This window comes from Leptosomus discolor, chromosome 21 (genome assembly GCF_034619465.1).
Source record: "Leptosomus discolor isolate bLepDis1 chromosome 21, bLepDis1.hap2, whole genome shotgun sequence".
Taxonomy (NCBI): Eukaryota; Metazoa; Chordata; class Aves; order Leptosomiformes; family Leptosomidae; genus Leptosomus; species Leptosomus discolor.
The window spans coordinates 5,734,393-5,869,287 of NC_141411.1; the positions used below are offsets into that span (position 1 = coordinate 5,734,393).

A 134,895-nucleotide genomic window follows, 5' to 3' on the forward strand; every position below is an offset into this window, starting at 1 on the left:
GCCCCCCAACCCTCCGAGCTCCCAGCACAAGGGGGTTTCACCACGCTTTAAGGACAGAGCAAGCCCCAAGGTATGTGAAACGCTGCTGGAGAGAAGAGCCTGGATGCCATCCCTCGCCCTCCCCGCTGAGCTCCCATCCACCCAGCGAGACAGCCGCCCGCGGGGCTGCCTCTCCCCTGCCTCGGTGCGGAGAAGCCGCTGATGCTTGGCGCCTCTGGAGCTCTCTCCCATCGGGAAGAGCCGGGCTGCCCCGCTATAGCTGGCACCAGCGAAGGCATCTTCTCCACCATTAACCCCCTGGGGCTGATTCTTCTTCTCTCCCATCCAACAGCGCAGACCCAGCCCAGCTGCAACAGGGCCAGGAACAGGAATCGGGCTCGGGAGAGCTTTGAGGAGCATTTCTGCCCGGGCAGCGTCTCCAGGGCTGAGCTGTGTGGGTCCAACCTGGCCACGCCGCCCCGTCCCGCTCACCCCAGGGATGCAGGCTCACGCCTCGAGCATCCTGCACCGAGGCAGGATTTGCTGCAGCTTTGCAAGATGTTGGGAGAAGGGGGTTTCCTCAGCCAAAGCAGGGTTTGCTGCGGCTTTGCAAGGAGCTGGGAAAGGGGGGATTTCCCTCCCTAAGCCTCCTTACCTGGAGAGGGGTGACAGCAGGAGATGGCTCTGCCAAGGGGAGATGTGCCAGCCACGCAGCATGATGGGTGGTACCCCTGGCCGGAGCGGGGCTGGCTGTGGTTTGGGGTCTGGCTTCATACCTGTTCGATCCTCCCATGTTTCTGGTTTTTCCTCCTTTTCCCCAGAGCTTTCCATGCTGGCCGTGAAGTGGGGGTTCCCCTGCTGTGCCCCATCCCTTCCCCTGGGGCTCCAGCACCGCCTGGAGCCAAGTGAAGCCGAAGACAGTGCTGAGATCAGGCAACACTTGATGGGCTCGGGGAAGGATTTACTCAGGCCTCGGCAAACAGGACTTTCCTCCGTGTTCAACAGTGCTCAGCGCATCGGCCACAGCACAGCGGGATCCCAGCTGGGACCCACCCAAAGGCTTCCCCCCCCACAAAAGCACCTCGAAACTGGACATTCAGGGACCTCCGGGGGCATCTTCCAGTGGAAACACCCACCCAGCTCAGCCTTTATGTGGGAAACCATCCAGCCACCAACCGCCTGTCGGTCCCCATCCCATCGTGTGTCCCCTCCCCAGCATCCTCATGCCTGTCGGCACGCGGAGCCGCTGCCAAGACAGCAGCACACTCCATTGTCCGGGTCAGGCTTTAACCACTGCCACCCGAGAGGAGGTTTGGACACCCAACAAAACTGGCAACGCCAAAGAGACCCCGGAGGAGGTGAAGAGACAAAGAAACGGAGAAATCAACCCCCCAAAAAACAACAATGCATCTTTCTGAGACCGGGATAAAGCCCATCGCTTCCCCGCTGCAGGGCTCGACCTCGGCTGAATGACACGGCCACCGCTGCTTAGAAAGGGACCGCGGAGGAATGCGGCCACACAGGGGTCCCCCGGGAAGGGGGGGTGGGGGACGGGGACGGGACACGGGGGCTGTTCGTGTTTGGGAGAGGGGATTGCAGAGCCCGCGGCCTCCTGAGCCACGGCCCCATCGGGGACGAGTGCTTGTGGCTCCATTTCGGCTGCACCACCTGGAAGCTTAACCCCTGGGCAGAGCCAGGGGGGGCTGAGCACAACCCGGGAGCTGGGGAGGGGGCTGTGAATCAAGGGGAGATGCAGAAGGAGCCTGGATAAAATAGGAACCATTCAACCAGGTTGATTTTACAGACATTTGTACCTTCCCTTCTCTTTGTTACCTGGAATTTACAGCCTCTTCAAGAAGATGCTCAAAGCTGGAGCCAAGGGTACAAAACACACAGCACCGTCTCTCTGCAGCTGGGGAGGGGGAAGATTGAATGGACCAGCAGATTCCAGCCCCTCTCATGCCTTAGTTTCCCTGTTTATGAAGATGCCTCCTCACCTAAACACCTGAGCTCAGCAGATGAGACTTTGTGTTTGCACCGTGCACCTCCACTTGGTGTGGGAATAGAGGCTGGGGAAGGTGGGAGTCCTGCTCTGGGGAAGGGTTGAGAGGTCCTGGGGGGGGGGGGGGGAATAAGTGAGCAAAAACAAGAATAAGAGGAGTCAGGAGAGAAGATGAGGAAAGGGAAGAGTGAGGAGGCGGCGGCGGCGGGGAGACAGACTGCACCGACCATCTGCTGCGGGTGCTTTTAATTGCTTGGGCTCATTTCAGCTCCGCTGCCTTGGCTTTGCTGCAAGAGCTGCCAGTGATGGGAGCTGGTTCCCAGTCTGGACCACAGGAGACACTCAGGGATGAGACAGGACGAGACCCAGCCCCGGAGCAGCCCAGGTGGGGCAGGCAGAAAGAAAAGAGCCGGGTTTTGCAGGGCTGAACTGGGGAAAGCAGCATCTGTGCCAAGGGTGGGACCAGCCAGGGCTCCATCCCCAAACCACCCCCTGGGGCCAGGAGCCTCAGGCAGAGCCACACCAGAGCAGGGGAAGGAAAAGCTGCTCAGAGCAGCCACAGATGCTTTACACAACCAGGCAGAGGCCCCAATCCCCCGCAGCTTTTTTAAGATGCCTCAATTCAAGCACTCGAGCAGGGGATGTGCACCTGGGGCTGCTGAGCTCTGCTCCAGACTATAATTATCCCCCCCTCTCCCCCAGCAGCTCTTTCTGTACCATCTGCACCTCCCAACACCTCCCTTGCTCTTCCAATCCCTGCCCTCCTGCCTGTCCCCACCCCAAAACCCCTCCCCTGGGGGTCCCCATCCCTGCAGCGTGGCTCTCCCCGCGCTCCCAAATCCCCTCCGCCAACCTGATGCCACCTGGCAGGAGCAGGCACAAAAATCACCAGCTGTAAATTTGGGCATCCCCTGCCCTCCTCAGTGTGGGGATCTCTCTCGACAGACCAGGAACCTCCATCAGGGGACCAGCACCATGCTGGTGGCCAAGGCCACCGGCCCCAGCCCGCTCTGGGGGGGGGATCCCCTCTATCACAAGGGCTGCACCCGCAAGGTCTTTGTCTCAGCCCTACCATAACACAAAGAACAACAACAAGCCCCTGTGCTCCTCGCAGCCCTTTTATCCCTCATTGAGGGGGTCGGGATGGGCGGGAAAAACCCAGCTGTTAATTATCCCTTCATCACGTATGCAAAAAGCCAGCTGCCCATTGGCTGCACTGCAGGAATCTATTCGCACGACGGAGCATCCCTGCTCCCATTGGCTTAGTGGCTGGCAGTGATTTATGGACTGAGCATCGCCTGCCCTTTGCAGGGGTTCCCAGGCTCCCTAAAGGCCCCAAATCTCTCTCTGGGCTGGTCCAGATCTGCCCCACGCCACTACGGATCCCGTTAACTGGGACCAGTTAATTATTTGCACACAGCAGGGGCAGCCCCGGGGGGGGGAAACGGGGGGATGGTGCTGCACCATGACCCGCATATCTCCATGCACACCAGGAAAAACCGGCAGGAGCTGTTCATCGTGCCACTGTGGAGTTTTGCAGGGGGATCCCATGGGGAAACCCAGTGTCTCCATACTGGGAGCACTGGGAATGCTGAGCTCTCTGTGTTGTCTTGTCACAGGGATCACCGGTATCCTGCAAAACTGCTGGGGGTTAGGAGGGGAAAAGGCAGCCCGTCTCCCCGTGTCGGACGTGTGTGCTGGAGGGAGGGATCGGGGCGGTCCAGTCGGGAAGCTGAGGGGTTCAGCCAAGCACCGGAGCTGTGCACCCCTCGCCCGAGTGTTTACAAACAGGATTAGTGCTGCCAGCAGATTCGGTGTGATGTGCCTGGGGTTTCATTTCCTTCCTTGGGAAAGTTGGATATTGAAATCCAAGGCTGCAGCGAGCTGCAGTGTCCAAGGGCTGGGTGCCGGCTGTGATGAGCTTGTCAGGCCTCTGCTAGTGCTCGGCCTCTGAGCTGCTCTCCGACCCCGGCAGGTGAAATCATCCTGGCAAAGCCGAAAGCTGGGGGTGGACCTGGGGGCAGCGGTGGAGGTGAGAGGCCGAGGGCAGTGGAGGGGATTTGGGAGAGGAATCCGTGGCCTGTGTTTGGGGGGAGACAGCAGGTCCCTGTCAGACCCTGAGCCCAGGCAGCTCCCTTCCAAAAATCCTGCCCTAAAGGGACAGCCCAGGCAAAATTGGGAAGATACATCCAAAGCGATCGCTCACCAAGCAGCTTAACACAATCAGCTTAGAGCCCCAATGAGAAAAAGCCGCGGCTGAAAGAAGTCAGGTCCTTAATCTTGGAGCAAATCCTGCTCCAAGCCCTCCTCTTCCTGCCCCATCCATCCCCTTGGGAACCTTTTTGCAGCATCCCAGGAGGGTTTATCCATGTAGATCATGGGCAGCGGGATCAGGTTGGGGACGGGCCAAGTGCTGGGGACGTCTGTCCGCAAATACATGGGAGGAGAGAGGTGAAGGAGAGCCCGTGGGAGACGCTTTCTGCTCCTGACATGTGGAATCTTGCAGGTAAGGTGGCAGCTGGCACGCGTGGGGTTGGGGAGAAAGGCTGACATTCAGGGAGGAGCCACTGCCGCTGGGATAAACCCCAAGGGTCAGGAGTTTGAGCATTAAAAGGAGAAAAAAAGAGGGATTGGAAAGGATTGGAAAGGATTGACCGTGTGAGCAGGATGTGGCCGAGGCACCGTCCTGCAAACACAGGGGTCCCCTCCCCGAGAGGGACAGGGATGCTGCTCCTGATTTATCCCAGGACCAGGAGGGGATCCCACGATCAGCTGAGCTGGGAGAGCCACCCAGCCCCTCTTCTGTCTCATTGCACCAGGTAATTGCCTCTCCCAATTAGACAATTAGCGCAAAGGTAATTACAGAACAGAGGCGTACAGTCGTACAGCAACTGCCGTGATTTCGGGTGGCAAACCGAGGAGCGAGCCGCATTTGGGGAGACGATGCTGGGAGGGAAACCACCTCCAAACAGTGGGGAACGGGGACAACACAGCAGCCTCACACATCTTTGCACACGCGTGTGCGCTAACGGCCGCTGCGGGCACATTAACAGCTCGGTGGAAGGGTGAATTACGGAGCCAGGCAGCCGCCAAGCAATTTGGGATTGCGGTGGGTTAATTATACGAACGCACACAGGTCCTCTGCCCCATGTCTTCCTTCTCCTCCAGCGCAGGGCTCGGGTTTGCAGCATTTTTTCTGCTTTATAACCGCCCGGAGGGAGGCATTAATGGCCGGGTGGAAGGCTAAATTGCAGGGCCAGGCAGCTGCTAGCAGTTTAGGATTGCAACGTGTTAATTATGTTAAAGGCACTAAATAATTTCACTGCGTTGATGAGGGGAGGGAGGGAGGAGGTGGCGGAGAGGATGCTCCAGGAGGCCATGACGCGTCCAAGGCACCGGAGGGAATCGGGTGCCTACAGCCGGGGATGCACGGACACCTTGTGCCCATCAGCTCCTTTGGAAAAGGCAAGTTTTTAAAGTGTGATCGCCTGATTTAGAGATGTTCCGAGCCTGAGCGTGTTGCGTTTGGACAGCCAGGGTTGGAGAAGCCATGTCCAGCCAACAATGCCAGGCTGCCCCAAGCAGGTACCTGCGGCGGGTTGCGTGGAAGAGGACAGCGGGGAAACCCTCTGTCCTTGCAGGGAAGAAATCAGCCGTGGTGGAGAACCCTCCTTTCCACCGGGGAGCCGGTTCTGCTCCAGCCCCAGCCCCCCGGAGCCTGCACTCCCCGGGGAGAGCGGGCAGGACCCGCTGCCTTCAGCTGGGCTCGGCCAGGGCCGGTGCCACCGACCTTCCCTCTCCGGGGTCCCGTTGTCACTAGATGGCAGTGGAGCATCTCCGTCAGGCTTTGGGGGAGCCCGGAGCCTCGGGAGAATCCCCCCCACCCCAGCCTCTCCCATCCCCTCCAGGCAGACCCCGCAGTGATACCCGGAGCCTTCCCACCCCAGTGCTGGGTCCAAAGGGCTCCCAGATGGGATGGCAGCAAAGCCAAGCTGCGAGGCACCGGCGTTGCCCTGGATACAGCCCGTTTCCTGGCTGAGACTTTATTTGGGTGGAAAAAACGAAGATCTTGGCTGCTTAGCAGGGTTTTCTCCTGCAACGGTCTCGGTTCTGGACTCACGTGCGCTGCCCACGTTTCTGCCCGACCGAGCCCAGGCGTGAGCGTGATGCAGAGCCCAAATTCCCCGCTCGGTCCCAGTGCTGCAAATAAAACCCCCAGCTCTTGCACAGACCTTGGCCATCCCCACGTGATGGGGATGGCCTTGTGCAGGGACCCCATGCTCTACAAGCTATAAACAGGGGAGACAAGACAAACCCTGGAGCCGCCATCCCCATCCCAGGCTGCCACCTCTCTGGGCTAAAACCCAACTCTTTAACCCAGGCACAATCCCATGGGAAGAACCAGCCTTGAGGAATTAAACTGCTCGACTGGACTGGCAGCAGAGCGGCCAGTGCCAGCACTCCCAAAGGAGGAATTCCTCAAGGAAATCAGTTTAGTTCCATCGCTGCAGCGGTTGGCACATGGTTACAAACCAATCTAGAAACAAAGTCCATTAAATCAGTAATATCGGGGCATGCATCAGCTCTGGTTTTACAATCCTCCACGCAGGGTGCTTCATCTACAGCAGGATGGACTTTTTTTGGAGAAGTCTGGTTTTCCTGCCTCAGCATCATACCTTCCCTCTGCCCTCCAGGACCAGCAGCTGGGATGGGGCAGCCCTGGAGCTGAATCCATTCCTGCTTGGGAAAGGGACAGCAAAACCTTTAGCTGGTCTCTCTCCAAACGTGGTCAGGTCTGCGATGTGCAGCTCCAGGCTGAAATACCTGGTCAAAACGCACAGGAGTACCTGAAAAGGGAGGAAATCACCTCAAATTCAAAACTAGCTGGAGGCACAGAGCCCCCAGACCCAGCAGAGCAGAGGGATGTCGCGGCGCAGGCAAGGGACACCGCAGCACCAGGGTGCAGGGATGGGGTGAAGTCAGGGGATGGACATAACCTGAGGACTGATAAAGGATGGGAATAAACAAGTCAGAATTACTCAGCTCCTCTGGTCCGTGCTGCGTGGAGAGCAGCGAGATGAAGGGCTGGTGTGGTACAAGACATCCCCTCCAAGCCCAGCAAAACCAGTGTCCCACCAGCACCTTCATCTGACAAAATCCACAGTGTCCACCACTTCCTCAAGAAGGGCTCCCGGACCAGCTTGGGAGAGAAGTTTTAGGGTTTACTCCCTCCTTTTGGGCATGGCCAGGCCAGACCCCAAATGAGGGGAGGTGGAGAGGGATGGGAGAACGACAGAACCTTGCTTTGCAATCCCAGACTCAAATCTTGCCAGGGAGCAGGTGGGATCTGCGAGTCCCTGGGACTTCAGCAACCACAGCAAAACCTAAAAAAAGGGATGACATTAAACCACGACGAACATCCAGTTATTTATTGGGTGCTTCAGTGGGCGCAGGTGTGCCTGGCAGCTTTTAACCACGCAGAAACCAACACGACTGGCAGAACGCAGAGCGACGCAGCCCAGCCGCAATGCCGGGGAGCGGCACTAAGACCACGTCCCTCCTCCGAAGGGATTTGTTTCTTTGGCAGCAAGATCTGCTCATTCTCAGCTGCGTTTCCACAATCCCCCAGGACCTGCGTTCCCTGACACTGGGGCATCAGATTTCCGTGGCTGAGGATCAGCCTCTTATCACCGGGGTCTGCAGGAAATTGGGGCTGATGGGAGGCCCTGGGAGCCAGGATGGGGTTTGGAGGCTGGTGCCTTCAGACCAAGGGCACCCGTTACCCCAGCTGCTGCTGGGACAGGCGCAGAGCCCAGGTCCCTCTGGGGGCACCAACGCTCCGGGCTGGGTAAAACCCACTGGGGTGCACGCCAGGGAGGGGGAGCTGGGGATTTACCCCAGGGATTGCTTGTTTGGGGAGGGCACAGCACTCACCTCCTGCCTTCTCGCATCGCCACGCAGGTCCTGGGATGGGTATAGGAAATAGGGTAGCGAGGAGAACGTGACCCTGCGCTGCGCTGTGCAGCCAACATGGCAGGGAGCTGCCCTCCTCCTCCTCCTCCTCCTCCTCCTCCTCCTCCTCCTCCTCCTCCTCCTCTTCTACAGGCTGCAGGAGAAGGAAGGAAAGATGTTTGCAGGAAGCCTCCAAGAAAAGAAGCCCCAGGGGCCCAACCTCATGTCCTCTTGCCCCTCAGGAGCTGGGTTAAGCCCTCAAACTCTGTCCTAAACCAAGAAGAAAACAGGAGATGGCAGCTATTGAACAGGAACCCCTGCACCTGCTGTCAATCACCCTGCCTCCTGACAGCTGATGCCAGTGATTGACAGCAGCTCAGGATGGGGCTGAGCCTCTCTGCCGGGGTCTTCCCTGCTCTCCCTCCCTGCCAGCCCCTCCAGCTCCTCGGAGGAGAGCTTCCCCACGCCGGATCCGTCTGCTCTGTATTTATTAAAACAACAAACAGGGGCTCTGCCTCCAGGTGCCCTCGCGCATTCCTGCGGGGCCAGGGGATGCCTTGGAAAAAAGCCTCATCCCAAACCCAGCTGCTCCCTGTGTCCCACCGAGCCGCCCCGTGGGATGGGGGGGGGGGTGTCCCTGTGGGAAGGGGGGTTGTTGTGGCCCGTGGGGTCCCATCGGGGCGGAGGTGTCCCAGCCAGAACGGTGGGATGAGGGATCTCGTGGTGACGCACGACTCCTGCACCTGACTCCTGCAGAGCAGATGCGTTTGTCTTCCCATAGCAAACGCTCCTTCTGCCCCATTCCCACCCAGGGGGGGCTGTTTCTGCTGCCCCTTCATCCCCTTTTGGGGCTGGATACGACCCCTCGCTCCTTCCTAGGATAAACCACTGCCTTGAGCAGCTGGGGAAAGGCTGCTGTGCTCTCCCCTAGAAGCAGTTGTGTTAATGGGGACAAGTATTGGGGGGGGGGAACTAATTCCTCTGAGGGGACTCGGCCGTGCTGGGAGATGGCCCTGCTGGAATCAATGAAAGGATGGATTTCAGCCTGCAAGACAACTCAGCCTCGCTAGGGTCAGCGTGTCCCACGCTGCCGGGGTCTGGCCTCCTTTGAATGAAACAAGTTAATGAAACTATTGCAAGTCGGAGGGACACAGAGGAAACTCTGTGCCTTGCTCCGTGGAGAAGTATTCCCTCATTCAGCTCACCAATATCGCCTCGGTGCCAGGGACTGCGGCGTCCACGAGGGAGGCTGTGCAGGGCAGGAGCGAGGGGATCCTGTGAAATCCCCCCTGAGCACCCACTCTGGGTTCCCTGCTCTTGCCTGGGCTGGTCTGACAGGCAGAGAGGATGCTGCGGTGCCAGAGGGATGGAGAGCAAAGACACAGAGCTGCAGCAAAACAGACAGCAGGAGAAAAAAAAAAAAAAGATGCTGCAGCAACTTTATCACTCCCTGCTGCCAATTAACCTTCTCCGTGCAATTTTATCCTCTGCCCAGCTCAGCAAGTCCCCGGGCGCCGTTTGGGTTGGGTTGAGAGGATGAGGCAGCCCCTTCTCAGCTCCTTGGGGAGCAGAGGCACAGAGAGGGGCATTTTGCTTCCCCTCCGCTGCCGCCGGCCTCGGCTAACAGCCGTGACTCCTCCGTGCGGCAGAGGAAGCGGGGTTAATGCCGGGGAAAGCCTCGGCCGGCTCCGCTGAGCTCATGCCCTCGGTGAAGTTATTGAATTTACATCCCCCCGAAGAGCTGAAGGGAATGGGAGCCAGGTGGGACCCATTAAACCCCGTCCTGGGGATGGGGCAGCATGGTCCCACCGGTCACACGTGTCCTGGGGAGAAGGGTGGGGGCCCCGTTTCCTCTCACCCAAGCGACGTCCTCCCAAAAAATGGGGCTGAGGCAACACCCCAAGAGCAAGGGAGGAGGGAGGGACAGACAGAGGTGCTGTTGGGAGGGAAGGAGGGGAGCAAAGGGGAGTTGCTAGTGCAGGTCAGATCCTGCTCGTGGGGTAACTCCATCACCCTTAGAGGGGACATGCTGGGATCTGTATTACCCAAATTAGCAGCTTTAGACCCAAATACGATGGTCACTCAAGCTGCTAAAATTTAGCCTGTGTGAGCACCTCTGTGCTCCAAGAACCTTTGCTGCAATGAAACCACCTCATACAGAAGCCCACACACACCACAGGGTCCCCTGAGACCCCAGCACCCCAACAGCCATGTACCTCCCAAGTGCCCAGCACAAGGAGCTCCATCCCCAGCTCCGTCCGCCACGTGGATCCCCTCTCCAAGCTCCTCACTCCGGCTTTTGGGGCTCTGCAGAGCCGAGCTGGGGAACCTCCATCGAAGATGCTCAGAAGGAGCAGCTTCACAAAAGATAACCACAAATCAGTGCTTTTCCCCCAGCATGGCCCATTTTACCCATTTCAAGTGAGGAATGTGGTGGCCAGACTCCATTATCATTTTTCCCCTGACCCAACCCCCTAAAACATTGACTTTCCCCCCAAATTACCCGGATTTGATGACTTTCCCATAGGCTTCGCATCCTGGGATCTCAGTCCTCTGGGTGATTCCTCCAGGAGCATCCTCTCCCAGGCGCTGGACCACAGGGTCGGCTGCTGAGCCCTTACCCCCTGCTCAGGGAGGCAACAGCCCGTTTTACTCTTGGCTCCACACAGAACGGGCTGATCCTGGCTGTTTCTTCCTCCCCAACTGCTTCGGGCACAGGGATTTAATGTGAAAATGCTGTGGGCTGTTCGGGGAGCAGGAGGAAGACATCTTTTACTCCAGTTTGGCAGGGGTCACCTCCGCTTATTGCGCTGAGCTTCCCCCCCTGCTGCTCCGAAGGCTTTGAACCAGCTCAGATCCCGCTAATGGGGTTAAGCAACAGCAGGGGAAACGTAGGGTTAGTATCAGAGGAAATATAGGGAGCCTGCTGGTGTTTAGGGCCTGATCCTGCGGGGTGCTCAGGCTTTCCATCACCTGGGACAGCCCCGTGTTACATGCCAGGGGGCTGTTCTTGATAAACACCCAAAGCAGGGAAAAAAACCCGGCGGGGAAAAGCTCAAGTCATGGAAACCGTGGAAACAACCCCAAAAACCGGGCTGTATTTGGGGAAAGTGTCACAGCGTGCTGCTCTCCTCCACCCGCCGGGCTCGCGCGCAGCGAGACGCAGCCCACGTCTATGCTGCAGCGAGGGGAAGGGGGTCCCTAGAACCTTAACCCAGCTACCAGGGTCCGAGCAGCCACCAAGACGTGGGACTTCTACCCAAACCCCCTTCAGAGCCGAGCACGCTGCCCTTTGCAGAGCCGCCACGTCTCCCGCTGTCGGGTTTATACCAATTAACTTGCTCAAAGCAATTAATGAGCTCCAACAGCAGCGACCCAGAGGGTGTAAGCAGAGAGCAGGGCACGTCACCGAGCTGGGCCGCGCCACTTCGGGATGGGAAAGAAAGCCAGGATGGAGATTTGCTTCTATAGGTGCATCGTGTATCTGCCGAAATCCCAGGAGTTAAGTCATCCTTTCCCAACGCGCCTGTCGTGCAAACTTGCACCACGGCTCCTCACCCGGCATGGCCCATCTCTCTGTCCCCAGTCCTCCTGGGGCCGGCAGAGGTAAAGCGCCAGCGGGGTGTCTCACTCTCAGAGAAGAGGAAAGGAGGTGCCAAGTTTCCCCAAAGTCTTCACCTCCCATCAGTGGGTCTCCACGGGTGAGTGCAGCAGCCAAAAGGGAAGGAGAGGGCAGTTGGCCAACGCTCCAGACAACTGATCAACTCAAGACACCTCTTAAACGAGTTGCACGTGCTGGCCCGCTTCCTCAGCAGGGTTAAAACCACCCAGTGCTCTTCAGCCCAGCTTTGTTTGTGTGCCTAAGAGTTTTTTGGGGGTGAAATTGCTGAGAAGTTCAATGGCACGGGTTTTGTTTCCTATCAAGGGACCTTTGAGATATGGAACAGCTTGCGGCTCCTCGCAGGGAGATTTGCGGTTGAAAGGTCAAAGCTGTTTCTGGTTCTCCTTATCAGCGTTGGCTGAGCAAGAAGGAAACCTTTCACCGACTGGGTTGGGTAGGGGAGGTCACGCTAGGGACAGAGCACTGGGGCACCGGCGATCCGGAGATGAGGCACCGATGGCAGAAGGTGGGAAGAAACCCAGGAGACAGGAATTATGCCCTATCTCCAGACCTACAGCAAGGCCACGGAGGGGAAGGTGACCCTTCCCACCACCCTAGCAGGCCCCACGGTCCCATCTGCTGGAGAACTAAAGGCAATGGGACATGATGGTTTGGGGGATACCATTGCCCAAAGTGGATTTGGCCACCGGTGGCCACTCAGCTCCCTGAACCTGTTCCATGTCCCTCCCGGCACGGCTGGGATTGGTTTGGCTTGCACCATTGACATGGATGAGGCCCCACGTTGGGTTTGGGTGCTGGGGCCCCTCCAGGGTTCTGCCACCGTGGTGGCGGCGAGGCACAAAACCCTCAAAGCAAGCCAGAAGCAGCGTTGGTTTTACAAGACCGAGGTCTCCTGAGCCTCAACAGAGCCCTGGCCCTGAGGGACAAGTTTCTCCACGACCAAGCAACATGATGCGTGTCCCATCCGACTACCTTTGCCGTCAGCCCAGATAACTGGGTGCTCAAAGCATCCTCCAGCAAAGCTTAAACCTTTCTGGGCTCAGCTCTCACCCAAGCCTGCCTTGTTCTCTCCTTCCCCTCCATCCATCCCCCCGTCCGCCCACCCATCCTGGACCGTAGCACCACGATGCCCATCCAACCGGTGCTCCGAGCTGTTGGGCACTTCCATCTCCCCCTTTCCTTTCTCCTGCCTCCCTGTTCCTTCTCGTTCCCCGCACAAGCTGGTCCTCGCACACCTTAAATCAGCCGAGCCAGCCAGGCTGGGAGCCGGGGCGGGCGAAACAAATCGGTGGGAAGCGAGAAGCCTTGACAGCCCATCTGGTTTTCGCACGACTCCCCTGGCGCTCTCGGCGTTGTCACCTTTCATTCATCCTGACAGGTACAGAGATCACCACCAGCCTGGTCTCTTGATGTCTTGACATGCACAATCCTGTTACAGGAATACAAGAGCTCCTGCTGATGTGCCTTTGGGGAAAGTAAAACGCTCTGCAAAACCCTTGGCCGGGAGAAGTGGGAAACACATGGCGAGGAGGGGAAGAACACCCCCTGAGATGCAGGAAGGTTGCTCCTTAGGGTCAACCTCACCTCCCCTGGCTTCCTCTAGTGGTAAAAGACAACCAAGCACCGCCAACCCCTCAGCAAAACCACCCAAGGAAGAGCTGGTGGGGTATTTGCCACCCTTAACACCTGTGCCAGTGCCATGTGCCTCAGTTTCCCCATCTGAAAGAGAAGCGCTTTGTCCCCTGCTGTTGTCTCCTTGATGGGACCGTGAAGGTAATGACACATCCAGCACCCACCACCAAACCCCAGCCTGGAACGCCAATGAGCTGGAACATCCCGTGTATGCTCCCCATACCGCGTCCGTCCGTCCGTCCGAGCGGGTCTCACCCGGTGGCGGGGCTCACACGGACGTGTGAGCCCCGCCACCGGGTGAGACCCGCTCGGACGGACGGACGGACGCGGTAGGGGAGCGATAGCAGCGAGAAAACACAGCTCTCCTCCCCGCAGAGCCCCCGGGGACGGCTCCTTCCCCCCTGCCACCAAAAAAAAAAGCCGATTACTTTCAGGTGTCGGCCAGTTAATAAAATAAATCTTCCCCTGAAGGAAAAAGGAGGTTTTTGCAAGGGGGGATTTTTTCTCTTTTTTTTTTTCCTTTTTTTTTTTTTTTCCCCCAAGGCTAAACACAAACCAGAAGGCAGCGGACTCCAACACGTTATCCTTGGAGGACACAGTTGGAGACGCTTGGTTTTATTTTTTTTATCCCCCGGGTTCACCCCCCTAAAAAATATCTCCCCTAATTTTTAGGGGCTGCTGTGAATTTATCCCAGTAATTACAAAGTGCTGCCACCCCACCAGCTCGGCCCCGGGGAGTTACTTCCACTGCTGTTTGTTACCGACTCTCCGGAGAAAAACTTTTCCTTTCGCTGCAATAAATTTTCCACTTACATTTTAAGGGAAGAAAATGTTTTCCGGTGCTTTTTCTGGCTCTCTGTCGGGAATGATTACTCCCAGATTTATTGGGATTTGCAAAGGAGGCGGCGATACCTGGGATCTCCAAAACTCGCCGGGATAATGATGCAGGCAGCACTTGTCAGCCTCAGATCTGATTTATGGAGCAAGATTTCATCCGTCCTGGTGCGTATAATTTACTGGGGTTTGGAAGTGGCTCATTAGGGGATGGGATGAATAAATCCATCAACCCCAGGGAGGGGAAGAGCTTTGTCCAGCTCTGTGGACCAGGGAGGGGTTTGGGGTTTGCCTTGGTGGCGGCCGGACGGGGAGCAGGGCCCTCGCCGGGGTAATTCGGGACGGGACCCGCAGCCGGCTGCTGGGATGGCTGAGCCCTGGCTGAGGGGGGGTTCAAATGAGCCCCCAAGCTGGGGGAAGCATCCTGGGGTATCCCTGGGCACGGTGTGGGTCCTGCTCCCGTGAGACAGCCCAGTGTGAATCAGGGGGGTGCTGAGCCCCCCCGGTGCGGCGTTGGGACCCGCTCCACCGACAGGAGAAGCGGGAGCCAAACGCGTTCGCTCTTACAAAGCTGGTTTCTGGAAGGGCTTGGAGTTATTCCCGATCCCTCCCGGGATCAGAAAGTCAGTTCAGCTCTTTCTCATCGCACAGGGAGGAGCTGGACTAACCCCCCCCTTCCCCAGCACCCCAAACCCATGCCCCACACCACCCCGCTTTTGCTTTTTTTTATTTCTCCTCCCCCCCCCATTTCCCCAATTTTTCAGCCATTTTCCACATAAAGACCCAGCTCTGCCCAGGGTCACCCCTTGCAAACCCAGAATAACTTTCGCCGACTGCCAAAGGCTCATCCCAGCCCCACACCGACCGGGAATAAACCCCCCGAGGGGAATTAATTCCCCCCAGCCACGGAGGCCGTGGTCCATCCTGCAGGCAGCATAAATCTGCAATAACACCCAGCGCCGATTTACTCTGATTTACACCCATTTAACCAGCTGATGCGGTAATTCAGGGGCCGGATCCTGCTCCCGGTTACGTGTATGTTAAATCCAAAGTGACCCCATTTATTTAGCGCCGTTAGTTCAGATTTACGCCACGTCACGGCGTTACTCGAAAACGAGAAACTCAAATCGACTCGAATCCTACCACTTCCCGGCGGCACAAATCTGGAATAAATTCCCTTTAATCCTGATTTTGCAGTCGCTATCGGATTTTCAGGAGTCAAAAGACCCGTTCGGCTCCCAGTTACACATCTTTTACTGGGATTAACACCACAAGCACACATCCAGCATCCCCCCCGAACCTCAGCCGCCGTCGGCTTGCTGCCGCTTCCAGGCTTCATTTCAACTCCTTTTTTTCCCTTTTTTTTTTTTTTTTAATAACCTATATATATTTGGAGCAGCTGGAAGGAAAAACAAGCCTGAACTTGGCATCCTGAAGCACTTTCCAAAGCAGCCTGAAACCCCCCCCCGACACGGACGAAGTACAAATCTTTCTTTATTAAAGCAGAAAGGCGCCCGGCGCAGCGGCACGGCAGCGGCACGGTGACGGGAGAAGGGATCCATCCCTCTGCCTCCCAGCGTAAAATCGAGTTTATAGACACCAAATTAACCGGTGGTGGAAATCCACCCCTGACGGCAAGGATGGGGCCGGATCCTCGTTTAAAGCAGCCTGAGGGAATTCAACTGATTTATTCCTGCAGCTCCTCTAAAGGCCACTCCAGCTCCGAAACCCTTTAGAAACACTTGGGGGTTTTATTCAGTCGCTGTAAAAAACTGCTCGTTTTTGCGTTGGTTTGAATCAAGCCGAAATAACATTGATTTTTTTTTAATTTATTTTTATTCCTTTCCCCCTAATCCAGCTCCGTGAAACGCAAACGAAAACAGAAGCGCTGGGGCTTGGCTTTCTCGCCGCGTTTAATCCCGGCCGCAGCCCCGCAGTTTGTTTTCACGGGGTTTGTTTCCTCCGTTGTTATTGCTGTCGTTAATTTACGGCACGCTTCGACCCCGAACGCTGCTCTGAAGCGAGCGCTGGAAAGCAGCGCCGGGACAAAACCAGTGACTTGCAACAACAACAACAACAACAAATTATCATTTCAACAAATTCACCGTTTTCTGGAAAAAAATCCCCCCCCGCCAGCGCCGGGGGTTGCGCGTGTGTTACCGCAGCAGATGCAAATCCCTCCTCGCTGCACCCACAGGGCTCCAACCCCGCTCGGCAGGGCTGGAGGTCCAGCCGGCGCGGTCGTAATGTTATTTGTGCAAATTCAGGTATTTGTGCGATTATGGGGGTGCGATTTCCGCGCGCTCCTCTGCACCGCTCTGCGATCGAGACACGAACTTCCACGATTTCAGTGTCCGTGCGCTGGTAGCAGGAACAGACGCAGAAATACGCGGCGTTTGTGTGCAAAATTATAATGTGCATTTGCATGGGATTAAAATATCAGTGTGTATATCTGCATGGCTATAAATATGCCCGTGTGTATAAATATGCATGTAAATAAAAATATGCCTGTAAATAAAAATATCCCTGTAAATATAAACATGCATATGAATATAAACATGCATATGAATATAAACACGTGAGTACAACCATGCATGTGAATGTCGATATGCATGTGGATATAAATACGCATGTGGACATAAATAATCATGTAAATACAAACACCTATGCAGGCACGTAAAGCACGTGTGTGACACGGAGGCTGTCGCCTGCCTTTGTGCATCGTTATGACGCGGGGGTGGACATTTGTGTTTGTGCTTTCGTGAGACCCGCAAACGGGACCGTTTTCGTCGTCAGCCTCATTAAACAACGATTTCGGCCCCGGCTCGGTGAACCCAACGGGTTTCCAGCAGGGTCAGACCAAGGGGCTCCGTCTCGCACTCGCTAACGCAAACCAGGGCTGTGATCCACACGGGAGATGCCCCCAGGTGAATTAATAAAGCCATTTCTCCCGTCCTCAACGTGCACATTCCTGAGCGAGATCGAACCGTAGCTTGGGATGAAGCTCCGCCACGAGCCAGACGTCAGGAATTGGAGGATTTTCTGGGATTGTTTGGGAGGCAGAGGGGGGTGTGCAGACGGACAAGGGCTGAGGATTGAAGCCGTGATAGCGCTGCAGCTTTGGAAGGAAAAACCCTGTGAGCAAGGGCACGGATCCTCGCTGCTGCTCAGGGCCGAGATGATGGTCCCGGTGTGACAGGAAGATGCAGGGACATGCCCAAGGCCATGATGGCACCCAACAAGGGGTGTAAACCAGCCAGGGATGAATCCCCCCTAGGGATTAGAAGAAGGTCCTCGCCGTGGGGCACAGAGCCTGGAGGAGCCCAGGCTGGGGACACAAGCAGAAGAGCAGCCAGGGTGGCCAGCTGGGCCCCACATCTTCCTCGGGCAAGGGAAGAACCTCATGGGCTTCCCCAAACTGCATGTCCTTGCAAAGGACAGAGGGAACGGCCTTTGGGGTATTATCCCAGCTCCTCTTGTCCACACGTGGTGTTTCTCCAGGCTGAGGACCTGACCTGGGCACGGAGGGGAGCAGCAGAGCTGGAGAACAGACTCCAAGCCCTGGTCCAAGCTTGGTCAGCAGTCACCCAACACAGCTAGGGATGCTACAGGCTGGGGGGAGGCTTTGGTGTCTAATAGGGTCATCGGGAAGACAGTTGTCCCCAGACTCTGTCCCTTCCGCCTTCCAGCCCCCAACATTCTGTGCCCCTGAAGCTCATGTGCCAGAGCTGCCTCCCAGCTTTCCAGAGGAAGCCATAGCTTTTTCTCAGGGGGCTCCCAGGAACGGGCTTTCTCCCCAAACTGCGCATCACAGAGGGGGAAAAAAAAAAAAGAAGAATATAAATCAACGCCCTTGAGAAAAAGCCCATGGGCTGGACCACGACTGTGGGTCCTCACCTACACTGCCCGCTGCTCGGCAGGGAAGGAAAACATGTCCTTGGAGGAGGAGAAGCCCGTTCCTGGTCCTGTGCGTCAGGCATTGCTCCGTGCCTCGCCAGCATTTCCGAGGCTCTGGGTAATGTTGCAAAGTCTCGGCTGTGCAGGGACGTTCAGACAAAGCACAGAGCTATGCAACCCCCACCCCCACCCCCCCCCCCCGGCCTCCTGCCGAGCTCTTCAGTGACATCTCGTGATCCCAGGGGAGGCGAGGCAGCTCGCTGGGATGGTTGGAGACGGTCGGGAAAGCCAATGGGATGTAAAGAGTGGGGGGGAAAAATATCCTCCTCCCAGGAAGCAAGGGAGAAACCGAAAACAGAAAACGTTTGCCCACAGAGCATCCCGCTGGAGTCCTCCCGCTGCACTTGGTGGCTCTCTTGCCGTGGCTTGTTTGGTGGCAAATGCAATTAAGACGCGGACACAGAAAGTTATTTCAGCCCAAGAGCCGACCCAGCGGCGCTTCCCCTCGAGGAGGCGTCGGGGTCGGACACTGGGACGTTGTGAAAGGTTTCTCCTGGAAGCTTTTCAGCCAGGAATTTTGTTGGGATCATCCTTTGCGCCACAAATAATCTGGGTTTTGGCAAATGAACTCCATGGGAGCAGCATGGGGACCTCCCTGCCTCAGTCAGTCCCGTCCTGGCACCCATCCACGGTGACCTAAAAAGAGGCAGCCGCCTTGGTCTCCCCCAGCAGCCTTTGCCCTGATCTCAAAGCACCCAACGCCTCCATCCACCAAGCCAGGAGGAGGAGGCACTCTGCTCTGGCTCTACACACAAGAAAATCCAGGGCAGAAGGTTGGTGGCAGGTTCAGAAGGACACCCCAGCACTCCTGGTCCTCCGCCCTGCTCACCAGAGGGACCAAACCCCTCAGCAGCCCCGCAAACCGCCACCAACGCCACAAATACCCAAAAAAGTTCACAAACCTCACCTCACCCTGCCTGCACCTCCCAAACACCCCAAATCCCACCTGCCCCAGACCTTTTCCACCTGCCCAGGAGGGTCCCAGTGATGGAAAACGAGCGCATCCCAAACCAGCCTGCCCACCCGCCTCCGCACCACCGGCACACATGGATAGACTCATCCCTCCGCTATTAAAATCCTTTAAAAGGCAGCAGTAAAACTGGGAGAGGTACGCTGAAACTCCTAAGCCTTTACAGAAGTTACGTTTAATAATATTTAATGACTTGTTGCTTGCCAGAGGACTCACAGTCCCTATTTAGCAATAATTTACAACACGCAGCGAGCTGTGGACAGTCGAACAGGGAAAAATCTCGGCGGCTCCAGCTGCTGTGGAGGGAAAGCGCCGGGGAACGCTGCGGGATGCAGAGGGAACCGTCGTGGGCATTTCGAGGGAGCACCGCACGCTCAGACCCCCGTTTGCAGGGCCAGCCCCTCGCTGCACTCCCTGCCAGAATCCATTTGAGCCCAGGATCACAACCCAGCCACTATTTTTCTTGCAAATGCCGTTTCCCTGACCAGGGGGCTGGAAAATCCAGCCGTGATTTATACCACACGCCCCAAAACTGGCTCTCCAGCGATAACACCGGGGTTTTTTTGCAACGACCCGACGACGTCGTAGCGATCCTGCAACTGCTGCCAAGCCAGAGGGGTTACATGAGATTTTTATCGTAAGCTCTTCGCAACAAGATTGTCTTGTGATTCCAGATTTGCACCGTGCCTGGGATAACAAAGTACTGCCCCGGACCCGCCAATAAAAGCGATAGCACGCTGCATAATGTTATTTCATGGTCACTGTTATCCTGTTCCGCTATTTAACAGCACACGTCTGCGATCCGCATGGTCCTTTTCCACCTCTTTTTGCTGCTCCCGTGTAGCTCATCCCCTGCCCCGCAGCCCCGATACCCCCCGGGTGTTTTTTCCCTAGACCTGGAGCGAGGAGCGATGCCCTGGGGTACGGTAAAAGCCACGGTCTGTGCTGTGCATAGAGGGAAACAGCAAATGGAGGCATAAAACATCACCCCTCCGCCCAGACGGCTGCTCGTTTCTCTGTGCCTGTTATTTAACCACCCTCTCTCCTCGACACCACGCCTTTGAATCGCCAAACCTGCCCCGTCCTTTTGCACACAAACCCCCCCAAAGCTGTACAACCGCCCCCCACCAAGTCAAACACCGGCCCCGGGGAGCAGCCGAAGTGGCTCCAAAGCGGGTGGATGCAGAGGAGTGAAAAGAGAGGAGAGAGGGTGGGGGGAAAAAATGAAAGTCCGGGCAAGTTCTGATCTGCTCTGCCCCGACACCGAAAGCCAAAGCCAGGCTGGTGGGATTGGGGGGGGACACCCAAATCCTGGGGTGTGGGACCAGCGGCAGGGACAGGCGGGGAGCAGGATAGGACCTCGGTGCTGGGAACACCACCCACGCCTGCAGAGCCCAGAAATTGCTCCAAGGGCAGATGTGGCACTGTGAGATCCTGGATCTTGTGTCCCGGGGTCACAACCATCCCTGGATCCCGTGTCCCAGGGTCACGATCATCCCTGAACCCACGTGCCCAGGCCTCAGCCCCGGCCTTGGGGTGGGAAAGGCCACAAACGGGTTCTGCAGAGCTTGGGAAGGGGGAAAAAAAAACCCAGAGTGTCTGAAAAATGGATGTTTCTCCTCCTGCCTGGGATTTTGAGCTGCTGGGAGCAGTTAGGGATGGAGCCTGAAACCAAGGAAGGGCCCTGGGCATTTCCTGTAGCTGGGAGACACTGGGAGCGCTGGGAGGGGAGGAGCAGGGCTCCCCCCACGGCCCCTGCCTGGAGGGTGGAGGGGGGGACGGTTGCTCTGGTCCGACCCACTCGGGAAAGGGACCTTGGGGCTGGGGTGGGTGGGGGGGTGGAATTGGGATTAGAGGGTTAACGAAGTGGATGGGAAGACGCACGTGACTGGAGTGGGGGAAGTGGGTGGGGGTGTGCGAGTGGGTGGGGGTGTGTATGGGGGGGGGGGGGGTGCTTGGCGATCCCTCCCTTCCCATCACCACCATCCCCCTCCTCCCGGCTCCCCGGCACAAAATCCGCTCCTCGCCGGCCGGTTTTCCCCCCACAACACCCCCCCCCCAACACACATAACCCCCCCCAACACACGCACTCCCGCCCATCACCGTTGCCTCCAACCTGCGGCATGGAAACACCGGGCTGCCCTGTTTTTCCCCCACCTCACCGGGCCGGACCCTTCCCGGGACTTCCCCGGGCTCCCACCGCTTTCACGGTCGGTTCACCGGGATCCCTTCGGCATCCACCGCCGCTCAGCCCCCGCCCGGGCCGCTGCCCGCCGGACAAGGCAGAGCCCCGGTATTTGGGGGTCACCAACCCGGACCCCCTCGCCGTGGCCGTCACTGGGAAGCCCTTCTACCCGGCCGGGGCTGCAGGTACCGGGGCGAGCGGCGGGTGGATGGGGGGAGCCGGGGTCGCCAACCCCCCCTCCCCGCTCCCTTCTGCTCCCCTTTCCTCCTCCCGATCCCCACCCGGGGGCCCGATCCTGCCGCTGCCTTCGGGGTCGACCGGGACCCCTGAGCTCCTGTCGCCGACATGCCCCCGACCCCTCACCCCCGCCACCGCGGCTTCACCCAGGCGGCCGCTATCGCGATATGGCCCCGTCGGAGCGGACACCGCCGAGGCGTCCCCCGACGGGCGCTGGAAGGGCCGGGCCGGTGCTCCCGTGGTGTCGGGCAGCCGGAACTGTGTCGCGACAGACACCGAGGTCTCCGGGGTCGTTCCCTCCCTCCAGAAACGGCGGCGTTGGGGCGGGGGGAGCGGAGGCGGTGGGAGCGACCCGGCCCCGCTGCCGCGACGGAGGGGACCGGCCCGGGCCCGCCGTGCCCCGGGCGGAGGAGCGGCGGGGCCGCCCGGGGCTGGAGCCCGTTACCGGCGACGGTAGAACGGCCCCGACCCTCGGAGGAGGTTGGAAAGGCTCAACCGGCCGCCTCCTCCCGTGCCCCGGCCTCACCGGGCGGCACCGGCGGCAGCAACCGGCGCTCCGGGTCCGGGCAGCACCGGCAGCTCCCGGCCCGGGCGGGAGGAGCGCGGGGTTTGCAGAGCCCGGGGGCTCCCCGGTGCACGGCTCCGGGGCTCCAGCGCTCCCCGGTGTCCGGTGCACGGCTCCGGGGTCTCCAGGGCTGCCCGGTGCACGGCTCCGGGGGCACACCGGTCCCCGGGGGGGGGGCTCCCGGCCGCTCCCCGCCGGGGCTCCGCACCCCTCTCCAGGCTCGGGCAGGACCAGGCGCTCCCCCGGGGCTCTCCCCATCTCTTACCACCGGCCGAGCGATACCCGCCGCTCCCTCGCACTTTCCCTCCCGGTTGGAACCGTCGGGGGCTCCGGTCGGGGCTGACCGGGCTCATCCCGTTCCTCCGGGGACTCCCCGGTCCCACGGGCCTTTTATTTGCTCTCCCCCGGTCCAACCCTTCGCTTTAATATAAGAAGAAAAAGGCAGCGCCGCGGGTGTAATGGGAACCAGGTGGGGCCCAGCAAAGCCGCCCCGCTCCCAGTTGGGGGGAACAGGTAGAAAAAGCCCCGGGGGGGATCGGGGACACCGGGTCGGTCCCCTCCACCACGCTTACCTGTTCCCGGTGCAGCGGAGAGGATGCTGCCGTCGCCGGGGGTGGCTTGTGCTGGTGGCTGGGGGGGTCTCCCCCGGTTCTGTGCCCCCATCCCTTCGTTAGTGATCCCTTTGAGGTCTCCTTTCCCCTCCCGGTTAAGAATTGTACAGCTGCTCCCCAGCTGCTGACTTCCCCAGCGCCGCCGAATCTTTTGGGGGGTGTCAGTTTAGGAAGGAAGGGGGGGAGGAAAAAAAAAAAATCTCTATATCTTCCCTTTTTCCCATCCTCTTTGTCCCCCTGCGACGCCGTGTTTATTTAGCCCCACGCCCGTATCCTGCTCCCTTCCTGCCTTCTCCTTCTTTCTGGCCATTTATTTACTTGTCTTCAACGCCGAAACCCCCGGGTCGCTCGGAAATGCAGCGCGTTGCCTTTGAAAAGGGGGGAAAAAAAACCCAAATTCGATGCATTTATCAGACCGCTTTGTGCGGCGGGATTTTTTTATTTCAGTGGTTTTTCCTTATTTTCGGTCGCGTTTGGGTTTTTTGCCTTTGCTCCGCTCTTTGGTAGGACTTGGATTTCATCATTAAAACCCCTCGGCCCAGCGGCCGAGCCCTTCGGAGGACAAAGCGGGGAGGAAACGGCAATTTGGCCTCATCCCTTCGCCGTTACCCACCGCTGGGCACGTAGACAGGTCGGTACCGAGGAGGACGGGGAGCAATCGCCCCCCCCCAAACAACATTTTCCCATTAATTCAAAGCAGCTGGATCTTGGCTCTCGGCTGCGCGCCGAAACCCCCAAATTGCCTTAATTAGGAAACAACCAAAAATCAAAACCGAAAGCCCGGAAAAGGCCGCGGCAGGGGCTGGTTTAGGGGGTGCGGAGCCCCAGGTGGGTTCGCAGGGATGGGGACCCTGTTTCCTCGCTCCACCGGGACGTGGTGGGTAACGGGCCGGGAAGGAGGATCCATCCCGAAGGAGGCGATTTCCCCCCTCGCCGGCCCTGAGCGCGGAGCTGTGCCCAAGGCCCAGCCGTGGGCCTGATCCTGCCCCTCCAGAGGGACCAGTGGTCTCCACCTGCAGCCAGCTCGAGTCTCTGGAGATGGTGCTCGGGGTTGGGGGTGAAATCAGGGCAAAAAAAAAAAAAAAAGAAATCAGCATTTTCAGGTTGTCTCTATCCAGGGTGAAGCCCCTGTGTCCCCCCTGGCTGCTGGGGTCCCTAAGACATCCCCCCCATCCGCTAAGTCCCCCCTTGGTTCTCCTGTCACCAGTTCAGCTCTTCAGGGTCCCGGTGGCACTGAGCTGCTGAGCTCTGTCTGTCCCTCTGTGGGGACAAACAATCCTCCTGGGGGACAAAGTTGACCTCCAAAACACGTGGCAGCAGCTTATCTCCCTGAACTCATTTCACCAGGCACCCCAGAGATGCAGCAGCAGTGAAAGGAAGGGTGGGGAACCCCCAAATTTCTTGCTCTGGCCCCCCAGCCCTGCAGGAGGCTGGTGCAGGGGAGCTCTTCTCAAGCAAAAAGGTTTTTTTTTTTACTTTTCACTCCTTTCCGAACAGTTTCCCGAGTTACAGCTACAGCAAAATGCCGGCCGGGGGGCAGGCAGATGCTCCCGTTGAACTGAGCTCAAGCACGGGGTTCTGGATATGGCCCAGTGCTGGGGTGGGCTGGGGTTACTGGTGGACCCGATGGCTCTGCCCCAGGCGCAGGTGAGCAGAGGCACCAACTGGTGCTGGAAGGGAGCGGGAGGAGAAGGACGAGGAGAGTTGGGTAAAGCCCTGTCTGCAAGACGACCCTGCGCTCGCCTCCTCTGCCCCCCCCTCACCCACCCCTTAGTAGCAGCATCCGAGAGGGTCCCTGAGCGGGACCCCCAGCTGAGGGTCCCCAAGGACCCGCTGCTCCCTCGGGGAGCGTTGCCTGCCCACAGCTCCCCCAGTGAGGGGGGATTTTGCCCTCCTCAGTGATGGATTTGACCCGCTGTGTGCCTGTGCCGAGTCCCTTTCTCCTGGCACTGTACCCCAACCTCCCCCCGGGGTGCCTGGAGCCATGCAGGGGTGGGAGGGGAGGGTTGGGCCTGGGGGCACGGGGAGCTCACGGCTTCACTAGCTCCGTTAACACCACCCCGTCTTGTGCCTCTCCCCCTGCCAGGTGACGAGAAGGGGTGCAAAGGTGGGTACCAGGTGATGCCCGCAGCCTGCCGGGCCCCCGGGAAAGCCCCGGGAGAGCCAGGGTGCCCCCTGGCAGCCCCCCTGAGCAGCCTGCGGGAACACGGGGTCCCCGAGCTCCCCGAGCCCCTGGGCAAGAGTAGGAACAAGAAGCGGAGGAACAGGACGACCTTCAGCACCTTCCAGCTGGAGGAGCTGGAGAAGGTCTTCCAGAAGACACATTACCCCGACGTCTACGCCCGGGAGCAGCTGGCGCTACGGACGGACCTGACCGAAGCCAGGGTGCAGGTAGGGGCGCGGGTCCCTGGCTCCCGTAGGGGTGGGCACGGCCACCCCGGGTGGTGCCAGGCCGAGTTGGAGGATATCCTCCCCTCCTCGGCTGAGTTAGAAGCTGGTTTTCTCCCGGGAGGATGATGCTAAACCCCCGAGGGGAAATCCCAGCCCAGGCGCTCGCTTCACCCACCACCACGGGGTGCAGATGCCAGTTCCCTCTCTGAGCTCTCTCCAGTTCTCCCCTTTTCCCCTTCTCTACAGCACCCAAGGGGTGGGAAGAGCCAAAATTCGGGAGGTCACTGCCAACCTGCCCCCACCAGCACCCCCTAACGTGCTCCCCCTCATGCACCCACCATCCCTCCAGCCCAGCACTAGCAGTGATGGAGCTGCCATCCCAGGAGAGGGATCCCCGGGAGCTCAGCACGGATGGGGCTTGGGGGGGCACGTTCTGGGACGTGGGGCAGGATGAGACCCTCCCTCATCACCCTGGTTCCGCTGGCATCGTGCTTGTGCCAGGCCAGTGAGCTCCTTCCAGAGGCATCTCCGTGTGGGTTGAGGCTCCTGGTGGGAAGAGGTGGGTGGAGGGGGCACCAGGAGGGAGAAAAGCGAAGGTGGGTGGGTAACGCAGCGAGCAGAGGGCACCCAGCGGGTACTGGGTGCCTCAAACCACAGAGTTCTGGGTGCTGCCTTGCCCGTGGGGCAGGAGTCGGGTACAACACACAGGCAGGGTATGGGCACCCCAAGCCTGCACCCGCCACAGCTTCTGGGCCCTGATTTGGGGTGGATTTAGATAAAATCACCTGTAACCACAAGAGTCCCGGTGTGAGTATCCCAGTATCATGTCCTCCTCTCCGGGGGATGCTGCTGGAGCCATCAGTGCCCCAGCCAGCTCTGGTCCTCGACCCCATCCAGCAGCGCAGAGAGGACGTACAGGTGGGTCTTCATGACCCTCAAGGACCCAAAAAGCCTCATTCTCCATCGAAACCTGGGGGAAACGAGGCCAAGAAGCACAAGGGGGAGAAAAGGACCGTGCACAGAGCAGGGCTGTTTATTTTCCAAGAGGGATAAGAGATATTTCTGCTCTTGAGAGAGAAAGAGGCTGCTGAGCTCAAACGGGGCTGCACACAGGGGCGGCTTCCTCCCTTCCCCTCCAGTTTACTGGGGTGCTGGGGCTCTTTTCCTGCTGGGAAGATGAGCGTGGGCCTGGGCAGAGGGCTGTCCATCTCGCTCCGGGTGGGCAGGGGTCCCTGTGCCTCAGCCCCCCTCCTCCATCGCCCCCAGGTCTGGTTCCAGAACCGACGGGCCAAGTGGCGGAAACGGGAACGTTATGGGAAAATCCAGGAGGTGAGAGATGCCGCGGCGGTCGCCTGCCCCACGCCTGTCGTCCCCTCCGGGGCAGGGGTCCCATCCCATCCCACCCAGGGTCCCCACGGGGTGACACACACACCCCTCCCCCCCCCTTTTTGCCCCTTCTCTCCCCCGGGCCCTGCGGTTCCATCCACCCTTGGGGAAAGCACGTGGCGCCGGGTGGAAAAGGGGGAAAGACGCAGCATCCCATTTTGCCACACGCAGGAAGATGCTGCTTCACGTCACCTCCATCTCCCATGGGAACATGCCCTTTGGGGCAGGTTTTGGGGTCTGCCCCCCCCCTCCCCCAAGGAACCCCTTTAGCTGCCCCACATCCATCAGTGCTTCCTGCCCCCCCTTTCCTCCTTTTTTTCTTTTTTTTTTTATTTTCCAACCTTGAAAAGCATAAAAATAATCTAAATCTCAGCTTCACGCGCATCCCACGGCCGCCCCGCACGGTGAGGGAGGAAGATTTCAACCAGGATTCAACCTCCCCCCCTCTGGGCAATTAAAATAAAGCAAAAGCATCCCTCGCTTTGCACCCTGGGGGTGGGGGGGGGGGATCCAAGGTGGGGGGGAGGGTTGTGGTCCCCACCCCTCAGCTGACATTTATTTTGAGGGTGTTTTTTTTGTTGTTTTGGTCTTTTCTTTCAGCTGCAGAACAACCTGTGGCCAAGCTCCGGCTCCGGGAGCCCCACGGGGCTCCTGCCCCCCGAGAGCATCCCGGCTCCTTGCATGTCACCGTACCCCCACGCTCACAGCAACCTCGCCGGCTTCATGGGCATCCCCGCTTCTCCCGGCCCCCACCCCGCCATCAACAGCCTCTACTCCCTGCACGGCCTCCCCCCCCCGGCCCTGGGCACCCACCCCTTCGAGCCGGCACCCGAACACGACTACAAGTCGCCCACCCTGGTGCCGCTGAGGATGAAGAGTAAAGAGGCGACCAGCAGCCTGCTGAACTGGGCTACGTGATCCCCCCCCCCCGCCATGGTGAGGAGGGACACGGACCGTTTGCAGCCCCCCCTCCCCCCGGATGACACCCCCCCCCCCCCTTCTCCCCCAAGCACCAGGGTTTGGGAGCAGGTTGGTGGGGTCACCCTTACCCCCCTCCCCATGCACCCTGATCCCCACAAGCTTTCCTGCCTCCCAGCCTGTTCCATCACGCTGCTGTTGGCCCCCCCGGGTGAGGGGGGGGGGGTCAAAGCGGGGTTGCTGGGGGAGGGAAAAGTCACCCCCAAACCCAGTGTGCCCCAGCAGGGCTGGCACTGGCAGCTCAGGACCCCAAAAACGGCTCTCAAAAAACCTGACACCCCCCCCCCCCTTAAGCACCTTCAGTGAATGGGATTTGATGGAGATACCCAGTGGTGTCGTCCCCCCCCCCATCCCTGCAGCCCCCCCTGCCCAACCCGGGGGGCACCAGCCTTGGGCATGGCCGGGGAGGGGATCGCGATGGTGGGGGGTGCCAGGGGAGCACCATGGCAGGGGACATCGGGCAGTTTCAGGGGTAGCACCCCCCTCCCCAGCTGGCATTTGGCCGCTGACACCCCCCCAGCGCAGCCAGCACTGCTGAAATTGGGTTCTTGATGTCCCAGTCCAACCACACTGGGAAGACCCACACAAGCTGGGACAGCTGCTGTGCTGGGGGTGGGGGTTACTGGGGGCAAACGCCCCAGCCATGTTCAAGGAGCCCTCGAAGCCCCCCCCCCAAAACCACCAGTGGCTCTTTCTGCTCCCCCTCGGTGGGGAAAGAAGATCCAGGACAAGCCCCCGGCACAGGCACCAGCACAGAGCGCCCCCAGGACAGGCAATAAACCAGTACAGGGTGGGAGGCTGCGGGGATTGAAGCCCTTTTCCCTGGGGGGGGTTACCCATAGCCACCCCGTGCCTGTTACCCCTCAGACCGATGGGGGGGGGGGGGGGTGCTTTAATCCCAGCGGGTGGGACCCCCCCCATCCCTGATACCACCCCAGGTGCCTCAACTGGGGGTGTTGGGGGCACAAGTGGTCAATTCAGAGGGTTTCCCCCATTTGGGGGGCTCAGAGGAAGCCCCCTTACTGGTGGTACCTGTATGGCCAGTCTGGGGCGGGGGGGAGGGGGGGGGGGGGGGGGGGGCAGGAATCACCTCATTGCATCCGACGTGCTCCATCCGCTCCGGGGGTCCCGGGGCGCACCGTGAGCCCCTCCAAGCTCCAGGTCACAGCAGCGTGTCCCATCCCATCCTCCAGCCGGTGTGACCCCCCCCCCCCCCCCCCCCAAATAGAGTCACGAATCAGGGTCTCCCGTTGCTCCCGCTCACCCCAGCGCCAGGAGCTGCTGTCACAGCCCCGAGGGACAACGAGGACCTCCAGGACCCGCGATGCCACCCTGCCCCCAGCACCCTGACGCTGGCGGGGGGAAACCTCGGTCGGGCACCACAGAACCCCTCAGGGAGGCACCCAACCTGCCAATTTGGGCCAAAAAAATAAAGTTTCCAGCCCAAGGGAGCCCAAATGCTCCAAGATCCGTGCAGACGACGTTCCTCACCCCCCGGGCTCAGCACCCCGGGCACAGCCTGGCCACGGTGGGTGCCCACCAGTGGGGGGTGGCCCAGGGCTCAGCCCGGCACCCAACGGGTGCCCACCCTCGCCTGGGCCACCTCCCACCCTGGCTCTCGCAGCCCCCCTGCCACCGGCGGGGATTTTGTTATTCATTTATACAGAATAAACCACATTTTTAATAAGTTATTTATGGCTCCGTCAGCGCTATAAAAGCCGCGGCCTGTGATCGCCCGGCCCAGCTGGGGAACATTTCGGAGGGGAGCGAGGTGTGATGGAGAGCTCGGCTCGGCTCACACCTCATCTGCGAGCGTCCTGGGGCCGGCTCCTGCAGCAGGACTGGGTTTTGGGGGCTGGGGGGCACCCAGGTGGAAGGACAGCCCCCCTGGGGGGGGGGGGGGGGGGGGTCAGGACGCCTTGCAACCGCGGGCATCGCCCACCGCAAGGTGACAGCGGTGGCTGCACCCCCCTGCTCAGGATGCATCCTCCCCCCCTCCCCAATCTGGGCTGCTGCTGAGGGGGGGGACACGAGGTCAGGGTGCAGCGCTGGGGACCTTGGAGGGATTGGGGGGCTCCAGCTCGCTGTCACCACCCGGCCCGGGCCGGCGGCAGGGCAGGATGGGTCCCCACAGCCCCTCTGCTGGCCACAGGGCCTGTTACCATCGAGGCTGAGCCCCTGTGGCTTCTCTGCTCCGGGCTGAGTGCGCAGCCTCCTGGCTTCAGAGCCCACCAGAAGGTTCTCCAGGGCAGGGGCTGAGCATCCCCCCAGGGCCGGGCTCGCTCCTGGAGCACTGCGGGCGACAGGGAGTAAATTTGGGCTGCCCCAGCCTCCCCCTCTGCCCACAACCACCACCACAGTTGAGCAGGGAAGGAAAGAGCCGCCTCCGCCCCTGCCCTGCCTCTCCCCCCACCAAATCTCCTGGGATTTCACCCATCCAAACTGGCCGGGGCTGCCCCTCTGCCAGGGAAACCGAGGCACGGCAAGGTGTAAGGGTGAGCTCGGTCAAGGCCAAGCTTTGGGGGTGGTAGGTTGGATCCCCCAAGCTCCTCTGCTGGGAGCAGGGGTTAAAGAAAATCCCAGCGCCACCACCAGCATGCCAGTGCCAGAAATCCCAGGGCAGAACTGGGGAGGGTTTGGGGAAGGGGACAGGCAAACGCCTGCTGGAACCTGCCAGCTCCTGCCCGCACCCCCCTCGAGGTCACCAGCTCCCCCAAGCCAACAGATCCGGTTGCAAGAGGAATATCAAATCGTTTGGCAACAGGTAATCCCCCCTCAGCAGGGCCCGAGGCTTCAACAGGGACAAGGACACGAGACGACGAGCCCCGAGCACCAGCTCAGCCCCATCGCTGGGTCCCGGGGCCAGGCGAGATGGGGACACAGACAGAGCCAAGGCACGCTCGGGTCAGAGATATCACGAAATATATATATATATATATATGTACAGCTCATCCACCCCACCCAGCGGGGCGAGGGAAGACTGCAGCCTCCAGCCCCCCCCCCCCCCCCAGCCCGTCCGGGGAGAGGTCAGCCCCTCCAGCCCCCCACCATCGCCCTCCCAGCGCCCCCGACCCCGCTGGCAGGTCCCCGAGGCAGGGTGTCGGGCAGGGGGACAGCCCGTTCTCCTGCCACAGCAGCCTCTGCTCCCCGCGCCCCACAGAAGCGCCGAAGGGACCCTCAGCTCTGCTCGGCCCCGCTCCCTGCACCCCCTTCTGTGCCCTGGCTGAGGGGGAGGGACGGGCAGGAGGAGGGTGATGGCGGTGCTGCCTCCAAAAGCAGCGACCAGGGGGGGCGCACAGGTCCCCCCTGCCCAACAGGAGACTCCCAGGGCACTGCAGCCTCCACCAAGCCTTCATCCTCAGCTTGAGGTTGAGCCTGGCAGGAGGCAGAGGGGCAGGAGCTCCAGCCTCTTCCCAAGCCCACCACAGGGGGTCCAAGCACCCACAGAGCCCCCCCCCACACACACCCACCTCCCAAGCCTCGCTCCCCCCTGCCCCTCAGCAGCAGGCCAGCCTCAAGATCTCCCCCAAAAGCCCTCCCCCCCCCCCCCCCGGTGTCCTGCCTTCCCCGTGGTCGTTGGTCACTGCAGCAGCTCCTCCCAGGAGATGGGGCGGGAGAAGACCTCTCGTTCCAGCCACAGATCGTAGTTGACCTGGAAATCCTCGGGCAGGTCCACGCGCTGGCCCAGCACGCTCTGCAGGCAGTTGTCCACGGGCAGAAAGTCGGGGTTGCTGTGCGCCCGGTCGTAGCGCCGCGCGTTGAAGCGCTCGATGCTGGCGCGCAGGGCGCACTCCTCCGCTTGGAAATCCCAGGGGCGGGCGTCCAGGTCTGGGCAGAGGGAAAAGGGTTGAGGGGGGGCGGGGGGGGGGGGGGAGGTTCAGAGGGGAGGTGGGGGCCCCCCTCAGCCAGCACGAATCCCTCAGGGAAGGTGTTCGCGGGTCCTTACAGGGCGCGGAGCAGGCAGCCACCGACAGCTCCAACATCAGCCACTGCCAGGCCTTTCCCTCGCCCCCCACCCCCCCACCCCGGCGATGTCATCGCCCCAAATCCCTCCTCCCCACGCTCCAGACCCTGAACAAGCCCTAAAGCAGGCTCCAGGACAGCCTCACCCCAAAAGAGAAAGGCCCCCATTTCTCCTTGTGCCCCCAGCAGGCAGATTACATTCTTTACCAACTTATAATAATACAAAAACCCCCCAAAAACCCCAATGTCACCCAACTTCAGAAAAACGGTCGTAGCGGCAGAGGCTCTCCTGCTGCCTCTCCCCTCAACGCCAAGTGAAGCAGCAGCAGGTCACTCTCCTCCCCCAGAGGCACTAAATCAGGGGTGCACCCGCCCCTCACTCTGCAGCACCAACAGGCACCCCGCTTCCACGGGCCCTGCTTTGTGGACGAGGCTCAGCTTCACCAACTCGCTCCCTCCCCTTTCTACCTTCCCCGACACAGAAGCAGCAACCAGCTCTCTCCCGGTTCCCTCAATCAACCCAACGGTTGCTGGGAAAGCAGGAATTAGAAAAATTATAGAAAAAAACCCCGCAGGGCTGCGGGGACAGGGGTTCGGGCTGGCTCACTTAGCAAAACTTTAGGCCTCAAGCTAAGCCTGAACCACTGTCCCCACACAGGGCCACCGAAAGCACAAGCCCTGAAGCAGCAAAGGGACAGTTCTGGGCACAGACCCGGCCCCGGCACGGAGCAGGGAGGGCAGCAGCGGGTGACCGGAGGCTCCGCGGCCGCCGCGGAGGACGTACCGTTGCCGTAGGCCCAGTCGTCGTTGAGGCGGTGCCGCACCTTCTGGTAGATGGCCGACATGGTCTTCATGTTGCTCTTCCTCCACTGCCGGCCCAGGTACTTGGTCTGCACCTTGAGGAGCTTCAGCACGTAGAGCTGCATCATGGCCTGCTTCACCTTCAGCGCCCGCTTCAGGATGGGGGCCGACTTGAACACCACCAGCATCTGCGAGGAACAGCCCCCCCGCCCCGGGGACAGCGGGGTGACACGGCTGGGATGGAAATGTGGGTACCCCCCCGCCTCGGAGGGGTGCCAACCGCCTCCCCCGGGGCACACAGACCCTGCCCTGCAGCCCGCGCTGTCCCCTTCCCACCCGCCCTTTCTCGCCTCCTGCTCCCCAGCGAGGCCTGGGGTGGTGAGCAAGGGGCACCCCAAGGTATCCACAGCCCCCTCCACCCAGTCCAGGCGCCCTGGGACAGCCCAGTCCGGTTGGGCTGAGCCCCAGTGGGTTCCCCGCTCCTCACCATGGTGCGGGAGTGCTTCCACTTGGTCAGCTTGTTCAGGATGCGCAGGAGGTTTATGCAGGAGAAGAGGTTCCTCCAGCAAAACTGGTTGTTGTCTCCGGCTTCCTGTGGGAAAGCAGAGGCAGGGGTCAGGCGAGAGACCGGAGAGAGACACTTCTGGTCTGAGGACCCTTGCCCAAAGGGGTACAAGCACAGCAGGCGGGTAGAAGACATCTGCCAGCCTCACACACCCACCCAAAGCCCCAGCAGCACCAGGAGCGAAGCACAGGAGTGCTGAGGGTGCCAGGGCCAGGGGCTGGAGTCCTGCCGCCTTCCCCGCACCCACGATCCCCCCGCCCCGGCCTAGGCAGCACCCCAGGGTGCCAGGACCCCGCAGAGAAGGGAGCGACTCACCAGGCTCTCTGCCGTCAGCTCGGGCAGCTCATGCACCACGCAGTACGGGTAGTCCAGGACAGAAATGCTGCGGGAAGGAGAGGGGGTGTCATGCTGCTCCCCCAGATACTACCCGGCCCCACAGCTCCCACCCAGCAGCCATCAGCTGCGGTGGGCGCTTCGCCGGGTCTCCCTGCGCCCGAGCCACAGCCAGGGAGGGATTGCGGAGGGGCAAAGCGAGCAGGGACCCCCTCCCCACAGCCGGCAGGGCTGCAGGCGGGCAGCTCCCGCCACTACCTGTTCTTGGCAGTGATGTAGGACATGATGTTCTGGTTGAAGAACTTCAGGATGAGCGGGATGCAGTTGGCGAAGACCAGATGCTGAGCCATGTACTCAAACTGGGGAGAAAGGTGGGTGAGAACGGGGACCCACCCCCGGGTCCTGCCCGTCCCCAAAGCCCTGGGCAGGGCGGCTGGACCCCGGCTCGCCTCACCTGGTAGATGTGGTTCAACTTGAAGTGCTTGAGCAGGAGGAGCAGGACGGCAGAGATGGCTTTGACGATGATCTCCTTGTGTCGATTGACATCCACCCCCAGCTTCATGCTCTGCAGCACCGTGGTCCTGGGGGACACGGAGGGAGCCTTGGGTTGGGGGCACTGGGAGCCCCCTGCCAGCCCCGGAGGGGTCGGCAGAGAGTCCTGCCATCCACCCGCAGCCACGCACGGCTCCTGGCACACCACCGAGCAGAAGACAGCCCCATCACCCGGGAGCTTCAGCACAGCCCCAGCCCAAACCACGTCACCCTGCCCGGCTCCCTCGTGTCCCCGCTTCTTCCCACCCCCACCCAGCCCCTCTGCTCGCCCTCCACGGCCACTCACGGCATCTCCTCCGGCAAGACATCTGCCAGGATGTTGATGGAGTCGGTTTTGGCTTTGGAGGTGGGGGCTGCGGCGAGGAGGATCTTCAGCAGAGCGATCTGGAGAGAAGGGAAAGATGGAAAAGGGGATGGGAGCGAGGGGACCAGCCACAGGCCCCCCCCTCCCCACCGCAGGAGGGAGTAACAGGGCTGTACACGTGGGGAGGGAAGAAAACCCAGGGACATCACTGCAAAGGGATGGAGCAGTGGAGGGAGGCGCCCTCCGGCGAGCCCGAGGGACTCCCAGTGCTCCCCAGCTCACCATGTACTGCGGCAGGCTTGGCAGGAGGCCCTGGTACAGGATCTCCGCAGGGACTTGCTCCACTTCTTCTTCCCCCTGGTGCCAGGAGAGACCAGAAAACCTCCTACCAGGAGCTGCCACCAGCTCTGTGGGCCTGGCAGGGTATCCCCAGCTCCAGCCCAAAGCCTCCCCACACCCCACCCTCTGCCCCGGAGCAATCGCTCCTCGCTCCCCAGAGGAACAAACCCCCCCAGCCCTGCCAAAAGCCAAAAGGCCTGGCGGAACCAAGTGCCCCCAGCTCCCACTCCAAGAGCTTCATCCCATCCTCATCCCCACGCTCACCCCGGACAGCGGGGAGCGCAGGTACTCGTCTTCCATGTGCACCTGCACCTCCGCGATGGACGTGTACTTGTGCTGCGCAGACAGAGAGCAGGGGGTCACACCACGGGCCCTCCCCGTCGATGCCACCAGCCCCAGCCTGGTCCCATCATCTTTTCAAGTCCCTCCCTGTTATTCCTGTTGAGGGGCAGGGTGGTGGCTGCTGGCCTCACCTCCGGGACAACCCCAGTAAGAAAGGGATGAAGCCAGTAAGGAAAGAGGCTCGGCCAGCCTGGGAGAGCAAGGACGGGATGAAAACTTGAGGCCTCTCCCGTCACAGGGCTGAGCAAACGGCAGAGGGGTCAGGAAAACGCACCACTGGCCCTGACTGGTGATGGGTGCGGGGTGGGTGGGGGGGTGGGGAAGGGGCACCCACACGACGGCAGGGGCCGGGGGAATTTCGTCAACGTACTCACCAGCTTCAGGGTTCGGATGCTCTCGTGGATGGGCCTGGGCAAGCCCACCACGGTGTTGGTGTCACTAGAGAGAAGGGAAGGAGCCAGGCTGGGTGCAGGCAGGAGCAAACCTGAGTCACCCAGGGGTGGGCCAGAGACCCCCACCCCAAGAAGGAGCCATGGAACTCAGGACTCAAGTGGAAGGCAATGGCAGCCCCCACGCTAGCAGCCTCTACAGCAGCCCCCCCTCCCCAAATCAGCAGCCCCCCCCCGGGCTGGCTCTGCAGGAACTCACCTGCCCAGCGTGTAGCCGATGAACTTGCTGCGGCTGGACTCCAGGAACATCTCAATGTCCTTTTCTCTGCGGCAAAGGGACAAGGGGAAGGGTCACATCTGCCCGTCCGCCTGGGTACCCCAGAGCCCGGGCACAGGCCGTCGAGAGAAGCCTCACGGTCAGATAAAGGGGACGGGGCTGAGCCCGCCCCACCGAAAGAACAACCACCAAAGCGACCCGATATCGGATCAGCCACTCCACCCCCGACCCCTTCCCCACATCCCTGCTGAAGTTCTCAATATTTAACAGCCTCCATTTCCCTCAACCCGCTCCAGCTCTCCCCCAGCCTGGCCCAAGGGCAGCCCCACGGACTCTCCAGACCTCGGGGGCCCAGGGCAGCCCCACGGACTCTCCAGACCTCGGGGGCCCAGGGCAGCCCCACGGACTCTCCAGACCTCGGGGGCCCAGGGCAGCCCCACGGACTCACCGGACTTTGGGGGCCCAGGGCAACCCCTTGGGGCAGGTGATGCGGTCGCTGGGGGGATGCTGGGTGGGTGGAGGCATCACTTCATCCCGTTCGAGGGGGAAGGTCTCCCCCTCCAGGCTGTTGTCGTCATCGTTTTCCTCCTCTTCCTCGCGGGAGTCGTCAGCTTTGTAAGGGTCCCGCTCATTGAAGGCGTCGAGGTTATCCTGCTTGATCAGGGCCTGGGGAGAGAGGAGCAGGCAGGTGAACACCCCGGGGGCGAGCTGTTCCAAGGTTGGTGTCCAGATCCCAGCCGTCCCCTCGCTAAGGTCACCGTCCCCTCGCTAAGGTCACCGTCCCCTCGCTAAGGTCACCGTCCCCACCTTGTGCTCCCGCCGGCCTCGCTTCTGCTGCTGCTCGATGAGGTCGGAGGCGGAGGCGGGCGGGGAGGCGGCTCGCATGTTGCGGATCACTTTGATGCTGTCCTCCGGCAGCGGGGGGAGACCCAGGATCTCCCGCTTCTCCGCCTTCATGCTCTGGAGCTCCTCAAAGCCCCCCAGGGTGCACTGCAAGGGAGAGCGCGGCACCCTGAGCACAGGGTCTCCTCGACACACGGCACCGGGGGGGGGGGCTTCTCCACCTGCCCTCCCCAAATCCTTCCCCAGGGTGTAAAGAGCTGCCTGTCCCCAAGCTGCTCCTGTCGTTGTGCAAAGCAGAAGGGCCAGGAGGACGTTCAGGCATCCACCACTGAAGCGTTTGGACCTTTGCTTTCCCCCCAGCCAGGGACCTCACTTTGGGTCCGTCCTTGGTATCCAGCTCCAGACACCAACATCCAGTGTTCCCTACGGGGGTGAAACCTGGGGGTGGGGTTAGTATCCAGCTCCAGACACCCCTACAGGGTGAAACCTGGGGGTGGGTTTAACAGGGTGCAAACTACTCGTCTGAAAGCCAGAAAAAGAGGATGCAGCAGCTACAGCCACCTCCGAGGGCAGAACTTCCCTCCTCTGCCGAATGTCAAACCAGGAGCCCCGTGTCGGTGCACCCCGCGGCCTCTCCTTACCAGCACCGTCTTCCAGAGCAAGAGCAGCACCTTCTTCATGGGGAAGTGGGGAGCGTGGCCGCTGCAGAATTTGGTCACCATCCCGAAGAGCATGACGGAGAAGGGCTCGTTGTTGTACAGGGGGGCTCCTGGAACCACAGGGCAGCGATAGCCAGGCATTCCTCGTCCCTGTCCTCACCCCAACCGCCACCACTTCCAGCCCCTGCACCCTCCCATGGCCTCTGCAGTCCCATACCCCCCATCTCAGCCCAGACACCTCCTCTCTTCCTTTCCAAGGCCTTGTAAGCTCCATAATTTCCTACCTCTGTGTTGAGGGGAAAGGACAGCCCCAATATTCAAACTTTTTCCCCAGGGAGAGAGCACCTGGACGCCAGAAAAGGCTGGCTGCCTTCCTCTGCCCAACCCCCTTCGCCCCACCAGCAAGGTTCAGCCCAGCAGAAACCAACCCAGTGCCGCCAGTCCCTGTTAACTGAGGCCTAGAGCCAAACCCCATCTCACTCTCTCGCTCTTCAGCCCTGGAAAACTCCATCCCATCCACGCCCAAGCGCCTGGTCCTCACCCAGCTCCGCTCGGAAGGTCTGTCTCGTGCTCTTCCACTCGGGCTTGTCCCCCTCGGCCTCCTGCCGAACGGTCTCCACGATCAGGTACATGATGTTCAGCAGCACCCTGCAAAAAAGCAGAAGGCCAGGTGAATCACCAGAGGTTGGGACGAGGCACCAGCAGCACCCAGGGCTCTGGGGCTGGGGGGAGAGGCTGGATCAGCCCAGACCACGGCCAGTTTCCAGGCACCCACTCCACACCCGGGAATCGGCACTCAGGCACTGGGGAAAAAAGGTCTCTGCAAGTCAAAGCAGCAGAAAAAAAACGAGTTTCCTGCACTTTACTGGTTTCGTGCCCCCGACCAGCCCCACGCCTGCTCTGCAGGCTGAGCACGAGGGACATTTACTGGCCGAGCTGACCCGAGGATGCTCAGGGAGCCAAGGCAGAAGCTGGGACAGCCCTGGGACACCCACCAAAGAAACCAGCAACCATGGGGTGCCCCCTCCCTCACCCCCCAGAGCCTCCCCTCCTCCCCAGCCCTGCTCCGTACCTCAGGTCCGTGCTGTCGGCCAGGGAGATGGCCGGCTTCCTCACAGCACTGCTGCAGGCCGCGCTGTTACTGCGGAGGGAGAACAGCCTCAGCGGGGCCTTTGGAGACATTTTGCCTCTGCCAGGAGCAAGCCAGACGCCAGAGCCAAACCCTGGCATGGATATTGCTGCAACGAGCCCCCTGTTCACAGCACAATCGAGGGAGGAGGAACAGACCCAACTCCATGTGCTCCCAGGCAGCTCACAGCGAATTTCTGTGTAAATCAGGTATAATCCTACATTACTTATCCACCCCGGGACAACAGGAGTCATTCTGGTGGCGGCAGGAATCAGATTAGGGATGGACAGAGCAGGAATGGGATTGCCATAAACTGGAAAAACTCCTGCCAAGGAGCTCCAGAGCCATTTCTGAAGTGTCTTCCCCCAGTACTCACTCAATCTCCATGTTCAGCAGCTCCACCAAAGCGTTGAAGGTCCCCACTTCCAGCAAGAGGAAGATGTTATACCTCATCCAAGCCTGCACCTCGGCCTCGGAGCCGCACTCCCCAAACGTGCCTGCAACGATACCCTCGCTGGATCCCATCCCTGCAGGGATCTCAAGGCCCTCCCACGCCCCCAGAGCATTTTGCAGGGGGAATGAAAAACTCAGCCTTAATTTTAAGGCAAAAAGTCGGATGTAGAGGATGGAATTGCCCTCCTGTGGGTAACACAGCCCAGGACAGCGTGAGGAAGTCAGCCCAACTTTGAACTGAACTCCTATAAACTGGCTCCCATGAGAATTAGCTTCGTTCCAGACATCCCAGGTGAAATCAAAGATGCAAGGGGAAAAAAAAAAAAAACCCTAACAAAATATTTAAAATACTTTAAATTGACAGGCTCCAATCCATTACCCAGCTTTAGCAAAGGGGAAACTAAGGGGGCAGAGGCCTGGTGTCACCTTGGGCAACGTAAAGGATGGCTCGGGCAACCCTCAGCCTCTTCTCCCGCGCGGTGACCTCCAGCCCGTCGAGAAGGCGCATGGCGTGGGTGCGGTGCTGGTTCTTGTCCAGCTCGGTCCATTTCTTGTCCCGCACTGCAGAGCCAAAGCGGGGCAGGCTGAGGGCACGGGGCACCTCTGCCTGCCCTGGGCACAAACGGCGCTGGAAAAGCTCAAAAGAACGATGGAAAACAGAGGGGAACGCCCAGGCACGCGGGGTCGGCCCGGAGGGATCGTCTCCTGCCTTCCACGAGATGCCTAGATGGATCCCACCCAGCTGAACCAGCACTGATGGGGAACGAGCTGGATGCTCTTGCTGCTGCCAGTATGGCCCAGCACGGTTGTCCTGGCACCGGCGAATCGTCTCGGGCACCGAGATCAGCAAACGCTGGATGGGAGCTGCGCCCCGGGGCCGGCCCCCCCCCCCCCGCGGGCTGACGAGGCCTCCAGCGCAAACCACGGGAAGAGGGTCAGCCCACGGCTCGAGTTTTCGGAGGCGCCAACCCCCGTGTCTCCTTCGGGAGGGCCCCGTCCCTCCCCAGAGGGGCGAAGTGTCCAAGGGCAGGGTCTTACCGTGGATCCTGAAGTCCTCCTCGAAGCACTTGCGGTTGAGCAGGAACTCCGGCCCTTCCGTGTAGCTGTAGAGCTCTGCCGAAAGAGCAGAGAGGCGGCTCTCCAGCAAGCTGCACCGAGCCGTCAGAGAACGCTGCAGCTCGTCAGAGAACGCTGCAGCTCGGCCACGTTCGTTACCAGTTTCACCCAAGGTGAGGGGAAACGCAAAAAAACACACCCAGCAGAGACTAAAATAAATTAATTACACAGCACCACCTCCCTTTTAACGCGAATGAGGTGTTTAAAGACAATAACAGAGCGACACCGGAGTTGACACAGCTCCTTGAATCACTGCCAGGAAAGACAATCATGGCTGATTAACCGACCCAGCAGGACGAGTCCTTACCAGAGAGCTCTGCTGCCCATTTGTCGGTATCTGCGTATTCAAACTCCAGGTCTGGGGACTCCGAATAGCCCTGAAAGCAGAGGAAAAATTCACTCAAATTACAGCGTTTTTTTTTTTTTCCAGGAAAACCAAAATCCCCAAGAGACATTTCACAGTTCACCTCATCCTCCCGCGAATCCAGGGCTGTGGCTTCTGTTTAAGAGACCAAAAACGCACCCGCAGCAGCGTAAACGTTACCAAGACGACTCCTACCCACCTCCTGCACCTCCATCCCGGCTCCGCCGCATTGAGCCACCGCTGGTGGGCAGCCCCTGCCACTGCACCACCTCTAAAGCACTCCGGGAGCCCCAAAAGGCCAAAAAACAAAGCAGGAGACAGGGCGTGTTTAATCTTGGAGGCGGGGGAGGGGGTTAAGCGAGACCGAGGAGCTCTCGGAGCTCACCCATTTCACACGGATTTGGGGGATCCCACCAGATGCGAACAGTGAGAACGAAACAACCCCAAGCAGCTTTAGCGAGGCTGGAAAAACACCCAGGAGAAGCCTTAGAGCACAAACCATCTGCTCCCTTCAAGTCAGTCACCCACGTGGACCCACAGCAAAACCCTCCCGAACCTCAGGTCGCCTGTTCCTGAGCGAGGGGCTGCTCCAAACCCGCGGCTGCTCGAAGGGTGGTGGGTCTGCGCCCCTCTGCAGGGCTGGGAGCCGCTCCCCAGCACCCAAAGCTCACGCAGGCCTCCTCACAGCCCTCTCCTGTCGTTTCAGGGAGCATCCCCCACCCCGGTGAGGACACCCATGGAAAGGGATGGCTCTGGAGCCATCCCAGGAATGAAACTGGATTTGGGGGACACGATGGAAAAGCTGTGGGATAAATCAGCTCCACCCAGACCCACACAACCCTCCTGCTCCCCCCCGCCAAGGCTCAGGGGGCACACCAGGACCTCAGTGTCTCCTCGGTGGGGTCAGTCACCTCTCGCCTGAGCCATCCCTGGACTGAGCACCACAGCGGGAGCGACCTGATGCACAGGGACCCGACAACCCAGCCGCACCGGGCCGGTACCGACCCGCAAAGCTGCGGAGAAGCCACCGGCCAGGGTGGTGAGAGCCCTGAGCAGCCCTGGAAGGAGGGTGGCCACTGCCGGGGCCGTTTGGGGGCCCAGGACCGAGTCACCCTCGTGCCCCAGACAAGTCAAACCGACCCAGACTTGGGGAAGAGACGCATGAACGGGAAACCGGCACCAACCCGAGCCCGGTACGGAGCCAGGCGGGCTCGGGGCAGAGCCGGTACCAAACGGGCCTGGCAGAGAGAGGCCTCTCGGCTCCGCAGAGCTGCCCAGCCCCGCTGCTGGCGCGCCAGGCCAAGGCTTTGAGGCGGCAGGACCAGCCCCAAGGCACCCGGTACCGAAGCACCGTCTCCGAGGGGGGGGGGGGGGGGGGGAGCGGCTGGGCCGGGCCTGACCCGGGAAACGGGCAGAGCCCAAGCAAAGTTCTGGGCAACACCGCCCGGCTCAGGACTGAAGCTGACGGCGGAGCCCGCGGGCACCGGCACCGGCCGGGCAGGCCCCGGGCCTAACAGCGGCGAGGAGGACAACGCGGCCCGGCCCGCCCCGCCCGGCATAGGCCGCCCCCACCCGCGGAGCCGGGCCCGGCGGCAGCGGCGCTGACCTCGGAGTCCTTGCGCGGCGGGCGGCCCAGGTCTCGGGCCTTGCCGGGCGGCGCCGCCCCGCCGCGGGCCTTGTTGTTGCCCGGGAACGGCCCCGCACCCCCGACACCGCCGCCGCCGCCGCCGCCGCCGCCCGGCTCCATGTCGGCCGCCCTCCACCGCGCCGAGCTCTCGCGAGGACTCACCCCCCCCTCTCGCGGGAGCGGCAGGGAGAGCCGGGGCAGCGCCGCCGCCATGTTGGGAGTGGCACCGGGGGGGGGGGGGGGTGGGGGTGTTGGTGGGGGACGCTCCCAGCCGTTCGGGCGGCTACAATATGGCTCCGCCCGCCGGCCCCGTCACCGCCCAGCGCCGCCCGCCCCCGGTGGCCACGACCGGCGCGGCAACCGGCCGGGGAGGGGGCGAGCTCCGCCCCCGCGCCGCCATCTTAGGTGTGGCGCGCCCCCTGGCTTTTCCGCCATGTTGGGAGGGGCATTTCCGCCCGCCCTTGGGCCCCGCCCCTCGGGAGGCGGGGCCCGGCTGCTTGAGGCCGCCATGTTGGGAGTGGCAAGGCTAGAGAGGGCCAGACCCCAAAAGGAGGGGTCTCACACAAGTGAATTTTCAAATCAAGGCGCTGAGGAGGGGCTCGGACCCCAGTGAGATGGGGCTGATGGGAGCCAGACCCCAAGAGAGGGACTTGATGGGGTTTAAACCCCCAGTGAAAGAGCCCAGAGGGGGTCAGACCCCAAAATCCAGGGCCCTGAAGATGCTCAGGGGGTCCTGGAAGGAGCTAATGCCCATCTCGAGGGGGCCAAAGTGAGATCCAAGCCAAGGGCCTAGGCTGGGAGCGAACTCGGGCTCCCCAAGGGAGTGGAGCCGCTCGCTCTTCCAAATAAACAGCCCACAAGCAGAAGTGCTTCGTTTTTCCTAATAGTTTAATTAGACTTTAATGATTTATTGCTCATCTGCAAGGATTAATATTGCATTCATTAAAAATCATTCATATACAAAATAAACCTCTCCCTCCCGGCCCGACGCTGCCACCGCCATCCCCGGGCTCCCCCCCTCCCCGCCGCAACATGGCTTATACAGAGCTGGAGCCCTTACGCCGAGGTTCAACCCTAACGTGGATGGGAAAGGGGGGGGGGACTGTGACCCCCAAGTGCAGGGGTTCTGGCGTGGGTCCCCTCAGGGGGAAACGGGGCGGGGGGGGGGAACGGGGGACGAGGACGACACAGGACACGACACTCTCACTCCCTCCGCGCAGGCACCCAGCCTGGCTCCCTGAGCCAGGCGTGAGTCCCCCGTGAAGTCTGAGGGATGGTGGAGGGGACCCTGCGAGGCAGATGATCCCCAAAACCTGTGGGGAGAGCGAGCGACCCAGTGACAGTCCAGAAGGAGACGGGGCAAGGGTGAGAAAGAGGAATAGTCCAAGGACAAGGAGGCGGAGGGGAAAAGAGGAGGGTGATCCAAGCCACGAGCATCCCTCCCATCTTCCTCCCGTCCCCACGAAGGAGCTTTGAACCCCCCAGGGAAGCGGCAGCACCCCCAAACCCTGCAAAGCCCCAGGGAGGGACCCAGCCAGGCGGCACTAAAAAGGCATCGCCGATCCGCAGGACGGGGTGGCTGGAGGTGAAGGAGCAGCCCCGGTCACGGGTACCCCAGCATCTCCATTCTCCGTGTACCGGGAGATGCAGGCAACGGGGATCCTCCTTCCCTCCACGCTCTGGTCTTGGCTGGGGGAAGAAAGAGGCAATTTGGGGAGGATAAAAAAAAAGCCAAGAGAAACCTCACTGGGCTGCAAGGAGCTTCCCCCGTCCTGGGACAAGCTGCAAGAGATGGAAAAAGAGAAACACGTCACCAGCAAGGATGGGGAAGGGGATGAACAAGGCGATGAGAGCGGCTGAAACGCACTGCGAGGGGGCAGGGAAGAGCTGGGAAAGCCCAGCTCGAGGGCCGGGGCAGCGATGGGGAGCCGAGGGCTTTGCGCAGGGGTCTGGGGTGCAGAGGGCTCAGGCTGGGGTATGGGGAAGGCTCATCTCTGTGTCCGTCTCAAAACAAAAAGAGTGAAACACCCCCCCCCACCCACCCCCCCCAAAAAAAACCAACGACCCAGACGCCCTTAAAACCACCCCGCGCTTCTCAGTGGGAAACGGGGCCGCTCGGACGCAGCCAACACCCGGGCTCGGCAGGCAGCCGCATCCCCGACGCTTTACCCCTTCTTTAAAACATCTCTTTAAGGATCAAAAAGAAAAAAAAAAAAAAAAAAAAAAGAGAGAGGAAAAAACAAACAAACAAACAAAAAAACACACAAAAAAAGTTTTTAACTCAATTAAGGTGCAGTTTGGCTAAAAAACCTAGGAGAGATGAGGATAATGCTGGGTAAGCGACCCCCGTCCAAATTCAGATTAGCACCCTGAAACAGTGAACTCCCCCCGTACCCGGCTGGCCACCAAACCTGGGCCAGCAGCCACCAAACCTGGGCCACCTCGGCGCAGGGACGTTGGCCAGGCTTGGGGACAGTCACCTATTCGCGAGGTGGCCAGCAGGCGCCACTCTGCTCCCAAGCAGCGCTAGGAGCATTGATCTAGCAGCTAAAACTGGGCTCTTTAAGGCAATTTAGAAGTTGCAGATCATCCACACAAAGAAAGAAACGTCAGATAAGGTAGAAGGGCATCTCCGTATCTGCAGGGATCCCGGCCGAGACTGACACGGGCTGGAAAGGTGAAAAAAAGAACAAACCAACCACATCGCTGCAGGAATGAGCTGCCCTTGGCACATCGGGAAAGGGAAACCCTCTCCGGGAGCCAGGGCTGGGAGCCACCAGCGGCTTCAGCCACATGAAAGCAAGAAGCGAATCCCAGGTTGTCTGCCAAGATCAGACAGAGATGTGATCACGTAAAAGGGTGAAACGGAGAGGAAAAGAAAGAAAAGTGACCTTAAAAATCACACAGATAAATGTAAAAACAGGTTCCGTTGTTGGTTTTTTAAAAAAAAAAAAAAAAAAGAAAAAGGTAAACCAAAATAAAAATGATCTTTAAAAATAATCTCTCTAATGTGGCCTTGTGTGGTCTGGTCCTTCATGGGTATGGTCCGTCAGTATCTAGGAGAGAAGGGAGGGGACGGTGAGGCCGCGGGTGCTGGGGGACTCAGCTCCCGGGAGCTGATGCTGCCCCACTACAAGGAGATGCCCCCGCTGGGTGGGGAGACGGCAGCTCCCTGCCCCGGCCGGCACTGACCTGTAGTAATTGGGTTTAAAAGGCCCGTTTTTGTTGAGTCCCAGGTATTTCGCCTGATCGTCCGTCAGTTCTGTCAGGTGGGCGTCAAAGGAAGGCAGGTGCAAGCTGGCGACGTACTCGTCTGGGCAGGGGGAGAGGAAAGAGGGGATCGGGGGGTGCACGTGTCCCCGCTACGCTGCCGGGGAGATGACATATGGGCTCACCACGTGGCACAGAAAGGGCCAGGGTGTTATAATCAAGTTTGGATTTTGACTAGATAATTACTTTTCATTGATAACTAATCGCTTTTAATGAACGACTTAATTGCTCTAAGGAATAACTAACGCTATGTATTAATGACACGAGTTTACACCCTAGTAAGAAACACCCAAAACCTCACTGCTGCTCAGAAACGACAGCTGCAGGCCTTGCAAAGAAGGTCAAAGCTAAAGCTGCAGCTAATCGTGAAATTGTCCAGAACAGAACAAGGAGGCAGGGAGACAGGTACAGGGGGTGAAAGTGCGCGTTCTTGGCGTGTTATCTTATGGGATGAAACCAGAGAAACTAAGGAATGTTAAGGTGAAGACCCTCACCTCCTCCCCATCCTAATTTGAATAGCAGAGATCTTGATCAGTAAGATAACCAATGATTATATTAATATAGGAATATCAATGAAGTTAGTTACTAAGGTGGAGCAATCATTGTAAATGTCAAAATTAATAGCGGGCATAACATGCACGCTGATGTTAAAATATGACTTTGCAGAAAAAGGATATAAAATGCTGAATTTTTTTATGTAACTTTGAAGCCCGTCAGGCGGAGCCATCCCCCGTGCCCCCCAGCGCTGCCATAAAGAAGTGCCGGCTTCTCTGCAACGGTGTGGAGAAGTTTGTCCTGATGGCGACCTTTCCTCAACAAGGGCACCACGCTGGGTCTGGCCACGCATCCCGGGTGCGCCGCCACGCATCCCGGGTGTGCCGCCACGCATCCCGGGTGCGCCGCCACGCACGCCGACGGCAGAGCTGAGCCCAAGCCCTGGTGCTGAGCAGGGCTGGATGTGCACCCAGAGGCCCAAGAGCTGCAGGAAGGCTGCAGCCTCAGGGATGCCTGCCACGCTGCAGGACATGAAGGGAAACAAATGGAACAACCCGCACGTATTTTAAGGTTGCTGCCTCTGATGGCTTCCCTGAACTCAAGTCTCTCTCTGGAAGCTTTCTTCCAGCCCAGGTTTGAGTTTCTCCTTACATCCAAAACCACCGGCCCACAGCCTCCCGGGGGGACAAGTCAGCCTGGGTTCCCTTCACTCACCCATCTTCTTCGGCAGCAGGTACACGTCCTGTTTGTAACGGCCCTCGGGAGCGTTGTAAAGCTCAATCAGAGCCAGAGCCTGCAGAGATCACAGAGGACAGCCCGGGGACAGTCAGGGACGGCCACCAAGCTGGGCAGCGCTGAGCACCCACCACGGCACAAAGCTCTCGGCCGCAGAGATAAGGGGTTGGGAGCCTGAGAGAGGGGGCAACCATTTCCAAAAACGCCTCGAAGGAAAGGCTTCCACCTGAAGGTACATCCCTCTCTGGCTCTCCATAATCCCACCGCCACCGGGGGGGGGGAGGACGAGAGAGGTCAGGGATGAAATGCCACCCAGCTCGTTTACAGCATCTGGGCTTAACACCCTGGGGAAAACCAGAACACACGGATGGAGGAGAGGGGAGGGGAGCAGCTCTAATTCTCTTAAACCGTACGGCTGCTGCGTCATGTGGCAGCGAAGGGATTGCTCGATTTAAGCTGGCAGCATCACTCCAAAACCCACGGCCCCTCCTCCAGCAGAAACAAAAACTGCGTCTTCCCCCCCCCAGTGCCAGTTCACGCAGGCGAGAGCCAGGTCCAAAACACAGCCCTGGTCTCCGTCGGGTTGGACCGAGGAGCGTGAGGATAAGGAAACTCCCCGCTGTTAGCGTGGCTGTCCTCCCCCACCGTCCCAGTCCCCAGCCACCAGTCCCCAGCCACCAGTCCCCAGCCACCAGTCCCCAGCCACCAGTCCCCTCCGTGTTTTCAGCCCAGTGGGTTTCTCCCATCGCCTGCCGACCGAGAGCCGCGCCAGCCAGCACCGCCGGCCCATCTCGGAGCGGAGCCAAATTTAATCATCGTTTTCTTTGGAAAGGCAAAGTCACGACAAACAGTGCAAGCCACGAGCCGTGCTCGCCCAGCTGAGCCAGCCCTGATGCTGGGGAGCGTATTAACCACTGATCTCCAGATCCCCAAAACCCACCCCAGGGGTGGGGATTTGTGCTGGAGAAATCAAAGAGTCCAAAGACAAAACAAAGCCTTGCTTTGAGGTGAGCTTCAACGGGTGCTAGGGGAGCTCTGCAGCGGCTTACAGCACAGCAGGGGCTCTGCCATCAAGCCTGGCTCATTCAAAAGCTCTCTGCCAGCTGTAACCAAAGCAGTAAGTTCACGCCATTAACCACATCCCGGCCAAGAGGTGGTGGCCACGGTATCTCTGGCACCAGTGCCATCCCAAGGACCCCTCCAACGGAGTGTTCCCAGCTTCTTCCAAACAGTTCCCCACCCCCTCCCCCCCCCCCCCAAGGTTCATGCAAGGCCCCAAAGCATCCTCCACCCCTCGCACCCCGGCCCTGCGGCGTACGGACCTGCGTGGTGGCTGTGATGGAGAGCACAAAGGTGGGAACTGTGGAGCAGCTCAGGTTGAGAAGGCGGCCCTAGGAGACAGCAGGAGGAGGCTGCAGAGCTGAACTTGCCCCCAAGGCCAAAGAGAATTGAGTCTCGAGATAGGATTCACCCCCATCCCCCTTCCCTAGGACAGGGGCAACCACAGCACAGCGGTTCAAGGGCCACCTACGTGACCAGGGCATTCAAACTCCGCCTCAGTTTCCACCCTAACCCTTAGCTTTAAGGCAGGGAGATTTTGTGGTCCCTGGAAAGAGCCAGGAGAGCTCAAGTGGGAAGAGGAGACACCCAGCCGGTTTGCTGCGTGGGAAACCCTGCCAAAGCCAGAAGCAGACGGCGTTTGGCTGATTGGGATGGCTCCCGGCTCAGAAGAACGGAGCCAGATGGCACCTCTGGGGCTGCATGTGGTACATGATACCGCCTCTGCCTCAAGAAAAGTTAAAAAAAAAAAATTAAGAAACCCTTTCTTGAGCTCTGAACCCCCTCCTGGCACCTTTCCACCTGGTTAAATCTCTGTCACAAGCCCTGGGCACGCAGGGATTTCCTGACAGAGGTTCAAAGCAGCGTCGTGGCGCAGCTCTCAGCGCACCTCAGCCAGCAGCACCACCCGCTTCCCATCCGGCCAGATGACGTGGTCCACTTGGGAGCGGACCCGCTCCCAGGTCAGCTCTGGGGTCCGGAGGCTGGTCTGCAAGAGGAGGAGGAGGAGGAGGAGGAGGAGGAAGAGGCTGGGGTCACAAGTGGGGGGACGGCAGGGCGGGCGCAGGCGCCGAGGCCGCCGGCACTCACCACGTCGATCTCGGTGTTGGAGTGGCCCATGTTGCACACGATGCAGCTGTTCTTCATGCGATCCAGGTGCTCTCTGGTCACGACGTTCTTGTTTCCTGCGGGCAGAGAGGGCACAGATGAACCCCAGGCAGTGGAAACACGAACCCTCGGACTTCTCCTTCCCTGCACTGGAGTCGGAGAAGCTCAGCTTGGAGCAACAGCAGATCAGCTGCCACCAGGACAAGAGCCCTCCTGGTTGTGACAAGAGGGAAACACACGGGATGAGTGCTGATCTGTAGCCCCAGGAATTAATCAGGCTCTAGCAGACCCCAAAATACCCCTGGGGTGTGATGTCCCTTCTCCCAGGGGCTGAGGAGGACGGTGCCAAATAGCAGACTGGGAGGGAGGAGGAAAAGCTCTTGCCAGCTATCGCTCTTGCAAAACCAGCGGCACACGGCAACGAAGCGTCCTCCCTCCCCAGCTCCCCCCCGAGCCCTCAGGAAACCCACTTGGGAATGACTGCTCCTTCTCAGCCTGCCCCAAGGCTCACCCACGACTTTCTCCATCCCTACCTGTGCAGGTGATGACGACATCCACCTGACGGATCACTTCGCTCAGCTTCACCACCCGAAATCCGTCCATGCTGGTAAAAAAAAGGGGAAGAGGAACCACGATGAGAAGGAGAAGCCTGTTCCCTCTCCACCTCCAGCCAGGAGGGAATCTCAGCGCTGTCCTGCTGCAGCAGCTCCGAACTGCTCCCACAGCAGCCAGGCTGTCCTTCCACTCCCCCGAGGACGCCAGATGCGTGAGGAAGGGCTGTGCAAAGGACGCGGCTTCAAATCCGCTCTCACAAATGTTGGAGGAGCCGGGGGACACGTGGAGCGTTCGGCCAGCCCTGCAGGAACCCTCGAGCAGCCTTCCCAAGCCAGCTGAGGCAGGTGCCTACCGCCTGGTACCGCACCACTGAACCAGCCCTGAAAGCTGCCCCAGGCCTTCCCCATCACACCCCCCCCACGATGCACATCCTCCGAGACGAGCCACAGATCCTCCTGGCTCCGTTTCAGCCTCCGTCAGGGTTTAAAGGAGGCCAGAGAGCAGACGAGGAGACGCTCAGGAGCGGCACGGAACATCTTACCAAGCTTGGAGAGCGCAGATGGGGTCGATCTCCGTGACGTAGACGATCGCTCCCAGGGCCTTCAGAGCAGCGCAGCACCCCTTGCCGACCTGCCGAGGCAAGGCGCCAGCGTGAAGCCGAACACGGGACGCGCCGAGGGCTACAAGCCCTTCCCTAAAGCAGCCTGAGCCTCTCCCAGGCGGGGAGATGCTCACCCCAGCCATCTGCCTGACGCCAGGAGCGGCTCAGCGATGTACCTGGCGAGTGGCACTTCTGCTGTAAGCCCCGCTCCCCCCTCCAAGGCCACCAGCCCTCCAGCGCGGCCACCAGCGGGCAGGAGCGTTCCAAAACCAACACGCTCGCAGCCTGAGCAGCCCCCAGCATCACGGGAGCCATTCTGAGCTCTCATCCAAGAGAACGAAGCCAGTCTGGATGAGCACGCGCTTCCCTCCCTTGCCTTTAAGCCAAAGGGTTTCTTTGGCCTTCGGAGCCGTCCTGCACTGATCAGGGGACAGATCCTCCACCCCACGCTCCCTGCCTCAGCAGGGGGGAGAGCAGAGCTCCTGTAACAGCATCTCTGACTCTATCCCTCTCCTCACTACACAATTCAGCTGAAGTCCAGCTTTCCACACCACTTACCCACACTAATATCTGGCTAATCTAAAGCTCAGCCCTGTTTTCTGACCAGCAAGATGCTGCTGGGCAAGAAACATCTCCACAGCCACCCTCGCTTACTGCCCAGTTCTGACCTCGGGTCTACTGAAAACAGCCAGGCAGGGCAAACGGAGACCCCAACCCACATCCAAAGGGGAAACCAGCGAGGGTGGAAGGACTCCCGTGTTTTGAAGAAGCCTCATGAAACTCAGGACGGGCCCTGGAGACTCCAACTCCCAACACAACTCGTGGCTGGAGAATCAGACGCCACCCCGGAGCGCCTGGGCGAGAGCCAGCGCAGCCTCTTGGTCGAGCAGAGCTGGGCTCCACTGGTGTCTAAATAAATTAGTGAGCATATTCCTGCCGGGAAGAGCATTTGCAGCTACTGCCAGGCCCTTCGCAGCGCGGGAAGATAAACACCCACGCAGACAGCGCACAGATGGAGGGAAGGTGTCAGCTCCCGCCTCTCCGCTCTTCCAGGGCAGAATCATTCACAAGTTCGTGATACGATTCCCCTCTGCCAGAACATTATCCACCAGCGTGATGCAGCCTGCCCCGCTGCCTCCTCTGTCACAGGCTGGGTGACAGCCGGGCTGGAGGCTGAACTCAGTCCAGGGACAGCAGATGGGAGCACCCATGGGTAGTTAGAATTCAGGCCAGTGTTCCCAGCAAGTGTCCTACTTGCAACCCAGCTAATCTGCAGGCAAACTGGGAAATCTGATGCTGGTTCTCCAGCCTGCCAGCAGGTCCTAGCAAGATCTCCCTGGTAATCGCTCGCCAGGTTTGCTCTACTGCTGTACCAAGGGCAAGCGGTCTTTGCAGAGGGAAGCAGCAGGATGCTGAGCTCAGGGGAAGGATGGCTCAGGGGGGAGGCTGACTCACAGCTCCACCGACCGCCGCTTCACGAAAAACTCACCTCCCCATAACCACAAACCACCACTTGCTTCCCTCCAAACATCACATCCGTGGTCCTCTTCAGGCTGGGGGACAGAGAGAGACCTGTGTTGGGATTAGTCAAGCGCACACCGCAGACGGCACAGGGCAGCGCCCCCAAAACCAGGGCCTGCAAGCACACAGCAAGGGCAAAGCAGCAAAGGGCCCGATCTCTGCTCCAGAGGAACCCGAGCCAAACCCACCGGTGTGAGGGTGACGGTGCGGACAGGGGAGAAGGGCTGGACTCACCCGTCCAGGATGGATTCCCGGCAGCAATACAGGTTATCAAATTTCTGCTTGGTGACAGAGTCGTTCACATTCATGGCTGGGACACACAGCTTCCCGGCCTTGGAGAGCTGGTACAGCCTGGAAGAGGACAGAGGCAGGTCAGAGCAGAGAGCAGCAACCCAGTAAGAGACCTCCAGATGGTCAGAGCAGAGAGCAGCAACCCAGTAAGAGACCTCCAGACCAGCCTTCCCAAACTTCCTACCTGTGCACGCCGGTCACGCTCTCCTCCACAATCCCTCGGATCTTCTTGAATACGTTGGGGTATTTCTTATAAACCCAATGGGTCAGGTCCCCACCATCATCCAAGATCTAGAGAACAGGCAAGGAAGAACACGGAGCAGTCAGGCCTTCCACTGGGAAAAGCACTTGCTGGGGACAGGATGGGGAAAGAAAAAAAAAAAAAAAAGAGATGAAGAGTATCTTCAGGCACTGATGGAGGGCTGTTGGGGCAGAGGCCTGGGGGCCAGGACTCCTGGGTTCCCCTCGTTGCCAGCAACTCGGGGTCTCCTCCAAAACACGGAGGATTTCTTACCCCCTGCGTGGAGCTGACGGATCCTAACAGGGTTTTCTGCCCCTGCTATTGCTCTGCAGCCTGGAAACGTGACCACAGGCAGCACTAACTAAACAGGCTGAGATCAGAAGGACGCCACAACATTCATGCCCTGAAAGCAAACAGTCGAGAGGAAAGGCTGCGGGAGCTGTCACGGTCCGCTGCCACGGGCTATCGCATCGTTAGCGATCACGGACCCTGCATCGAGGCAGTGAGAGGTGTCGTCTGCTTTCAGCAAGGGAAAGGTCCCCCGTGGAGACACACACCCCCCCCTCTCTTTGGGAGGGGGTGGGTGGGATCTGTGCCGAGAGAGGACCAGTTGGGGCAGCTCCTGTAGGGCTGACCCTGGGGGAAAAAGAGGTCCTGCGGCTTCTCGGCTGGTTGGCAGCTCTGGCAGGAGATGCCGCCGTGCCATCGGGCTGGACCAACTCAGGACATCGTCTCTGCAGCTCCTGCAACCCCCACTGTTGCCCTCAACCCAGCGCCAGCTACCGTTCTGCAGGACCCCCAGTTTAACGGGGGCTCAGAGGACATTGCAAAAGCCAGCAGGTGCCCAGGCAGCCCCAGAAGGCTCCCAGGAACAGCCCCAGGGAGGGAAGGGTGAGGTGCACCCAGTGACCACTCCACGCAGGAGGAGGAAGGGCTGGAAGAAGGTTCATTACCATGTTGGCCTGCCAGCCATCTACGTTAACACAGCGGTCAATGCACCACCAGAAGTCATCCTCTGACTCCCCCTTCCAGGCAAACACGGCAACACCTAGAAGAAGAGGAGCACCCTTGGCATCTGCTGAGTCTGGCAGAGCTCTCTCCTGCTGGGCCAACTCAGGAAAGCCACAGAGGAGGGCCAAAGGGCCAGGCAGAGATCAAATCGCAGCCCACAACAGGACCAGACCCGTTTATCCCTCCCTAAAAGATATCTGGTCCAAACCACCCCTCGACCCAGCCGCCTGGGGCAAGGCTGCGGAGCCAGGAGGGGCTGGAAGGGCTCAGCATCCCTGGGCTCAGCCGGACTCACCAGCTTCTGCCAAAGCAGCCGCCACTTCGTTCTGGGTGGAATAGATGTTGCAGGCAGACCAGCGGCACTGCGCTCCCAGCGCGCACAGCGTCTCGATCAGCACCTGCGGGACAGCGGGGTGAGCGGCCGGCCCGGCCGAGCGGGGACGGGCACAGGCACGCCAGCGCGGCGCGGGGCTCCGGCCCAGCCTCGCGCAGCGAGGAACCGATCAGAGATGGGCTCCAGCCACCGTTGCCCCTGGGGAAAGGCAGGCAGCAGATCCTTTCCAAAACGTTTCCAGAGAAGCGAAGGTGCTTCCTCCAATTCCCCAAGGCTGGGAAGCTTAAGGGACTTTTTTCCTCCGGGAAAAGCTGGTCTCTTCCACCCCAGACACCCCAGACATGCAGCCACTCACCGCAGTCTGTGCTGTGATGTGGGTACAGCCCACAATTTTAGCTCCAGCCAAAGGCTTCTCCCCTTGAGCTCGTTTCCTGAGTGAAATCAGAGCAGACATGTCTGCAAAAGGAAGAGAGGGGTTTTAACGACGGCTTAGCCCGAAGAGGCCCCTCTCTGTCAGAAACTTCCTGGAGTTTCACAGGCTACATCCAGCCCCACAGTTTCTGCTATAGCTGTTACACAGCTGGGGAGAAAACTCCTCACCCCTGGGCCCGGCAGGTCTGTCCAAAATGGAACTAAAACACCACTGTCATTTGTCACTTGACCATGCAACGAGAGAGGTCTGGGACAGGCACCGCCCAAGGAAGGCAGCTAAGGACAGTCACCAGCCCTGCAGCAGAATAGCATCGAGGAGAAGCACCTAAAGAAGATGAAAACAGTGCTGCTGCATCTCAGAAGAGCTGCTCTAAATGTGCCTGGATTATCTTCCCCTTCTACGGCTCTGGCAGCATGTGTCTAAAAGGAGCCCGAAAGCAAAGTTACCCAATCACCCCACTGGAAATGGTAACTCAGCCTCCCACAAGCCCCAGGGGAAGGGGTTGGGACTGTCAGTTTTCATGTCTCCAAAGGTGTTGCAAGCTCCTTGCTCGTTGAGGTTTTCCACCCAAAGCCACGAGAACATTAAACCCCACAACAGCTCTGCTGCCGTTAGAAAATGGATGTCACACGTCGTCCGTGCTCGCTGTCTAGCTCTTCCCCACATGATCTGCTGATTTTGGGGGGGGCTAAGACAGGCCGCTCAAGGCTGTAACAAGAGTCATGGGAACGGCCATGGCTCAGCTCCTGCTCTCCCGAGAGCACGGCACCCGCCCGCAAGCCCCACAGACCCCACGCTCCGCTTTCACCTTGCTCAGCGATCTCGATCTCCCGGCGCCCAAACTCTGCCTGCTTGATGTTCTTCACACAGAAATTGCTGCTGCCTTTGGAGTTGGTTTGTTGTTTCTCTCGGGGGGACACCTCGTCGTCAGAGCTGTCCGTGTAGGAGGCAGCTAAAGCCAGGAGAGGAACGCACGTCAGCCTGGGTCAGGCTCTGGGGATCTCCCACCCTTCGGGCAGGTTTCAGCTCCATTTCGCTTCGCAGCTTTCGTGCACGCAGACATTCCCGGTTCTAACTACAAATCTCCTAAGGAAAGCCAATGTCCAGAAGGAATTTTGCACTCTTGCTCTCTAAAACAACCCGGAACTAACCAGGTTATCAACCGGTAATCAACACCTGAGCCCCAGGAACCCCCCCCGAATTATCCCTACCGCATCTGAGCACAACACAGCAGCACGGAGCATCCTGACGTGCTGTGTGAGCGGCACATTCATGCTGTGTGAGAGGCACCAACGCCGGATTTGGGAGAGGATCACACACGGACAAGGAGCCTGGCACCTACCGGAGCTGTAGCTGTCGGTGGAAGACTGCGAGATGGAGCGGGACAGCGACCGACGGCCCGTCTTGGTTGGGAACTTGGTGAACTCCTGCATGTCATCTGCAAATTGGATTTGCTGAGAAGCGCAAAGGAAGAGAAGGGCGAAATCAGCGGGTGCTCCTTACGGCACGTCACCTTTGCAGCTATACGGGCCCGTGCTTCCCTTCAGTCCGCTTTAGTCACAGAAACGGGCGCCACCAAACGCGCCAAGGAACAGATCTGTGGCTACAGACGCCAAAAATTAACCCCCCTCCTCTGTCTGATCACTTCTGTCACCAGAAGGTTAAAGCAGATTTGATACTTAAACACCTGAAGATAAAAAGAGCACCCAGTGAGGCTTCAGACCCCCCCTTCAGCCCATCTCTGGCTCCCTGAGGCTCCTCCAAGAAACCCCGACCACACAAATACCGCGCAGCCCCACGAGCCCTGCGCAGGCAGAGACTCTGGTCCCACCCCAACCGGTCTCAACCGATTTCTGCCCCAAAGTGCAGCACTAAGAAAGCTGGGGTGGTCCCAGCAGACACCGAGATCCCTGGTCCATTCCAGGCTCTTCCCCAAGAGCAGAGCATCCCGCAGGTTAAAAACACAGCACATCCTTCCAAAACCCCAAAAAAACTCAGCAAGAGAGAACATTTCAACAAAAAGTAGTTGACTTTGTATTGGCTTTCAGTCTCCCCTGCATTACAGATGTTTCCATTGTAAGAGAAACCCTAAAACAGCCACCCCTCCTTCCTCTCTCAGCCAGAGACAACTCAAGGCTCCGGCACCCACCACCTCATCAAATTCAAGTGCGTTGGGCTGAAAGGAGGGGAAAAACAACCCCAAACCGCTCAGCTGCTGCACTCATCCTGCGCGACCAGCCAGCAAATAGCCCTATTGCAGCTTGTGCAAGAGAAAGAGGATGGAAGTAAAGGGGAATTAGGAAAAATGCCAGCGACTCCAGCCTGATGCCCCCCTCCCCAGCACGCTGCCACGTCGAAGACCCTGACCAAGAGCCCCCGGCGCAGCCTTTTCCCTCTGATCGGGTCGCTGCAGGATTTAATTTTGCCACTTAACAGGGACGAGACGTCATCCCAGGGAGTGGGATTAACAAAGCATCCCCACAGAGCCAGGAGACCTTCAAGAAGAGTCCTGAAGAAATCAAGACGATGGAAAGAGACAGGCCACAGTGGCCTCAAGGAGGGGTTTTCCATGCCACAACCATCCTGAAAGCTTTGATGTGGGAAACAGCCTTCCAAGGGGAGAAGAATGAAACTATTCAGTTGAGATGATCCATCCCAGAAAGGAGGAATCTGCATAGTCTGGGTCTGGGGTGACTGCAGCACCAGTATGGCTATTTGGGCTGAAAAATGGAGCCACGGTTCCTGGAGAAACCCAGCTGATGGGCCAAAGCGGCGTTGGAATTCTGCTCAGGAAGGGAAACGGGGACATGAAACGCCCTGCTCGGTCCAAGGGAAGACATGTGGGGTGACGTGAGGCAACGGAGGTGACTCCAGCATTCCCTCCAGGAACAGACTAGCACCAGATCAAGTCCATCATCACACCCAGGCAGGCATCCCACGCATTTCTGTGGGTGCTGCTGCTAAAAGGTTTTTAGCCAGCTCCTCTGTACTGGATAGATACGTGACAGCCTGGTGCCTGCTTCCCAGACCAGACTTCCCAGCAGATGCCGTGCAATACTGACGCAAATTGCATGAATTTGCATTAGGGGAAGGAATGGGAACGCTAAACGGGAGTTTGCAGGTTTGGTTTTGCAACTGGTTTAGGTCGTTGGGTGCAGAGGGAGGAACTGGAGGGCATCATAACCTACAGCACCGCTGGGAGAGCTGGTACTGCGAGATAAGAGGTGCTGGAGCACTTCTAGCAAGCAACACCAGGCAGGTAGCAGCAGTGTCCTCGGGGCCGGAGCTGGCAGGCACAGCGGTTTCCCAACCAAGGAATGATATTGCTGGAATTCGTTCCAGGTCTGTTGCTCGGGCCAATCATTCCCGGACAGCCTGAGAAAACCTTGTGCCATCTCCGTGCTGGCATATTGCTCATGGGCATTTCCAGAGGGGAGGGTGGGGAGGGGAAAAATCAGCCATTTCAGAACAGCAAGATTTCCACTCCTTCGTGCCCACCTCTTCCTCTGGCAACTCATCAAACCAGAGGGTGTGTAAACATGCCCCATAAAACAGCTGCTGGCATTAAAACAGCTTAAAGTGTTAACTGAGGAATTGCCTCCATCTCAGGGAAAGGTTTCCAGGGAAGAGGTGAATCCAGGAGGGGAAAAAAAAAACCAACCCACAAGCCAGGCTTCACAGCTCTGGCCCAGGGCGCAGGTGGGCGTCTGTCCCGGCTTACGCCATCCAGGACATGGGAGCCTCAGGGCAGGGCACCTCCCTGCAGGGAAACGTGCTGCCTGGATGGTCTCCCGGAGCAAAGCTCATTTGGGATGCGATGGGAAGGAGCGAGGGGGGATGGAGGGCTGCTACGCTTCCCAGATCCACGCCGTCCCCACACCAGGACAACTGAGATCCACCAGACACCGTCACCCCCTTCGGGAGATGGGCTGTGGGTGCTGAGCCAGCTCCAAGGCACGGTCCCACTTTTTAGGGGAAACAGCAGTTCTGGAAATGGCGGGTTTGAAGCCAAGGGGAGTTAAAAAAAAAAAATCATAGCTAAAGAAACCAAGTGCTGAATTAACCACAGTAATCCCCGCCGTGGCTTTACCAGAGCTCATCTGAACTCCACAGCTTAGCAAAATCTGCCCTGTCTAAAATTATCATCCAACATTTCAAGCAGCTTCCGAATCAAACGAACCATTCGCACATCAAACCCCTCCCTCCAAGCCCGGCGAATTAGCGCGGCGTCCGGCAGCCAGCTGAGAGGAAGATGAGGGCGGACGGCGGGTGCCACGGAGCGGGCGAGCCGACCGGCGATGTGCGTGACCGTCGGCCGTGTTCCCTTCCACGTGCCGGGCTCTCGAGCGGCATTAAGGCAACGGAGAAAATCTCGTAATCCCTTGGCTCGTCATGGGAATTCGACTGAACGGCACCCCCGGCCGGGGGCTGCGGCTGACCGAAGCCAGGCTGGGTGCGGCGAGAGGGGGGACCAGGATCGGGTCCATCCAGCTACGGGATGCGATTCGCGATCGTCCTCTCCCCATTTCATCCTGCCGGAAGCGGCTTTTCCAACTGGGTGGAGCGCAAGGGGCTTCAAGAGCAAGGCAAAATATTTTTTCATCCCGGCAATTCGCGACCGAAGAGGCAAAACCAACACAGCACCGGATTTCTCGGCACAGAAACAGCCGGCGTGGTTTCCAGCGTCGCCGCCCCCTTACAGGAGGAGCCGGGGCTGGGGTCCTAACGGAGCCCTGAGCCAAGGGAGCAGCTCCTTGCTCAGCGGGGGTTTTTTTGGGGGAGGAAAACACCGCGATCCGCCACCTCCTGCCAAGTTTTCGCAAAGCAGCGCTGCCCGCTCCCAGTCACACCTGCCAAGCCAGAAGTACATTTTCTCCCCTTGCGAAACCTGGCACGACCGTGCCCGTTCCCACGCGGCTCTGACTCTTCCCAACAACAGCCGCTCGCTTTCAGCTCAAACCACCCCTCCGGGCGCTGGGTCCGGCCGGGCAGGAGGGGCAGGAACACTGTCCTTGCTGACAGGAGGTGCCAGGGACCCCCGGGCCCTCCCAAGGCAAACGTCTTGGTTGGCTGCGCTGCCCAGCGCACCCCAAAACCACCGTGAAGCTCAACCACCAGCTTCGACGACCTTCTCCCCACGTTAGAAGGCACCTGCCCCTCCGTGGGCACGCCGGCCGGGCAGTACCAAACTCAGCAGCACACGTGCCCCCAGCACGTCCAGCCTCGTTTGTTTAATTATTGCAACACAGGAAGGGCAAAGAGATTCCAGATCTCGACTGCCACCATCTAAACCAACCAGTAGCTCGTGACTGCTGGGTGTGCCATCCTCAATGGTTTATCCTGCATTTTTCCCCAGCAGTCAGGCTACAGAGCAGCTTTTTGAGCTTAACGAGTAAGAGAAGTTCCCCCCCCCACCCGCCTCTGAGCTGCAGAGGACTTGGTAAATCCAGCTGGATTGACCTTGGGCACAGACGAGCCAGGGATGTCCCTCTCACACCAGACAACTCCACTTTCCGTTTTAAAACTCCACCCATCCACAGAACGGCTCCAGAGAGGATGCTCGAGCTCCTTCGCCATGCTACACACCCCCAGTTGCACGCCGTGCCGCCTTGGGGGACAGCGGTGGAGCAGGCTGCAGGAGGAGGAGGAGGAGGAGGATTTGGAAAGCATCGACCAGCTCCCAGCCGCAGCCAGCCCCAGGGCCGCACGCTGACCCGGTTCACCGAGGTGCAGGCTCCACGGGGGAAAGGACACACGCCAGGGAGTGGCTCCAGGCTCCCATCTTACCCCCACCAGGTTTGCCTTAGCAACCTCTTTTTTTTTTTAACTATTATTATTTTTCATTAGGGACAACGTGAGCGACAACACCTCCACAGCAGTGTGAAAAAAAAAAGTGCCCTTACAGCCACTTCTGTCTCCTGGAGTAACAGGGGGTACAAGAGCAGGCTCTGCACATCCCCCAAGATAAGAAGGAAGCAGCAAACCACCTAAAACCCTCCAGCCTCTTAAGTCTCCTCCACCACATCCCACGGACGTGACAAAACAGCGCAGCCACCGAGGGGGAAACAGCAAAATCGGAGCAGAGCACGTTCTTGCGGCAACACAACTGCCTGGAAAGAAAGAAAAAAAAAAAAAAAGTCTCTGTAACCCACTTCTGCCCTCCCAGGAGCAAGCCCGGAAGGATCCAAGGTCCTGGGACCTTTCCTTTGACTGCAGAAAGCCAGCGGCACAGATCAGGACTATTCAGGGCAGCCAGTTCCCCTTAATCTCCTCTCCCGAACAAAAACTCTCTGGCAGAGGCTGGGAAGGCACTGCCGGTTGCCCACGCTGCTAAGGCAGCCCTGCCGTGCCCTGTCTTTTTTACGTTCATCGTTTCTTTGTCATTTCTGGAAATTCAGCCAGACGGGAAACGCTTTACAGCTCAAATCGGCGCTCGTCCTCCTCACCAGCCCCGCGCGCACACGGGACGTGATCAGCAGCTTGCACCAGGGCTGAGCTCGGCAGACCCGGGGGACGGACCCCTTCAGACGCCGAGGGTTCCTTCTCCGCAGAAAGACCGCTCCCCCGCCGCGGTCTGGTCTCTCACGAGGAGCTGGGTCCCGCCACACCGAGGAGTTCGGGCGTCTCTAAAGGACGAGTTGTTTTAATCCACTTATTTGCAGAAGCGAGGCGTCACGTTCGGTCAGCGAGGGAGGGGAGAGGCACCCCAGGGGCTGAGGCCTCTTCAGCCACGCACCAGCGGAAGAAAAAAAAAAAATAAAATAAAACAACCAGCATGAGGCTTTTTTTTCCTACTCTAGGTCAAGAAAGAAGAGCCCAGCAGCAGGTTTGCTTGCGCCACCTCCCTGGAGCGGGAACCAGAAGAGAATCCCCCTTCTAGGCTCTGCTCCTGCAACCACCAGGGTCCCGGAGGGGACCCCACACGTCCTGACCAGGAGAAAAGAGCCCTCCCTGAAGCCACCCACAGCCTCCTGCCACCTTTGCCCGCTTTGGGACGAGGGGCTGAAGCCACCCCAAGCCCACTTGCCGCAGGTTCCCAGCGCCTCTCCCCTGCGCTGGCCCCGGGGCTGGCAGCAGTCCCGCTGCGGCCGGGGGAAATCGGCGAGCGCGGCCGTGCCAGGGCGCTCGGTTTGTTTAGGGGACTTGGCCGCCGCTGCCCTCAGAGCCCCTCTGCTCTGCCTCCCGGCTGGCAGAGCCAAGCCCCCGTTCCCACAGGGCAGCGTCTAGACACAGGGCAGGGAACCTGCCGCAGCCTCCAGCCCTCGGGCACGCAGCGGGACACAGCTCCTGCCCGACAGGACACGGGTATTTTTGGGCTGGGAATCAGCAAGGGAGACGCGGGTGGTTTTAAGGTTCCTCTCCTGGGAGGTTACCCAGCCCTGCAGGGGTCTTTCTGGACCACAGCATCCCATAAGAACTGAAGGAAAGGAAAAATCAGGTACTTGGAGCGGAGGGATGGGGAGCATCAGGATCAGTAAAGCTCCCACCCTGACCACTCACTGTCCTCACCCCCAAACCACCAGCAAGGGGAGGTTTTCGAGGTGGATTTGGCTACGTGGTTCATAAACCACCCCATTTTACCACCTCCAAGCTCTGGCCAAGCGAGCCAGCACACACCTCGACGACAAGCAGCTGCAGGAATTCAGACGAGGCTGCGGCCAAGCTCACAGGACAACCAGATTTCCGATTCAAACCAGCTCAGCAGCAAAAGATGCCGCATCCAGAGCGCGAGGCTGAGCGTAGGTGGCGGGGGGGGGGGGGGGATTGCATTAGCCATGCCCATGGCTTCAGCCCCACTGTGCTGCGGGGATGCTGGAGGAGCGGGTCAGCAGCTGGGCGCTCAGCAGGCATCTTCTGATCCTCCACCGAGAGAGCACCAAGGGCCCTGGGGAGAGCTCGAAGTGGCACAACCCCAGCTAGAGAGGTTACACGGAGGAACAGGACCTGCTTCTGCTCCGGGTGTGGCCTTTGCAACAGGAGGACTTTTCTCCTGATAGCTCCCCTAACCCAAACCTTTAGGAGAAACCTCCAAGTTTGGACAACGCAGCTGGGAAGAGCTGCCCGAGGGGGCTGCTCTGCTTTGTGGATCGCAGCACGACCGGCGCTGATCTCTGTGCCGCTTGGATCGGTACCTCGAGCTCTCAGAGGGTTCACGGGGCAGGTTTTTCTCCCCAGAGAGGCAGAGACCTGCCTGACACTCACCCCGATGACTCCCTGAGCAGGAACCACAGCCAGATCTCTGCCCGGAAACCTTTCGCCGTTCCCAACAAGGAAATAAAGGCCACTGAGGTCCTGGCAAGGTAAACCGGCCAAGCCCTGATACCATACTTCACTGGCAGAGAAGGGCTGGTTGGGTAAAGCACTGGGGGAAAAAACCAAACCAAACAAGTCTCCCTGAGTACAAGGGGAGAATTGAGAACTTTCCCATGAATCCCAAAGCTTGGCAGAGAAGAAGAAACACCAGGAAAGAAATGGGCCCGTTCCAAAGGTTAATAGGCTGGAAACCACCACGAGATTTCAGTCATCATGGGAATCACTGTAAATGCTGAAGGAAAAATAAACAGAAGGTGGGATTAAATAAAATAAATGTGATTTTGAGTGCCCAGTTGTTAAATAGTAACTGGGAATAACTCCTGCCTTATAAACACCCCGAGGCCAAAGGTGCACTGCCTCCAGCAAGAGCAGAGGGAAAGCTCCCCACCAGCAGATAAGGCATCAGTCCTTGGACTCCAGGAATCAAGGCAAAGGCTTGCTCCCGGCTTTAAGGCAGAGGGCTACCTCCTTCCCAGCAGGAACTGCCAAAGTCCCGTACCTGGGATCCTGCAGGGCAGTTTCGCAGGGTAACCCCGCGGAGCCGGCACAGCTCTCCGGGCGGGCAGCCAGCGCTCCCCGCAGCCCAAAAAGCCACCCCAGCCTTCTCACCCCTGGATTCCCCTGCGGGGCTCCCCCCAGCCGTGCCCCTGGGGCACGCCGAGCGGTTGGGCAACAGGGTGGTGGGTATTCCCTGGAGTTACCTGGCTGGAAGCATCGCACAGACAGGACCGTGGGTTCAGTCATTTGCAGCGGCTCGTGGGGCAAACCGAGGGCTAACGGCCTCCAACGGGCCAGCCGGCTGGCGGCTTCGGAGCTGGGAGCCCACGGGGACACACGTGTCACAGCTGATGGGGACCCATCTTCAGTTCGTATCGATTTTTAAATTAATTCGAAAAGTCCTCTACAACCACAGCTGCACAAGACCAAGGGAACACTTGGAAGTGCTGTCAGAGGGCTCGTTCGGCTCCACCAGACCGCTCCGAAGCAAGGGTTAGCCACAAAAAAAAACAAATGGAAAACCCCAAACCTCTCTTCCGCAATACTGTGGTTTTGGGGGAGTCCAGCCGGCACCCCGGGTGCCCTCACCTGCCTTCTTTCCTCCCCCAAAACTGGCTTGCAGAATCACAGCATTTCAAGACCTCTTTTGGCCTTTCAAGAGACTGATACAGCACACACCACCCAGGCAAGGCTCCAGATACTCCCAGCTACGCGTAGAAGACCCTCCATCCCTATGCTACAGCTCTAAGGGAAAATGCCCGGCAGGATCAGCATCAAACCAGGAGCAGCCCGTTCGCAATACATCCCAGCATACAGCTGTGCAATCAGAAAATTGGAAATAAATCCTCCCCACGTTTCCAGCCCTGGCTGATCCCCCACAAACCCCTCACAGCGGTATTTCCACAAACGCAGCACCTAGAGCTGCCCATTTCTCATTTACCACCACACTCTATTTTCAGCCCTGGAAAATATTTTGATTTTGATGCAGCTGGTTAGAGGCAAAGCAGGAGAGAAACCCCAGGCTTCAGCTTAGGCTTTCACTGCTCGGGACTCGGAGGGATCACTACCAGGATGGACAAACATCACCCTCCCGGACACCAACTCCTCACGTCGGAGCAAAGCCAACGCTTTCCTGCAAACAGCATGGATTCAATTAAGCCCCTTCCTTTTCAGTGGAGCAGGAGGGATCAGAAGCGACATCCTTGCGGGGATGGCGAGCTCGGAGAACATTTGGAGAAGGGGTTGGTTAACATAGGGAGGTGCAGGCTGCGCTGCCTGCAAGAGGCTGATGGCTCCAAGGTCAACAGGGCTCGGCCTCATGTTCTCACTCCAAAACATGCCCAGGTTGGATGCAAGCATCTCCCCACGGTGCAAGAACGTGTGATACTGAGGGCTCCCTGTGGGGAGGCACGAGGAGGAGAGACACAAAACAGCAGCCACAGGTTGAACCTCACCCCAGGCCATCTGGAAGGAGGAAACCAACACATGAATTCCAGCAAGGCAAAGCCCCGAGGAACCTCCTTTCCACGCTGCCTACCTTCTCTCTCCCCTCCGAAGGCTCGAAGGAGCTATTCCCGACACCCACACCTTGTAGACAACCCAGGCTCCCACAGCCCCCACCCAAATCACAGCTCCTGAGTCAAGGTGGCTTCTCCTCTGCCAGGCACGAAGGGGTCCCTGCCAGCGAACCCCAGGTCAGCCGGAGGCAGCCAAGGGGAAGCCGTACCCACCTCCGGGGGCCGCGGAAGCCTTACCCGAATTACAAAGCAGCCCCTTTGACGAGCTGGAACATCATGTCCTCGGCCACCTAAGTTCTTTGGCTGTCACCAACCTGAAGTAAACAGATTCTGCAGCAGCAATAAGCTCGTTACCAAGGCCACCGTATTGATCCCAAAGTGTAATTAAAATTCACAGTTCGAGCAGCCCAATGCGACAGGGCAAGCGGTGCGGCCTCCTAAAGGCAAGAATAGCCCCGGCTTCCGCATCCCGCTTTCTCAGAGGCCGGGAGCCCACGGGGCGAGACCCCCTGCTCAAAAAAAAACCACCACACCCCAAGTGGCAGCTTTCTCCTTGGACCATCAACCAAGATGTCCCAGAGCGCCCGTCCCCCGCGCCGCGCCGTGCCCTGCCGAGGGTTAACCACGCTGGGGAAGGGTGCTGAGACGACGCTTAGCCCAAAGTGAGAGGGTTACGGTGCAGGACAGGTTCAGGCACTGCCGAGAGTGGCCAAGTCCCCAGGGCTTTGCCAAGGGGCTCCAGCATACCCTGCTGAGATGGCACCAAGGTGTTCCTCCTTGGTGGGACTCCCCGACCCTCCCACAGCAGCTCCCAGCCCCGCGTTGCTCCAACCCACGGTCCCATTGAGAAAGAGGTGGGTCACGCTCCGCAGAAGCGTTAGCGCAAGGTCCTCTGCACCCACGGCTCCAGCGGCAGGCCCTGGGACAGTCACCTCAAACGTCACCACCATCTGCTGAGTGGAGGTGAGTCAGAGTCCCCAGATAAGCAGCCTTGATCAAAGGGCTCAGCAGGAAACGCAACAAGCCCTCTGCAAACGCGAACGTCGCCCGCAGGAAACTCCTGATGGTAAAAGACACGGCCAGGCACGAGGAAACCTCTTCAGCTGCGTCCCACACCTCCCCCTGCTCAAACACCCGGGACGAGGCACTCGCCGACTCCTCGGAGGAACAACACGGGCAGGATCCTCATCCACAAAGCCCCGCATCGAGCCACTCGGTTAGCCGAAAGGACCAAGTCCAACCTGACCTTGAAGAGCTGGTTTCCAGAGCAAAAAAAAAAAAAGAAATCCCAGTCTCAACCTCTAGCACAGAAACAGGCTCCAACGTTTGCACAGGCTGGAAAACACGGTGAAAAATTGTTCAGGTCCCAAAGCAAGTATTGTGGTAGGCTGGTCCCCAGCAGAAGATCATCTCGCGTTTTGGGAAAGGCCTAAAGAAAACACGGCGGTTCTGCCGCCGGCGGGCTCCCCGCGCTCCAGCCCCGGCTGCTCACGTGGGAAGGAGGCTCCCACCGAGCACAGCGGGGCTCGCAGGAGAACCAGCGCTGCCCAGAGGGGCGGCAGCTCCCCACACCCGCACCATCAAGAAAGATGACAGAACACGCTTCTGAAGACTGGGGAGAATCAACACCCAACGCCTTTCCCACCTCCAAAGGCCAGGCATCAGAGTGGAAAGCCAGCCTACCTCGCAGGACTGCCGGAGGAGAAGGGAGAAGCAAAAGCCACGCACCCTGGCACATTGTTCTGAGGATGGCTTGTGTCCGTCAGACCCCAAAAAATCTCTTTTCTTCCTGCTCTCCAGTTCAATAACTTAATTAAGCATCTTCTGGCCTTGCAGCAGTGCTGGGTCACAAGGACAAGCCTCCCCTCTGGAGAGCAATGAGACCCTCCAAAAAGCCAAAGTGATGAGACGGATCCAAGAGCAACTTTCAACAGAAATAATGCCCATTTTGTCATTTAACACAGCACCACCAGTGACCTGTCTGCTCCCAGCCCCCAGTAAATCATCTCCCTTCAAAACACCCTCGTGGTTTGCTCTCCCCACAGGTCAGGGTACGACCAGCTCAGCCTGCGACCATCTAACCACAGCACCGTGTTCACTTATTAGGGTCTTCCCACACCCAAGGCAGGCCAGAGCCATCCCAGGCGGTCCGTACAGAGCAGGATGAGCTGTTCAGCTCACCCCAGCCCAGGCAGCTCATTACGAGAAGGAAAAACTGCAGCGAGAGGAGAGCGAGAAAGCAAAAGAACAGAGGATTTGGGCAAGGAAGCAAAGGCAGGCGAGTGTACGGCGTCTGGCTTCACACCCAGCAGAGGAGGTGGTGGCCACTGCCCTGGACAAGCACGAAAAGGCAGAGGATTTATGAACAGAAAGAGGAAAAACGAGCGACTCCAGGAGCTCTGTCGGCACAAACAAGGACAGTCTCACCCCCCTGACAGACCGAAGGGGAAGGTGGTTTATTAGCACCCGGCCTGGCAGAGCTGCAGGGACCCGAGACGAGTCGGGACTGAGAAAAATCGAGGCCGAAAACCCAGCTCTGAGAAGGGGCTGCGTGCAGGGCAGGGCAGCAGCAGACTGCAGCAAGGTCAGACGCCGCTCGGGCAGCGGGAGAGCGGCTCTGCAGGCAACTGCAACGAGCAGCAGCAGAAACGATGCTCTGGAGAAGGCGTCCAGCCCCCCCGCCCCCCCCCCCCCCCAGGGGAACAGCAGCCCCCCAAGGGCTCCAGCCCCCTCTCGCCAGCCTTCCCCTGCTCCCACCTCCTGCCACCCCCGTGCCAGCCAGCACGCAGCTCCCGGCTGGCCGCCGCTGCAACGCTGCAGCGCTGTGCATTAGCATTCCCCGCCGCGCGGCCTCCGCGGGATTTCTCCGGTGCCGCCATCCGCAGGGGCGCAGCACCAGCCGAAAGGCACCGGCCGCGGGCTCCGCCGGCTCCTCGGGGCACGGAGGTGGCGCGCAGCTCGCTTCCCCGCCAGCAAATTCGAGGCTTCAGCCCATTTCACGCCCCGGGCGTGCTGCATGAGTAAGCAGATCTGTCTGCGGAACGTCCGTCCGTCCGTCCGTCCGTCGGCACCCAGGTGTGAAGGAGCCCAGCGGAGGCGACAAGGACGGATCGGGTGAAGCGACAGACGGGGACAGCCCTTGCCAAGCCCCCCCCGCCCCCCTCGCTTTGCCGCAAGCCCGACGCCGCGTCCTTCCCGCTCGAGGGCACCCGCAGCTCGGCTCGGGCGGGAGTGGAAGGCTCTGCCGCCCGGCTGGCGCGGATCCGGAAAGCCGCTGCTGCCCAGGGCGCCCGCGGTCCCCAAGGAGGCACCGGAGCAGCCGCCCAGCCGCAGCGGCGGATCTGGAAAAGCACCACCTGTGCCCTTGAGCTCTCCCATCATCCCCACACCCGGATTCACTTGACCCGGGCAAGCCACAAGCCTCAGTGTTTCCAACCCCCCCCCCAGCAACACCAAGGCACACACTGGAGAAAGCAGAAAGCTCAGCATCGCTCACCTCTGCCTCGAAACCACTCCCCGCCGAAGAACCGCCTCGCTCTGAACCGAAGCTGGCGTTCTTTCGCTGACAGCCCAATTCCCCATCAACTGCAGCAAAAAAGGAGCTTTGGCAGAGCCAGGCAACCCCAGCTCTTGGGGGAAAACCGCCCCATTTCTGCAAAAAGGCTACAGCTCCATTCACCCCGACTGTGCCGGCTCCTACTTAAATCCAGACTTGATCATATTTAATCTCTTAATCTCTTACCTCCTGCTGTTTCACTTTTTCACCTTAAACAAGTCACAGACAAGAGAGGAACCAAAGACGTCAGCGATCCCCCAGGCCGCTGCGCAGCTCGGGCTCGCTCCGGGTGCCTCCGGCACAGCCTGCCAACGGCAAGGAGGACGCCGGCTTCTTCTCAGCACCCCTGGGGGTGCCCTCAGCTACATCCAAAACGCTCCGCCAGGTCCGAGCTGGGCACGGGACGCCGGCGGGCTCACGCCGGCTCTTCCGCTGCACACTGGCACCTTCCCCAAGCGCCAGCACCAGTGAAGGCTCCTCTGTGAAAAGCCATTCAGCGGCAGGTCACACGGAGGAGACGGAGCCTGCACTAAGCTTGGCCACGTTCCCACCCTCCCCATCTCCAAACGCATCAGAGGAGCCTCAGAACCCAGGGAGGGAGCTGCTTGAGCAGGACGCCGCGACTGCCCCTGCCTCGATGCTGGTAAATCACCTCTCTCAACCGGCTTCGCCTCTGACCACACGGAAAGCTCCGGGGGCAGCGAGCACAAAAGTCACCTCGACTCGCACCGAGACGAGTCTGGCGTTTTAATGGTTTAATTGCGATCCTGCTTCCAAGGCATCGGGGCCGGGGGCACTCAGCATCTTATCTCAGGAGGGCAATTCTCCCCTCCCTCGTCCTTTTATCCCTCTGCCAACGCCTCCGCTATTACCCAGCGCTATTCGCAGTAACTAGCCAGGCGAGGAAAACAGTGGCCCGAAGCGTTTTGTTCCCTGACCTCAGCCGCATCGCGCGCTCCCCAAGATCTCGCTGGCTGCTGATGTTATCAGCCTCAAATGTCGCGCGTCGCTCTGGGCACCTTCACTATCATCACCCAGCCAAGCAAAGGCTGCAGCAGCCGCCGAGTCTGACTGTGGCTCCTCACGCTGTGCGGCAAGCCCGGGTGTACAGCAGCAAATTCAAGGCGATACAACCGCCCGTACCGCCCCCCGAGACATGAGCAAACTTTGCCTCTGAGGATGCTGGATCGATTCCCCCTCTCCACACACATCGCATCTCTTTTGGGCATGTTTTGGCCCCACAGGATACTTCGGGATTAGTAGTTTGCTCTCCCCTCCTGCTAGCTCCCCAGCTTGGAGAAAGACAACAGTAATGAAAAGATAAAAACAATCCCCGAGTTTGAGCTGTGCTGCGCTGGAAGAGGCAGATCCCAGCTCCGCATTCCTCTGCTCCTTCCTCCAGGCTATGTCCACAGCCCACATAAACAGGGGCAGGGAGCAGGGAGAGCCTCCAGACCCCCGCTCCCCGCCAGCAGCCGTGAGCCTGGGCAAGGAGAGATGCCTCGAACGCAGCCGCCTGACGGCAGCCCCTCCACGAGGGTCGGACGCTCCCCTAACCCCAACCACTGGCCAGAGAGGCAAGAGAAACGCTCCCCCAGAGAAGGGAAACATCCATATTCACTGCGACGGCTCTGCCTTCGCTCCCAGCACGGAGGCAGGCGGCTGCAGCCCCAGGGGGAACGTGATGTTCAGCACAGCGGGGACCTCCAGCCGCAGCTGCGTGGCTCCGTGCGGTTCTCGGAGCATCAACCCACCTCGCTGGCAGGACTGGGACTCCAGCGGCACGTGACTGAGCCCGGCAGGTCCGCACCAAGCACAGGTCTCCAGGCACTCACCCATCTAAAAGCCAGTCACCCGAGGTGGTCCGGCACCCTGCCATGGTGGCATGGCCAGCGCTTGCCCACCCGCGGTGCCATCCGTACACCCCGTAAGGGCGATGCAAGCAGAGCCTGCACCGTGGGGAGAGGCACCGGGAGATCTCAGGAGCTCCTGTGAGAAGGCCTTCAAGGATGAAAGGGTAAAGAGGTGACTCAGGAGAGCTCAGCACCGGGGGGCTGCTCCGGCAGCCTCTTCCCCAAGCCCAAACGTGCTCGCACCCACATCTCCAACAGACCCCTTGCCCCAAAAAAAAAAAAAAAAAAAAAAAAAAGAGTTTAACGCTCTAAATTTCTTCCTGCCGCCCTTCAGAGTGACCTCCAGCAGGATCTCCAGGTCGCTGCTACCAGCTCATCCTACCAGGTCCCCCTCCCCTGTCCCCACTGCAGAACGCCGTCACCTCCACACACACACAGCACCCACCGTGGTCCCGACACACACGGTCCCCAGACCCGCTCCCCTGCCTGTCCCCTTGCCCGGGGTCACCCTGTCCCCCAGGCACCCCTGTGCCACAGCCAAGCCCCCTGCTCTGCTCCCCAGCCTCTTTCCCCCCCCCAGAGCCAGGCCAGGCCTGGCCCCAGGCCCCCTGAACCGGGCCACGTCTCCGCCCCGCTGGCACCAGCCCCCCCAGCAGCACCCTCTCACCCCAGCCAGGCCAGGGCCGTACCCCAGTACAGACCCCTCCCTGCCCAGTACCCCTCCCAGCCTAAACTGGGCCAGCATCCCCCATCGGGCACCTCCGCCCCCGGTCGGTACCAGCCGCCCCCAGCCTGGCCCAAACCCACCCCCCCCCGCGCCAGTACCAGCCCCCTCCGAGCCCGGTACCGATTTCTCTCCCCTCCACTGAATGGGGATAGCCCCCTCTTCCCAGTTACCTTCCAGACTGGACCAGTTCCCGCTTTCCCAGCATCCCCCACCACCACCACCCCGTGAGGCTGCTCTTCGCAAAGCCGGGCCAGCCCCCAGCCCCCCCCGAACCGGGCCGGTACCGGGTACCTTCTTGGGAGCCTTGGTGACGGTAGCCATGAAGGAGTACTTCTCGGCGTCCTCCACCTCCTTGGCCTGCTTCACCTCCTCGCCGCCGGCGGGCTCCGGCACCGACATCCTGAGGAGGAGGAGGAGGCGGCGGCGGCGGCGGCGGGGCGGGCCGCGGCGGCCCGCGGTACCGGGCGGGGCGGGGCACGGCGGGCAGGCGGGAGCGCCCCGGTTCGGTTCGGTTCGGTTCGGCTCGGCTCGGCTCGGCTCGGCTCGACTGGGCCCAGCCGGCCCCGCGGCGGAGGCTCCGGTGCCGCCGGCTCGCAGCGCGCTGCGGCGGGGACTGCGGCCGCCGCGCTCGGCGCCAGGGGCGGCCCTGCCGTGACGTCAGCGCGTAACAGACGTCAGCGCGCACCCGCCGGGCAAGTGAGGCCACACGGCGGCGCCGGGAGGAACGGGCGAGGCGGCGCGGCGGCGCCCCCTGGCGGCGGGGGGCGGGGACGGCGCGGGAGGGGGCGGAGCCTGGGGGCGGGGGGGCGTGGCGAGGGAACGTAATCAGGGCACAAACCCGAGGGAAATCACGGAAGATAAACCAGAAGACCGGGACTGACCAAAATATTGCCGTTTATTCAGGCGTCTGTGCCCACCCAGGGGTGTCCGTCTGTCCTGCCTGGCTGTCTGTGCCCGCCCATGGGTGTCTGTCTGTCCTGCCCGAGTGTCTGTCTGCACCCATGGGTGTCCATCTGTCCTGCCCGGGCGTCTGTGCCCACCCGTGGGTGTCTGTCTGTCCTGCCCAAGCATCTGTCTGCACCCATGGGTGTCCATCTATCCTGCCTGGGTGCCTGTGCCCACCCGTGGGTGTCTGTCTGTCCTGCCCAAGCATCTGTCTGCACCCATGGGTGTCCATCTGTCCTGCCCGGGCATCTGTGCCCACCCGTGGGTGTCTGTCTGTCCTGCCCAAGCATCTGTCTGCACCCATGGATGTCCATCTGTCCTGCCCGGGCATCTGTGCCCACCCGTGGGTGTCTGTCCTGCCCGAGTGTCTGTCTGCACCCATGGGTGTCCATCTGTCCTGCCTGGGTGTCTGTGCCCACCCGTGGGTGTCTGTCTGTCCTGCCCAAGCATCTGTCTGCACCCATGGATGTCCATCTGTCCTGCCCGGGCATCTGTGCCCACCCGTGGGTGTCTGTCTGTCCTGCCCAAGCATCTGTCTGCACCCATGGGTGTCCATCTGTCCTGCCTGGGTGTCTGTGCCCACCCGTGGGTGTCTGTCTGTCCTGCCCAAGCATCTGTCTGCACCCATGGGTGTCCATCTGTCCTGCCTGGGTGTCTGTGCCCACCCGTGGGTGTCTGTCTGTCCTGCCCAAGCATCTGTCTGCACCCATGGGTGTCCATCTGTCCTGCCCGGGCGTCTGTGCCCACCCGTGGGTGTCTGTCTGTCCTGCCCAAGCATCTGTCTGCACCCATGGGTGTCCGTCTGTCCTGCCTGGGTGTCTGTGCCCGCCCATGGGTGTCTGTCTGTCCTGCCCGAGTGTCTGTCTGCACCCATGGGTGTCCATCTGTCCTGCCTGGGTGCCTGTGCCCACCCGTGGGTGTCTGTCTGTCCTGCCCAAGCATCTGTCTGCACCCATGGGTGTCCATCTATCCTGCCTGGGTGCCCATCTATCCTGCCTGGGTGCCTGTGCCCACCCGTGGGTGTCTGTCTGTCCTGCCCAAGCATCTGTCTGCACCCATGGCTGTCCATCTGTCCTGCCCGGGCATCTGTGCCCACCCGTGGGTGTCTGTGCTGCCCGAGTGTCTGTCTGCACCCGTGGGTGTCCGTCTGCCCTGCCCAGGTGTCCATCCCCACCCATGGGTGTCCGTCTGTCCCGCTGAGTGTCCCCCCACGGGTGGGTACTCACCCACCCTACCGGGCCATCACCCCCAGATCCGTAGGGTTCCCAGACCCGCAGGCAGGAGCCCTGCCCGCGGGGCACCCTGACCCCGTCCCCATCCCCAGACCCCCCGGGGTGGGGGGCTGAGCCCCCCGCTCGGGCTTTGCTTCCCCAGGGGCATTCCCTTAAAATACAAACTAGGAAAACATCGGCATTTGGGTTAAAAACCCCAGGGGGAGGGCAGTGTTTGTGTGTGCAGATAAGATTTTTTAACCAAAATCGCTTCGTCTGGCCACAAAATGGCCTCTGGCCACTAAAATCCTCCGGGCCAAAACCTTGTCCTGGACCCGCTGTGCCCCGGGAACCGCGGCCCCGGGGGCCCTTTCCGGGCGCCTCTGCCCCGTCAGCAGCTCTGCGGTGCCCGCGGCGGCGCTGGGGGACGTTTCCCAGGGCGGGCAGAGTTTTGGGGGGGGTCTCGGGGCAGTGGGGTAAAGCTGGGAGGTCCCAGGACCCCACCCGATGCCACAAGCACCAGAGGTGCAGGGGAACCCCTGGGTTCGGTGCTCGGGCACCCAGGAAAGGTGCTGGGGCAGGGTGTCCCCACCCTGTGCCACCCCGTGCCACCCCATGCCAGCCTGTCCTCGCACAGTGCCACTACCCGGCAGGTCCCAGGGGCCGCTCAACGACGCCTTCCCCTCTGCCAGCTGTCTTTTCCCCCAAATCACCTTTTTTCACCCCATTGAGGCAGGTTTTTAAGGCACAAATGCCCATTTGGGACCCCAGAGTGCCACCACTCACACCCCCACCCCCCGAGGGGATGGAATTTCTTTTCCACCCTCCCCTACAAGCGAAGAGGACAGGGACATGGCTCCGTGTCCCCCCCAGGGCGTGAGGTTCGTGATGTGGGAGGCTGAGACCAGCTTTTGCTCCCCCAAATTGCAGGGGGATGGGGGGGGTGGGGGGCTGCTCGGGGCAGGGAATCACCTCTCTGCTCCCAGCTGGGTTGGTAAGAGGGTGGGGAAGAGGTCACTGACTGGGGACACTGGAAGCAGAGTGACCCTCCTGCCCTGACCCCTGGGGTGGGGAGACAGGTTTGCTCTCTTTTCCTGAATTTTCCACATAACTTTGCAGGTTTGGACTGCTCACGGCAGCCCCGGGGGTCAGGGATGAGGGCTTGTGGGGCTGTAAATTCAGAGGGGGCAGGTATTGGTGCTCCTCACATCCCCCCCCCTCCACGGCCAGGGACACTCCCGCCTCTGCTCCTCTGAGCTCTACCAAAGCATTAAGCTGCCATCATTCAGCTCCAGAGTTAACACCCTCTCCTCTGCAGCCGGTTTCCACCTGAAGCTGCCTGCAGGGCAGGGCGTCGTTACCCCCAGCACCCCCAAACCCGGGCACCCTGCCCACGGTTAAGAGCAGCCTCTGACCTTAAATACCTAAATCCAACCATAATGATTGTGGCCTGAATCCGGCGGGATATATATAGGTCCCACTTCCCGGGGAAGGGGATGTGGACCTGGGAAACCCCCGGCTGCTGCTGGGGAGAGGAAGAGCTGGGCTGAGTCAGCTCCCCTCGAGGAATCCTGTTGGTCAGCAAACGCGGCACCAGCCTCAGCCCCGACACCCGCAAAAGGCTCCCGGGTCCCATCCTGCCCTTCCCGTCCCCCCTGGACGAGCGATAGCCATGAAGGGGGGGGGGGGGGGCTTCTCCCTGCAACCTCAACCCCAAATCCCCCCCATGAGCGTGCTGGGAGGGGGTCAGGATGGCGTTGAAGCCCTGGGTACCCCCCTATTCCTGGAGATGCTGGGTTGGTGGGAGCAGGACGCGGGGGTCCCCCGATCCTGGACAGCAAGGGGACACGGCGGGGGGGGGGGGGGGGGAAGGAAATGCCTCTTCGAGCACGGCCTCTCCCAGCGAAGTGCTCGCAGGGAGCTTTGCCAAGAGCAGCTCAAGTGTGTCTGCTCGAAACAGCTGCTTCCCGACCCTCCACACAGATTTTTTGGGGGGGGGAGGGCTTCACCACCGGGAAGGGGATCCCATGGCTGGAGCCCCCAGCCCCAGCCGTGGTGCAGGGATGCGGGTGGGTTGGGGGGGGGGGGGGCAGGAAAGCCGGATCCAGGCTTCTGTCCTCGTAGCAGCGGCCGTGAACTCCCGCGTGGATCAACAGGAAAGCGGGTCGGGGTGACAGGGGCAGCCGGGAGCCTGACCCCGAGCCCTCGTCCCACACCTCCACCCCGCAGCCCCCGAGCGGGGGCTCCGGCAGCTTTCCCCATGTCTCCCCCCCCCCCCTGACCTCATGCAGAGACCAGAGCTGCCCCCAGGGACACCCCCCCCACCGCAGGACCCCCAAGTGGCCCTGGTGTGGGGTGCAAGAGGGGACACAACCCTGGGTCCAGCCCAGGAGCCAGGCTGAGGGGGGACACACACATGACTCTGACTCCATCCCCCCTCTTCCCACACATCCCAGCAGGACCCCCCATGTCTGCCCCCAGCGCCTAGTCCAAAAAAAAAAAAGAAGCTGCACCAGGGCCAGATCTCCTCCCTCCCCAAAATGTCCCCTCACCCACCTCCCCCTAACCCCCCTCCCGCTTACACAGTGCTACACCTCTCTCTTTATTAATAATATTAAATATACAAGATGTTTTCTATTACTTTCTTTAAATAGACTTCTTTAAATGACTTTGTATAAAATATTTCAACATTTCATTGTATCAAATAAAAAAAAAAAAAATAGGCAAAATAAATCCGACACAGCTTAAAGGCAAGTTTTTCTCCCCCAGGAGCGGGGCCGGCGTCTCCTCCACGGTGCAAATCAGCGGCTTACACCAGCAGCCAGTTTGGCCCCGGCCTCGCTGCTACGGTCCTGATCGACACCCGTCCCTCGCACTAGAAACCCCCTCCTTTTGGCAGTCATAAATACACACATATATATAAAAAAAAAATTAATAGTAATGCTTTCTTTAAAAACAAAGTTTGGTTTGTCCGCATTTTCTTCCATCGTATAAAAATAATACTTCGAAACCCAAGAGCAGCGCGGGCCACGCTTCACATTCGGGGCCGGTGGGACGCTGCGGCGGGGCAGGATGGGGTTGGGGTTATCTCCGGGGTTGGTGCATCCCAAACCAGGCTCTTCCCAAAGCCAGGGAGGGGGGCACTGAGCCAAAAAGCCCCCCCCCCCGCTCCCGGTACCCAGCTGGGGCATCTCCACCTCTTACGCCCACGTCGATCCAGTCCTTCCCCGGCGCCGTTTCCCTTCTCTAAAGCGCAGTCACCAAAGAAATCCAGTCGCAGGCGAGGCCAGCTCGCAGCAAGAACCCTGCGAGGGGGCAGGACAGCCCTTCCCCCCCCTCCCCGTAAAAATACTTCCGCGGGATAAAGACTTTCATCCGCTACATTAAAAATAAAACCCGAAGGGCACGACGACAGCAAGCCGAGGCCAGCTCGGGCGGGAGAGTGAAGCCAGATCTCCGGCGGCAGGAGGATGGGGACCGGGGTGGTGCCAAGCGTCACCCCAAGCCCGGCCCTGGGTGGGCTTTAAATATTCACAGTGTGAGGGTTTAAGTCGCAAATCGGGGCTGGGGTCGTGCAGTCCCGGGGGAGTCCCGGTGACTGACACCCCCCCCCGTCCCATCCCAGCATCCAGGATGCTCCAGCTGAAGCCTGGGGAAAGGTGGGGGCGATGGGTGCTGCTCCAAACCCCGCCGTGCTGCAGCGGGGGGGATGCGGGGAGCTGGTCCCCTCCGTCTTCAGCCAGCGCCGGCCGTGTCCCAGCGGGATCCACCATCCCACATCCAGCACGTGTCTCATCAGCCACTGTCGCCGTCATCCCGGCAAAGCCCTTCGGTGACGACCCAACACCTTCCGGCCCTTCGCTTCCCGGGGGTCCCGCTCAGGGTGCATCCCCCCATCCTTTCATCCCTGCCGGGGAAGTTTGTTGGGATTTCTTTTTTTTTCTTCCTTTTTTTTTTTTTTTTTGGCAGTCTCTGGCCACCAGCGCAGGGCGAGGGAAGAGGGAGCGTCAGCATCACGGCAGGACCACGGAGGGGCCGGTACGTGCCCACTCTCCTTCGCACAGCGAGGAGCAGCCGGATCCTTCCCCCGAGCAGCTTCACATCCCTCCTCGGGCCCTGGGGAAAAGGAGGAGAAAGATGAATGGGAGCCGATGCTCTGCCAGGGAGGGCGGAGGGGAGAAACACATACAAACCACAGGAAAAAAACACTATATATATTAAGAAAGTGCTGGTAATGGATTAATGGGCTGCAAAACCGCATGCTGGCAGCGCTGGGGCGCAGACCTGCTCCTCTCCGAGTCCTCCCACCCCATCCATCCCCTGCCAGCAGCCAAATTTCCCTGCCCGTGGCTGAGATCAGTGCTGGTGGGGAGGGTCTGGGGACCCAATATTGTCCCTACTGGCTTGGACTGGAGCCCTCTGAGGTCCCATCCAGCCCCTGCTCACCTTAGAGGTCCTGAGTCTCCAGCTCTGGACGTTCTCTCGCCCCCTGCAGCGCCCTACGAAGGAAAGCCAGGGGTTGGGGGGGTTAGGGCAGGGTGGCCCAGGGTGGGGGTCCCCAACCCCCCCCTCCCAAAGCAGGATGGTAGCGCACCCACCTCCTCTCCGGCTCCTCGGGGTCGTGGCCTCCATCTTCCAGCGGCCGCTCCAGGACCTGCACAGAGGGAAGGGGAACAGGGAGATGAGCCCTGGGGGAGGGGGCTGCAGCAAATGGGGGGGCTCTCACCCCCAGCGCAATGAGAGGGTTAAAACAAAAAATCTCCCAAATAACATCCTCCCGCCCCGCTCAGCACCATCACTTGTTCCCCCCCCCCATCTCCAAACGATGGGTAAAGTGGGGCTCAACCCACATGGACCAAGAGCCAAGTGGGGAAACTGAGGCAGGAGAGGATGCTTGTGCCCAAGGAGGAGGCGGGGGGCTTACCCTGGATTTATACTTGTAGAAGAGCAGCCCTCCCATGGCCAGCAAGACTGCCACCACGCTGGCCACTATGATGCATATCCAGGGCTCCCAGTGGCCCTCCCTGACGGCCGGCTCCTTCCTGCGCTGCTCTGCGCTCAGAACAAAGCCAGAGTCAAAGCTGGGGCCGGCCCCGCCGTCCTCAGGCTCCCGCAGCCGGCTCAGCCCCCAGCCTCGCACCCTCGCCCCATCCCCGGGGCCGCCCGGGGCTCGGCCCCACATCTCCGGGGCCATCCTGGAGAAACGGAGCTGCGTGACGGGCTGGAAGGCTTCGGCGGGACGGATCCTGGCTCCGCCGCCCGCCGAGCTGGGGGATGCTGCTGGCGTGGTGGTCCTGAGCCTGCCGGGATGGTCTGGGAGGATGGAGGCTCCCTGCTTCTGGGCCAGATCCTGCAGCGGGTGGCCAACCCCTGCGCTGGTGCCCGCCTCCACCAGCTCTCCATCCCCACGCAGGAGGGGGACATCCACCGCCGCCAGGCTGAGGGTCCCGGCCGGATCCAGGAGGGCTTCGGTGCTGTCGGCTGGAGCTGTCGGCTGCATTGCGGGGGACGGCACTGACGCTGTGTCACCTACCCCGGCACCCAGGACCTCCTCGGTCCCCGAGCCGCCGTCCGTGCTACTGGGGGGCTGAGACGGGGTGTCTAAATCAGCGAGGGTGACATGAAGGAGGTGGTAAGGGACCTGGGTGCTAGCGGGTGCCACCTCCCTGCCGGCACGGGTGGCAGCAGAGAGGGAGGGCTGGGTGGCAGAAGGGAGGGCAGGGGACAGGCAATTGCAGTCAGGATCTGTCCCCACACCTGAAAGAAGCAGAGAGAAGAGACGGCCGTGGGGTCACCAGCCTCCAAGGGGGGGTGCAGCCAGCAGATCCGGGGTCGGGGGCAGCATCCCCTTCCCTCCCTGCAGCCCCAGGCAAGCGGGTCAAACAACAAACCCCCCCCCCCAAAAAAAAAAGGGGAGAGCGACAGGGAGGCAGGGAATAGGCAGGGAGCAGGCAGGGACAGACGTGGCAGCACAAAGATGACAAGCAGCGGGCAGGAGGACGCAAACCCGAATCACCGGGTTCCCTGAGCTGACGGCAGTGGGTTGTCCACGACTTGCAGGAGCTGGGCAGCCACGTTTAACGTCCCCCACGGCACAGGGACAGGGCACAGCTCCGACACACGGACGACACGGAGACATCTCCTCCGCGGGCATGCAAACACGCAGCGCGGGCGCTCGCGAAAGCACGGACGGCAACACGGGGCTCTTCCACCCCGGCGGGCAATGATCTCCCCGAAGGCTTGGTTGGGGGAAACTGAGGCACGGAGCAGTCGAGGTCATGCAGCACGTCAGCAGCAGAGGGGTCCTGGCACCTTGATTTCTCCGTGTCACGCTCAACCCAAGCACTGGGGCTTGGAGATGGAGCCGAGCCTGATGCCTCCAGTTGGGCCGATGGAGATGCCTCCTTATTGCCCCTCAGCGTCTCTCTGGCCTTGTTTCCAGCCGTTTTCAGCCCAAATCCCACACCAAAGGCTGGCCAGCCCCTTTTCCCAACCCCAGCTCTCCCCAGACACAGACGCAGAGCTCGCCGACACACCGCCGAGGGGACGGCCACCAGCCGAGCGACAGAGACGGGGACCAACGCAACCACGTGCCGTGCCCACGGCGCCCGCGTGTGCCCACGGACGGGGACACGCGGCTGTCAAGCTGCTCCATGCAGGCGAACCCAAGCAATCCCCCCCCCCCCCAGCCCCGTACGGGTTCTCACCTGGCGAGGATTCGGCCTTCCTGGGTCCCAAGCAGGTCCTGCGGTAGACCTGGCTGCAATCCTTCTCGAAGGTCTCCTGGTTCTGCAGCAGTTGGTTGATGTCCTGGAAGAATTGCTTCACCAGCACCAGCATCTCGTAGGGGGAGGTGGTGAACTCCTCAAAGCACATCTGCGAGAGCTGGAGGAAGAGCCGGGCTCAGCATCAGCTCCACGACAGTGCAGAGCACCCGGTGTCATCCCCACAGGTACCGCTCTGCACCCAGGGCAGGGTTTGACCCCCCCCCCTTCACGCCTCCCTGTGTCCGTGCACACCCCAGCTCTGCTCTACTTCAAGCTCCTGCCCACGCACCCACCCCAGGATGCTCTGGACAGCCCAGTTTCACCCGGGGATGAGGACTCAGACCCCTGCAGATCCAGCAGCCCAGGAGGTAGGGGACACGGTACCTTTCTCTCCTCATCATTCTCCTCCCTGATGCAGGGGTCAACGTTCTCGTCGATGCGGCTGTACATCCTACGCACCGTCTGCATCTTCCGGGCGTTGGGGGAGTTCTCCTTGAACTCTGTTCGCTCCAGGATCTTGCCCAGCAGAGGAAAGGCAGCTTTCACGTAGCAGACAGAGTCGTTCTACGAGGACACAGACACCCCCACAGCCCCCCCCAAAAAAATAAAATAATGAGACTGGTTACTGGGTGGGCAGAGGAAGCAGCTCCTATCCCACTCTGCCCAGGGGAAACTGAGGCACGGAGCCACAAAATGCCTTTCTACAGTCCTTCAGGCTGCCCAAGCTGGGACTCAACAGCCACGTGGCCAGGCAGGATGGGTCCCTCCTGGGCTGCCTCCCGCAAAGGGGGATAAGATACGGGACACGGGGGGGACACCCCCCACCCCCTGCACCAGCCAGCCCTGGTCCCTGTCCCCTTCTGTCCCTCCATGCCCAGCAAAGAGCCACTCACCAACTGCATCTTATTGATGAACTGGAAGGAGACCCTGCCCGGGTGCTGCATCTGGGTGTCAGCCTGGAAGAACAGAGCAGGATGTCACCCAGTGGGATAACACAGCGGGAAGGGGCAGCGGAGCCAACAGAGGCACCCTGAGGGCATGAAGGGGTGCCTGAGCCCCCCAAAATCCACAGGGCTGGAGGTTCTACTCCCACCCCTGCTTCATCCCACACCATCCTCCTCCTTGCACAGACACTTCCCTAAAGCTGAAGCTCTGGGAGGGGGGTGAGCCCAGGATCCCCACTCCCATCAAGATGCTGCGCTCCCCATACCGGAGACGCCTGTAACCCCTTGCCTGCTCCCACCCCACCTCTCCTCCTCCTCCTCTTCATCCCAGCGCCAGGGCAGAGCCCAGCCCTGCTTGATTTTCCCAGGATCTCCCCCGCGCTGCTCAAGCCAGGCTGCAAAAGAGCATCCTGCCACGCAGGAGGGGGCCGTGACACCGAGGTCACGTATCCCCCGGCATCACGCAACGCTGGGGTCACGCACGCAGCGCTACCGACCCACCCCCCCACCCCCCCCAACCCTTGCCGATAGGGGTGAAAAATCCACCCTAAACAAGCCCCTCTGCCTCCGGGCCGGCATCCCAGGCTGGGAAGGGCGAGGGCTGCCAGAATTGCCGGCCGGCAATTCTGGCAGCCCTCGTCCTTCCCAGCCTGGGATGCCGGCCCGGAAACAATTGCTCCATTATCCCACTGGGACTGGAGCAAGAGCAGGCTCCTCCGCCAGCGGGAAGAGGAGAGGGCTGTAATCCCCGGTAGGGAAACCACAGCTTCCATTCAAACCTGCTCCATCACCCCCTTTCCCCCCCCTTCACCGACCACGCACCCACTTTTAAGCCCCAGGGGTGGCGAAGCAAAGGCTCCCCGGGGACACGGGGTGCTGGGGCTGCAGGGACAGCTCCGGCAGGGGAAGCTGAGCTTGCACACACGCTCTTTGCGGCTCGGGGCTTCAAGAGGAAGAGGTAAAGCGAGCCTGGACACCGCGGTTACAGGCTGTGAGCCGGCAGAGCTCGGTGCAGAGCAAGCGGGCGGCGAGAGGATTCGGAGGCGCCACCATCGCCTCTTTGCCAGCGCACCCCCGTTCGCTGCCACGGCGGAATTTAATCTGCAACGACCGTGCAAATCCCTGCGTGCCCCCGATTCCTGTTTCTCCCTTGAACATCCGCGTGATTCCCCACTCGGAGGTGAGCCAAGGGCCAGGCTGAGATACGCCCCAGCAGCCAGGGTTGGGCCAGGAGTCGCCTCCCTGGGGGGTGGGTGCGAGCACCCAGAGCTGCCCACGGACCAGCCGGACAAAAGCACCCAGCGCCCCAGCCTGGCTGGCTCCAGCGGCCGGGCTAGCCTGGCCAGCGGCCCCCCTCGCTGCCTGCCACCCACCCACAGCCCCATTGCCAGCCCAGCTTCCAGGCAAGCAGCTGGACTCAGGAATGCAGCCGGATTCCTCGGCTTAACCCCTGCGCAGCCATCCGGGAAACACCACAGCCCCACAGCACCGGGCCCCTTTGCCGCTTCCCCATCGCCCCTGCACCCACCCAGTCCCACTCGTGCCCCCTTCCCAGCCACGCTCCTGCCAGCTCCCGCTTCCCCTCTCCTTCCATTTCTCCCACTGGCACTTCTCCGCAGCCACCCTTGCCCTCTTGTCCCTCACACCCACGGATGCTCAGCCCCTGGGTACCATCTTTTTGCTGGTGGAGCTTAAAATAGCCGATTTGCTTATTTTCAGCCCTAAATAAGGGCTGATTTGTGCCTGCCCAGCCCCCAACGAGCCCCCGTCCCGTGGCAGAGCTGGGGGATGGCACTCACCAGCTCCTCCAGCTCGGCCAGGTGCTTCTCCGTGATGATCTGCTGGCAGTAGCTGTTCTGCTCCGTCTCATGGATGCTGCAGACCAGGAGGAGGAGGAGGGACGACAGCAGGGTGCAGCGGAGCAGGCACACCTGAGCATGGCAGAGCAAAAACTTGGAGCAGGGCTAATCCCCACACACACCCTGAGCCCCCTGCCCTTCTCCACCCACCCCCACGATGGCCACCTTCGTGGTGGACAGGGCTTGACCACCAGCGGGATAAGCCCACCGCGGTCCTCCAAACCCCGTGCCCGTCTCCATCCTGCTATTTTGAGGAGCACCAGGTCAGCAGGGAATTTCCCAGTGCCTGGCGCGGGGGCTGCCTGGCCAAGGCCTGGCTGGCACAAGCCTGGATATGGCTCTTGGCCACCTCCACATTCCCCATCCAGCCCTTGTCCCCTCTCCCGCACCATTTCTCCGTCTCTCCTGCAAATCTTTCTCCTCCACCCCGGCTCCAGGGAGCTGTCTGACGCACTGACCCACCCATCCCCAAAAATCTGCTTCCCGCCCTCTGGACCCCCCCCAGCCTCCAGTGCCTTCACCCGCCGGGCTCTTTCCATGCAGCAGCTCTGGCATCACCCCAAATTCCCCTCCCAATCCCCCTGCAACGAAGCAGGGAGGCCCCGAACCGTGGCGGGACCCCGGTGGGCAACGGGGCTTGTCCCAGGGCCAAGACCCCCGAGGTGGGGATGGAGCAGACCCCCGGGGTGGGTGCATGTGCCCACCCCGGTGTACCGGCACCGAGAGGGTGCCTGGGTGATGATGGGGGGTGGGGGTGGGGGGTTGGTGGGAGTTTCCCTTGGAGTCTGTCCAGAAATCCTCCCCTCTTGTGAAACTGCGAGATGCCGCCCGGGCCACCGCCGAGACACGGCCACGGCTGGCCGGAGCCTCACCCCACCGGGGACGGGATGAGATGGGGACGGGGACGGGACGGGGCTGGAGCCGGGGCTGCAGCCGGAGCCTCTCCCCGCCGGGTCCGGGAGCCGAGACGGGGCTGGAGCCGAGAACCGGGGCAGGGATGAGGCTTCATCCCCCGGGTCCGGGAGCCGGGACGGGGCTGGAGCCGAGAACCGGGGCGGGGATGAGGCTTCGTCCCCCGGGTCCAGGGAGCCGGGACGGGGCTGGAGCCAAGAACCGGGGCGGGGATGAGGCTTCATCCCCCGGGACCGGGAGCCGGGACGGGGCTGGAGCATCACCCCGCCGGCACCCCCCCCCCCCCGCACCCCCAGAGGGGGTCTGCCACGTCCCCCTGCGCGACCAGGCAGGGGCGACAAGGAGAACCGGGGCTGCCGGAGCGGCGGGGGGTGGTTTCCCCCGGAGACCCCCGTACAGGTGGCAGCGGGCGCCGTGCCGGGGAGCGGGGTTGGGGTTGGGGGGTGATAGCGGGAGGGGCCGCCGTACCTTGGCTCCGAGGCGGGGCATGGGGGCTGCCGTGGGGCCGGGGCTGCGGCGGGGCCGGGCGGTGCGGGCGAGGCGGAGGAGGCGGCGGCGGGGCCGAGCGGGGCCGGGCTGAGCCGCCGCTGCCGCCGCGCTCCCCTTTATAGCGCCGCTGCAGCATGTGGTTTATGAGAAAGGGCTGGCGGGCGGCCAGCGCCCGCGGCTCGCCTCGGCCCCGCTCGGCTCCCGTCGGCCCCGCTCGGCTCCCGTCGGCCCCGCTCGGATCGGCTCGGCTCGGCTCGGTTCGGATCGGCCCCCGCGGGTCGGCCCCGCTCGGGTCGGAGCGGCCCCCTCGGCTCTGTTCGGAACCGCTCGGCTCTGTTCGGGCCGGGTCGGTTCTGTTCGGGTGGGATCGGCACCCACGGTTCGGCTCTGCTCGGGCCGGGTCGGCTCTGTTCGGGCCGGGTCGGCTCAGTTCGGGTCGGGTCGGCTCTGTTCGGGCCGGGTCGGCTCTGCTCGGGTCGGCTCTGTTCTGGTCGGGTCGGCTCTGTTCGGGTCGGGTCGGCTCTGTTCGGGTCGGGGCGGTTCGGATCGGCACCCCTCGGCTCTGCTCGGCTCTGTTCGGGTCGGGGCGGTTCGGCTCTGTTCGGCTCGGCCCTGCTCGGGTCAGCTCGGCCCCGATCGGGTCGGATCGGGACACGGCGCTGTGTGCGCGACCCCCCACTCGCTGCCCCATCACACGCACACGTATGCACAGCCCTGGGCGCACACACACACACACGCACATACATGTCCATGCGTGCCCCTGGGTACGTGCACGTGTGCACACACACACACACACATATGGGCATGTGTGCAAACGCCGGGGGTGGACACCGGCCCTTGGGGCACACAGACATGCACACACACATGCATGGACAGCACTGGGACATGCACATGCACACTGCTGTGTGTGCAGCACCGCGGCTTGCACACGTGTAAGTGCATGCTCACTTCTGGGCGCTCGTACCAACGTGCACACACAGCATGCACATGCACATACGTGCTGTGGGGCTTGCACACGTGTAAGTGCATGCTCACTTCTGGGCGCTCGTACCCATGCGCACACACAAACACACACAGCCCCGGGGCCTGTACATATGCATGTGTGCACGCTTACCCTTGGACACACACACGTGACACCACCTGTGCATGCATGCACAGCCCCCACACCCGCACGCACACACCCATGCGTATGTGCACGCACGCACACCACCCGCACACACGCTGCGTGTGTGGATGCAAGCACACCCCTGACATGCACACATGCATAAAGCCCTACGTGCACACGTGCTTGCGTGCACACTCATGCAACCTTGCAGCCGTGCATGCCCACCCGCAAACGTGCACCCCACACGCTCAGGGTTACGTGCTTACATTTGCACACAAATCACAAATACACGCGCACCCCTCGCACGCGCAGCTGCGCACCCACAAGCCCACCTGCACCCTTCACACGCGCACCAACGTGCACCTCAGTGCATCGGTGATCCCGACACACAGCCCCGCTGCGACTTTGGGCCGTGCTCCTGCTCCACGCCCGAAGCTCTCCTGCAGAGAATCCTGAGTGGGTTTGACACCCTTCCCCTTGCAGCCCGTGCCCGGTTCTCCCTCGAAACCCCGCCGGCTGCAGCCCAAACACCCTCTGCCATGCATGAGGTTGCAGGTGATGTGGGACCGGGGTGCCTTCGCTGTGCTGGGTGCAGGGCTGGTGGGTGCTGGGAGCAGCGGCAGGGCAGAATTTGGGGTGTTGGCGGGGGGTGAGCAGGGCGGGAGTGGAGGTGTCAGGGGCAAGAGGACAGTGAGAGGCCCCAGCGTGGTCCTGCAGCGGCTGGTTCCAGCTCCCATGGCTGCTCCTGGTGCTGGTGCTGGTGCCGGGCAGGCACAGAGGTGTGAGAATGGATCCGTGGGCGTGGGCGTGCAAGGACAGATCTGTGTGTGCAGGGACAGGTCCTTTTGCATGGGTGTGCATGGGCAGATCGGTGTGCACACGTGTGCACGGACAGATCCGCGTGTGCACGCGTGCATCCCCGTGTGTATGGACAGATCCCCGTGTGCACAAGCAGATGCATTTGCATGCGTGTGCATGGGCAGATCTGTGTGCACAGAGGGATCCCCGTGTGCACAAGCAGATGCGTTTGCGTGGGCGTGCACGGATGGATCCCTGCGTGCAGGGACGGATCCATTTGCGTGAGTGTACACGGACCGATCTGGGTGCACACATGTGCGTAGGTGGATCCACATGTCCATGGACGCATCCTCGTGTGCACGGATGGATCCACACATGCACGGACCGAGCCACGTGTGCACAGCAGATCCATTGGCAGGGGCGTGCGTGAACGGATCCGTGCGCACGGGGGCGCACGAACAGACCCCCCCCCACCTGAGGACAGATCTGGGGACAGGCGCTGAGGGGTGCAGAAAGCCCCGTCCTCTGCTTTGGGGACGTTCCTCTTTGCTGCCTGTTTGTCTGCAGGCGACTGGAAACAATTAGTCACCGCGAGGTGCACCGTGGCCTCGCAGCGCCTTCGTCGCCCCAACGGGGAAGCCGAAAGCAAAATACGCCGCAAACACAACGGGATGCAAGCGGCAGCCCCGGGCTGTGGCTGTGACAAAGGTACGGTGACAACTGGGCCGCGTGCTGGTGACAGCCACCACATCCGAGCTTCGAGGAAGCGGCGGTATCTGCTCCCCGGGGGCCGGAAACGCTGACGGGGTTTCAGAAGCTGCTGAGGGTTTTTGTTGGAGCGAGCGGAGAGCTGGGATTGGGGACGCGGCGGAGGAACGGTGGGGATCTAGGGTTGGGGAAGAGCTGGGAGCCAGCCGGAGAGGGGGACAGCAGCGTCAGCCCCGTGACGGCATCAAATCCCCACCGGTTTATGGGTGCCACGCGTCTGCTTGTCACCCATGGGTGGCCCTTAGCAACTGCACACAGATAAACATCGATGCTGAGGATGATGGGGACGGAGGGAGGAAGGATGCTGGGGTTAAAAATGAGCCATACTGACAAAATAACCCCATTTTCTCCCCCCAAATGCCAAGAGATGAGCTTCATTTTCCACCATCATCTTCCTTGGGAGCCCCAGCAGCACCTGGCAGTGGGAGGACACCGGGGTGGGCGCTCAAGGGACACAGCTGGGTGACGCCACCGCCGGAGGGGTGACTCACGGGGACCCCGTGCCAGCGCGTGAGGCCCTTTTACACCGGCTGAGGACCACGCTCCTTCTTACCTCCCGCACACTCATCCCCACTCCCCCCCGCCCCCCTCCTTTTAAGTGACCGGAAAAGTGTCACATCGTCAAGTCATGGGACAAGCGGGCGCGGGCAGGGGGACAGCGGGACAGAAGGATGGAGGGACGGTGTCGCACTCGGGTTAATAATCCACCCGCTGCGGGATGGAGGGCAACAGCAGCAGCCGCCTCTCTACTTTTTTGGCAGGAAAGTGGCTTTTGCCCCTCCTCCCCTCCCAAACCTGCCGAAATCCCTGAGTCACGGGGCAGAAATAGAGACGCCACCAAGAGCGGCGGCGGGTGACAGCGGCGGCAGCACCCCCGCCCCCATCCGCACCACAGGCGGCAAAATTTGGGGAGGCAAAAACAACAGAGCTCTTTGTCAGTCTCCCAGTTGCAAACTGGGACCAGCGGCACTGTCATTGCTCTGCTACTGCCCGTGGGCTGCTGTCCCCATCTCCCCCCACCCCCCGCAGCCGTCTCCAAGCCCTGGGGCTGTCACCCAGGGAGGGAAAGGCAGGATGAGGCCATGGGGACTTGTGGGCATCCCAGAAGGGTCCCCATGGCTGCAGGGGGATGGGGAGAAGCAGGATGCTCCCGGCTCCGAAGGGCCTGGACCAGACACGGGAACCGTCCCGCTTGCAGCCACATCTCCTCCGTGTCTGTGGTTGGAGCATCCCCGGACCTCCACCCTCACACTCAGGGAGGTGACACTGGTCGAGCAGCTCCAGCAATTCCCCCTCTTCCCATCCCCCATGGGAGCAGAAGCACATCCCAACCCAACGCCTCGTTTTGGGAGGCTTTTTCGGGCCAGCGAGCACCAAAAAAGGGGGTAAAACCTGCAGCACCACCAAAGCCACCCCCAGTCTTGGGCTGCAAACGGAGAAAGTTATTTCCAGCAAGAAAGTGCTGCTAATCAGTTCCTTCCCCGGTGATTCACCGCCGGGCTGGGACGTTCTCCCCGCAGCCGGTGGACGAGCCTCGCCGGGCGCTGCAGCGGAGCCAGGACCGCAGGGCCCCCCCCCGGCTCCTCCCGGCACGATCCGGGCTGGAGCGCTGTGGTGTGTGCCCAGGCTGGAAATCCCCGTGGGAAGGTCCCGAGTCGGTTCCTTGAGGAGCGGAGGAATGCGGGTGGCAGGCGCTCCCCCCCGGCCCGCTGCCAGACGTGGGGACTCGGGAGGCCGCGAGCAGGCGGCAGGATGAGGCTGGAGCCTTCATCCCGCAGTCAGCCCCTCGCTTCATCCTCTCCATCCCTCCCATGGCTCCTGCTCCAAGCTGGGACCCTCTGTCCTGCTCTAGACCCTCTCTCCCCCATCCAGCCCCAATCGCCCCCCCGTGCTTGGGGGTCCCCTGGCAGCAGCGCCCACCCCACGGAGTGGGCACCCAGGGGAGGGAAGTGCTGACCAGATCCGGGTGCAGGGGGATCGGCGGCTGTCGGCCGGCCGGGCTGGCAGCGAGGGAACCGCAGGGTCAGGCTGTGTCCGGCGCCCGCGGAGAAAGTCCCTTTTTGGAGTTATCATAACCCCGGGGTTCGGCCGTCCTCGACCACGGAGGCTCTCGGGGGACGTGCCGCCCCCCTGGCACACGCTGGCGGGGGTCCCTAGGCAGGGCTAAAGCTCAGCCCCTTGGCTAGGAGAGGGGTCGCCCATGCCAGGGGGGCATGCCAGGGGGGCAGAGGGTGGGTTATGGCCCCACGTGGGTCACCAGCGGGTCCGCAGCCCTCGTGGCTGAAGCTGAGTCACGCCAAGCTCTGGCTCCACTCCTCCCTCCACCGAGGAATGTGGCTGGAGCCAGAGCCAAAAGCTTTCCCCGGGCAGCTGCCTGCCGGCGCCCACCGAGTCTGGGGGGGACAAGGCGGGGTAGGACGTGCCACCAGCAGCCCCTCAGCTGGGGCATCTTTGGGGCGGCAGCGGGAGGCTGCACACCCTGCGGCATCTCCATGTGTCCACATTCAGGGAGGCTGCACCCATGGGTGCTCCCCAGCACCCCCAGTCTACCCAGAACCAGGGTGCTGGGGTGTCACGGCCCCCAGTGCGCCCTGTCCCCTGCTCAGCCCCACACAGGGAGCACCCTCTGGCTCAGCATCACCTTGTCCTCGTGGCGTGGTGCCGTGTGGGTGCAACCTTGGCACCCTCCAGCTCAGCCTGGCTGGAGCCGAGCGGGTGCTGACCCCCAGCGGGGCCCGGGGGCTGCGCCAGGAGCAGCCGGGCACCGGTGGGGGTGGGCGGCGGAGCAGCGCTGGGGGGAGCACGGCTCTGCGCCAGGACCAGGGGCAGGATGGGCAAAGGGCTTGGGAGCGCTCCAGGGAAGCCCGGCCTTGGCGCCGCAGTGAGGGGGGGGGACTGGCGACACCCACCCTGAGAAGGCTGGGGGGGTCCCTGGCTGTCGCTGGGTTCGGGTACAAGCTCCTGCCAAAGCCCCGGCAGGATGCCACGGCCCTCGGGCTGCCGTGAGGGATGGAGCCAGCATCATCCCTGACCTCGGCACGTGGCCAGGTGGCTAAAACCCCTCTTCCCCCCCTCAAATTGGGCATCTGCACCCCACGCAGGTCCAGCCCCAGCTGGTGGGGTGGCACCCCTGTGCCACCCACGAACGTGGGGCCAGAGGGGATGTTTCAAGCCACCGACCCCAAGCGCTGGAGATGCTGCTGGGGTGTCACGGGGAGGGTCCAGAGCTGCCCCGAACGGGAACAGAGGAGCTGTTTGTCCTCCCCGCCGGGGCTGGTTGTTTATCCACAGCCGGAGCTGTTTACATCAGCGACTGGCCCCGAGCTCCACCACGGACACGCACACGCTGGGCCCCGTCCCCGCCTGCGTCCCCGGGTCCCCAGGTGCCACCGGGGCTTTGCCGGGGAAGGAGGGGGCAGAAGGGGACAGGTTGGGGTGTGCGAGAGCCCCGGTGAAGACGAAGTCACGGCCTCATCCTGCTCCACGCCCAGCAGCCGTCCTGCCCCGCCGCTGGCAGCAGGATCCGTCCCCGGGAGCTGCTGAGCTCCTTTCCCTGCTTACATCCATCCTCGAAATCCAGGGGGGACCCCCAGCCCTAAGGGGCATCCCTGCCAGCCAAAGCGACACCTTGGGGGACAAGGACCAGTCCCAGGGTGCTGCAGGGTGCAGCGGGGCTCAGCCCCCGTCATCTTCCTCGCCGCGGATGGAGGGAGAGCGAGTCAAGCGTCTGCAGGGCCAGCTGGATGGGCAGAGGGCTGGACAGACAGACAGACCATCACCCACTGGACCCCCTGCAACGTGCAAAACCCCCTAATTTCATTGGTTGTCATCGGGCCCGATCCCCAAGGGGCAGCTGGGGGCTCCCTGGTCCCCAAGCGAGGCTCAGCCGTCAGGAGAGACACGCGAAGGGCCCCGCTCGCTGTGGAAGGAGCCCTCGCCTCCCGAAAGGAAGCGGCTCCTGCCAGGAATTCGAGGCATTACTCAGCTCGGTGGCCACGGATCAGCTGTTTGGCTGCACAGAACCTGTTTTTCATTAGCAGCAGAGGATTTAGCACCCTAAAGCTGCCTCCTCCCTCCCGCCCGTGGCTCCGGGATGGCCTCCGAGAGCCTGAGCCCTACCTGGGGGGACGGGAAGCCGCCGGCAGGTCGAGGGAAGCCGACGGCGGTTTAGCCCTGATGAGCCTTGGCCGTGAGAGCTCCCCGTGGCTCCACGCCTGGATCCGGCCCTTCTCCATCGCAGGGATGCGTCTCAGGCGGCTGTCAGGAGGGATCACGGTGCTGGGGTTGTTGGCGGTGCCGGGGCGCACGCATGCTGCAAGCCCGGCTGTGCCCTGGCTGGGGGCCATGTCATGTCATTCGTTTGGGGCTGAAAACAGGAGATTTGGACCCGTTGCAATGGCTGGTGAGGGTGAAGGTGGCGGAAGGGAGTGAAGAGGAGTTTGGGGGGGGTGTTGCAAAAAGCTCTGCAGCCTCACGGCTCTCCAGCCAAGCTCTGCGCTTGGGAAGGGCCTGGGATCCACTCGGGTTTATTAAAAGCATCTTTTGGGCTCTGGGAAACCAAATAACACACGTTACAAACAGCAACGCCAACCCCCTGCTGCCAGGCAGCCCGAGTTCGGCATCACGAGATGGGGCACGGCAGGACCGAGCGCCGTGCTGGCATCTCCCGGCGAAAAGCCACTGGCCAGCGAGCGCAGCCTGTTCCCGCGGCTCCCACCCTCCCCAGCCAACGCCGATGCTGAATCCGGCCTTTCCCGTCTCCCTTGCAGCTGGACAAGGTGCTCCAGCCTCCATCAGCCTCCCTCAGGGGATGTTTCCCAACCTGATGCCTTTTCCCCATCCTTTTCCCCCCCATCCATTGCGGCCTCCATCCGTGTCTGAGAATGGAGCCGAGCAGCCCCGTGATGGGGCACACCGGCTCCCACACATGGCTGGAGACACCAATTTTGATGTATTTGCTGTTTTTTCCAAGAAAACTAACGGCCCTTTCAGCAGGTGAACTGTTTTCCTGCTCAGCCAGCGAGCAAACGCCCTGACCTGCTCCGGGGAGCACCGGCCATGCTGCAGGTGCAAGGTGGGGGGACTGAGCAGAGCTGAAAAGTGGGGCGCTCACGCAGGCATGCAGCAAAGCTGGTCAAAACCAGGGTCCTGCAGCAGTTGGAGGGGGACTAGAGCTCATGCTTAGAGGAGGAGATGCTTCGGGGTAGCCCGGATCGCCCTCCTCCAGGCCGACAGCACCGCCTGTGCCCTGCCGCCGGGTCACGCACCTACGCCAAGAGCATTGTATCATCCCCGGGACGGCACAAACAACCTTCAGCCGCCACCAGAAAAACACAGGCTGATGCATCTTGGCATGCAGTGCTGTGCCTCCGCCCATCCTCCCACCCGGCAGCCCGCCGGGACCGCCGGCAAGAACGGCCCCACGGCCCCTTTGGAGCCCCGTGGAGCAACGCGCTGTCGCAACGGGGCGGGCGGAAGCGGTGCCCGGCGAGGCCGAAGAGAACGAAACCGCGATAGGGAACCTGCAAGGGCGCTCGTGGCCCCGGAGGGTGGGTGATGCTTGGAGGGGGGGCCCCTTGCCTGGACCCCGAGTTTGGGTCACCTTCCACGTCCCCGCATGGGGAGGCTGCGGGATGGGGGCCAGGACGCTGGGTGCCTCCAAGTCACGGAGAGAGCCGGCAGCCCCCCGGCGTGATTCCTCCCACCCCAAGCAACGGGATGGACCAAGGATCCCCAAAGATCTTGGAAAGGCTGAAATTTAGGGGCTGAGATGAACCAGGCGAGTCCCAGCTCAACAAGGAGACCTGGATTTTGGTCCCCAAACCCACACCCAGCCGTGGGGAAGGGGCTCCACGCTGCTCCCCCTGCCCGGCGATGCCACGGGGCCAGTTTGCTGCCGCCATCCCCCCCTTCGGCGCTCGTAATTAAGTATAATCCAGCGGAATTTCGTCCCGCGGCCACTGCTGTCGCATCTGGAGGCTGGTGTGGTCTGCTCGTAGCCGTGCTTCATTTCCAAGCAACCACAAGAGTTTTCCATCCTCTTTCGATTAGCGTGCGGTTCCAGCCCCAGAGCCCTCCGCCAGTTTGCCCCGAGCGGGGCCAGCAGCTCCACGCTCAGCCAGGGAACCTCAGCCGTGATGTCCCCAGGGGTCCCCAAGCATCCCTGATCTGTTAAAGTTCACGATGACCCTCCCCCGTATGGCTGTGCCGTCAGCTGGGGACATGGTGGCACGGTGATGGGGACCTTCCTCCTGCCGGCAAGCGATCCCTCTCCCCAGAAAACACCCCCAGGGTGGGAATCAGAAGCAGATCAGAGGAGCTGCCCCACGGCCTCCCAAGCCGAGGGCTGAGTGGCCAAGCCAGCGGTTGTGCCGGGCTCTTATGCTCAGCCAAAACACCAGGGTGTTGCTCACTGGTGCTGGTGGCACTGCCCCATCGCCCAGTGACTTGTCTCCAAGCGTGGGGGACCCCCTGGATACCCCCATCACCCCTCCCTGGGGAGCACCCAGCTGCAGAGGGGAAGCTGTCCCCCTGCCCGTGCTCCCCAATGGGTGGGATAAACCCCTCCGGGAGCTCCTGGCTTCAAGGTTCCAGCCACCCAACAGGTCCCTTCCGCTGTCCCCGTGTCCCCAAGCCCTCCGCGGGCCCTGGGCCTGCTCATGGGCGCTGCAGCAGCAGAGGCTCAGCCACATCTGGGGCTGATTTTCCCCCTGCAAAACCACATTCGCCTCTGGGATGCAGAAGCCGCTCCGGGAAATCCCGCGGGAGCGAAGGCAGGAGCCCAAGGGCTGGCTCAGGATGTGGTCGCTTTGACCAGGAGGAAAGCGGAGCTGGAGGGGCAGCGGGGGAGCGCTGCTGGATGGGGGCAGAGGCAGGAGAAACCTCCCCCCCCCGGCTGCCGCTCGCCCAGGGCCCGCCAAAAACACGGTCTCGCCGTGGCGCTGGGGATGCGATTACGCCGAGCTGGAAGCACGTCCTGCCGCCAGCCCAGGCGCTCCATGACCTCACCACCACGTGCGTCCGATGAGGAAGGAAAAGAGGAAACTTATCTCTTTTTCTTTAAGACCAACCTTTGCTCGAGCTTTTTTTTTGGGGGGGGGGGGGAAGAGTATGACCCACGGCCAGCACCGCTCACCCTTTCCACAACAGCGACCATCACCCTGGGGTGACGGTGAACCCCCCCCAGCACACGCACTGCTCCGGCTTTGCTCCCAGCCACGGGAATGGACACGGGGACATCGCTCCCAGCCATGCTGGGATCCCCCCATCCGCCTCCCCCAAACCCACCCCTGCCTTGTCCCAGGGGCAGAGCCATCCCTCAGGCACCGGACGGTGTCGTGCCCCCACGGGTGCTGCATCCCCCCCCCCCCCCCCCCCGCCACCCGTCGCACACCCCTGGTGCGTGTAGAGCCGAGCTCGAGCGGCTTCGCAATTCAGCAGCCGGCGTTGGGAAACGAGGCCGGGGGGTGGGAAGTAGCGCCTGGGCTAATAAACACATCGAAACCGTTTGTGGTTTCCGCCTGGGTCGCATCCCCACTCTCCCACTCCCGCGGTGATGGCCCCAGGGACTCGGCTCGTGGGGGGCAGAGCCGCCTCCTGAATCCCCATCCCACCCCAGGGCCGATGCTGGAGCCCGCATCTGGTGCAAAAAGAGGGAAATGCCCATTAAAAAGAAGGAAAATGTTAATTCCTCCCGGCGAGAGCGGCGCAGCGCTGGGATGGAGCCCACCTCCACCCCCAGGGATGCCAAAATTCCACCTGGCCGCAGCAGGGACCAGGGCAGGATTCGGAGCGGGGATCCGTCGGTTACCCCAAGCTGATGGTAACACTGCGGAAAAGTGGGACATGAGCTGCGATCAGCTCCCTGGGAAAAACCCAAACCACTTGGAGCTGTAAATTCCTCCTGCCCAGCGCCAGGTCTCTTGGCTGGGAGGTCTTGGGGTGGTTTGGCTTCGCTTCAGCCCTTTTCCTCGCAGATGAGGCTCAATGTCGCTGCGAGGTACCTGACCCCAAAAGCAACACCTTCGCCTCAGGGTGGGGAAAAAAAGAGCCAAATCCCAGGAAAGTGGCTGGAACCACGTCTGCTCCATGCTCCCCAGCATGGAAAAATGAAACTGGAGCCACTCATGGGCTGAAATCCCCTTTTTTGGGGGCAAAAGTTTACAACGAGGGGAGCTGAGCAGCATGTGGGGTGCTGCGCCACACCCCAGCCGCTGTCCTGGGGGGGATCTGGCTTTGCCCAGACCCCCCAGGCTGAGCATCTCGGGGTGCAGATGGAGCCTGAGTGTCAACCCCCTCCCAAAACACCCCACGAGCCACCACAGCACCGGCCACGTGGTGACAACAGGTGATCCTGGTGACTCAGAGGGAGAGAGGGAACTTGTGCCCCATCCCCACCTCAGGGTGTCGTGTGTCCCCCCCAATGCCACCACACTGCCTTCATCCCTGTCCCCAAACCCACCTCTGCACCCCAGCCCGGCTGCTGCGGGGACAAACACGGCTCTGAGCACCTCTGCCCTGTGCCACCCCCGAAACCGGAGGATCCCCACCCCCATTTCAGGGCAGGAGCACCTCCAGGCTGTGGATTTAAGAAGAAATAAAGCTTCAACCCTACCCGTGAGGGTGCAAACGAGCTGCTGGCTCCTCCTTATCCAGCACCTGGCACAGGGAACGAGCAGGACCTGAGCTGCTAATGCAATAGAGAGAGGATGGATTAGGATTCAGATTGGGATGAGGGCCCAACAGCATCCTTCAATCCCTCCAAAACCCTTTTACTGAGCCAGGGAGGCAAATTTATCCTCCCTGGTATCAGGACTAACACTTGGCAGCTGGTTTCGCTCAGCCCCCAGGGCTCACCTGGCGCAGGGCGGCCGCGCAGGATGCGGCCGAGCGTCAGCCGAGCATTTTTTTCCCCTTGGAAAAGTGGATCCGGGTTTGCTGCGGGGCTGAGCTGGGGGAATTTCCTGGGGCGAAGCACAGGAACAGGGCAGGGGGATGAACTCAGCCTCCCTGGTGACACCGTGTCTTCCACGTGGGCTGGGGGACGGGGCTGTACACACCGCAGGACAGCTGTCCCAGGGCAGGATATGTCCCCTGGAGGGGCTGGGGGCTGGGTTTAGGGGTGTCTGGGTGGATGCTTTGCATGCCGGAGGCACAGCTCACCCCCCACACACACACACTCCCCCTACATGCTGCTTTTGGGCTGTTTTCCCCCAGAATCTTCATACGTTCCAGCCAGGCTTGGCTGCTGAGTCACACTTGGCTGGTGGAGGGACAAGGGACCTGCCAGGGGACAAGGGACCTCCCCCCCCCACCACCACCTTGCAAAGACAAACTCACCAAAACCGGGGAGAAAAAGCACCTTGCACCCTCATTTCCAGGGCACCCTCATTAGTGGGACAGACACGTTAACGGGGGACCGTCACTTTTGGGGTGTCCTCGTCTCCAGGACACCTTTGTTAATGGGGCACCCTCATTAATGGGACACCCTCATTAATGGGGCGCCCTTCTCTCTGGGGCACCCTCGCCTCCATGGCACCCTGAGTAGTGGGGCACCCGCATTAACAGGGCACCAGCATATCTGGGACACCCTCGTTAAGGGGACACCCGCCATCTCTGGGCGTCCTCATTAATGGGGCCGCCACATTAACAGGGGACCCTCACTTTTGGGCTGCCCTCGTCCCCAAAACACCCTTATTAATGGGGCACCCTCATGTTGGGGGCACCCTCACCTCCAGGGCACCCTCAGCTCAGGGGTAGCAGCATCTCTGGGGCACCCTGATTAACCAGGCACCCATATTAATAGGGCGACCTCATCTCTTGGGCACCCTCATTACGTGATGCCCTCCCCTCCAGGGCACCCACTCCTTCCAGAGCACTCCCCCATGCCCTGTTCTGGCGGCCCCATGGGTGCTGCATCCCCACGGAGCATCCCATGGGTATCGGGGCTGGGTACCCCAAAGGCAGGCAGAGCACCCAGGGGCAGGGGGAGCACCCATCGCCCTTCTGCTTGTGAGCAGCTCCGGGCCTGTCTTTGTGCTTGCAGAGCTGGAAACCAGCTGTGGTTTGGAATAAAAGAGGAAAATTTGAGTTTTCCTCCTCCGTAGGAATGAGACTGGGGGAAGGAGAAGCGGCTCTGGGTCCTGGGCGGTCCCAGGGAGCCGCTGCTTTACTTTCCTCCCTGTGTGTTTGGGGGAGGATTTTATTTAGCTGATATAAATGATATTTGGGACACACACTTTTGATTCCAGCTTCCTCCCGGCAACAGGCCGAGATGAGTCAGAAATCCAAAGTAAAGAAAAATAAATTTAAAAATAAAGGGAAGCAAAGGCGAAACGCCCACCCCTCTTGTAAATAATAACGGTGCAGCTTGTGCCGGAGCTGCCGGATGGAGCTGCGGAGGCTGGAGCCAGCGCAGGCACCCCCAGTGCTGGGTGGTGTCCCGAGCCAGATCCTGCGGGATCGTGGGCTGCTGGTGTCACCAACTCAAGGCCAGGTTATGCTGGGGTGTGTTCCCCGCTCCATGCCCCTGCAAACCGGTGCATCAGGCATCGAGCATCCCTCCTCGGGCGGAAAAAACCCCGCGCCGGCCTTCAGCAGGATTTTGGCAGGGCGATGGGCTTCCTCAGGCTGGAAAGGAGCAGGGAGGAGATTTAACCCCTCCAGCCGCCTCCATCTCGCCTCGCTGTGTCCATCCCACCGGGGACTGGAGGTGACATCGGCATCCCCCCTCCCCCCCCCCCCGACTCCCTGGTGCAATGCAACCGGCTGCTTTCCATGCCCCAAACATTTGGGGCCGGGCGGGTGGTCCAGGCGGGCATTTGCAAAGAGCCAGCGTGGTTTGGCCAGACACACCGCCCGGCGCTGCCGTGGTGCTTCTCGTCCTCGCCGCGGCCACAAATCCCCACCGTCCTGCCGAGGGGTTTCGCCAAATATGACCCCAAAGCGGCGGCGGGGATAGGGTGGCTGCAGACCCCCCCCCCCCGCTGCCCCCCCAGTGCCTCCTCCACGGCTGGTTCCTGTGCCAGAATCTGGGTAGCGCCTCTTACCCGCTCTTAATTAACGAACGTTTTCTGGTTTGAGCGGTGCCGGCCCCGTGGGTCTTGCGGCACCACCGAGCAACGGCTGTTTACAGCCGAAAAAACCCCGCAACGGCCTTCGGCGCCGGGTTTTGGCAGGAGCAATGGGTTTACTCAGGTTGGAAAGGAGCCGGCTCTTCCCGGGAGCAGAGCTTTAACCCCTCCAGCGAGCCAGGCTCCATCTCAAAACCATCTTCTCGAGCCCCTTTCGCTTCGCCCAGGGTCACCCTTGGGTGCCGGGGGGCGCTGAGCCCCGTGCTGTGCACCCCTGGACCTGCAATCCCCAATTTCTGCTGTCTGGAGAAGCGGCCGCCTCCTGCGTGCCGGGGCCGGGTGGATCTCAGTCCTTCCTGGAGCAACGAGATGCTGCTTGAAAATTAAAACCAAAAGGGAGAAAGTTATAAATAACCAAAACAAAGAGCGAAAAAACCCTCCCGAAACTCGCTGCGAGGGCGACGATGAGGAGGGTGCCCCGTGGAGCATCCCTCGCCGGGTCCGAGCCGCTGCGGAGCGGGGCTGTCCTCTCCCTCTGCCCCAGAGCGCCCATGGCCCCGGGTCTTTGCAGTCTGCGCTCTTGATGTCTGGGTTGGCACCACCCTGCAAGCTAGAAGCGTGCTGCTTTGTTATTTTATTTTATTTTATTTAAATGCAAGCTGACATTTTCAAGCAATTGCCTGATTTCAGCATCTGGAGCCAGAAGGTCCTTTTTTACGGGCTGGGGTGTCTACGAGCCTGAACCATCCCAGCTGCTCCCCCAGGCTCAGCCCTTCTCCGTGGCCTCCTCTGAAGGACCCGATGAGCGTCCTGCACTGCTGAGCCCTCAGCGGCAGGGAGCTGAACCCCAGCTCCGTTGACATCTCCATCTGCCAGACCTCTGAGATGGCTCAGAGACACTCAGCTCCCTCCTGCCCAGCCTGGGCCAAGGCGTCTCCAACCAGACCAGAGACGACCGGGGAGGTCTAAACCTGCAGACACCAGCTCAGACCCACCACATCCCTCCAGGACCATCTACATCCCCTATGAGCAACGACACAGTTTGCTCTGTGAGCCCAGGAAGCTGCTGGAGGCATCTCAGGAGGCATCGGGCACCTCCCAGCTTCGTGGACCTTGGTCTTTGTCTCTTGCCTGTCCATTAAAAGCCACTTCGGAGGCTGAACTAAGGGCTGGGAGATGCTGAGAGGGCAAAAATCACCCACAGAGCCCCTTTGCCTTGCAGATCCTGTCCCCAGCACCGCCGGCTTCTCCAGCCCTTGCTGATGGGGGACCTGAGGACTCGTAGGGATGAGTTATCTTCAAAACCATCCGTGAATCACCCGGGTTTGCTATTGCTTTACCTTCGCCACACCCATGGGTTGCATGTCCACCAGGCACCTTCCAAACCAGGAGAAAAAGGCACCAGCTGCCGGCCGGATTCACGCTGGAGATGCTGCCTGGGGCTTGCAGATAGGAAGAGACCAGGGACATGCCAAAACCCAGAAAGAGCGAGTGTCCAAGCCTTCAGAGCTTTGGATACTCTTCTCCAAAAGCTTATGTAGAGCAATTTTAGGACCTGATCAACCCCTTGTTGTCTGGCAAACCGTCTTGGATACGCAGGTCACGAATTGGGACGGGTGAGCCAATGGTTTCTCCTCCCTGGCCAGCTTCCCACAGGAGCCAAACCATACGGAAGGTCAAACATTTCCCATTCTGAATATTTATGAATGAAAGCACATTTTCTGGCAGGAAGCTGTTGCCTTTTGGGGGAAACCCAGCTGTTTTACGTCCCAGTAAGCCCTGACAGTGTCGGTCTGGAAGCAGTGCCAGGGGACTTGAGGCGCTGGGACTCCTGTCCTGTGTCTCCCGTGGGATCAGGGACCATGGGAGACGCCAGCTGATGGCACGAGCAGGAGCTGGGATTTTACTTAAAACCCTTCCTAGTGCTCCTAATCCTGCCCCAATCCCCCCCTCCCCCCCCCCCTTTCCAGCTCTGAGCCCCTTTGCAACCACCTTTTACCCAGCTCCCACCCCCACGAGGGTAGGAAGGACCCAAGATAACGGGACACATCCGATGACGTGCAAGGAGGCACCCACCCCACCCGATGCCCAGGGAATCTCCTGCCATGGGCTTCCCCCACCCACCCCAGGGGATGCAGGCGGCATCTGGTCGCCCTTTCACAATTTCCTCCGGAGCTTCTCCATCGAGCGAGACGCCACGAACCCGTGCTCAGGGGCACGCTCTTCGCCTGTCCCCCCGCCGGGGACCTCACGGGTGGCTCCCAAATCGATCCCACCGCCCACGAGGTCTCTTTGAGCGTTGACTCAACGGCACATCACCTCGGGAAGGGAACCGCTCGTCCCAACCCATCGCGGCGGAGCCCGCTCGCAGCCTTTTTTGGCTGTGCCCTCTGCACCCCGACCAGCTCAGCATCATGTGCTGCCATAACCCATGTGCTGCCTCATCCACCACCTTCACCACCCTCCCTGGAAATAGATCGGTGAAACTGTGTTTTCCCTGGAAACGCCGTTGGTTACACCACTTGACCCCATCCTCCTCCCTGCCATGACCCTGGGCTCGGTGTCTAAAGGCAAAGCTCGCAGCCAGGCTGCAGCGGTCGATGGTGATGGGTTTGGGTCCCCAACCGGCTCCGGCTGCTCCGTCTGGGTGAGAAATTCAGCTCATTTTCGTCAAGTGAAGAGTTGGGGCTTCCAGGCTTTGCCGAGCTCCTTTTGCTGCCATGCCGAGACCCAGTTGGGTCCCCCGGCCTCCCAGCATGAGGGATTTGGTGGCTGAGCTCTGCTCAGCCCTGAATTTGTTGGGTTTTAGGGGTGGAGGAAAGTTCTGAGGGCCAGACCCTGCTCCTGGAGAGAGTGCTGCTCCGGCAGGGCACGCAGGGAAGCTTTCGGGTTAGGTTCATCCCCAGTTTGGGCAGCGATGATGAGGAGGGAAGGGGTGGGGAGCAGGATGGAGGGGCAGCACGGGGACAATGGAGACGCCAGCTCTTCCCACGGGGTAATTCATCCCAAATACCAAAACCAGAGCAGGATAAACCCCTTTCCAAGCTCTCCTTGGGCTCGCAGGGCTCCTTGGGCTGCTCAGGCTTCCCCGCGCTCTGCACATCAGGGACCCATTCCCCATCCCGGAGAGGGGACACGTCCACAGGCAGGGATGACTTCGGAGGTCTGACCTCCCCAACCCCCCTCCCCGTCCTCTCCCAGCCCCAGCCACGTCTCCCAGCCGGTGCTTACCCCGACACCCACCTTCCCCCGGCACCCGGAGCGTGGGAAACCCCGAGAAGCATCTCCACAGCCTCCAGGGACTTGCAGCAGCTCGGCCACCCCCGAACGGGCTGTAACCTGCTCGTTTGCGTGCCCTCGTCACCTCTAATTAAACCCGTGTGTTGCCAGTGCCCTGTCGGCCCCCACCACCTCTGGAAATCCCCGGGCTGCGGCTGGGTTGTGCTGCCGGGATGCCAGGCGGTGGGGAGCAACCCACCCAGACAGGGGTGGTCCCAGGAATGCCGCTTTTCCCTCTTCACCCCAAAAGCAAGATGCTTTTTTTTTTTGCAAGCGTGTGGCCAAAGCCGTGGGGCCGGCTGCTTCTCTGGAGGTCAAAAACGGTTTTATGTGGCCACACGTGACTTCACGGGGCTCCTGCGGTGTCCGTGGGCCGGGATGGCGGGTCAGGATTTGGGGGGACCCAGGTGATGCATCCCCGGCGCTCTGCAGCGCAGGCAGCTCCCTCGCTGCTCTTTTCCATTTCAGCCGCTTCAAGGCAAAAAACCTCGCAGTGCAAAAGTGGCTGGTGCCCAGTTGGGTCTCTGCTGGGAGGTGCTGGCCGTGGGCATCCCCCGGCTGATGCGCCCTCGTAACCCCCAGGGCGTCATCCTCTCGCCAGCATTTTCTCCATCGTCCTTCAGAAATGAGGGAAGGGGAAAAAAAAAAGAATCAGCAGCAGGTTAAAAAGCAGAGGAGGAGGATTTCTTCTGGGGTGCTGCTCCTGGCGATGTGGCTGGAGGGATTTTTGGAAAGCCCCAGAGGTTTCTTCCTGTTCCTCCGAAGAGGTGGGACTCAGCAGCCACGCTGGTAAAATGAGGATAAGTGGGAGCAACGAGGACCAGGGTGCCCCACGGCCACACAGCTCATGGCACCAGGCTCAGCCTCTCTCTTGGGGTGACATCGAGGATAATCCCAGGGGAACGAGGGGTTTGGTGGCAGCACCGAGCCAGCACCTCCGGGGATGGTGGAGGGGGAGACGCAGCCCCCAGCGAGCCCCCATGGCAAAGGGACCCAGCAGGGTGACAGGGACCCAGCAGGGTGACAGGGACCCCGGCGCTGGGTCTCGGTGCTGCACCGGTTCCGCGGTGCCCTCCTGCGGTGGCCGTGCCTGGCAGGATGTGACCCGGGTCCAGCGCCTGCCAGAGCATCCCCCAGGCACCGCCACGGCTGGGCACCCACCTGGGTGCTCTGGATCCGGCTCCAGCCCCGCTCGTTGGGCGGAGAGGGGTCCAAAACCGCGGGCAGGGGTGGGACACGGCGTGCTGGAGTGACCCTGGACCAGGGACAGACAGAGCGGGATGCGGGGAGACAGGGTGACAGCGGGACTTCACCGAGCATCCCTCCCTCTGTCCCCTCCTGTCACCCCAAAACAGCACCTGAGCCCGGCTGCTGTGACATCAGCTTGTCACCGTCACCTCCGAGGAGACCCCCACGGAGGGCAGAAGGACGTGGGGGTGTGGGCATCGCTGAGAGGGACATCCTGACCCTGGGGCTGTGCCGTGCCGTGCCATGCCGTGCCATTCCTCCGGCCCAGGGAGAACGTTCCCACACAGTTTCCCAACCCCCAAGGGGTTAAACCGGCCCCTTGCGTCCCCAAAATGATGGGGGGGAGCAGCTGGTGCCCAGCAATTAAGCGGCAGGTCCCGGTACACCGCGGTCTGCCCCACACTTCGCCTCGGTGACGTGGGGACGGATCCCGGCTGGCCGGTGGTTTGTGCCGCTGGCCGGCACCCAACAGCCAGAGCCACCGCTGCTTTCCGGCACCAGGGCCCTGGTGGCACCTGGCCGGGAGCGATGTGTCACCGGTCATTCCAGAAATTGGTGGCCCTGTAGTCCCCCTCGCTTGCCTGGGCACCCCCAAATCTGCACCGGCCCCCCCCAAGCTGGCCCTGATCCTGCATCTCCAGTGGGCACAGGGTGGGTGGCTGGTGCGTGTCCCCAGGGCTGTCCCCTTGGTGTGTCCCCCCCCCCACCCAGGAGCTTTATGGGGCAGAAAAGGGGGTGCAGGATTGGGGCCATTTTCCTCCCCGGAATAGCTGCGTTTTGGGGGCAACTCACCGATTTTGCACATTTTGGCACCGGAGGGGGGTGGTTCTGAACTCAAAATGGCAAAAGGCTTCGGCGTCACCCCGGGCTGGGGGGGTGGGAGAAGCCTCCGAGCCCCTCCCCGGCTCATCCCAAGGGGGTTGGTGGCCCCTGGGGAATTCCCGAGCCTGGGGAAGGGCGAGTGGGGCTGGGGACGCGCAGAGAGGTGTCACCTCTGGCCAGAAATCAAGGAGGGAAAAAAAAAAAAACCACTAAAATGAAGTGTTTTTATAATATTTCCGCAGCCGGCGCCATTCCCAGCTTACCCAGTGGGGTGACTGGGAGGAGCTGGGGAAAGTGAGGCATGGCCGAGCTTGCGTCAGGACTGGGGTGGGGGGTATCGGGGTGCCTTGACTCAGCCCTTGGGACGTGGCTTTGGGTGCAGGGGGACCTTGGGGTTGGCTGGGGACACCCCAGGGTGCACAATTTGGGGTTGAGCCGGTGCCGCTGGCGTCCCCGGTTAATGAGTGACCAACGGGGTTTGTTGTCCCGGTCGCGGGGACTTTGCTTCCTCCTCGCAGCTCGTCACGCCTTCGAGGCCACCCCGGTGCTGGGGACCGTCACTGGGAAGGACCCAGGCGTCTGGGAGCCCTGGGTGGTGCGGGGAGCCAGCAGAGCTGGGAACGCTGGGGCACCCCAGTTCCCTGTCCCCATGGCTCCCAGTGAGGGGTGCTGGGTGGATTCCCTGCCCCCATGGCTCCCAGTGAGGGGTGCTGGGTGGATTCCCTGCCCCCATGGCTCCCAGTGAGGGGTGCTGGGTGGATTCCCTGCCCCCATGGCTCCCAGTGAGGGGTGCTGGGTGGACTGGCTCCCCACGGGGTGCGAGGGAGGGGTGCTGTGGTAGCACTGCACCCCAACGTGTCCCAGTGCTGACTGGTGTGTTGTAGTGGGTGGACTGGGGAGCAGTGCAGGGACAAGCACGCTCCAGCCAGCCAGCACCCATCATCCCAAATGGATCCCAAATGCCATTTAAATCCCCTCCAGAGCAGGACAGGGGCCTCGGGGGGGGGAGGGGGCTTGGGGGGGCATTTTGGCCCCTATCCCAGGAGACACCCGCCGCCCTTTGCTCCCCAAACCTCTCCCCAAGCCCCCCCTGCCCCCTCCAGGCAGGGTGCATGGTCCCTAAGGAGGAGGGGACAGGGACACTATGAATATCGGGGGGCTGTAACCCCAAACCTCCCACGGGGACCGTGATGCCACCGAGCAGGCGGCCGCTTGTGTCCCCCTCACCTAGAGAATTGTCACCTAAATGTCCCCAGCACCAGGGACCCCGGGGGGGTGGGGGTGGGGGGTGGTGTTCGGTGATGCCAGCAGGACCTGGGGTGGCACCGGGCACATCTGGGACCCTGCACATCTGGGGTCCAATATACGGGGAGGGGCTGCACATCTGGGGGGGGGGTCCACACGTCTGGGGCGACGTGGGGACGTACTGCCCCCTGGTGGCCGAAGGTGGGGACTGCACGCGGTCCCTCCCTGAAATGGGGAAACTGAGGCACGACCCCAACCCCTACACCCCCCCCTCCCCGTTCCCTGGGGGGCCACTCCGAGCCCCCCCCGCCCCCCGCCACTTTGTCCCCTCGGTTCTGCTCGTACGCCTTCACCGACTGTCCCCGAACACACACACACCCCCCCCCCTCCCCGCAGGGGTGTCACCCCCCTGTTCCGTGTGATGCTCTGGGGTGCAGGATGCTGGGGTCCCTCCGTGGTGGGGCCAGTTTGGCCCCAAAACCTGGAAAGAAAATGGAGAGAATGTCACCCAGGGTGTGACAGCCTGCAGTGCTGGGGGGGGGGCAGACACAAATGGGACCCTGCACAGCCAGTGACATCCTTGGGGACATGGTAGCCACAGCCCAGCCCACCCATCAGCCCCCCCCAACAAGCTGCACCAGGGCCAGAACAGAGAAGCCAAAAAGGCTCAAAAATGAACCCAAAACCCACCTCGCTGTGGCAGGGGAGGAGGCCAGCGGGTCACCCCGGGTCCCATGGACACAACACCATGGCCACTCAGTGTGGGACAGACTGGGACCGGAGCTCTCCCCAGTGCTCCTGGGGGTGCCAATGGATGGATCCTTCAAAGGGGACCCTGCGGGATGGGGCAGGGCTGGACACCCCGGGGCGGGAATGACCCCACAGCGCTGGGGACAGTGACCCTGCTGCCACCAGCCTTAACCCAAATCATGGACCCACACGCCAGATCCGGCTCCTTCCTCGGCCCAAACCACCCTAGAAAGGGTTTTTTCCCAGCGGCGAGCAAATTTCGGGGCGAGCTTGGGGTTACCCACCGGGCAGGGGCACAGAGGTCTGTGGGAGAGACAGCTGGGTGCCACCACGCGGGACATCCCCCAGGCTCAGCCCTTGGGGACAGACCCACCAGGCTGGCCTTGGGGTGTGGAGGGTGTGGGGGGGGGCACCCTGCAATCCCACCTGGGTGCCCCTGAGACGAGCAAGCCCTGCCGTAGGGTGGGCACCTCAGGGTGAGCAGGGTGACGGTGGCCGTGCCGGGGGGGTTGTGTCCCCCCTCCCTCGCCACGTGTGTCATCCACCACCACCACCACCCACCCCCCCCCCCGCCTTGAAGCAGACGCCATCGGGCAAAGAGCAGGCGGGTGCGGTGCCAACGTCAAGCCCTCGCCCCCGCCCGTGCCACCCTCCGCTGCGCAATTCCAGCCTGGGCGGCCGAGCCAGCGGCGCCGGGATTGGGGTGAGCACGGGGCACCCCGGGACAGGGACCCCCATCTAGTGACATGGCGGGGGGGGGAGCTTCGGCCTCTGGGTGAACCCCACGGGGCTGGGATGGAGCAGGACGGCTGGGAATGGGGGGGGCAGGGGGGGTCGTGCTGGGGAGTGGGGGGATGCCATCATCCTGGGGGGGGGGGGGGGTGTGGAATGGGGACACACTGGGGGTGACACGGGGACCGTGCCCAGCCCGGGACGCCGCAGCAGGATCGAGCCGCCCTCGCTGCCCCCCCGCAAGATGGGAGACACCTTCAGGAGCTGGAGCAACCCCTCATCCCGGTGAGTACCCAGCAGGGTGGGGGTGTCACCACCCTGGGGGCCCCCGAGGGCTGGGTGGGGAGAGGGGGACCACGCTGGGGGGGGCACAAAGGTCCGTCCGTCTGTCCGTCCAGGAGCGAATACGACAACAGCTCCCTGCTCCGACCGTCCAACAGCTTCGCCCGCCCCAGCGGGAAAAGCATCTACAGTGAGTGAGGGCTGCACCCCAAAACCCCCCTGCTCCTGTCCCCAACGTGTCCCCATCCCCTGACCCTGCGTGCCCCTGCAGAGCAGCGCAAGGACTACGTCCAGACCCTGCTCAAGTCCCAAAGCGATTTCCAACACCACGTTGAGGTAGGAGACTCCCCCCCCTTCCCCCCCTCCAACTGCCCCAAATCCCCCAACCTCGCCAAGGTCCCCCTCGGTTTGCAGAGCGTGGGGTGGCAACAGGGCGCTTGGTGACACCCGGTGCCATGTGTCCCCCCCCTCCAGCACCTGCTCACGCTGCGCCTGGAGAGGGACATCCGCAGCACCGACGACTGCCTGGCGCGCCTGAAGGTGCTGGAGGCTCAGGGACGGGTCTGGGGGCAGGATCTCATCCTGCAAGTCAAGGACCAGGAATTGGTGCTGAGGGATGTGGAGAGCAAGGTACCCCCTGGTCAGGGCACCCCCAGAAACCTGGTAACCCCCCAAAGCCTGATACCCCCTGGCCATGGCATCCAGCTTGGCCAGGGCACCCCCAGAAGCCTGGTACCCCCTGGCCATGGCACTCAGCTTGGCCAGGGCACCTCCAGAAGCCTGGTACCCCCCCAAAGCCTGGTACCCCCTGGCCAGCTTGGCCAGGGCACCCCCAGAAGCCTGGTACCCCCCCAAAGCCTGGTTCCCCCTGGCCATGGCACCCAGCTTGGCCAGGGCACCTACTCTGGACCCATCACCCCCGTAAATCTGGTGGCCCCCAGCTCTGGCACCCACTGCAGCTCTGGCGCCCCCATAACCCTGATATCCCCCACACACCCCCCAAGGGCCCTCGCACCACCCTTGGCCTCCACCCCTGCTCCAGCCGTGGCACCCCATTAATCCTGGTACCCCCCTTCACCCCTGCAGGCACATCAGCCTTTCAGCACCCCCAGCCCTGGCACCCAACTGGCCCTAGAACCCCCCCCCGCCCCCACCCCCCCCGGCCATGACACCCACCCCGATCCAATCCCTGCCCAAACCCAGTATTCCCCCAGCTATGGCACCCCCATAACCCTGGTACCCCCCCCCACACCTTTGCACCCCTAAAGCCTGGCAGCCCCTTGGCCCTGGCACCTCTGTAACACTACCCCCCCCCATAACCCCACTACCCCCAACCCTTGCACCCCTACAAGCTGGCACCCACAACCCTACCCCATGCCACCCCCCCACCCCGGACTCAGCACCCCAAAAGCCTGGTATTCCCCTGGCTACGCCACCCTGTAACCCCACCACCCCTCACTAACCCTTCCACCCCCACCCTCACCCCCAGGCCCTTGCAGCCCCTTAGCCCTTGGCCCCCACTAGCCATTTTGGGGGCAGGAGAGCGCTGAGCACCCGTTTTCCGCCCCCCCCCGGCTAGGAGGAGCTGGACGCCTACCCGCTGGGCAGCGTGCAGGGGTGCTCGGCCGTGCTGGACGTCGGCGGCTACGACTCGGTGTTGGCCATCAGTGTGCAGGAGCTGAGCCCCCCGGGGACCAGCGTCCTGCTCTTCCAGTGTGGGCATCTGGGGGTGAGCCCGAAGGGTGGGTGAGGGTTAGGGGACCGCAGCACCCCGGGATGGAGGTTGGGGGGTGGGGGGGGTTGATGGTGGTGGGTCTGTGCCAGGCAGAGACGCTGAAGAACAGCCTGGAGAAGGTGGTGAAGGAGTGGAAGGAGGAGCAGAGGAGTCAGCATGGGCACAGGTAAGGGGGTACGTGGGGTTTTGCCCCCCTCCCTCCCTGAGGACGGTCAGGGCTGGTCCCCAAATCTGCTCCCCTTGCCCACCTCCCCCCCCCCCCAAATTGTAGTGGGTCTGGGGCAGGGAGGGGGAGGATCTCCCTGGGGGGGTGTGGGGGTGGCGATAAACCCACGCTGCCCCCAAATCATCCCTCCCTTGGGGTGCAGATCTCTTGGCAGAGATCCCCCTTGGCAGAGACCCTCCTGCAGGGTCGACCCCCCCCCTTTCGCCCCAGTACCTCACCTCCTGGCTCAGCACAACCCCCCCCCCAGGCTCAGCCCCCCTCCTACCCCATCCCCATGGTGCAGACCCCCCCCCACCCCCCCAAACCCCATCCCTGGACTCAGACACCCCCCCCCCCCATCCCTCCTTGCCCAGGAACAGCCTGGACATGCCACCGAGCCCGGTCCCCCAGTACCCCCCGGGTCCCTGGACGGCCCCGAGCGGTGGGCAGAGGTCCTCAAGCCTGACTTCCAGAAGCCCCCATACCTGACTTCCAGGAGCCCCCCCAGCATGGGCTGCCCTCCTCGGACTACAGTGAGTCTTGGGGGGGGGGGGTTGCAGTGGGTGGGAGTGGGGTGACAGGGAGCAGAGCTGAGCCCCTCTGCTGTCACCAGGCTTGCCGGACACCCCACAGACGCCATTGACCAACCCCCCAGGCCAGGTCATGTCCAACGTGGACCGAGATGTTGTAAGTCCCACCCCACCTCAGACGGGGACACCCCAGCTCTCCTCGCCAGCACCCACCGTGTCCCATCCTGCTCCTGCAGGAGATCCTCAACCACGTGCTGAGTGACTTGGACCTCTTCGTGGTCCGGCTGAAGACAGCCCTGGGCTCGGCCAGCACCACCAAACTGAAGAAGAAGAAGATGAAGAACAAAGGCGGTGAGGGAGGGCTGGACCCTGGGGGGCTGGTGGGGGCCCATCCCGGTGCCAGCCCCCCCTCTCTGCCCCTCCAGCTCTGCCCTCCGAGGAGGACTACACGGACTTCTTCCAGAAGGTGAAATACGCCTTCAACCTCATGGTAGGTCCCGTTGGGCTGGATGTGACCCCACAGCTCGTGGACAACCTTGGCACGGCTCTGCTGTGGGGCTGGGGGAGCTGTGTGGGGCTGAGGGGGGGGTCTGTGGGGATGAGGGGGCTGCGTGGGCTCAGAGGGGGCTGCATGGGGACATCCTTTCCCCCTCTCCACTCAGGGAAGGACCCACCAGGACATGCGGGAGCCGGACCCCTCCGAGCTGCTGCATCTCATCTTCATGGCCCTCTCCTTTGTGAGTGTCCCAAAAGCAGGTCCCAACCGTCCCCCCCCACCCAGGGGTGAGCAGGGTGGGAGCGGCCCTCACCCCCACCCCAAACCCCTCCCCATCCTGCTCCACCGCTGCCCACGACAGGTCCTGGAGCAGTGCCCCAACCGCAGCCTGGCGCCGGCGGTGGAGGCGCCGCTGCTGCTGCCGGAGGCGGTGGAGCTGCTGGAGAAGACCCTCCACCAGGATGACCACAGAACCTGGAAGAGCTTGGGCAGCGCCTGGAACAAAACCAGGTGGGGTCAAGCCCCCTCCCCAACACCAAGTGAGGGGGTGGGGGGTGACAAGCCTTTTTGGGGGGTCTGGGGGGGTCCCACCACCCACCTTGGCTTTCTCCGCGCCCGTTGCAGGGCAACGTACCCCAACGGCGAGCTGGTGCCGAGCTACACCCCCGTCTTCTCGGATGGGTGGCTGCCCCCTCCGGTGGAGCAGGTAGGGCACGGGGTGGTGGTGGGGGAGGACATCCCACCACCTGCCTCAGTTTCCCCAACTCGCTCTCAACACCCCCCTCCTCTCTGCTCCCCGCACAGTCACCGCTCACCAGCCGGAGGGACGATCCCGGCCAAGGGTAAGTGTCCCCACTGCCCCGTGGGTGCTGAGGGCTGGGGCAGGATTTGGCCCCCGGTTGGATGCTTGTGTCTATGTGTGTCCCCCCCCCATCATCTCCAGGGCCCCCTCCCTGTCCAGGGGCTGGTCCGAGCCTGTACGAGTTTCAGGGCAGGAACCCGCAGGAGCTGAGCATCAGGATGGGGGACACGCTGCAGGTAGAAACCATGGGTGCTCCTGGGAAGGATGGAACGGGACCCCCACCCTGCCTGCTGGGGGGGGGGGAGGTCCTGAAAGGGTGCTGGACCCCCCCTCCACCTTGTCACCACACGCCTTAGGTGCTGGACCAGAGGAAGAAGTGGTGGCTGCTGCAGGACGACCGGGGCAAGAAGGGCTACGTCCCCAGCAACATCCTGGAGCCCCTGGGCAAGTGGCACGGAGTGGGGGACAGTGCCAGCCAGGTGGGTGTCCCCCCCTCCCCACCCCCCACACCCCCCCCCCACCGGGAAGGGGATGGCAGGGGATCACCCCGCTGTCCCCTCCCCTCGTCCCCTGCTCCAGGACAGTCCCCCAACCTGCACCCCGACTCTTCGCCGGCGGAGGTGACAGCCTGGCTGAAGGACAAGGGCTTCTCACGGATGTAGGTGGATGCTTGAGCCCCCCCTGTGTGGCTCCATTTGGGGGGGGGGGGGGGGCAGGCCCTGCTCACCCCCTTTGTGTCCCTCCGCAGCACGGTGCGGTGCCTGGGGGTGCTGAGGGGGTCCCAGCTCCTGCAGATGACCCCGGAGGAGCTCCGAGCCGTCTGCCCCGAGGAGTGCGGCGAGTCCTCTTCAAGCTCTCCTCCGTCAGGACATCCTGGGGGTGAGGGACCCCCAGCCCCGCGACAACCCCCCCCCTCCACCACCCTGGGGCTCCCCCCACCCACCCACTGCTTCTCCCTTCCCTCTCTCTGCAGATGGGCCCCAAGGATTGAGCCACCGTGTGTGTGTCCCCCACTGTCCCCACCAGGATGGAGCACCCCGACCACTGCAGGACCATGGCGGGGGGGGGGGGCAGAAACACCCCACCCCCCCACACCTGCCCCCCCAAAATGAAGAGCCACTCTTTGGGGGTTAGGGGACACGTTCCCCCCAAGGCCACTGGTGACACAAGGCTGCTGGGACCCCCCCAGCGCTCTGCCAGAGGGCTCTTGGGGACCCCCCCCCCCCCCCAGGGAGATGAGCTGCTGGACCCCTGTGGGGAAGTGGGGGCAGGCAGCACCCCCTTTCCCCCCCCGGGGGGGCCAGGCATCATGAAATGTGTGTGCACCCCCCCAAAATGGAGTGGCTGTGTGGAAAATAAAAGAGAGTGACAGCACCAGGGTCTGCGGGGGGGGACACACACCCCATCCCTGTGTCACCTGTGGGCCACGCTGGGGGGGCAGGGGGGGGACACAGGGCAGGGAGGGGGACACGGCAGGGAGGGGGACATAGGGAGGGGGACATGGCGTGCCACCACCCCCCCCGGCCGGGATGTGCCCAGCAGCACCCAAGGGTCACCTCTGGGCCCCCAAACTGGGCAGCTCTTTGTGTTTTGGGGGGGGTCGATGGTGGCAGCAAGGGGGACAGGGCTGTCCCCAGCCCACCCACCTCTGCACCATGGGGGGGCGGGGGGGCACTAAGCCCCGCTGCCTCCCGAATTGAGAAGGGAGGGGGTCAGGGTGCCACATCTAAAGCACTTTATTGTACTGGGGGGGGGGGGGTCAGGTCAGCGGTGCCCACCCCACTCCAGGATGGAGGGTGCTGGTGAGGGGGGGGGGGGGGGGTATGTGTCAGGTCAGGGCCCCGCCCCCCCGGCGTCCCCCAGCTCCCACGCTGAGCCCCCTACTCCTTCTTGTTGCCCCACTTGGCCATCTTGTTGTTGATGGGCATCTTCAGGAAGCGGCTGGACTTCAGGTAGGCGGCCACCTTCTCCAGGGCCTGCGGGGGTGAGGGGAGCGTCAGGGACCCGTTCCACCGGGGCACCCCCCACCCCTGGTTGCCCTCTGGGGGGTGGGCTGGGGTCCTTCCCAGGAAGGGTGATGCCGGGTGGCCCCACTCACCCCAAAGCGGTCCATGAAGTCCTTGAGGTTCTTGAAGGGCTCCAGGCACTTGGGCTCGAAGATGAGGTTCTGGTCCAGCACGTCGAACATGAGGAAGTCCACGAAGGTGAGCTGGGGAGGGAGCAGGGGGGGACACGGTGAGGACCAGCGTGGAGACAAACCCCCTCCCCAGCTCCTGCCACCCCTCTGGGGTCCCAGTGGTACCTTTTCCCCTGCAAACCACTTTCTGTCCCCAAGAAGTTGGAGAAGAGCTTCAACTTCCCCGGGAGCTGCTCCAGGTAGCCCGGCTTGAGCTTCTCCTGCAAGGAGGAAGGGTGGAGGGTGAGGCCGGGCACCCTGGTCGTCCCCACCCCAGGGGACAGCACCTTCCCCACGTGGGGTCCCCGATGCCGATGGCCAGGGGAGAGCCCGGCCCGGGTGCGGTGACCCAGCCCCGCAGCAGGGGGACACTCACGAAGTCGGGGTTGTAGCAGACCATCACCAGGCTCATGCGGAATCCATGATCTGGTTCTCCAGCATGTCACGCGGAGGATCTCCTCCTCCGTCTCACCGCCTGCGCGATGGGGAGATGTCAGTGCTGGGGGCTTGCCCCCTCAACCCAACCTGACCCTAACCTAACCCCAACTCCAAGGCCAACCCCAACTCTAAGCTCAACTCCAAGCCCACCAACCCAAGCCCAATTCCAAGCCCAACCCAACCACAACTCAAACCCAACCCAGCTCCAAGCCCAGCCCAATTCGAAGCCAACCCAACTCCAAACCCAACTCCAAACCCAATTCCAAGCCCACCCCAACTCTAAACCCAACCCCAAGCCAATTCCAAGCCCAACCCCAACTCTAAACCCAACCCCAAGCCAATTCCAACCCCAACCCAACTCTAAACCCAACTCCAAGCCAATTCCAAGCCCAACCCAATTCCAAACCCAAACCCAAGCCAATTCCAAGCCCAACCCAACTCCAAACCCAACCCCAACCCAACTCTAAACCCAACTCCAAGCCAATTCCAAGCCCAACCCAACTCCAAGCCATTTCCAAGCCCAACCCAACTCCAACCACAACTCCAACCACAACTCCAACCACAACTCCAACCACAACTCCAACCACAACTCCAACCACAACTCAAAACCCAACCCAGCTCCAAGCCCAATTCAAGCCCAACTCCAACCACAACTCAAAACCCAACCCAACTCAAAACCCAACTCCAAGCCCAATTCCAAGCCCAATTCCAACCACAACTCCAAGCCCAACCCACCTCCAAGCTCAACTCCACCTCCAAGCCCATCCCACCTCCAAGCCAACTCCACCTCCAAGCCATCCCACCTCCAAGCCCATCCCACCTCCAAGCCCAACTCCACCTCCAAGCCCATCCCACCTCCAAGCCCAACTCCACCTCCAAGCCCATCCCACCTCCAAGCCCATCCCACCTCCAAGCCCAACTCCACCTCCAAGCCCATCCCACCTCCAAGCCCCAGCCCCCCCCCCCACTCACACATCTTGTGCTTGCGGGCGATGTAGCGCAGGATGGCGTTGCTCTGCGTGAGCTTGGTGGGGCCGTCAATAAAGTAGGGGAGCTGGAGGGGACATCAAGGCATGGGGCCACCAGGGCACGGGGACACCGGGGCACTCACCCCCCACAAAAACCGCCCCCCCCCCCCGGCTCGAGACCACCTACGTTGGGGAAGTCCAGCCCCAGCTTCTCCTTCTCGTTGATCCATTGGCTCTTGTCGTAGTCAGGAGCTGGAAGGAGGAAAAGGGGGGGGGGGGGGGTGTTGGATGGTGCCGTGTGTGTGTGTGTCCCCCCAAAAGCCAAAGAGCTTAAGGATGGCGGGGGGACACCCCACCCCCCCCCCCGGCCCCCCCCTCACCTTCCCCGCAGCTGTACAGCTTGTCCTCGTAGGGCGTCTCGGTGTACTCCAGCAGCAGGCGGATGGCGTGGGCGAGCTGGGGGGGGGGGGGGCAGGGATCACTGCTGACCCCCCCCCCCCCCCCAAAATGCCCCCGGCCCCCCCACCATGGGAAAACTGAGGCACAGAGGAGAGCGAGCCGCGCCCCACCCCCCAGTACCCCCAGCGCCACCCACTCCACTCCCCCCCCCCCCCGCAGGCACGGGGGGGGACCCCACACCCCCCCTGGGTGCCCCCGAAAGCAACGTGCCCCCCCCCTCAGTGCACGAGGACCCCCCCGCAGCCCCCCCCAAGACCAAGGGGACCCCCCTGACCCCCCCCCCTGCCAAAACCAAGGGGACCCCCCAAGAGCAGGGGGGGGGGAGGGCAAGGGGGGGGGTCAGGCCATGGTACCCCCCCCCCCCCCAAAGGTTGCCCCCCTCCGGGCAGGGGGGGGGTGCCTCCCCCCCCACTCACGCCGCGGATGTCCCAGTAGCCCAACACCGCCATGGCCGCGCGCGCGAGTGCTCTGCCCCGCCCCCTCCCGCGTGACTCCCCACACCCCCCGCCCCCCCCGCGGCGGCCTCGCCCCGCCCCTTTCCGAGGGGGCGTGGCTTAACGCGGGGCGCGGGGGGGGGGGGGGGGGGGGGGCGGTGTCTTAAAGGGAGACGGGCCTGGATGTGGCTGGAGAAGAGGGGTAGCCCATCCCCCCCCCCCCCCCCCCCCCCCCCCCCTTGGGTGGGGTTATGGGGCTCCCCTGGTTGTATTGGGGTGATCCTGACCCTGGGGGCTCTGCGACACCCCCCCAGCTCCATGGGGGTCCCGCCTTATCCTGGGGGCTCTGAGACCCCCCCCCCCAGCTCCATGGGGCTCCCGCCTTATCCTGGGGGCTCTGAGACCCCCCCAGCTCCATGGGGATCCCGCCTTATCCTGAGAGCTCTGCGACATCCCCCCCCCCAAGCTCCATGGGGGGGTCTTCTTTATCCTGGGGGGCTCAGGGGTTTCCCCCTGTGCATGCCCCACCCACCCCCCCCGCTCTATGGGGATCCCCCCTGTCTTTGGGGTGCACGGGTCTCCTCCAGTCTGTATGGGAGCCCTCATGCTGGGGGACACGGGGTGACCCCCCCCCCCTTGCAACCCCTCCAAGATATATGGCCCCCCAGGCTCCAGGGGGGTCCCACCTTATCCTGGGGTTCTGCAACATCCCCCCCCAAGCTCTGTGAGGGTCCCCCTTATCCTGGGGGCTCACGGGTTTCCCCTTTTGCAAGCAGTCCCCCCACCCCGCTATATGGGGATCCCCCCTGTCTTTGGGGAGCACAGGTGCCCCCCAGGTCTGTATGGTCCTCCCCCTCTTGTGCTGGGGGACACAGGATGACACCCCCCCCTCTTACAGCCCCTCCAAGATACATGTGCCCCCCCTCGCCTTATCCTGAGGGACATGCCCCCCCCTTGGCCCCCCCAGACTACAGAGGGGGTCCCCTTGGCTTTGGGGAGCAGGAGTCCCCCAGTCTGCATAGGGACCCTCTTATCCTGGGGGGGCACAGGCCCCTCTGTGACCCCCTCCAAGCTGCAGGGGGATCCCCCCTTTCAACCCCCTAAGCTGTACGGGAGTCTCATTATCCTGGGGGGGCACGGACCCCCCCCCTTGGGCCCCGTAATCTCCACGGGGGGATCCCCCTTACCCCGGGTGGGGCAAATGGGGGAATGGCTTCCCCCCACCCCAGGGTGCAGGAGGGTCCAATAGCCCCTCCCCATTACCCCCCTCTCCAGGAGTCCCCCCCAACATAATGGGGGGTCTCCACAGCCACCTCCCATTCCCAGCCCCCCCATGGCCCCACGGCGGCTCGATGCACCCCGTGAGGCAGCGGATAAGGGGAACACCCCCACCCCCCCCCAGATTTATTCTGCAGGGGCTGGGGGCGAGATGAGGGGGGCGGGAGAGGGCGAGACGGGGGGTGCAGGGGGGGCACCCCGCTCACTCCTTGGTGCCTCCCCACCTCGCCGTGGGCAAGAACACGGGGGTCTTCACGAAGCGCCCCGAGCGCATGTAGGCAGAGACCTTCTCCAGCGCCTGCGGGGAGGAGACGGGGACACCGGGGGGTCAGGGATGGGGACAGGCACACCAGGGTGTTGGGGACAGGGACACCAGGGTGTTGGGGACAGGGACACCGGGGTGTTGGGGACAGGGACACCGGGGTGCCAGGGCTGGGGACGGGGACACCGGGGTGTCAGGAATGGGGACGGGGACATCAGGGATTCAAGGATGAGGATGGGGACACCAGGGCATTGGGGATGGGGACAGGAGCACCGAGGTGTCGGGGATGGGGATGGGGACATCAAGGTGTCAGAGACGAGGTCAGGGACACTGGGGCATTAGGGATGGTGACAGGGACGTTGGGGCATCAGGGGTGGCAATGGAGATGGGGGCACCAGGGTGTCAGGGATGGGGACACCAGGGTATTAGGGATGGGGACAGGAGCACCAGGGTGTTGGGGACAGGGATGGGTCCGCCAGGGTGTTGGGGACAGGGGCATCGGGGCATCAGGGATGGCAGCGGAGATGGTGACCCCAGTGTGTTAGGGATGGGGATGGGGACACTGAGGTGTCAGAGATGGAGACAGGGACACTGGGGTGCTGGGGATGGTGCCAGGGCCAGTGGGGGGTGGGGGCCGGGGCCGTGACACGGGGGTCTCACCTCGAAGCGCCGCAGGAACTGGCCCAGGTTGTCCTGCAGCTTGGGGCACTCGGGGACGAACATTCGGAGCCGGTCCAGCACGTCGTACGCCACGAAATCCACGAAGGTGAGCTGGGAGAGGTGGTCAGGGGGGGTGAGAGTGGGGGGGTGACGGGGGGGGGGGGGTCAGCCCCTACAGGGACCACCCCCCCCAGCCCCCTCCAACCTACCTTCTCCCCCACAAACCACGTCTGGGAGCCCAGGAACCGCGACAGCTCCCGCAGCTTCCCGGGGAGCTGCTCCAGGTACGCCGCCTTCAGCTTCTCCTACATGGGGGTTGGGGCCACAGGGCTGGGGGGGGGGAGGCTGCCACACCCCCCCCCCTCTCCCAGCACCCAGGGGCATCACCCCCTGACTGCAGCCAGGCACCCCAATGCACCCCACCACCACCCTGTGCTGGCCGTGTCTTGATCCCCCACAACCCCAGAGGGCTTGGGGACAAGATGTACACCCCCGGGGGGGAAGGGAGGGGGTGTCTCCATCCCCCTGTGCCCCCCCCCCATTCCCAGCACCACCCCGTGGGGGTACTCACGAAGTTGGGGTCGTAGCAGAGCCGGGCGAAGCTCATGCGCAGATCCATGAGCTGGTTCTCCAGCACGTCCACACGCAGCATCTCCTCCTCCGTCCCGCCGCCTGTGGGATGGGGAGACACACACACACACCCCGCCCCCTCAAACACCCCAGGGACCCCCCCACATTGATGCTGTGCCCCCCCCCCCCCCCCCCATCGCTCACCCATGTGGTGCTTGCGGGCGATGTAGCGCAGGATGGCGTTGCTCTGCGTCACCTTGGCGGGACCGTCGATGAGATAGGGCAGCTGCAGGGGAGGGGGATGCCATGGGGGGGGGGGGTGTCAGCCCCGGTGTCCCCCCACCCCCCCCCAACACCCCCCCCCCCAGTTCTCCATCCATCACCTACATTGGGGAAGTCAAAGCCCAGTTTCTCTTTCTCGCTGGTCCAGTCACTCCAGTCGTAGTCAGGGGCTGGGGGGGGGATGACAGAGAGATGGAGGGGGGGACACACGCCCCGCTGGACACCCCCATCCTTGCTCATCCCACCCACATAAAATTCAGGGGGGGATGTGGGTGCACGGTGGGGGGGTCTCTGCTCTGTCCCAGGAGCAGCCACCTGTGACCCCAACACCCTGGGCAGGGAAGGGGGGACGACGTTGAACTCAATGGGACAAGGTCCAGGGGGAGGGCGGGGGGGGGGCAGAGGGAGCGAGGGGGCAGAGGGGCACCCCCAGACCTGGGGGGGGGGGGGGGGGGGCAAGAAGACAGGCTGAGCTTTGGCCCTGCAAAACGGGGCGTTTCTTCTCCTTCAGCTGGTTCCTGACGCAGCACGAACCGGGGTGACGAGGGTCCCAGGGTGGGGGACACACATGGAGAGGACACATATGGGGGGACACACACGTAGGGGGGGGTCCTTACCTGGGCCGGGGTGGTACAGCCTCTCCTGGTAGGGGGTCTCCGTGTACTCCAGCAGCAGGCGGATGGCGTGGGCCAGCTGGGTGGACACAGCACCCACATTTTGGCACCCACCAACACCCCCCCTGCACTCCCCACCCACCCAAACACACACACACACACACACCCCCTCCCCAGCGAGGCATTCCCACCCCACTCACCCCACGGATATCCCAGTACCCCAACGTGACCACCATGGTGGCACCCAGCTCCGGCTCTGCGGCGACACGGACGGGGCAGGGGAAGGGACAGGGCCAAAGGTGCTGAGCCCTCCCCAGCACCCTCCCCTTTCCCCTTCCCGCTGGCATGACTGGGCACAGGCAGGGTGCCAGGGCGTCCCGCCAGCCAGTGCCGGGGCTGCCACCCGCCGCTCAGGATCCAGCCCCCGGCACCCCCAGACCTTTGGGGACTCCCCATCCCCGAAGCCAAGCCATGGCGGGTGGGCTGGGGGGACACACACACCCCCCCCACCCTGTGGTGGCAATCTGTGGGGCCACCCTCTTGCTGCCTGTTTCCCTCTGGGGCCGCCCCACCTCCTCCCCACCCCTCACCACACGTCACTTGAAGTATTTTACTTAAATACTTTATTTTTCATGCTTGGTTGGGGTTTTTGTTTTTTTTTTTTTTGTAGTCGCCATCATTTTGTCCTGGGAGCGGCGGCCACCGGCTCTGGACCGCGGGGGGAGGCAGGACTGGGGCGGAGGGGGGACACACGGGGATGGGATAATGCCCCACCGGGTTGGGAGAAGCCTCGTCCAGAGCCAAACAGGTCCTGGGAGCGTGGGGGACAGGGACACACGTCACCCAGGTCCCTTGGCCTTCCTCCCTGCGGTGGCGAAGAGGATGGAGCACCCTGCACCCAGCACTGTCCCCTCTAGCCAGCAGCACCCCATGGCCCCACGGCCACCGGGTCCCCACTGACGTGGCGTCCCCGTGGGAGGGGGCGAGAGGAGCCTGGGGGTGCAGAGCCCGGGTTTGGGTCCCTGGGGTGCTGCTTGGCTTGTCCCCGTGTCCCCGTGGGGCAAGAAAGTGGACGGAGAGGGGGGCAGGCAATTAAAAAGCATCAGGACCCGGGTCCTGCTGCTGGGCTGGGTCCCCCCACAACGTCCCCACGCCCAACACTGATGTCCCCCAACCTGTCACCGTGTCCTGAGCCTGTGAGGTGAAGCCAGGACACCCCGGCGGTGCCCGCACCCGTGTCACCTCCTGTAGCCTTGTCCCTGTGCCACCAAGCCCAGCAGGGACCAACCCAGCGAGGAGACACCAGTTTAAAACAAAAGAAAAACACTAAAATAAAATTTTTAAAAAACCCAAGAAATGGAGAGGACCCAGCAAACCCCGACCCCCCACGGTGGCACCGGCGGGGGAGCAGCAGCGGGGAGCGTCCCTTTCCCAGGGCAGGAGGTAGCAGGAGGGGGACGGCGGCGAAGCCCTGGAGGGATGAGGGGTGCCAGAGGGGTCCCCGCGGGAGACAAAGGGTGTGGGGGGGGGGGGTGTCAGTGGGTGCCCAGAGCGGTGATGGTGAGAGTGTCCTCCTCCTGGATGGTCTCCAGCTCCTCGCTCTGCACCGCCTGCGTGATGAGGGTCAGCTCCTGGCACAGCGTCTCGAAGCGGTAGCTCACGCGGATGTCGGGGACGTTGGTGCGACGGATGTCGTTGCCCTCCGGACCCTCCTTCAGGTAGTGAGGACCCAGCCAGTAGCTCTTCACCTGGGGACAACAGCCAGGAGAAGCTCCCACAGCTGCCAGGCACCTCGGGGGGGGGCTGCCAGCAACCCGCCGCCGGGCGCTCGGGGGTCCCGCGGCCGCGGCACCTTGTGGGAGAAGCCGCTCATCAGGACGCTGTTGCGGGCCAGCTCGCACATGTCGCAGGAGCTCAGCTTCCAGACCTGGGTGGCGATGCTGTACTCCTCCATCAGCGGCTCCTGGGGTGGGGGGACACGGCCTCAGCACCCACCCAGGGGCCACTCCCCAGAGAGGACAGGGGTGCCCAGCTTCTCCCACCCTCTCTGGACCACCAGCACCCTCCAGAGCCCATTGGCATTGCCTTGCTCCTGGCCACCACCAGCCTTGTCCCAGCACTGTGGCTTGGCTGGTGGCCACCACGTAGCCATTTTCAGGGGAGTCAGTGGTCCAGGGGCCAGCCCCAGAGAGGATGGAGGTGCCCAGCTTCTCCCACCCTCTCTGGACCACCAGCACCCTCCAGAGCCCGTTGGCATTGCCTTGCTCCTGGCCACCACCAGCCCTGTCCCATCACCGTAGCTTGGCCACCCCGTAGCCATTTTGGGGAGGCAGGGGGTCACTGGCCATCGCCCCCTAACCGCTCACCTTGGTGAAGTGGAACTGGAGGGGGTCATCGGTGGAGAGGGAGACCATGAGCCCCCGCGAGAGGTACTCGGGCAGGGGGTTGCGGTGGTAGCTGAGGAAGAGGCTGTTGTTGCTCAGCGGGGACATGGCGATGCCGATCTGGGCCAGGTAGTAGAGGTACTGCAGGACGGGGGCCTGGGGGCGGCGGGGGGGACACACACACAGAGCAGGGTGAGGAGGGGGTCCCAGCCACACCCCCGTCCCCCATGGGCACCCCCAGCCCCGCTCACCTTGCGCAGCAGCAAGCCGTGGGAGATGTTCTCCGAGACCATGAAGCCCGAGACGAGGTGATGGATGGGGCCGGCCTCGCCGCAGTGCGGGCGCAGCACGAAGGTGTGGAAGCCCCTCTTCCTGCAACGTGGGGCTGACCATCATCATCTGGACACCCCCCCCCTCAAGACCCCTCCAGGTGCTGGGGACCCCGAGGTGTCCTTACCGTCGGAGGTGGTTGAGCACCGTCATGTTGGCGTACATGTAGTACAGGTAGTAGGAGTAGGGGGGGTTGTCCTCCTCCACCCAGTTGCCCGGCAAGGGGCTGTCCAGGTTGAAGATGTGATGCTCTGGTTTGGATTCATCATCCACGCTGTCGAAGCCGTCCACCTGCGGGAGAGACAACCCCAGGGTGGGACGGTCACCCCTCCAGCAGACCTGCCCCAGCCCTCAAGCTGGGTCCAAGCTGGGCGTTGCGGGTGTCACCGGGGGGTGTGTGTGTGTGTCCCCTCGTCTCCCCCTCTGGGAACGGGACATGGTGCTCACGTGCTCCAGGAAGAGGTGCAGCTCCGGGTGTTGGGCAGGGTGGATGGTGGCCTCGTAGAGGGGCAGGAAGATGTTCTCCAGCATCTCCTGGAAGTTGGCCAACTGCTTCTTCGTCCGGTAGACGTCGCTGCAGGCGGACGGACCCCGCTTAGAGCCGGCTGCCCCATCCCACCCCACCCCAGCCATCAGTGGGGTGTCCTTGGGCTCCCCACCCAGGAACGTGGCCCCTGGTTGAGGGTATCTGCCCCCCGCCCCCCCCCCAGCACTCACAAGAGCCGGGGCACCTGCACGAGCCAGCGGACGTTGTTGGAGTGGACGCGGTGGTTGACGGCCCAGCGGGCCAGCTTGTCCCACTCGTCCCGGGAGCGGCCGTAGATGGAGAGCCGCAGCTCGGCGTTCTGGTACTTGCTCTCCTCCAGGTCGGACATCACCTCCTGCCGGGGAGGGGCAAGCGTCACCCCTTGGCCACCGGGAAGGGGGTCGTGGGTGGCATTGGCCACCAACAGGCATGGGAGGGAGGGAGGTGCGGAGGGTCACCCGTCAGGGCCGCTCACTTTGATGATGTGGGCAAAGTACTTCCCCGAGACGCGGTTGTCCGTCTTGATGAAGATCTCCCGCAGGATGGACTCGCCGATGGGGTTGTACTTGGCGTTGAACTTGTCGAAGCGGTGGAAGGTGTTGCGGTCCTGGCAGGGGGACGCAGACGTGAGCCGAGACCTCTCGGTCACCCTAGAACCACCCCAACATCCCTCTCCAGAGCCCCCAGCATCCCCCACCCTGGGGCAACCCCTGGAGAAGATCCCCCCACCCTGGCCAGAGATGGCCTGGGGGCGGCCCTGCTCATCTCCAGGATGTTGGGGTGTCCCCCGTACCGCGTGGACATCCAGCGTGTCCACGCTCAGGTCGTAGGCGGTGAGGTTCATCGTCTCGAAGACCTCCTTGAGCGTCTGCTCCTTGCCCTTCTCCACGTGGACAATTTCATCCAGGTGCTTCTTCATGGCCCGCTTGATGAAGCGCAGGAGATGCTTCTGGTTCATGCAGGACGAGGCGTGGATGTGGGTGTCCACCTGCACGGTCAGAGGCGATGCTCAAGCCCCGAGAGCCTCCAAGGGCTCCCCGGTCAAGGCAGGACCCCCACCACGAGCCGGTGTGTACCTTGCGGATATTGTAGAAGTCGCGGTGGGGCACCTTCTTCTGGGCCGCCAGCTCCTTCATCTCGTTGAGCAGCACGTGCATCTGGAACTTGGAGCTCAGGTACTGCAGCCGGCGGTAGCAGAAGGATTTGCTGCCCGAGGTGGGGAAGGGGGCGTCAGTTTGGGGAAGAGGAGGGAGTACATCCAGCCCCAAAAGGCCGGTGCCCACCAGGATGAGGCTCTGGAGTCTTAGACCCCCTCCCCGTCCCTGTGCACCACGACCAAGAGCCAGGATAGACTCACGGGAGCTGCACCAGTACCACGTGTCATAGCCACCGCCACGTCCTCTGGTGCTGTCCCCAAGGTCCTCTCCCCCCCAAGACACCCCCCACGGTGGGACCCTTCTCCTTACATGGGCCCGTTGATGATCAAAGCCATGAGGAAATTCATGTCGGCAATGAACTCCTGCAGGTCGGGGTACGGCAGGTCCAGCTCCGTGCTCCTGAGGTGGGGACAGAGGCGGGTCACTCGCGGGGACATGGCCCAGCAGGCTCCCTCCGTGCCCCACGCCACCCACCGCAGCCCCCCCAGCAACCCCACCACACCGGCGAGCGGCCGTCCCCGTGCCTCCCGACTCACTTGTCGGTGAGGTCCTGCTTGGTGTAGACGTGCACCACGCCGTCCACCATCTTCAACCCGAAGCCCAGGTCAGCCGGCATCGTCTGGGGGTCCCACGTCTCGTAGGGGTGCTGCTCCGCAAACGGGGGGTGCACGGGGGCGTCTGCGGCCAGGAGACCCCCAATGAGACTTGCATCGTCGGGTGGCTCCTCCAAACCTGCTTCCCCAGCATGAAGACCACCCCACTCTGTGCTCACCGGCAGCCACGGGGGTCTCGGGCACCTCCTCGTAGCCGCGGGTCTCCAGGGGTTTCTCGGAGAGCTCCTGCAGGTACCGGGCGGTGGTTTTGCAGAAGCTCTGCAGCGACAGCCCCATGTACTTCTCCCGCAGGAACAACGCCTTCACCACGCTCTTGGCCGCATCCAGAAGGTCCGTGAACGGTACCTGGGGAGGGGGACATCCAAAAAAACCACAAGCCCAAAGCGGCGGTTGACACCCTGAAGAGCCTCGCCTGGCCCCGGGGGGGGGCGCGGGGAGGGAGTGGGGTGCAGGGGGGAGGGAGTGGGGTGCAGGGGGGAGGCTCACCCCACACTTCTCCTCCCCGGAGATGGTGACCCGCTGGAACTCCCGCTCCAGCAGCGCCTCCCGCTCCTTGGGGACGTGGTCCACCAGGTCCTCGCTCTGCTCCTTGAAGAGCCTGCGGGTACAGGTGGTGGTGAGAAGGTGACACGGTCTGTCCCCGCCCCAGGGACTTTGTCCAGACCCAGGGTGGCAAGAGGGTGACGTGGTCCCCAGGGATGCCACCACCAGGTTTGGGCACTTGGGTGCCACCCATGTCCCCGTGGCAGCGTTGCCCCCCCCCCCGCCAGACGCATCCCCCAGCCCCACATGAGCACAACGAAAAGTGGGGGGGGGGGGGACAGAGAACGAAATAACTCGTGACAGAGACAACTCCCAAGCGGAGACAGGAGGGAGGAGGACACGCAGCATCGGACCCCTGTCCATCCAGGGGGGTGACAGGGCCAGGACAGGGTCCTCTGCCACCAGTGGGGCTGTGACACCCCCCCCCCAGCTCACCCCAACCCCCCCATCCCTAAACTCTCCCACTGGGTGCGTTAACCCCTTCAGTGCCAGCGAGAGCAGTCCAGCGGGGACCTTTCAGCTCCATGTTTGGGGGAGCAGTGGGGAGGGGGAGGCCGGGTCAGAACGGAGCTGGGGGGGGGGTCCCCAATAATCCCCCCCGTGTCCCCGGCTGGTGGCACCGAGCCGGACACTCACTGTAAGTCCGTGGCACTGTCAATTTTCAAGAAGTCCTGTTTGGCTCTGAGCAAAATGTCGGGCTCGAGTCTGGGGACAAGCAGGCAGCGGTGGGGCAGGGGGGGGACAGCAGGGACAAGGAGGGGGAGAGAGGGGCCGGGGAGAGAAAACACCCCGTTAATGCCGAAAACAACAAAAAACACACAAAACCCAGGGGAAAAAAAAAAAAAAAAAATTCAAAAAGGGGGACACCAAGCGCGACACCCACGGGAGAGAGAGGACACAGAGCTGGCACAGAGGACCGACAGCCCCCCCCCCCCCCCCCAGGGTGGGTGGTGGTGGCCTGTCCCCATGCGGGGACCTCCCCCCCCCCCCGTCCCACGTTGGGGACACACACACGATGATGATGATGATGATGATGACGGTCCCGGCTTACTTGACGTCCTGGCTGATCTGGCGTTCGAGGCGCTGCCGTCGCTCCTCGAGCTGCTCGATGGGGCTCTCCTCCGGGAACTCGTAGGGCGCCGTCCGCATCTCGTTCTCGGCCAGCGAGCGGCAGAACAGCTCCTGCCCGGACCACCCCTGTCATGAGCTGTGCCCGGTCTCAGCCCACAGGCGGCCACGAGGGCGTCCCTCCCCCAAACCAAGCTGGAAAGGTTAGGGAAGGGAGTGGGGGGGGGGAGGAAGGTGGGAGAGGATGGGGAGGGGGAAGGAGGGAGGTGAGACACCCCCGAGACACACACACACACACACACACACATCCCTGAGACCTGGCGAACTCGGTGCACGGGACTCACCTCCGCGATCTCCTTGTATTTGCCGTCCATGGAGGTGCGCAGGTCGACGGGGAAATGCTTCAGGCAATGGGGGGTCCCGGGGAGGGAACGCGCCGACTGCAGGGGCCGGGACCCCAGCCCGCTCCGCAGGTCTGCAGACACCAGTACCGCATCAGCTGGGGGGGGGGGGGGCAGGACGTTGGGGTCCCCCCCATCACCCCCCCCCCCTTTCTCTGGTCCATCCCCCCCATCCCTCTGTCCACCCCCCCTCCCTCCCCAAGGCCAGTGCTGCCTCCCCCAATCCAGAGTAAAAGGCGCCACCACGGGAGGGGGGGCACCCCCAAACTGGGAGGGAGGGGAGGCAAGGCCCCCCCCGCCCCCCGAAGCAAACAAACCCCATCGCCCCAACACCCCCTCGGAGCACCCCCGGCTTCTACCTGTGCTGGGGACCAGGCAGGGGGTCCCCCACACCCTCCCCTGCTGACAGGGGGGGTGTCAGCCCCCTCCTCTGCACCCCCTGCACAGCCCCCCCTCAGTGCTAAACCCCCACCATAAACCCGGCTGGGGGGGCAGGCACTGGAAATCAGGCCCCACTAGTTAAACTGGGGTCACCAGTAAGAGCCCCCCCCCACCCAGTCCAGCACAGCTTGGGGGGGGGAACCCAGGTAGCCTGCCCCCCCCCCCCCCCCAATTTGCCCTCGTAGCACATCCTCCTCGCATCACCCAAACTGAAATGGGGGGTGGGGCGGAGCAGCCCCCCACCCTGCCCATTGCTGAGGTCTGGGCTGGGGAAACTAAGGCACGACCCACCGGGCAAGGGGGTGCTTCACTGCCCGGCACCCCCCCCGTGCACACGTGTGTGCAAGAGCGTGTCAGCCAGAGCCGCCCCCTCCCCTGCCTCAGTTTCCCCACCGCGCAGGTACCGGTGGGTGCCCCCCCTCGCCGGGCAGCGGTGACAGCCGGTGACACCCCAACAGTGCTCGTTGTCACCCAGGGCAGGGATGGCACCGGTGTCACCCGCGACGTGAGTCACCCAGGGCACGGCGACACCCAGGGGCACACATGCCCATCCCCCTGTGTCACCCCCCCGGCACACACCTGTCACCCTGTGTGTCACCCACGGCCCACAGCAGCCCCGCCAGCACCCCGAGCCCCCCCCCCCCCCCAGCAGCAGCGCCAGCCGGGTGCCAACCGCCAGGTGCCACCTCGGCCACCCCCTGCCACCGCCACCCTGTGCCACCACCGCCACCCCCTGCCACCGCCACCCCGAGCCCCCAGACCCCCCCCCCCCCCCGAGCCCCCACTGCCGCACGACCCCAGCCAGGCGCCAGTCGAGACCACCCTCAGGATCACCCCCCCCCCCCAACCCCTCCACCCCCCAACCCCAACCCCAACCCCAGCCCTTCCTCCTCCTCCTCCTCCCCGCACCCCCCCCCCTCGCTGCGCCACCGCTCCGCCGCAGAGCCCCCCCCCCCCCCCCCCAGCCCCACGCTGCCGCGGTGGGGGGACACCCCCCCCCCCTCAGGACACCCCAACACCACTGGCACCCCTCAGCCCCCCAGGCAGGGGTGGGGGCACCCGCTGAGCAGCCCAGACACCACGATGATGCCCCCCCCCCCCCCCCCCCAACCCCACGCCACCCCCCAGCACCAACCCAGCCTCCTCCTCGGGGGACCTCGCCGGGGGGGTTGGGGGTTTGGGGGGGGGGGGGGGGGGGGGGGGGCGGGGTGTCAGCGCCGGCCGTGGCGGCGGAGAGGGGGCAGGGGGTGAGGTGGGGGGGGGTCTCACCTGCGGGGCTGGGGGCCTGCAGGCTGCCCCGCTTCTTGAAGGGGCACTTGGCCGGGGCGGCCGAGGACATGGCGGCTCCTGGGGCGACGGTGGCGATGGTGGTGACGAGGGGGGGGGGGGGGGGGGTGGTGGCGGTGAGAGGGGGAGGTGTTGAGGGGGGGGGTGGGGGGTGGCCTGGGGGGGCCCCGGCGGGGGGCTGGGACGGCAGGGCCGAGCGATGGCGGCCGCTCCCTCCCCTGGTTGATGATTGATGCAGGAAACCCGGGGTTGGACCAAAGTCCCCGGCGAAGGCAGCCGGAAGCCGGGCCGAGGAAGAGGATGGGGCGGGAGGAGGATGTGGGCGAGGAGGAGGAGGAGGAGGAGGAGGAGGAGGAGGAAGGCTGGTGGTGCAACCGGCCCCGCTGCAGCGCTGCGCTTGGGGGGCGGGTTTCACCCTGCGATGGGTGGTGAGCCCCCAGCCTGGGGACAGCCAGGCCTCCCCCTAACCCCCACCCATGGTATCACACCCCCCTCCCCGAGATGGTGTTGGACACACAACCCCCCCCCCCAAAATGGCAACGGCACCTCCAACAGCAGCACCTTGAGATGGGCGTTGTGCCCCCCCCCCCCCCAGCCCCACGATAAGCATTGCCACCCCCAAGGCAGGGTGTCACACCCCCCTCCCCCCCGCAGAGTGACAGGCTTCACCCCCGTCAGAGTGGGGGTACCGCAACCCCTCCCCCCCCAGCAGCAGCTCCGTACCCCCCCCCCCCGGCTGGGCACTGCGCCCCCCGACATAAACCATCACACACACCCCCTCATTAGACATTGTACTCCCCCTCAAAAAAGACCGACCGCCCCCCCCCCAAAAGACCGACCTCCTCCCCAAAATGGGGCATCGCCTCCTCCGAGACGAGCACCCCCCCTTCAGATGGGGCACCGCACCCCAAAAGAGGCGACTCACACTCCGTCACTGCCCCCCCCCCCCCCCCACCCCCTGCATGGGGGAGGGGGGGGGGCGCGGGTGTCCCCAGCACCCCCAGGGGATGTCCCCGTGGGGTCACAGCACAGGGCATGACCCCCCCCCCCCAAACCCCCCCTTACCCCCCAGCCAAGCTGGGGGCACCATCATACAGGGACCCCCCACCCCAGAAGCAGCACCCAGCTGGGGGGGGGGGGGGTGTTGTGGGGGTCAGGCCCATCGTGTCCCCCCCGCACCCCCCCCACCCCGCCCCCCCGCATGTCCCTACCTGCGCCGGTGGCTCCCGGTACCGGCCTCGTGGGCGGGGGTCGCGTTTGGGCGGGGGTCGGGGAGGCGTTTGGGGGGGGGGGTGCCGGACCGTGTCCCCACCGAGCACCCGGCCGCGTCCCCTAATCCCGCACGGGAGCCGGGGGGGGGTATTTTTAGCCGCTGCCGGAATGCCACCCACCAGGGCCCGTCCCCGTCGTGTCCCGTCCCCCCCCCCCCCGTCCCCCCCCCCGCCGTGTCCCCTACCCCATCCCGCTGTCCCACGGAGGGCGAAAGGGGACAGCGAGGTGACGCCACCCAGCAGGGCCACCTCTGCGACAGGCTGGGGGGGGGGGCACAACAGCCATCGGGGGGGGGACACACACACAGAGTGGGGACCCCCAGCCTGAGCTCTGGGCTAGGGGCGAAATCAGTGTCCCCTCCCCAGCACCGTCCGTGTCGCGTGTCCCCCCCCCCCCACCCCCATGGTGACACCGGGTGTGGTGGTGGTGGTGGGGTGTTGGTATTTTAATTGGACCCCCTTCATTAGCGCCAAGTTCATTAGAGGCTCAGAAGGGGCTTTGTGTCCGCGGGGACAGCGGGGACAGACTGTCCCCATGCCACCGCGGCTGGCAGGGATGGCGGGGGGGGGGGGGGGGGACGGGACACGACACAGGCCAGGTGGGGTATGGGGACACCAGTAAGGGGACAGAAGGACCCCAGTGACCCCGCGGGGTGCAGGGATTTAGGGGACTTTCAACCCAAACACCGGGGACCCGCAGCCCCTTTGGCGGGGGGAGGGGGGCGAGCCGACACCTCAACGCGGGGGGGTCCCCGCTGCGCTGCCACCCCCCGCACCCAAAACCAGCCCCTGCAGGACAGGGTGGGGACACCCACCTGCCCCCCTCCCCCCCCCCCCCCCCGCCCCCCCCGCCCTCGGAGGGGGATGGAGGGACCCTGTGGTCCTGCTGGCCTGGGGGATGGGGGATGGGCTGGGGAGAGGGGTGCTGAGCCCGGGGGGGGGGGGGAGGAGGAGGAGGAGGGCTGAGCGCACGATCCCATTAAAGAGCTTAGGCAGCAGGAGGGTGAAGGGGCGGCACCCAGCAGGGCAGGATTAGGGGGGCTCGGTACCCACCCGGGGTAACTAGCTCCCTTTCCCACCCCCTCCCCCCCAGCAGGAGGAATCCCCCAGGGCCACCATCCTCCTGCCACCACCCCCCCCGCAGCACCCAGGGACCCCGCTGCTCCCAGGGTGGGGGGGGACACTAGCGGGGAGGCCGACCCCATCCCCAATGCCATCCCCAGCGCGGGGCAAGGACGCAGCCCACGGACACAGGGGGAGCCCCAAACCCATGTACCCCACCCCCTAAGCCATCCTGGGGGACACGGGGCGTCCCCATCCCCCGTGGGCAGGGGGTGTCACGCCGCCTGCCCCCTTATATAAAGCCCCGTGCCCACCTCCCCGAGATGCTCCGTCTTTTTTTTTTTCCCCTTGAGCCCTAATCTTTGCCATCTTGGGCTAATTGGATTTCCTGGGTCACATGGCGAGATAAAAAGTCCCCAAATCCCACGGTCCAAAAAAATCAGGTTATCCATGGGGAATTAAGCGAGAGAGCGGGGGGCAGTCGGCCCGCGAGGACCCACCGAGCTCTACCTGCTGCGGGGCCACCCCGGCGTCGGGGAGGCGGGTGCCCAGCTCAGCCTTTCGGGGCTCCTCTTTCTTCCGCCCATCGCCCACCGCCCGCCCTTGGGGTGCGTGCGCTGTCCCCCACGGAGAGCTGGAAGAGCCTGGGGACCTAGAGGAGCTTGAGGCGTTAGAGGAGGAGGAGGAAGACGAGGCCATGGGGAGCGGGGCCAGCGCGGAGGACAAGGAGATGGCCAAGAGGTCCAAGGAGCTGGAGAAGAAGCTCCAGGAGGACGCGGATAAGGAGGCCAAGACGGTCAAGTTGCTCTTGCTTGGTAAGAGCGGAGGGGATGTCCCCGGGAGACGTCCCCCTGGCACGGGGGACCCCGTGGGTGCTGGGAGGACACCCTGGGTGCTGGGGATGCGCAGAGGGGCAAAAGCAACCAGAGAGAGGGGACAGGGACGGGGACAGGCAGCCCCCAAGCTCTTTGTGCTCTGCCTTGCTTCATCCCAAGGAGAGCCCCTTCCCCACAGCTCCTTCGCCCTCGTTAGCCTGACGAGGTGCCACGAGCGAGCTCAGGTTGTCCCACCGGCTGGATGTCCCCCAGGGTTGTCCCTGGGAAGAGCCGGGGGTTGGCGGCGGCTCTTGGTGGTGACTAGGAGGGTGGCAGGGACGAAGGGGACAGCGTGGGGATGGGGAAGGGACCAGGACACCGTGTCCCACCCGGGCCAGGCTGCGGCACAACCCAGGGAGGGGTCAGCGAGACCCCGGGGAGCTCCTGCCACCAGCACCCCCAAACCCCGCTGCTGGGTGCAGGGTGGGAGGGGACGGTCCCTCAGGGGACCCCCCTGTACCCCACAGAGTGACCCCACGGGGAGGTATCGGGGCCCCGCGGGGCAGGGGCTGGCAGCGGGGGCTTATCCAGGTGGGGGGGCCGGGGTCAAGGCGATTAGCACCCTAATTCTAAGCAGCTTCCTGCACTGCCCTAAGCCGCTTACGGCACCGAAGCCATCGCCGGCGGTGCCCGCGGCGGGCGGGAGGTGTGGGACCCCGGGGAGCGGCAGCCCGGTGGGTGCCCCCCACCCCTGGGGGTCCCTGAGGTTTGGTCCAGCTCTGGGTGCTGCAGGGTGACAGGAGGTGGCGTGGGGGCGATGACGCTTGAGGGGGGATGGGCTGGGGGTGTCTGGCCAGGGGAGAGTGGCTCTGGTCGCTGCGTGGCGCCCATCACTGTGGCATCAGGCCTGGCCAGCACTGAGGCGTCCTCCCACCCTTTTCCAGGGGCTGGAGAGTCGGGCAAGAGCACCATCGTGAAGCAGATGAAGTGAGTATGGCCCCAGGCACCCAGATTTGGCGGGGAGGGGGGCACCAGGCTGACCCCGACTCTTGGACAGGGGATGGTGGGACCCCAGTCACAGACACGCACCCCCCCCCCCCGCCAGGTCATGCTGGTGGTGGCACCCTGCTGATTCCCAGCGTGGGGTGATGCTGGGAGGGGAATCGAGGGACACCCTGGGGTGCCGGAGGTTGGGGCTGAGGCTGCTGTGCCCCCCCCTTGTCCCCCCCCAGGATCATCCATCAAGATGGCTACACGCCCGAGGAGTGCATGGAGTTCAAGGCCATCATCTACGGCAACATCCTGCAGTCCATCCTGGCCATCATCCGCGCCATGTCCACGCTGGGCATCGACTACGCCGAGTCGTCCCGCGCGGTCAGTCGGGGCGGTTGTCCCCACCCCCCCACCCCCCCCCCCCCAACCCCCAAACCCCACTGTGACAGCCCAAAGGGGACGTGGGGCCGGGAAACCCCCCGGATCTGAGGTCCGTAGTGGAGCCCTGGGGGCTTTTTGAGGGGACGGGGGCCACGGGTGGGATGACGGCGGAGGGTCCCTCTTGCAGGACGATGGCCGGCAGCTCTTCAACCTGGCGGACTCCATCGAGGAGGGCACCATGCCCCCCGAGCTGGTCGACTGCATCAAGAAGCTGTGGAAGGACGGGGGGGTGCAGGCTTGCTTCGACCGAGCCGCCGAGTACCAGCTCAACGACTCGGCTGCCTAGTGAGTGGGGCCACCAGCCGGGGCGGGGAGGGGACAGGGACACGCCTGGGGACTCCTCCCCAGCTTCTCGTTGCCATTTCCCACCCAGCCTGGCAAGATCAAGCTGCTCCCTGCTGCTGGGGATACCCTGGGGCCGCTTCCATCCCACTGGTGCCGTCCTCCATCCCACCAGTGCCCTCCCCCATCCCATCAGTGCCATCCTCCATCCCACCGGTGCCATCCTCCATCCCATCAGTGCCATCCTCCATCCCACCGGTGCCACCCTCCATCCCACCAGTGCCCTCCCCCATCCCATCAGTGCCATCCTCCATCCCACTGGTGCCATCCTCCATCCCACCAGTGCCCTCCCCCATCTCACCAGTGCCCTCCCTCACCCCACCAGTGCCATCTTCCATCCCACCAGTGCCATTCTCCATCCCACCAGTGCCATCCTCCATCCCACCGGTGCCGTCCCCCATCCCACCAGTGCCAGGGGCTGCAGCTCCCCACCGTGCCCCCCGCAGCGTCCCTGCAGCCCCCCAGCTCCCCCAGGGATGGTGCTGCCTTGGAGTCCAGGCGTTTGGCAGAGCTCAGCGCCCCAACCAGCTCCAAAAAGCCATTGGGGGGGGTGGCCAGGATATGCGTAGCCCCTCGGCAGTGGGTCACAACCCCTCCTGTCCCCTCCCCCAGTTACCTGAACCAGCTGGACAGGATCACGGCCCCCGGCTACCTCCCCAACGAGCAGGACGTGCTGAGGTCCCGAGTGAAGACCACGGGCATCATCGAGACCAAGTTCTCCGTCAAAGACCTGAATTTCAGGTGGGTGGGTGGCCCCCACCACGATCTGCCCCCCCAGCCCCAGCGGTGGGGAGGGGGTTTGGGGTGAACCTGATGCTCCAGGGACCCCCAACCCCACCTGGACCAGGGATGGTCGGTCACTGCATCCCTGACATCGCTGAGGACACGGGGCTGGGACCATCACATGGGGGGGGGGGGGGGTGGCAGGACCAGAGGTGCCACCACCCCCGCGTCCTTGTCCCCTCTCCAGGATGTTCGACGTGGGAGGGCAGAGATCGGAGCGCAAGAAGTGGATCCACTGCTTCGAGGGGGTGACCTGCATCATCTTCTGCGGGGCGCTGAGCGCCTACGACATGGTGCTGGTGGAGGACGACGAAGTGGTGGGTCGGGGTCCCAGGGGTGCCCACCCATAGCTCGGCAGCTGAGGGGGGAGAGGAGCCGGGTGCTCCGAGCGGGGCCAACACCCCGTGCCCGTGGATGGTCCGGGTGATGCAGGGAAGGGGTGGGAGATGCGGGACGGAGCTGGCTCCCACCCAGTTGCGCCCAGTAAACGTGTCAGCGCTTACTCTGGGCCAAACGCAGGTGATGGGGCCGGGGGTCTGCCCTCCCCGCTGCCCACGAGGAAAACCCCGGTCCTTCCGAGCAGCCACGGGCAAAGCAGCTCCCAAAACCAACCTCTTCCCCCCCCCCGAGAGCCACCATCCCGCCGGGGAACCCTCCTAGATGCAGCAAAACCACCCGAGGAAACCCAGAGGAGGCGGCCCCGGCGCGGGAGGAGAGGGAGAGACGCGAACTGGTCTCGATGAAGGAAAAAATCTCCCCCAGAGGCACCTCTTGCCTCGCTGGAGCCTCCGAAGGGGGCAGAAGAGCAGCAATAAGGGGCAGGTTTCCCCCTCCCGGCAAGCGGCAGCGCGGGGGGAAGGACGGCGCGGGGTGCTGCGGGTGCCCGGGGAGGGATGCTCCGGCACCGCAGCTTCGAGGGTGGAGAAGGAACATCGCAGCCCCGACCCGGGTGATTCCTCAGGAGAAATAAGGGTGAAGAGGAGCAGAGGAGGAGACGCAGGCTGCCTTCTCGCCTGCCTCGGGGGCTGGGGCAAAGCATCCTTGCTGGCATCTCCCGCTGCGGCTGGTCCCACGGGTGCTCCCTGGTGCTCTGGGGTCCAAACACCTTCGCCGGGAGCTGGGCCAGGGTTGGGGTCCACCACCCCCGGGGAGGAGCAGCCAGCCCTTCCTCAGCCACGAAGCAGCAGCGTGTGTAAGGCACGGGAGGGAAGGAGAGAGCATCTTTCACCATGGAAGCCCTCAGGAGAGGCCGTCAACGCTTCCCCCCGCACAGGATGGGGCAGAATTTTGGCCAAAGCCGGCCCTGCACGTGCCCTGCTGGCCGCAGCCCTACCAAAAAGCTGCAATGAGAAGGTGGACAAGGCAAAACCACCCCTGTCGCCCCCGAAGAACCTGCCTGCTGCCGTACAGAGGTGGAGGAGATCCACCTTCTGCCCCCAGCGCAGCGAGAGCTGGATGGAGCCCCGTCCTCCCGAGGATGCCCCTGCAGCACACCACAAGCTGCACGTCTGGTTTAAAACCGGAGCTTTCCCTTTTCCCTGGGCTTTTCCGAAGCTGCGGGTAAGAGCCGGGGAGCGCGGCCCGGCAAGAGCACCCCGCAGCACGGCCCGGGTGGCGGGGACGGCAGCTTGGCGCCCTGGCCGAGCACCCTCCAGCAGCCTGCGAGGTTTCCCCGGATCATTTTCCCACCGTAATCCTTCCTTTCTGAACATCCCAGAAGATGCCAGGAGGGAGCGGAGCATCACGCCGCCCGGAGCTGCCGCTGCCCATCCTGAGCACCGCTTGGATTCAGCCGGGTCGCTCCCACCGCGGCACGGGGGGATTTTTGGATGGGCAAGGGGGACGCTCGGTGCAGGCAGGGGGAAAGCTCTCCTCTCGGGGACGGGGAGGGGTTTGGAGGGCTGCGACGGCCGAAAGGGGTTGATAAATCATTTACAAACCCGGCGCTTGGTGCCAACGAGCCCGTTTGCTTGCAGAACCGCATGCACGAATCCCTGCACCTATTCAACAGTATATGCAACCACAAGTTCTTCGCCGCCACGTCCATCATCCTCTTCCTCAACAAGAAGGACCTTTTCGAGGAAAAGATCAAGAAAGTCCACCTCAGCATTTGCTTCCCAGAATACGACGGTGAGTCGGTTCGTTCCCCCCTCCCCGAGAGCCCCCAAACCTCCGGCGGGGACCCGCGCGGTCCCAACACAGACGCTGGGATCAAGTCCCCGGAGGCAGGAGCAGAGGAGGGGGCAGATGTGGCCTCGGGAAGGTGTTTGGAAGGATTGAAACGGGATAAAATGGCGCTTTTTTCAAATGGCTTTGCTAGGTGCCGTTGCCACCCGGCCCTTCTCCTCCTCCTCTTCCTCCTCCGGAGGGAGAGGTCAGCTCTAGCTCTTAAACACAAGCCTTAAGCACCCCCAGGTCCTCTGAGGATCATCTCCCACGGGAGCAGCTCGGCAGCAGCAGCATCGTTTCCTCCCTCCGCAGGTCCCAACACGTTTGAAGACGCGGGGAATTACATCAAGACCCAGTTCCTCGACCTCAACATGCGGAAGGACGTGAAGGAGATCTACAGCCACATGACCTGTGCCACAGACACGCAGAACGTCAAATTCGTCTTTGACGCCGTCACGGATGTCATCATCAAAGAGAACCTCAAGGACTGCGGCCTCTTCTGAGCAGCTGGGCGGCAGGTACCCAAGAAACGGGGGTTTTACCCTAAAAAAGGGGAAGGGGAGGGGAGGATTCGGCAGAGGCCCCTCCACCCCGCTCCGCAGGGAGATGGGACGCGGGTCTCCCCGGGCTGCGCCATCGAACGCGGTCTGGAGAGCAGAGCAGGGGAGGGAGGGGGGGGATGCGCTGGGACCAGCGAGGACCTGCTGGGGGGTTCGGGGTCCCACCGGCCGCAGCGGGAGGGCAGCAGCCCCGTGGGGAGCTCTGGAGGGGTTCGGTTCCCTTCCCCAGCAGCCTCCCCAAGCGGGGTGGGCTCAGCCCGGTTAGCTCGGGCTCGTTCTGTCAGGCTGCTTCACACCTTTGCACGCGGAGGGAGACGAAAACGGCAGATTACGGCCCAAATCGCGCGCCTGAGCCAGATCCAACCGTTCCCTCCCCTCGTGGGAAGGACCCCAGCGCAGCAGGGAGGTTGCAGGGGACCCCCGCACCACGCTCCTCTTCGCCTGCCCTGGAGCTCGTCACCAGGAAGGTTTAAGCCGGGTTTCTAACCCGAATTCTGACGCCTGCGTTTGCCGGAGCGGCGGGGCGAATTCCTTCCCCTCTCCGCAGCTCCCAGCCACCGGCTTCGACCGCTTTATTTGTCAGGGAACCTCCAGGACTTCCCTGATCCCTGAACATTAACGGAAAAGCAAGAAACCCGCCCGAGCAGGCAGGCAGGCAGGCAGCTTCCCCGCAGGCAGAGGCAGGAGCGGGGCAGGGGGGGGGCGCAGCCCTTTGTGCCGCGAACAAAGCCGCTTTCTAAGCCGAGCCCTGGGCAGCCTTCGAGCGAGAACCCGCTCCCAGCTCCAAGGGGAAGAGAAACCCTGTGCCCAGGCAGCGGGCAGGGAGGCCCTGCCTCCTCCCGAGGTTGCAGGCAGCAGCTCCAGGATTTTTGCCGCTGCCTGGGTCCGAGCATTTAACGGGATGAATTGAAGTTTTGGGTTTTTTTTTTTGCCGTGGGATGAAAAGTGGTTTCTCTAAACCCGACCTTCCCGGGGTGGGTTGGAAGCGTTTCACCCCCTTCTTCTTTCTTCCCTCGCGCTAGAAGAGGAAAGGACTTCCATGTCGCATCGCCGTTCTGCTGAGCAGAGCCAAAAGGATTTAACCAAACCATCAACGT

The 134,895-nt window shown here is 62.3% G+C and overlaps 9 protein-coding genes across 9 annotated transcripts; 3 read left to right on the plus strand and 6 right to left on the minus strand.

Annotated features, from left to right (window-relative positions):
* The first annotated feature begins 21,071 nt into the window (after positions 1-21,071).
* Positions 21,072-27,241, plus strand: ALX3 (ALX homeobox 3). Its single transcript, XM_086476680.1, has 4 exons — positions 21,072-21,318; positions 24,633-24,937; positions 26,204-26,266; positions 26,924-27,241. The coding sequence occupies exons 1-4, from the start codon at positions 21,072-21,074 to the stop codon at positions 27,239-27,241; spliced, it is 933 nt and encodes a 310-aa protein (XP_086332806.1).
* Positions 27,242-30,858: 3,617 nt separating this feature from the next.
* On the minus strand, positions 30,859-41,477 carry STRIP1 (striatin interacting protein 1). Its single transcript, XM_086476396.1, has 21 exons — positions 41,337-41,477; positions 39,674-39,743; positions 39,289-39,363; positions 38,677-38,811; positions 38,174-38,294; positions 37,741-37,809; positions 37,210-37,316; positions 36,651-36,778; positions 35,974-36,156; positions 35,615-35,832; positions 35,149-35,214; positions 34,875-34,938; positions 34,423-34,494; positions 34,102-34,176; positions 33,802-33,899; positions 33,418-33,544; positions 33,222-33,322; positions 32,946-33,012; positions 32,553-32,657; positions 32,049-32,253; positions 30,859-31,129 (listed from the first exon to the last, which is right to left on the minus strand). Exons 1-21 carry the CDS (start codon positions 41,475-41,477, stop codon positions 30,882-30,884), a joined length of 2,475 nt encoding a protein of 824 aa, XP_086332522.1. The 3' UTR covers positions 30,859-30,881.
* A 2,821-nt stretch (positions 41,478-44,298) lies between these two features.
* On the minus strand, positions 44,299-69,873 carry AHCYL1 (adenosylhomocysteinase like 1). Its single transcript, XM_086476679.1, has 17 exons — positions 69,766-69,873; positions 54,353-54,464; positions 53,819-53,962; positions 52,933-53,033; positions 52,539-52,641; positions 52,186-52,280; positions 51,176-51,282; positions 50,935-51,051; positions 50,669-50,732; positions 49,120-49,208; positions 48,557-48,627; positions 48,006-48,100; positions 47,806-47,904; positions 47,180-47,248; positions 45,837-45,915; positions 44,550-44,670; positions 44,299-44,413 (listed from the first exon to the last, which is right to left on the minus strand). The coding sequence occupies exons 1-17, from the start codon at positions 69,871-69,873 to the stop codon at positions 44,407-44,409; spliced, it is 1,581 nt and encodes a 526-aa protein (XP_086332805.1). The 3' UTR covers positions 44,299-44,406.
* A 6,204-nt stretch (positions 69,874-76,077) lies between these two features.
* On the minus strand, positions 76,078-82,601 carry CSF1 (colony stimulating factor 1). The gene is made up of 8 exons (XM_086476636.1): positions 82,581-82,601; positions 81,141-81,272; positions 79,291-79,353; positions 78,782-78,961; positions 78,338-78,515; positions 76,555-77,387; positions 76,229-76,284; positions 76,078-76,129 (listed from the first exon to the last, which is right to left on the minus strand). Exons 1-8 carry the CDS (start codon positions 82,599-82,601, stop codon positions 76,078-76,080), a joined length of 1,515 nt encoding a protein of 504 aa, XP_086332762.1.
* A 22,063-nt stretch (positions 82,602-104,664) lies between these two features.
* EPS8L3 (EPS8 signaling adaptor L3) lies at positions 104,665-109,353 on the plus strand. The gene is given in 16 exon segments (XM_086476516.1): positions 104,665-104,705; positions 104,819-104,892; positions 104,974-105,038; positions 105,177-105,332; positions 106,282-106,431; positions 106,527-106,611; positions 107,054-107,175; positions 107,409-107,504; positions 107,594-107,662; positions 107,835-107,909; positions 108,030-108,178; positions 108,293-108,510; positions 108,630-108,706; positions 108,827-109,128; positions 109,219-109,301; positions 109,304-109,353. Coding segments are annotated over 16 exon segments (1,812 nt in total).
* A 996-nt stretch (positions 109,354-110,349) lies between these two features.
* On the minus strand, positions 110,350-112,960 carry LOC104348912 (glutathione S-transferase Mu 3-like). The gene is given in 11 exon segments (XM_086476401.1): positions 110,350-110,446; positions 110,569-110,679; positions 110,773-110,798; positions 110,801-110,867; positions 111,023-111,063; positions 111,066-111,092; positions 111,095-111,121; positions 112,057-112,138; positions 112,240-112,304; positions 112,433-112,508; positions 112,928-112,960. Coding segments are annotated over 11 exon segments (651 nt in total). The 3' UTR covers position 110,350.
* A 1,465-nt stretch (positions 112,961-114,425) lies between these two features.
* LOC147413994 (glutathione S-transferase 2-like) lies at positions 114,426-116,847 on the minus strand. The gene is made up of 8 exons (XM_086476402.1): positions 116,812-116,847; positions 116,615-116,690; positions 116,103-116,167; positions 115,920-116,001; positions 115,717-115,817; positions 115,355-115,450; positions 115,146-115,256; positions 114,426-114,521 (listed from the first exon to the last, which is right to left on the minus strand). The coding sequence occupies exons 1-8, from the start codon at positions 116,845-116,847 to the stop codon at positions 114,426-114,428; spliced, it is 663 nt and encodes a 220-aa protein (XP_086332528.1).
* Positions 116,848-118,146: 1,299 nt separating this feature from the next.
* On the minus strand, positions 118,147-125,414 carry AMPD2 (adenosine monophosphate deaminase 2). The gene is made up of 18 exons (XM_086476425.1): positions 125,345-125,414; positions 123,578-123,708; positions 123,217-123,347; positions 122,802-122,870; positions 122,109-122,220; positions 121,781-121,967; positions 121,545-121,686; positions 121,318-121,407; positions 120,928-121,057; positions 120,645-120,839; positions 120,327-120,458; positions 120,043-120,206; positions 119,773-119,899; positions 119,453-119,616; positions 119,247-119,367; positions 118,978-119,151; positions 118,464-118,574; positions 118,147-118,359 (listed from the first exon to the last, which is right to left on the minus strand). Exons 1-18 carry the CDS (start codon positions 125,412-125,414, stop codon positions 118,147-118,149), a joined length of 2,463 nt encoding a protein of 820 aa, XP_086332551.1.
* Positions 125,415-125,643: 229 nt separating this feature from the next.
* Positions 125,644-133,741, plus strand: GNAT2 (G protein subunit alpha transducin 2). Its single transcript, XM_086476534.1, has 10 exons — positions 125,644-125,752; positions 128,200-128,215; positions 128,328-128,510; positions 129,455-129,497; positions 129,743-129,884; positions 130,072-130,229; positions 130,899-131,027; positions 131,257-131,386; positions 133,046-133,199; positions 133,551-133,741. Exons 1-10 carry the CDS (start codon positions 125,663-125,665, stop codon positions 133,739-133,741), a joined length of 1,236 nt encoding a protein of 411 aa, XP_086332660.1. The 5' UTR covers positions 125,644-125,662.
* Positions 133,742-134,895: the final 1,154 nt, after the last annotated feature.

What these genes read in the sequence shown, in the direction of transcription:
- ALX3 (XM_086476680.1), top strand. Translation starts at nt 21,072, where the DNA reads ATGGAAACACCGGGCTGCCCTGTTTTTCCCCCACCTCACCGGGCCGGA. An exon ending in TGACCGAAGCCAGGGTGCAG is followed by an intron (nt 24,938 to 26,203) that starts GTAGGGGCGCGG and finishes CATCGCCCCCAG; the next exon opens with GTCTGGTTCCAGAACCGACG. An exon ending in GTTATGGGAAAATCCAGGAG is followed by an intron (nt 26,267 to 26,923) that starts GTGAGAGATGCC and finishes CTTTTCTTTCAG; the next exon opens with CTGCAGAACAACCTGTGGCC.
- STRIP1 (XM_086476396.1), bottom strand. Translation starts at nt 41,477, where the DNA reads ATGGAGCCGGGCGGCGGCGGCGGCGGCGGCGGCGGTGTCGGGGGTGCG. An exon ending in GCATCCGAACCCTGAAGCTG is followed by an intron (nt 34,495 to 34,874) that starts GTGAGTACGTTG and finishes CTGTCTGCGCAG; the next exon opens with CACAAGTACACGTCCATCGC. An exon ending in TGCGCTCCCCGCTGTCCGGG is followed by an intron (nt 34,177 to 34,422) that starts GTGAGCGTGGGG and finishes TCCTGGCACCAG; the next exon opens with GGGGAAGAAGAAGTGGAGCA.
- AHCYL1 (XM_086476679.1), bottom strand. Translation starts at nt 69,873, where the DNA reads ATGTCGGTGCCGGAGCCCGCCGGCGGCGAGGAGGTGAAGCAGGCCAAG. An exon ending in CACCGACAGCTACAGCTCCG is followed by an intron (nt 53,963 to 54,352) that starts GTAGGTGCCAGG and finishes TCCTGGCTTTAG; the next exon opens with CTGCCTCCTACACGGACAGC. An exon ending in CCAACACCGAGATCGACGTG is followed by an intron (nt 47,905 to 48,005) that starts GTGAGTGCCGGC and finishes CTCCTCTTGCAG; the next exon opens with ACCAGCCTCCGGACCCCAGA.
- CSF1 (XM_086476636.1), bottom strand. Translation starts at nt 82,601, where the DNA reads ATGCCCCGCCTCGGAGCCAAG. An exon ending in TGCCCCGCCTCGGAGCCAAG is followed by an intron (nt 81,273 to 82,580) that starts GTACGGCGGCCC and finishes TGCCATGCTCAG; the next exon opens with GTGTGCCTGCTCCGCTGCAC. An exon ending in TCATCAATAAGATGCAGTTG is followed by an intron (nt 78,962 to 79,290) that starts GTGAGTGGCTCT and finishes GTGTCCTCGTAG; the next exon opens with AACGACTCTGTCTGCTACGT.
- LOC147413994 (XM_086476402.1), bottom strand. Translation starts at nt 116,847, where the DNA reads ATGGTGGTCACGTTGGGGTACTGGGATATCCGTGGG. An exon ending in CGTGGTTTGTGGGGGAGAAG is followed by an intron (nt 115,257 to 115,354) that starts GTAGGTTGGAGG and finishes CACCTCTCCCAG; the next exon opens with CTCACCTTCGTGGATTTCGT. An exon ending in AGTTCCTGCGGCGCTTCGAG is followed by an intron (nt 114,522 to 115,145) that starts GTGAGACCCCCG and finishes TCCTCCCCGCAG; the next exon opens with GCGCTGGAGAAGGTCTCTGC.
- AMPD2 (XM_086476425.1), bottom strand. Translation starts at nt 125,414, where the DNA reads ATGTCCTCGGCCGCCCCGGCCAAGTGCCCCTTCAAGAAGCGGGGCAGC. An exon ending in AATACAAGGAGATCGCGGAG is followed by an intron (nt 123,348 to 123,577) that starts GTGAGTCCCGTG and finishes TGGTCCGGGCAG; the next exon opens with GAGCTGTTCTGCCGCTCGCT. An exon ending in TCCAGTTCCACTTCACCAAG is followed by an intron (nt 118,575 to 118,977) that starts GTGAGCGGTTAG and finishes CCCCCACCCCAG; the next exon opens with GAGCCGCTGATGGAGGAGTA.
- GNAT2 (XM_086476534.1), top strand. Translation starts at nt 125,663, where the DNA reads ATGGGGCGGGAGGAGGATGTGGGCGAGGAGGAGGAGGAGGAGGAGGAG. An exon ending in GTCAAAGACCTGAATTTCAG is followed by an intron (nt 131,028 to 131,256) that starts GTGGGTGGGTGG and finishes TCCCCTCTCCAG; the next exon opens with GATGTTCGACGTGGGAGGGC. An exon ending in TTGCTTCCCAGAATACGACG is followed by an intron (nt 133,200 to 133,550) that starts GTGAGTCGGTTC and finishes CTCCCTCCGCAG; the next exon opens with GTCCCAACACGTTTGAAGAC.